This window comes from Anser anser (genome assembly GCF_964211835.1).
Source record: "Anser anser genome assembly, chromosome: 10".
Lineage (NCBI taxonomy): Eukaryota > Metazoa > Chordata > Aves > Anseriformes > Anatidae > Anser > Anser anser.
The window spans coordinates 9,811,420-9,955,598 of NC_139730.1; the positions used below are offsets into that span (position 1 = coordinate 9,811,420).

Here is a 144,179-nt window from a genome sequence, read left to right on the forward strand (position 1 = left end):
GGGGAAAAAAGAAAAACCTTGCCTGGTTTGCAGTGCTTAGTTTTCCACGTGTACTATTTTTGCCTTCTGGTTTAAAGAAGATGCATTGCTACAACCTGGGAGCAGAGAGAGCATCACCTGATTTAGATGACTGTTTACATGAGGAACAGAGTAAAAGTTTTGGTAAGCTTACATCTGTTTGCACATAGGTAACTATGGAAAGTACTTGTGAGCAACAAATACATTATAGAAATGAAAATCAATTTTAAAAATAGAGTCAAAAACATTAAGAAGCTAAATTTATTGCATAGTTTATTTGCAACAGACTAGCAAACCAACTCTAAATGGAATTTCATCTGATAAATCAGAAAGAAACAAATTAAATTGGGAGTTCCTAATCCCGTGACAGCAACAGGGCAGAAAGTTCTAAAAATTGAGACCAATTCCAAGGAATATACCTAGGCTTTATTTAAATAAATAAACTATTCTCTCTGTATAAAAGTTGGAAAGGCTTACGTTTTTCAAAACATAAGCCATGGACATTATCATGTGTAAGAAAACCGGTGTAAAAGAACAAGTCCAGATGGAATTTTGAATCTGCTGCATAGAAAATTATCCACACGCACTTAGCTGAGTCAGGAGGGAAAGGAAGCAGACACAGCTACTTATTCCTACTGAGAGTTCTTTGCTTTTCAGCATGCTCCACAATTTTTTCTTCTACATAAAGTCCCTTTCGCTTTCTAACTGCATTCATGTACTTGCGGGCCTGGTTCTCAGAGTCTGCCTTTTCCCCAAAGTGCAAATATTCTTCCTCGGTGGTTGGTACCCAGAACGGGTCACTTGAAATGATCTATAAAAAGAGAGAAGGAAAAAAAAAAAGTAATGTAAGACAAAGCAAAGGTTTACTAGTACATTTCAGGTAATTTTAATCTCTGAAGTATACAACATGAAAGTAGAGGAGGCAGTTTTCTGGAATGCCTATTAGCTACTTAAGCTGAAAACAAGAACTAGAAACACTATGTAGTATTTGCACAGGAAGCATATGATAGCTTTTTTAATTTGGTTGCATTTATCTGTGTACAAATTTTTTATAAACAAATTTAATTGCCAGTCAGCAAACAACACCAACTCGTGCTCAGAAAATTATCAGTTTCCAAGAAAGAATTTCTTATTTAGAATATTATGTCAGTTTGATCTTATCAGAATTTATAAGAACTGAAGGTTTCTGCTCATTTCTGTGTCCTATGTTCTTCACACCCGACGAAACGGACAGATGGCTTAATATCATTGTTTCTGTCTTTTACAGAGCTGTTCTTGCAGCTTAATATCTCAAGGGCCCTCCGCTAGAAGAGATTTCAGATCTAACGTGATAAGGGAATGATTGGACAAATCTTTATCCCAGTTCATCCTATATACCCTGCACTTCTCAGACTACCATAGAGTATGCCAAACATCTAGTTATCTTCAAAAGTAGTTATTTCACTTAAATGACCATAGATTTTCTCACTAGATGCAGTTACAGGTAATATAATTTTACTAGGAAAACAAAGACAACACTGCATCCATTTCTTAAACAAAGTCCTCATGGGAAAAGGAATGCAGGTAAGTATTAACTACTGTGAGAACAGTGATAGTTATGACAATAACTGAGGACAACACATCATGATCATTTCTGAAATATACTAGCACTAACATTAAAAAATAACAAGGATGCAACAAACTTCCCTAAACTATCAATTTTAACTTAGTGCTATAAACTTCTTCCAACGTTACAAACCTTTTCTTCTGACAAATACTTTTAATTGCCATATGCTATTTCAAGCCAAGCAAAATTTCTTAGTCTATTTAAGTAACACAAACCAAAAAAGAAAGAATTAAAAAATAAAAAAAAAATGGATTAAGATGGAGAATTTCCTTACAAACATCAAATTGTCAAGTCCTATTTTAATACCTCAAATGCTAAATAACACCTAGCACAATCAGAGAAATTACATTTTACAGGAAGTTAGGAAAATGTCTATGCTAGAAGATGGTTATTTTTTATTAGGGAATATTGTAGGTTCAATGTTTCAAAATAGTATGTTAAGCCCCTAAAAAAAGTTCTAATTTGTTAAGTATGTACATAACCCTGGTAACTTAAATGGGTTATCATTTACATGAAAAAAGAGATATGCAATCTCATTTATCTAGGTGGTAAACGAACATGCATAGGGTTGTCTGGCTGAAAACCAAAGCAAGCAGAGCTCAGAAATAAATGCTATGAAACTTTGGTTTCCAAACTTAGGTTTTTACATTTATTTTTAACATAAAAATAACGACTGACTAACCATAGAAGAATCTGACTGAGTCATACCCATTCTGATGCCCTATACAGGGACATTTAACCAATGCCTAGAAACTTAAAGGTGATTCCTTGACAGAATATATCATTTAAAAAAAAAAATGCTCTCCTTTTGAGAGCTTGAAAGTTTTACCATTACTTTATACACTTGAAATAAAGAAAAGAGACAGTCGTGTGTCGTACCCCTCCCCTGCCCCCAACTTCTGGGCACAGATTGCATGTTGATTTGATCAGGTTACTTAATCATCATCATGCTGGAAAAATACCAAAGACTTCCCCATACACAACCTGTCTAAAGAGCTGAACAAACAAAAATTTCCAAGTTCAAGACAAAGCACACAAATGGGAAAAAGTGATTCATACTCCATGGATGCGCTCCAGAACACACTGCTGAGGGAGATCACACAGCTACAAACTATAACAACTTAAAAGGCTGTTACTATCCCCTCTGATGAAGTTCTTTCGCATTAACGAGAAATCTAACATACACAAATTATGCTCAGAGAGAAACGGTGGTTCTTGAAGAATGAATGGAAAAGAGAAGTCCAAATAGGACTGAACTTACAAGTCTAAGCTACCTATAAATATTTAGATACTGTAGTGATAGATGCTTAAGAAAATCCCTAGGTTTAACAGACTGGCTCTTCCATTAATTTACAAAAGACTTGTTCTACTAATGTTAAGTTTTATACTGCATACTTCTTTCATTGAAAGCAATTATTCATTATCTCTAGCTCTCAGGAAAGCTGAGATAACTGGAGGCTCTGTACACACAATTTAGCATTTAGCAACTAACGGGCAAACCTGCAAATTTACTGCAGTGCTGGGGTACCGAATCCTGAGTGAACCTTGTACCACTGCATTGTGCAGAGCAGCACTGGAAAGAGACTTAAATTAGGTTTTGAAAGCCACATCAGTACCTCCAGCAGCTACTTTTGTGCCTCAGCATGTGTAAATAACTTATGCATTACTTACTGCTTCTGGAGCAAGTTACAGAAACTTTTGAGAATTTCTGTTTATGAGGATCGTGCCCAACTGAATGGTGTAGACATATTGCAGAAGATGTGGTCAATTAGGAACATACTATTTGTAGTTAACACTGTGGTAATTAAAGAGAAAGACAAAGCCAGATCTACTGACTCAGCTGGAACTTGGGGCATCAGCTGTGCATCTCCTTTAAGAAGTCAGCAAATAGCCACGTAAACAGAACTGTAATGTAACTACACAGACGTGTTATTGACACAGCGACACAAAAAAAAAGTAGGAAGTTTTCTTTTTTGGAAGTTCCAATTCTGTAAGTGAAGGTGAGGGCACAAGACTAGATTGTCCTTCTTTTATTCACATAACATTAATGGATCAAAGCAGATGCACATAGCAGGTGGCATCCATCATTCCCCACACTCCGCTAATACACTGAAATCAAAAGCAAAAAAAAAAATAAATAAATCCATATAATGCTCCAAGAGAATTGCCATCAATATGCTTACAGTAGTAGCTACCAGAATGGTGGGTCTGGGCTTCCTGGAATCAGATCTGTGAAGCTTTTTAACCCCTGAACTATTGTTTGTATTCATGGGAAACACATAAGGAGACTGTGGAATCCATGACAGTTCTTGTCTGGATAGAGTCCTAAACAATCAGTTAGATTCTACATGGACCAATACTTCTGGAAAATGATATAGCCATCTACCAGAGAGCATTTACTGTGGATCCTGGAAACTCCACATGACCAGAGCAGAAAAGAAGAAAAAAAAGTCAGTAAAATACATCCTGAAGAATGTGTTCCAGAGCTCACTGCAGAACTAAGAGCTAATTCTAGGTATAAATAAAACAGTGCTTACAATGAAATCAACTGGGATTAGGTATTTTAAAAGAAGATTAGATTACTTCAAATAATGTAAAAGTAAAGATATTCTTGAGAAAAAGAAATCATTCTGAAGTACAATGTTTCATTAAATATCACATCTATTCAAACTAACACACCCAAACAATGAAGTCTCATAAGACTTGTTTAGTAACTGCATGCAGAGCAACAGGCTAAACAGCTGTCATTTTCCTTTTTGCCTAAGAACCTACATGCTAAATATTCAAACAATGCACGTCTGTATCTTTTTCAGACATAATCTGAATACCTGTAATAATTAACTCATAAAAATGCTAATAGTATGAGTACTATTTTAATACTGAAAGACAATACGGTGTGTACTAAGTTCTGCAAATGATTATGTAAATTAATCAAACTTTTCAATAAGATTTGAGTTAGAACAAATTACTTTCAATTCAAGAGGACTTGGAATTTTAAGCCTTAATTTGAGGATGATTTATTGTTTGCATTTTAGTGGCACCCAGATGGTTCCAATAGTGATCTGGGTCCCATTGTCTAGTGTATTTCACAAAACGACAGTATGAAACAGCCTCTGCCTAAGGCAGCCTAATTACGCAAAACAAGGTTGAGAGAAGCATCAAAGACAAACAGACAGGATCTGCCTAGGTCATCCAAAAGGTCAGGCAGATATGGGAACACAGCCATGTTCCTAGTAGCACTTCCCCTACTGGTCCTTACTGCTTGATGAGGACAGAAAATTCCTTTTAGCAAAATAGCATAGACACCGAAAATGCTTTAGTTGGACCATGAATTCAAAGAGCAGTCTTGCACTGTCCAATGAAGATTTTAAGACTAGCAAGTAACATTATGGCTGGTGTGAACCACTTAGTAAGAAAGCACAAGAACTACAAAATTCAGTGTTCTTGGACACTATGATGGACAGACCTTCGCATGCCAGGAAAACATTATGCCAGAAGCTGTTTTTCAAAAACAACTTCAAAATAACTACTACGCACAGTTTCAGAGAGTATGTATCAGTGTATCAGGATCTTTCTGCTTTAGAAAAAAATCAATCCTAGAAAGATAGTTCATGGCTTCAAGAGCACTGACCGTTCAAATGGTGTCCAGCACTTAATAATGGTAAACACTGTACAACTAAAGGAGTACCCAGGCGTGTAGTTTAGATGTCTGGCACAGTCCTGTCAAACAGAAATTTCCTCTACCTTTCAGGTAAAATGGCAGAAATTTGCAGAGGTTTATATGAAATGTGACCTTGAAAAACTGTCACCTCCAAATTGAGCTTTTGGTAACAAGCTGGGTAGTGCTGTAGAAGTGCTTTTCCACTGTGCATAGCCACATGGTGCTAGACAAGTCTGGATACTGGCAGTGAGCTTCCAGAACAGGGAATACCAGGAAGGACACCCAGCAAGACTGAGCAGATTCAGCTCCTCCATGCCGCTGCACCCATTTCATCACAGTGGGAAGCAGGCATCACCTCCTTTCCTACCTAGGAGTACTGAGAAGCTGTGGGAGTGCTCAGCACCTGGAACACTTGCACAAAACATCATGCTGGAGAAGAGGACTAGAGTGGCCAAGGGTGGGAGGAGAAATATCTACAATATGCTGAAGAATTTTACAGAAGCACCTACACATAAATGTTCTGAAAATAAAAAGTCACAGTTATGTTGTTAAAACACAAATTCTCATATTATAGCAAATACTTTGTGTACCAGCTTGCCCATTTTATAAATAGCTAATCTCTATACAATATCCTGAAAGAAACAAAAGCAATTCACTTTCAGCCTCCCTTTTTACCAATTATTTGACTGTCTTGTATTCAAACCTTAGCTTCACAGAAGAATATTGCCACTTTGCATCACTATACATCAACTTATATATCAAACACATAAATACATTTTCTCAAGACTATTATGTATAACTTTATAAAGGCATTTAAAAAAATGTGAAAATAGATTGCTCACTGCACAACTTGACAAAGTCTCCCGATTTTATTTCTCTGTGTATTCCTTGTATTATTCTCAAAAGCTCTTGATTTTAAATTATATGGTTTTGAAAAATAAAATACAATTAGAGAGGAAAGTTGTATATCCAATACAAAAGTTAATTTACTTCAATTCTATAGCCATCTTGCAAAAGTTTTAAAAATCCAAAAAACATCAGATTTGCAACATTTAGTTTTCTTTTAGAGAAAGGACGTTTAAGGGAATATGGAGTAACTTACAGTCAGGCTTTAAACATTTAACCTACAGGATTGTATAAGGTGTGCAGATTCCCTACAAAATAACATGAGCATCGAGAACTATTTCAGAAGAACTCAGAAATTTCATTGACAATACTGAAAGGGCATGGCCTAGGCCTTAAAGTGCATGAAGTCAGATATGACATCATGTCTTTCAATAAATACTGTAATAATGAACATTTACACATTTAGTTTTAAAATAAACTTGTGCTAGTTTATTTTGGCTCAAGAGCATCGTCCTTGTTTGTGTCTCATTCAGCGACAGCTGAGCTTTAGCCTTGACTTCAGTCAGTAGCAGTGGAAGGAAAAAAGGAGATCTGTGGTTTTACTGATACATTTTTTTCCTATTACTTAAGACACGTGTATTGAAAAGGAAATTTAAAGCCACACCACTACCACTTTTATTTACTATTTAATTAGCTTCAGATGCTCTGGTTAATATAAAGACTTTTTCATATTTGAAAGGTTCCAGGTTACTCCTAGAATTCATTTACATGCGTAAGCCAATACTTGCACAATGATGTAAAGTCACAATTCATACATAGTAGAGGCTCACAGATTCTTAGAGTCTCTCATTACTTCAGCCTGCTTCCTTGTTTAATGCAGGCCTAACAGTTGCACCCGACAACTTCTGTATTAAGCCCCTATCTTCTATTTGAGCTGTACAATTAGGAATGAATGAATTAAAATTCACAATATAAGACTTCCAGTGATTCAGACTGCATCATGTTCTTATCATTTATTACCTACAGTCCTTCTTCTTTTACCTTTCTCCAGTGTCTTACGGTAAACCCTAGACCCTATTCTACACAGAAAGAATACTCAAAAAGAATTCAGATTAAATGTGTTTGCAGTTCACCCTCCTCCTCCAAGAACAAAAAACAATCAATGAAATTTAAAAGATGCATTAGGAGGAATACTACACATTTCACAGCTTTACAAGAAGTAGTTATCTTTGACAATTTCTGCAGTTGCTGATAACTCAATCATAATTTGAATAGAGCCACATGCATTATTTTTACTATAACACTGATTTCCCAAATGGGATTAGAGCTCCATTATTCTAAACACTGTGCGATCACAAATATCTTCTTGCTCAAATAACTTTATGAATAAGAAAAAAATGACATGACTGAGTGCAACAAGTAACTGCAAAGAATCAAGTGAGAACAAATACTAATAGAAAGTCTATTATTAATTCAAGAATACAAAAAGTAGAAGGCATTTGTAATTATCACAAAGCTATATATTTTAAACTGAGAATTCAAAAGAAAGCTTATACTGAAAGCTAAGAAGATATGGCCTAGTAAACCCAAAACACTTAACATTTGCCTAGGGATATCAGAAGGAAAATACTCAACTACCTTTTAAAATTAATTTATTTAATCTGGGACCAAACTGAAAGCTCCCACTAATGGTTATTTAGTGCCATCCTCTACAGGTAGAAATACATTTAAGCATGACAGAAAAAATGAATTAAAAAAAGCACTATCTGACAAGATAGATCTTATTGCTCCATCCCCTGGGGATGAAGTGATCTGAACCATACAAAATACATTCATTAACTTGAAAAAAAAATATGGTAATTTCATTTCCAGAGAGCCCCGAAGGTTCCATTTAAATATCTGCTCTACCATTGGCTGTCCTGTGTTTATAGTCTACAAGTCATATTAATGAAACAATAATAATAATAAAAAAAATAATTCAAACCTCATTTCTTTAAACATACTTTTACGTATGATTTCTATGAGATTGTGTGAAATTTTAAAAATACCAAAAAGTGGTATTTCACTGTCTGTAAAATGAGGATGAGTACACGGTAGAAGGAATCTCTGTAGAGAAGCCCATGTTCTAGCAACTCAGCTAATGAGCCAAGCACAGTGAAAAAACACCACTTAGAATTAATTCAGAATGTCATAGAAGGGATTGGATAGAGTGCAGTTAAGGCTGCAAATGTACACTCAGTAACAGAGCAAATGTAAAACAAAATCAAGCAGCTTCCACACTCCCCATTCATCTTTAGGGAAAAAAGAGCATGAGATTACACAGAGTTCACAGTGTATCTTATAGAATGATACACTAAGTAATCGGGATTCAAATAAAATGCTGGCATTTTTCATGAATATGCCAAGGCTACCATGTATATACACTGACAATTCATGAGTAACTTTACACTGTGAAGTCATACCTAATATTTGAGGAAAGCTGGTAGGTCTATTTTGTTTTGTTTATAGGAGAAGAAACAGAGAAAAGCTACACAAATGTCTTGTGATCTGAGACACAAACCATTTTTGCTGGCTTCTCTGTCATACCACCACTGGATTCTGCAAATGGTATTTATTTAGCAATTCTGCTGATGATGTGAGAGTAGAAAACACTCCCTCTGCCATCACTACACATAGTCATTGCTAGTAATTTAGTAGAAGGTTTATTTTGTCAGAAAAAATATAAGCATGAATTTCAAAGTGACAAAAATCCCTCCCCACCGACAGATTTGCCAGGTGGAAAGCTGACTGGCTTACACCATCATTTTTCCTACTACCACTACATTTTAACAATCTAGCTGTAATTATAATCTCTCCTGAGGATCATTTTTAGAAAACGTTACCAGTTGCTCAGATCTCCATCTCCTATGCATACCTGCAATTGTCTGAACATTTTTTAAAATGTGAAATTTGTAACATCTGACACTGTGAACATATACGCCATGGTTTGGGGGTAGAAGGGAAGGTCATGGAGACAAGGGGTTGATGTTGCTTAGTATTGGAGAACAGTAGCCACCAATCCTAAGGAAACTGGCACAGAACAACGGTTAGCTGGAATTAACATCCCTCTGACTGATATTCCTTTAGGGCACTGATATTAGAGAATTTAGACAAAAGACCAGTTAAGCCACAAAACCTCACCAGCTGCACTTCACATGAGAACATCCAAAACTGGAAGAACTACTGTATGCAATACTGCCAATACTCACTGATTTGAAGGAGCTAACCTGTTCCGGCTATACACAAAAAATTGTTGCTATTTTTTGTGCACACACCATCTGTAGGTGTTGCCTTTATTTTATTTATTTATTCTCCATTCAGTGTAGCTCTGTTACTTTATTTATTTTTAAATCTCTTACTCTACTGCTATTTCTCCCTTCCCCAAGTCTCTGTGAAATAAGTTTTGGTTACAAGAAGATGAAATAAATCACTATTAATATTGAGAAAAGACAGGTAAGTCCCTTTTTCACTGTGCTTTCTAACGCCAGTAAGGTAGTGTTGCCAAGAAAGATGAAGCTTACTGTTTCAAGGATTCCCAGCTCTTTTGGTAGCACATGACTTGGCTGGTTTACAGAGATGCTCCTTTTCCAATTAGCATTCACATAATATTCCTAAGCCAGTTACAGCAACTGCTAACAAGGAAATACTGCTATTGAAGTATTTAATAAATCCTCCTGTTAAGATGCTTTAGCTACAGGAAATGAGGAAGAATACACACTATGTGAGACACCAGCACATACTTTGGAGAGAAACAGAGGTAAACAGATCATAGCTGGAAACTGCATGGAGTATTACTGACCTCAAAAATCTGTAGTTGTTTGTACTCAGAGACTTGACATTTGAGGTCACAAAAATAAAGCAGAAGATAACAAAGTAAGATTTTCTAATCCATTTACAAAAGCTTTTATGATCCTAACATCAAATAAAGGAATACCTGACAAAAAAGAAATCTAGACTTCAATTGTTTTAAACAATTGATGTGAATAGTTTATACTTGGACTCTTGCCCCCGAACCCATTTTTAGCTCCTTCGATAGAGTCTTCCAAATAGTCCTACAATGCAGTTTTTTTTGGTCTTGAACAAGGAACTCTGATTTCAGGCTTTTTGTCTTACTCCACCATCATAGGAACAAAAAGCACACTATCAGCTGATAACATTTCTTATCAGTTTTCCCATCTGCATATTTCCTTTACACCTCAACATTTACCTGTTCATGTCTAAGTGACAAAGATGAACAAATGGAATGATTTTGAGGACACCTCCATTTACTGTGACCAGACCTGATTTTGAAAGAATTGAATCAATTCCATTTGCCTTTAAGTATGAAAATGTATGTTGAGTTGGACTATATAAGGACAAAAATACTGAGATATCTGTTACTAAAGGGATAACTTCCATATACATTAGATTTGTTGCTGCATTTTTTTTTTATTAGTGGTAGCTTCTTTTTTTCCCCACTCTCCAAACAAGTTTATCAAAGAACTAATTTTAAAAGGCACATTAAATTTAGGCAAACAAATTTACGAAGAATCAGTTTCATTTGTGAAGCACTTAGTTTATACTGAAAAAAAAAAAGCATCCCATCCAAAGAAAATATAAATACATTTTTGAACAGCATATCTATAAAAGCAAATAAGATCAATATAAAGGTACTTTTTCCTCTTCGTTTCAAAAAGGAATTAATCAAATGTCTTGACCAAAACTTAACCTTTTCCGCTTATTATTCCAGTCTGCCACATCTACAGGAAATAGATCACCAAAACAGATGGAGTGAATAGATATTTTTTACCTCCCAGTGGCTGAACACCAGCTGCGGACTGGCCAGGCCACTAGTTCTCTTCCTGATTTCATCAGCAAAACCAAAGCTTTCAGCTACTGGCAGGACTGCCTTAATAATAAACACATCCGTTCCCTCTTTCATCTCCTCTTGTAACACTCTGCCTTCTCGTTTGGACAAGACAGCATACACACGACCTGCAAAGACATCATTTCAGTGAGCTCACCAATACATTTATATTCATGAAGAGATATACATAAATATTTACTTAGGAAACTTCAGCATTAAGTAAAATACATCACTTCTTTGGCTCAAATTCTTCCCTGTAAAATTTTAAGTGAATCAATTAAATTTACACAAACAACATACTCTGCCAGTACAATGTGCAGAACCATATGAGTAATATTTAATAAATGATAACTCCTGCATGGCTCTAGACAATGCTTGTACTACATGCATTTTAAAAAAATTGCCATATGATTGTATAAAAGGCACTTTGCCAGATTATGCGCCTAACTTGCTTTACTTCTTACAAGCAAATATTTGAGAAGCATTACCAGCTAAGAAACACTGCTAAGTAATACTACTGTGCTTCAGACATTACATCTTATCTACCTTTAAAAGTTTAACTCACCATATCCCTATATGGTATTTGTGTCCCAAAGACTGTAGTGCTATTCTAAATCACAGAAAACTTGTTTATCTTATATATTACGTGTTGATTATATTTAACATATTCCATTATTTTTGTAATTAATTCATCCTTAAGTTTGTCATGGATAATACTTATTTTTCCTTCCCAAATATCCAGGACTACATTGTACATATGATGAAAGTAGTTCTGAAAACACACATGTTCAACTTTACAGAAGGCATTAGATAAATCTGTATTTAAAATGTTTTTGTAAATTTATAGGTTATGTGATCTTCAGACAAAAGCTAACAAATACATTTCTGCTGATCAAGACAAAAAAAAAACACAGGAAAAGCTATATAGTGAAAAAATATTTTAGGAATGCCTTCATTCACTAATACGAATAATTAGTTAAGTATTACATGTACAAATTATCTTTAAAAGTACCTTGGAGTGAAGAACAAGTTTATATTAATTCTTAAGAAGTTCCAATATTTTATATTAGATTTAACTTGAAAATACATTAAAGTGTAATGGTAGTTTTTAAACAGCTGGGCAAAATTGTCTCTTTCTGAAAATTAGAAATATGCATTATCATAATACTTTCCAGCTATTCTGACTTGACAGAAAGATACTATTAAATACTACAGTCACACACGCTGATTTGCATATAAATTTTAAACCTTCTATGGGACACCACAGGAAAAGTTGGCATGGGTTTATTTCTTTTTTTTTTTTTTTTTTCATATATAGAATCTGGTCCTTCGTCAGGAAATTTAGCACAAGCACACAGCTAGTACAGTTAAATCTTCCTGTCAGATATAGGTAATGAAGCAACAGTTCAGTAACAATCATTGCAGAGTTTGTACTTCTCTAATAAAACGTGGGTTGAAGTATTCTTTCTACCATCACTGATGATTTTTATCTGCTCATGCCCTTCCCAGGACATCCTCACTGTTCCTCTGACTGAACTTCACCTTTACTATGCACAATAGCCTTCTTATTGCTTGTGAGGAAATTGAGGAAATACTTAAGATTCTATATTCAAATGATGAAAAGATTAAAGCATGCTGAAGAGAAGTCACTGAGTTTGCTGTGCATCTATAGTCTTCGTTCGCATAACTCAACAATTTCAAGTCTGAGAAAATTTCAGGGAGAATGGAAAATTCTCAGCTATGAAAAGGTCATATATAAGCACAGCCCACAATTCAGTGCGTCTGTTGCTTAGCATAACTGCTTTAAAATTCAAGTTAAACATGCACTTTGAAAAGAACATCACATCATGGTCACTGTTTATATAGTGTGAACGAACCACACAGCATATATTAAAGCTATTTGTTAAAGCAAGTAAGTCCAAAACCACTTTGTAGGTTATTAATGTTATAATTCATAATATTTATTTTTCTAATTAAGTAGGACTTAGAAAACTTTGCACACGTATTCATGAGATAAGGCAACATTTATCACAAAGCACTTTAGATGAACATATTTTCTGTCCATAATTCATTGAAGACCACTCCTCCAAAACATAAAACCCAGAAGACACTGTATTTATCTTACTAAATGGTTTTCAGCTACATGTATTTCATCCAAGTAGTCTGGAGTATTGTCTCAGTTACCGTTATCACAAAGAAGTTATATGAGGTCTTCAGTTTTACCACTACAGGCAGGCTGCAGTGTACTGAAGAAATACTAGTTCTACCTCTACACTAATTAGCTGAAGTAATCTACAGTTTTAGCAGCACCAATTCCCAAGAAATGCTAAAAGAACTTTCCATTCAAAAATTAGTTACTTTGAAAACGATAGCTGTTCACAAAACAGCTTAAAGGTGCTGCAAGATACAGAATAAATCTGTATGTAACAGACTCGCTTTAAAGATATATTATGTTCAGCTACTTAAATATTTAAGTCCTGTTCACCACTTTATTATACTGCAGCATTTTTCAGTAGGTCAAGGGAAAATGCTGAACAATTTCTGGATTCCCTATATGCTTAAAAAGTTCCATACTGGATAGAAGTACTGCGGAAGTACAGTGGGATCACCATTTGCAAGAGCCTCCGGGTCACTATAAACTCAGCAAATAGGGAAGACGGAGCTGCTCTTCCATTCTGGAATTTGTGCGTTTTCACTTGTACAACTTAGAAAGAGATAACATGAAGCAATGTGTCTTGCCTCCTAGAGCGCTGTGATCTAGGGCTTAATTTTATTTTATTTTTTGAATAAGGACATGAGCATAGCTAACAAAATCCAAAAACAAAAGCCACAACAGAGCCTATTAAAAACCTTTCCCAACTAATTATCTCTCACATCAGCAAAATGAAAACAGTATCAATATCAATGTATGGAACACCAACTGAAAGAACTAAAGTTAAAAAAGCCAATGTTTTATCATGTCAACTGCTAAGTCCTACTGGATAGCGAGCACGCTCTTCCCTCGCCCTCACGAGGATGCAAGGTATTAGCTTAAACTTCCATAATAACAGATTTGTAATGAACCAGTGCATGCCCACAGTTACCACCACCTAATTCACATTCATTAAACTGAACTGATCTGCTTACACATCTAAGTTGCACTCATTAAAAACATATATATGTATTAGAAAGCCACATTTCCATTTTGTTTTATGGCACAACTGGTAAGACAATGCATGTCAATCACATCACTATAAACAATCACGCATAGTGGGCGTTTTTTGAGAACAGCAATTTAGGTTGTGTTTTTGTGATTTAAAATTCATATGCTGCTTTACGGTCTGAAGTAGGTGCTGCTCTAATAGTAATGTAACAGATCAAAAGTTAGACTTCGTTGGGCTTCCTTACACGTTAAAAAATAATTAAAGGCAGTTAAAAAATGTAGAAGTTATATGTGGCAGTTTAAGGTAATGTGCTGATAAGCTTACTGAAGGGCACCTTTTGCCAGGCCTACTAAAGAGCACCTCTGGAAAAGAACAGGATCATACATCTGTACAAAACAGTTGCTCATCGAAAGGCATTTCTTTTCACAACATACAATTGTAAATATTGCTGTGCAGACCAATTTGTTTTATGTAACTGCTATCATGCTTGTGTGCATGACAACAGATTTTTACAACAAATAACCAAATCTTTCACTTTTATCTGTGGGGTATACTATAATTTCTGTCACGAGTAATATGCTCAAAGTAAGTTTCCTGATAGCTTAAATGCAACGGCAACTAGTTTTAAATAAAATCTCAATATATTGGATCAGATTCAGTGTGCAAGAAACTCCCATGGAGAACTCCAAGAACAAATGTTGGAGTAAATTAAGTGGTGTTATAAGTAGGTCATAAAAACAAGTTTAAGTAGGTGCAAGTGGTAAGGTAATAAGTGACACAAAGCTGGTATGCATTGGGTTTGCAAAATGAGCAACTTGCATACCAGAAGGATGACAATACTAGCAAGAAAATATACCAACTGGACTGTAATAATTATTTAAGATTCTATATTTTTCCTAATTTACTTCTATATCAATTATTATATTATCTTAAAACATACTGACGGCATATACTAACTTAGATTCTGTACTTAGTTCACAAAAAGGACATGTTTCCTCATATTTCTTCATAGAAATGATGCCTGAAGTTTGGAACACCATGTAGTTGTTTGTGTTTACCTACTGAAGTTGATATTACAAAATTTCATAAGAAGGCAACATTTTGTATCTTGCATTTCCAAAAACATTTAGTGATCTTATTTATGCACGGTTCAGGTAAGGGTGAAGAATTCAAAAATTTCAGTCAAAATACAAATACCACAAACATCAAACAGTGATTGCAGAAATCTACTAGAGAACTACAAAAAACCTCTGACAAATCTTTTAATCTAGTTCTACTTTCTGATTGTCAGATTTTATATATGTAAAACCTCATGTATTAACTCAGAAAGCAAATTCTTGACAAAGGTTTGTTTTCTCTTACCTAAAACTTCTGCAGTAGCCATAATTTCACATGTGTACATTGCTGCCATAAGCCTCTGTGGTTTTGCTTGCAAAGCATAACGACAAGCTTCTTTCATGGTGGCAATCAGTTGTCCAGAAAAAGGACCATAACAATCTGCAAGTAAAACTTCTCCCTTGTTTTTACTAACTTTCTCAGGTGACTTTCTAACACTTTCACTGCTGTCTTGGTGTTCATTCTCACCACAAACTTCAACAGTACAACTGCTGGTTAAAGAAACAGTATCTTCATTTTGTTCTATGGCATCACATTCCCCTGAATCTTGACGTCTAGTTGACAGCATCTCTCCAACCTTACTAATTTCCCATTTTTCCACTATAAAACACACACCCATCAGGGGTTCTTCACACATGGGACCTGAAAGCGTAGCCAGCTGAAATCCGCTTACTATGCTGTTGTCAAAGTCTTTGTATTTACTGATTTCTTTCACAGCATTCCCAAGGCACTGCCACACAGACTTTGTGTAGCCCTCAAATTTATATAACAAGATATTAGGCCCACACTTCCGTGGTCCAAATGACCAGATATTATCAACAGCGTTTCTCCACTTTCTTCCCTGCAGATTTTGCTCTAATTTTTGCTTGAATTCCTTGATCCTATCGATAGTCTTCTGATTTATCTCATGAGTTTTTTTATCTTCATTCAGAGATGTGTTGAGTTGCTCCATAGTTCGAATCAAGTCACTGTTTTCTTCAAGAAGTCGAGTTACCTCCTCAGGAAGTGGCACTGCTCTTACGCTGAGAGTAGCATGCTTATTTGGAGTAGATATTGTAACAAGCCCATCTGAATCAACCTGAATTCCTTCAGGAATTTTATTTTGCTCCTCTTTTGTTTGGTGTATGACGGCAACTTTCTGCTGTTTTCCTATTTCTTCGTTTACCATATCAACTTTCGGAGGTCTTGTTATTGTCTCTCGGAATGGAATAATAGGTGCTGATACACTAATCTCTATCTTTGCAAACCTATAAAACAAAGTTTTAAGATTAACTTAAATTTTAAAATTGCTTTTAAAATGGGGGAGGGGGAGGTAAGGCAGTGGCCTTAACATGAAACAGATGTTCATGAACAAATATGACTACAAGACAGATTACCAGATAATGCACTTCAAACTCATAAAATCCTAAAAACATCATGTACTTCAAAAAAGAAAGGAACAGAATAAAACAAAAGTAAAAACACTCATGCCACTGGATTAATCACTGGTTCACTCATATCTTGAAAACTATGTACTGTTGCTCTCTCCCCTCAAAAGAAATATAAGAGAACTAGAAAAAAATGAGAATAAAGATGATCAAAGGTATGAAAGTACAAGTCGTCTTCAGATGTTTCAAGGATATGACAGAGGTCTACAAAATCATGAGGGGCATAAGGAAGGTTGACAGGGATCAACTGATAACCAAACCACAACAGGCCCTGAACTGTCCCTGAACTGAAAATGATTAAGGTCCAGGAAAGTATCAGTAGGGGATTTTTTCATATGGTTACTTTGATTTTACTCTTCCCCAGACATCTGCTTTAGGCCACTCTGCTGGAGACATGACTCTGAGCTAGATGGACATTTGATTTGAACTAGCACAGCTGTTCTTACAGTGCGATGTTCCAAAAAGATGCAGCACTGTGTAAGCTGAACAGGTTTTTTAGGTTACAGTAGAGCTAATGTAACTAGCATTTCAGAAAACAACTTTTCCCCTTCAAAGCTTAATAGTTTACTGAAGTAACTTTACCTCTGTCAGAATTCACCTATATTACTCACTGTAATTCACAAGAAATGGTACAAGACAGCAATCCTATCTTTCACTTTTCCTTCCACATACTGGTGAAAGAAGGAAGAAGTTCTTGACCCATGAGCTAATATGTGAAGTATGGCAACTAAGATGTGATAAGTCCTCAGGGATGACTGGAAGGAGAATGAGCTAGTAAATATACTTTGCCCATACTCCTCTTGGGAGCTCGTACCCAAGTGAGAAAAAAGGCATCATGAACCCTATGTCAAGTCTGAGTGGGTCAGTGGTGGAAGTCCTGCTAGTCTGTGTCCTCGGATGTTTGTTGTTTCTGCTTATGACACTACAAGTGCAGTGTTCATGTGCTTTGGTGGTTTGGAACACTGACAACATTTTCTTGAGGAACACAGGTAAGGGACAAAAAATGGTAACTCAACAGCTTATAATTCTCTTCACAACAACTGACACTCAGAAAAAGCTCAAAATTATGTTTATGAAAGAAAAGGTTAGAAATGTAAATATATGGACTGCTACTTGCTGCTCACTGAGATCTTATTTTCCCATCAATCATCAATAACAACTATTTTACTAAATATTTTTTCAAGAGTTTGACCATTATCAATATAAAGGCATTTACACATCTTGGGGTAAAATGCCATGCCAACTGCTGCTCAAGACACAACTGTCTTTATTCTATTGTCTATTTATATGATATTTATATCATATATGATTTATATGATAATTATTTTATCATATTATATCCCAGTGAGGTGTTTCAATAAAAAGCACGTCTGTTTTCAGAAGTGGTATAAACATGTTGCACTAAGTAATAATGAGGATAACAGTAAGAAAATGTATTCAATTTTGCAAGTGATCCACTCTAACTTCCATAGGAAGTTAGCATTGTCTGATATTAACTGGAAGTGGTATGGGCACAGTCAGAGAGACATTCAACCATCTATCACCAAGTTTGTTTTTTGGCTTAGAAAGAAAATTAGAGTAAATGCACATAAGACAAGTATCACAGATTTTTTTTTTTGTAAATAAGATTTAGGAAAGGACTGTTTCAGACAACTGTTCTTTCACCATTTGAAGAAACATTTTAAGAAACTACATGTATTAGTTTATGGTTGGAAAAACCATGGTCATGAGTAAGAGCACAGATTAACTTTCTAAAAAATCAATGTCAAGTGCAAAGGAACAGGATAAGAGTGTGCACATGTGCACATACCATTTTTATCTTGTTGCTTCCTAATTTTTGAGAGTTCAGTTGCCAGACCTAATTCCCCTCAAAGTTTTTATTTTGTACCAATTGTACATTATGTTCTTAATTGGAATCTTGAAACTACTGCAATTTATAACTTCTTTCAAGTTCTCAAAAGGTGCGTAAGTTTCATAAAAATGGGGAACTAGTCAATTCTGCCCAACTGCATGTAATTTTATAACTAAACAAGATACACTTATGAACCAAAGGTAAAAGCTGTTGGTGGATTAGGCTGCTCTTTTACCAAAACATAAATCAAAGACAGATGCATCAAACTGTCAAAGAAATACAATGCACAGTTACTTAATAAAAAATTCTCCTTCCTCCTAGCACCTCTAACCTTTCTTTCAGGTCATCCAAGCAACGCTGAAGATGAACTTCTCCTGCTGTCACTAGCACATGCTCTCCTGTCTCCTGGATTAAAACTTGGACACATGGATCAGCTTGGTTTAAAAGCTTCATTCCTCTCACCAGCTGAGGCATATCACCTGGCAAAATAAGGTATTATTAACACAGTAATACCAAAGAAGGAACACTTGAAGTAAGATATTCTTATACTGAGAAAACAGTAACAGCATCAACTGAAAATATAAGCTATACCTATAGTTTGTCACCAAGAATTTAGGTACCAATGACAAAATTCACATTACACAATCATAACTGTGGTATGCATTTGAATGGATTGCTAGATTTTGTTTTATGGAGTTTTACAATAGAATTAGTATACCATACCCCATGTGGACTACTTAAAAGGCATGAAAGAGTGAACGAAGTACAAGAAGGATTTAAACTGTCTAGAAGCCACTGAGAAATTTTAATGCTATTATAACCTGAAAAGGGGAAAAAGATCAGGAATGTGTGCAGTTCTCAGTGAACCAGAACACAGATGTCCCTAAAACAAAGATGTTTAAAAAGAGTTGCCTTACAGTTAGTGAAAAATGAACAGTCACAGCTGGTTGGTCTGTATCTATGCACAAAACCAGCATGTCAGCAGCCTTTCATAATTAATATATATATATTTAACTAATTATGTTTCCTTTTCCTTATTTTACATATGGGGTAAAGAATATCCACAAGCTTACTAGGAATGCATATTCATATTCAGAAGAAAGAGTGACATTATATTTGTCATTCACTTGGAGACTATTAAAAGAAATATTATATATTTAATGCTAAGCTTTTGAGTGCATAAATGAAAAGTAACCAGACAGAAAATAAAACCAGACATAAAAAATAAACAAGTGAAAAAAAACCAGTGTCATTTTACATGGCCATCATAGCTAAACAAAGAGCTTCACATTCGTACTCTGCATTTAAACCCCCCTGAGAAGGAAGAATAGCTTTTCTTTCTTTTAGAGTTTATGCTAACCATACAGGCACCCACGTGAGATGACATGCTAGAGCCACATGAAGACTATATGCAGCTCACTGAACAATTGATTACTTTCAAGCTGTGAATGCCATGGCCTAATTTTGCTCATCTTCCTGATAACTGCAACCAACAGCTAATTCTCAGGAAACTTTTACAGGTATAGCTACTTTGAGACTTCTGTCTCTGTAACAACTTCGGCTCAAATCATACATTTAGAAGTTACCAGGAAAGAGACATTAATGATGTAAAGACTTAATTTCCTTAAGGGAAAAAAAAAAAAAAAAGAGAAAACACCAAAATTGTGCAGTAGAGTTATATTCCAATACCATTTTCAACTTAATACCACACTCAGTACAACTAGAAACTCAATACTTTCGGAACTGCTTTAACAAACAAGGATGTGCAATATATGACTATCTATTACTCATATACCTACGACGAATAGCTGCTAGGCTGTCCTATCACAAATGAATAAATAAATAAATGTAATTTTAATGTTAGTGGATTTTGTACCTAAATAGGAAGCCAGTTATTTTGGACCTCCTGGGAATACCGGGTGCTGTAATTATGGACTGCCCAGGGAGGTGGTTGAGTCGCCATCCCTGGAGGTCTTTAAAAGACGTTTAAATGTAGCCCTTAGTGATATGGTTTAGTGTAGGACTTGTTAGGGTTAGGGCTGAGGTTGGACTAGATGATCTTGGAGGTCTCTTCCAACCTAGACGATTCTGTGATTCTGTGAAATGGAAATTGGACTGAAATTGAAATAGAGATATACTACGGATGGGGGCAGGGGTCAGAAATCAATTAGAAGCAGTACTGCAAATTTGTACCAGGAGTTTGATGATATAGCATAGAAGAACATCAACAAAAGTGAAAAACCCAAAGGTATACTTACCTTCACAGTAAATGAATACTGAAATGTTAGTGTCATGTAGTGTCTTACTTGTAATACAGCTAAAAAGACCACAAAAAGCATAGTAACTGTATCTGTATGTCCTCACTTACTGAGACATGAGCAAACCAGCTAGAAGAATTCACAAGGACAATAAAATGCCATCTAGATAACATATATTTGGTTTATACTGGACTGATCTCTGATTTAATGGATAGATCATAAACTAGCTCTATCAGTAGCATCACCAAGGGTGGGAAGCTGAACTGCTATCCCACTGAATTCTCCTTTAAAACTTACTTGGATGTTTTGGTTCAACAGCTACTCGCACAATTGGTGTAGCCTCAAAGTTGAGAGGTGTAAATGGTGGACAAGCTGGTGAAGTTGACAAAGTTGCAGACTTTAGCACAACATCTTGCAGGCCTCCTATTCCTAATAGAAATTGGAGGGAAAAAGAAGAACAAAAAATATAGTGTCATATGAAAAGAGACTAAAAGTGATCATAAAGGTCAAAAAAGAAAAAAAAAGAAATTATTCTAATTACAAAATCAGAATTAAAAACTCCTTCCTGTTCATATAAACTATTTGTTAAAATATATGTGCACAATCTGAATACTCAAGTCTCTGGTGTGATATCTGATACTCAGTCTCACAGTTCCCACTGCTTTCCCTCTACATTTTAAAAAGCATGCATTTAATAAGCAAACTGAAGAAAAGAAAGAACACGAGGACTTTTTCCACTTGTAAAATGCTCAAACCTTTGTACAGCTCAGACTTAGTTTTGGTGGTTTAAATTTAGAAAAATTTAGATTGCAAGAGGTCAAGGTCGTCTAGTCCAACCGCCAGCTCAAACGAGGGCTAACTTGACAGTTAGATCAGGTTGCTCAGGACTTTGTCCAGTAAAGTTTTAAAAACCTTCAATGACAGACACTCCACAGCCTCTCTCAGCAAGCTCCTCTAGTGCTTAATTACTCCTATTGTAAAGAATGCTCAACCCCCATCCATTTAGGATTCCCCTTTTCTGTAACTTTCATCTTGTAAAATTAGATTTACAGATAGCAGGCTATCAATTCTAATCCTAATATATTTTAAAAAGCAGGCAAGTTGGAGATAACAGCCTAAATTGTAGTGATAAGAAAAAATATAGAAAAAATACTAGCTATAAATCTGCAAAACAGCTACTGTAAATGCATGTTTAGCATTGGCTGGCTGGCACATTTCAGATAATTTGCAATTATTGCCTTCAAATTCCTAAATAACAGAACATCATTTATAATTTAGTCAGAGCTATTAAAAACACTACCACAAGTGGGTGAATAATAAAGACAACAAATAAAGCTGATATTGATATATGTAGTCATTTCTCTTGATTCTCCCTGAATCACAAGCAACGAGCATTACAATACTTCTATTGCAGTACAAATTAAATGCACACGTAACTTATTATGAGAAAACTGAAACCTCTAAGTCATAATCAGTACCTGATTAAAAATTAAATTTGCATTTAGAGATTGCAGGGAGGGATTTGTGCTCCCTCCTCCTCACTCTCCCTTACATGCCAGAGTAAGGAAAAGCAGAGAAGCTCTTAACCCCAGCCCTCCATTATCACCCTAATTCTGTTCCAGGCTCTTTTTTGGCTTGGTCTTCTCTATTTGAGGCCAGAAACAAAGGGAGTCAGCTTCCACCCTATGAGATCATGAGGGAGTTTGAATTCTGAAGAGCCTGTCTGCTGCAGAGTTATCATCTGCAGAATCAGGCTGTTTCTACAGCTAAAAAGGCCAAGTGTCTGCTCAGTAGGATATGCCAAAATCTAAAATGTCACTATTTAAGAAAACTTGCCTCAAAAATAACTGGAAGCAGAACAACATTCAATGGCTTTAAATGCAGAATAGCAGATGCTACAAAGAAAATAAATCTGTATAAACTCTGTGTTGCACCTGACCTATGACCAACATGTATTTCCTCTTTTTCACTTATTCAACATGTGGTTTGAATGAAAAACAAATGCTGGATCACCACCATCACCAGGGACCGAGTAAAGGGATGGTCAGTTTTATTCTGAGCTTCTCCAGCTGGTAAAAGGAAAATGATTTAAAGTAGGAGATGAACAGATTCTTTTCACAGTGTAATGTGAACCAGAGAAATCAAGTCACCAAATCTTACTTCAGACAGACTTGGTCTTTTCTTGACAGACGTTACAATATTCTTATTACCTTAAAGAAAACCTAAAACTCTCCAGTCTTTTGTTTTACGTTTGAAGGTAAAAGTATAAATTTTTTATTTGTCTGGCAAGACTAATACACTAAAATAATAAAGATCTCCCAGTTTCCAAGAAAATCTATTAAGTTCACAACCTTTAGTTGCTTAGCTGTGTGAGCTAGCATACAGCAGTGTCCAACCCCGATAATCTATTTAAAAATTATTGGTAATGAATGTTGGAAAAAAAACTATAAATATTAAAACTTCTTCGGCAAGTTTTTGCATTACATAATTAAAAGCAACTGCTAACATATTTTCTGAATAATATTACATGAAGATGTAGCATAACTAATTCCAATGTACACATAAAATTACAATAAAAGAATTCTGCTATTATGCTGATATACTAAACTTACTGTTTATTCCCACTGAAACTTATACATTCTACTGGACATCACAGATCTCAAATGCATATTAATGTTACCTAGTTGAATGGATTTAGAAAAGCCTCTCCGAAGTTAAAAATGGGAAGCAAACAAGAGTTTAAGATTTTATCTTGTTCAGCCCTTGAATAAATATCTTGTGTCATTGTAAAACAATCATTTTGCTTCACATTTCTTTTGTTGTAAATTAACTTTCAAAAAGAAAGGAACCAAAGAGAAGAACAGAATGCCTAAGCAAGGAAGATGAGAAAAGCTAGTGCTGTTATGTTTTAGCTTAGCTAAGAATTAAGTACTAAAAAGCACTGCAAGTACTTTTGAACAGTCATCTCTCAAAGAAGAACCTAGCCTACAAAGTACGCAGTCTGTCACACCACTAAATAAATATGACATTAGGCAATGTGTTGCACATTGGTTCTATTTATTTTTTTGAAGAACTAGAGTTAAAATATCTATAGGAATTTTTAAATTCTTTTGAGTCCTTTTGAGATTAAGGGAATTACAGCGTAGAGGACCACAAAACATGCTACCCATGCTGAAAAGTCAAGCCTACCAAGGGATACCATATGAGACTTTACAGTAAGTATCAGACTGGATTATTTTTTAATTTAGATCTAAATGCTCGTTCCTGCTGCAGAAAAATATTTTTGTTTTGAAAAAGCATTCCCACTTACTACATTTCACTAAAGTAATAGTGCACCTGAACTCTACTGGATTTCAATAACAACTGACACTGAAAAAGTATCACTCTCCAGGGCTCTGGCTCTAGGTGCTGAGGACTCCCCTGAAAGAAAGGTAATTTCACAACACTCAACACTAAGACGGAAACACCCTGACTGAATAGCACTAGTTCTAGGAACTTGACACCATCTTTTAAAGAGACAGGCAAGATTCAAAATGTTTTGTAAATATCAAAATTATTTACTTTTTTTTAAAAGATTACAAATTCTCTCGTCTTAAAGAAGCCAAACCTACACACAGCTGTTTACCAAACTGACTGTTGGTAGCATATATGATGAACATCATCCACATTTAAGGAAACGTAACTGGATGCTTTGTTTTTACAGAGATACAGATTTATTCAGATTACTCTGATAAATCATTCTTAGTGACCAGCAACAAACATAAATCAAAATATTAAAGTTATTATTTCAAAAGTAACTGTTAATCCACAGGTAGAAAATAAATACTGAAGTTAAGATTTGCTGTTAATAGACAAGGAACTCACTATGAGACTATAAAATAATAATAAGGAAAATCTTTTGAGTTCATTTTTGTCATTTAGAAGTAGACCAAATTATGGTATGCATCAGGGAGTATGCCTACACAGATGGAGAATGTTAGATTCATAAAGGTCCTTCTTTTGTTGAGCCCTTTATAACTATTACTCACTCTAGAAGATAAGAATAATAAATCAAGTAAGCATCAGCAGTGTTTTTACCACAAGATAAAAACATGGCAGAAATAGATAAGGACATCACGACTGAAATCATCAATGGAGTAGATTTAAGACAAATCTCCATATACTTTTTGTTTTTGTGTCCTCCTCGTAACCAGCACACCTTAGACACTAACTTTGCAGCCCTTAAAGATGAAGTACACTCTTCCAGCTGAATTCAGTTCTAAAGATCTGAACACATAATAGATCAATTTCAAGATAGATGTAATTAGTTTCTTTTGATGTAGAAAGATTCAGCATTTAATGTTCTTCCCAGATGCAAAAAAATGAAGCAGACACCCGCACCATGCATAACCTTTTCAATCAGATAAGGAAATCATTCAATTTGCAGTGTGAAAAATCAAACAAAGAAGAATGAAAGTTGTTTAAATTTTAACTTCTGCCACATTGCTACTAGCCCCAACACATCAGTTCAGTGGATCTTCTCTCACTGATGATATCACCACTTAAGAATCCTTGGCTGCTTTGGAATGGAGACACATCGAGCTTTGACACTGTAAGGAACTAAGTAAAGCGAAGAGCTAATGTTAATCTTCCCAGTAAGGTTCTGTCTCCACTGACATATATCATTTCTTATCAACGTTGTTTGCTTAGAGAGATTAAGACTTAACAATTTGCAAAGCCTCCTGGTTTAAATGCTCCAGGCACTGCACTATGTATCAGTGAAGAAAGGCCATGCAAGCTCATTCATAATTCAGCTAAGAGGTGTGATGCAAACTTCTGTAAAACCACATAATCTGAATTCTTAAAAGTTAGCAGCACGTGCCCTGTGTTATAAAGGGAGTTTAGAGAAAGCAAGACCTTTATAATCTTGTTTGGACTGTAAAACAAATATCTTTTTCTCCCTGGTGAGAGACATTTTAAAATAAATACTTTTTAAAGGTGCTTTTAAAAATGTGTATGAGGAAACAAATTCACAAGCCCACCTTAAAAATACTACTTACTCTTAGACATTTTCAGTTTCTCCTTAAGATAAATAGGCTAAAAGCCAACTAAAACAAAGAGAAGGGCAAAGTATATTTGCCAAATAATGTTAAATTAATCAAGAAATTAATGAAAGGCTCCATACCAATTATCATTTGCTTTCAAATCTATCTACAGAATTCTCCTTTGCCCATTACCTACAATTTGCCTGGAAAAATGTTATACCATTAGCACACAATTACCTATTAGAATGACTAATACCGGTTCATGGTTTCCATGTACACTTTAAGCAACAACCTCTATCCTTCCACTACTAACTTAAAAAAGAAAAAAAAAAGACTTGCAAGCTGGAACTGATATTTGGTAGGAGTAAATTCAGATACAATAGTACGCCTTTTATATTCAATATATTGTAAAATGTTTTACAAATTACTGGGATTAAATGATGGTAACTGTAGGGAGTTTGGACAAGTAAGTAGCTACTATGGCTTAAGAATGCCTTGTATTATACATTTATTGCATGAGATTTTTAAAGCATGTTTCTCTTGAGTCTCATGGGCACTGCAGAGAAACATCTAAGGGCAGAACTTGACCTTTCTATATTAGAAACTGTTTCTGGAAGAAAAGGGAATGTAAATCAAGACACAGACTACATTCTAGTTGAGATTTCATCAACTTTTTCCATAATACACTCCACATGTTAGCACAGATTGCCGGTGAGCCTCCTCATCTCATCTGTAATTGTGCACTTCCCCCTCAATTGTTCATATTTGCTTCTGAGCAGAGTGAAATTGGTTGTACAAAAACCAGAATATTGTAGAGTATTTGCATGATTTTAGCTGTTCTCAGTACTTTCTAATCATTTTACATAAAAAGATAATTCAACATCTTCTTTTGTATTCTATTTCCTCTTTCCTAATGTGTTTTCCTTCAGCTCAGTCTCTAAAGATCACTAGAATCCAATAGACTTTCGAAGCATCTGTCCTAGTTTCTTCATGAGTTTCAAAGAAATTACCTAAAAAGTCTCCCTAAATGTGCTAGGGATTAGCAAGCAGACACTTCAATTCAGTTCCTCAATACAAAGGAGTTAATTCATAGTTTTATTGTAGAGTTTTACTTCTAGGCTCACAACAGTCTGAGGGTAAATTGAGCATAACTTTCTGATCAGATGAAAGAAAACTCAGCTATATTATTAAAAATGTTATATCAAAATTCCCTTCCCAAGGGACACGATCATGCAATAGGACATTAAATGCAATAAGTGCCTTTTGACACAAGAAGCATCTCGATGCTTTACTGCTGAATCACCGAGCAGTAAAACAAGTACCAGGACAGTCCATTGCATTCTTTTAGGAAAAAGACTAACAGTTCAAAGAAGGAAACTTTATGTCTGGTTTTAGAAGAAAATGGAAGGAAAGCAATAAAGTGACCTAATGCACATTCCACTAAAATTTCCCATTGCAAGATTATAGTTTCAAAGAGGACTGCAAATATATATAATGAGTAAACACCCATCATTTATCTTGCGCTGAGATTCTTTGGAAAAAAATACCATATACTTGATTATACATTTAGACTGCATGATAATATACACATTTCCAAACTGCTGACTGAGCTGACAATTGTAATTATGGTATTTCCTACAATTTCTCAGGCTAGAATAAAACAATTAAGGAAATTATAAACAAACAAACAAATGAAAAACCCAACCTTTTACATTAAACAGTAATGTCTTTAAAGCGATAAAGTGAATGGATAGCAGACCCACCACACACAGTCCTTGTTTAAAGTCAGGCATTTATTTGTTAAAATACAAATTTGCTTTAAAGTAAACAGAATTAAACCAAAATCAGTTCACATTCCAAATCTGATTTCTGTGTTTACAAATAGGTATAGTCAAAATGAAGTATTGATTTCCTTAACTTGTTTAATGAAACAAATAAAGATGATGAAAGTATTTCAGATAATGATGTTTTTCTTTTGCTACAAAATTACTTCATTTGTCAAGCCATACTAATTTTTGGAGTTCAGAACTAAAGTAAATGATCCTGATTTTTAAATAGTTATGGTTGAACTTAATTTTAGTATGGAAACTTAGAAAGAAAGCTCATGCTTAGACCTGTAACCTTGCCCCATTCCTCTTTACTTGTTATGAAAATGATGCAATTATTTGCTGGCTTGTAGTTTCACCAAAAAAAAAAAGTATAAAAAAAATCTTTACTCCAATATAAGTTACTTTAACCTTTTAATCATAAAGCATTCTTGATAGAGATAGCAAACTGTATCTTTTGTGATTTTATAAAAACGTTAGATCTTCTACTCAGGAGCAAAGATATTTTGTCCGAGCTCACACACAATTCCTTTACACATAGTAGCTCAACACGACATCATTTAAAAGCAGCAATACCAAACAACAGTAAATATGTGGACAGATCTTTGCATCGTGTGACAAGATCGAAACTAACTTCACTTAGCCTGTACATCAAATTAACACTTCCATTACTGCATGTGGAAAGCATTTAGCACCATATAAAAAGTCTTCAAGGGTCTCTGAAATATAAACCAAATTTCAGATTTATAATTACTTCGAATAAATGATTTTAATTAGAACTGACAGCAACACATCTGAATTTACTTTTTTTTTTTTTTTTTTAATGACAACCAGAACTTTAGAGACAGTTCAGCACGGTTGTCCCAAACAAATGGAATTTAGGAATGGTTGTTTCAACATATTTACTTTGATAATCTAAAAACCCTCTGAAATGTTGACTTTTTTTTTTTAGTAGTAGTAGTAAATGTGCTTTAGTAAATAAATCCATTAAATTGCATAATGTACTGGAAAACAGATAAGCTCAATTCATATGGCACATCCTGTGCAAGAGAAAAAAATAGCTCAGCCATCTTCTAAGGAAGAAGAAAGCCTTCCAGAAAACAGAGCCCTAAGTGGGCTATTCAGAAGAGAATATACATTTTTTTTGGAGATGAGAAATGTGTCACAAGTGTAACTGGTTAATTCTAGAAAGTCTTCCTACTTTGTCATACAGATAAACAGACACTGGTTATCTCCTGATGATTCCCACTGGTTCAATGGGAAAAGTATTTCAAATTAAAAAAAAAAAAAAGATATTTTATTTGTAACTCATATACTGAAACTCTCCAAGACTTCAGCTATAATGCCAACATTTGCTTAGTAGAAGCCAAAAAGATGGAGCTAATGACCCTTCAGAAAAGTGGCTGGTACATAATGATATATTGATAATAATTTTTATCCATTGAAAAAACATGGCAGGAAGAAAAAAAAGCAAAAGATAAAGTTGAAGTGTTTAGCAGAATTTAGGCTTGAATTTAGGATTATTAGAAGTTAGGCTTGATATTAATACCCAATTAGGATTGCAAAAGGAATGTACACTAAAAGTTTCAAAGTACCAGAAGAACAGGACAAGTGTCTCTGCTCCAAAAGTCCTCCAGCACATTCATAGTTTATTATATTGCTTATATTTTAGAAATATAAGAGGATAAAATTCAAAATATTTTAAAATAAACCCCTCTGATTCACTGAATACATCACAGGGGTTCATTTAAAGAAAAAAGTAGAAAAATCTAATTCAACATTTTTGCAGTGCCACCGTTAACAACATTAACTATACCAACATGCTCAGTTCTGGAAATCTATTAAGATAGGATCTTATTTTCTTGGTTTTGTAACATGATTATAAATTAGATAATAAAATTATTAATCAAGACCATCACTTCTCATCTTACTCTATTAAAATACTTAAAATATTTTCCACCTACCTTGAAATACATATAGAACTTTAAAAGACAGGTAAAGGGGAGACTGCTGTCAGCAGCCAGAAACTGAGAGGGGAAGCAATTGTACTCTGAGACTGAGCAAGATAAGCGTTTAACATTAATTGAAAAGTGATGGATTATATTTCAAAATGTAGTCAGAATGTAGTCAAATTCAGTATTTATTTTCCCAGTAGACACTGGGAAGGTATTATGAAAAACATACACTATTTTTTTTTTTTGAATCAGAATATTTGAGGCAAGACACAAGTGAGTGAAGATCTAAAGTTCATTAAGGTTTTTAGCACAATAGCAAATTGAATTCTCCTAGTTTCTTGACCCAACACTTTCCATAACAGAGCAAGATAACTTATTTCAGCTAACAGATCCGCAACAGCAAATGATTTCTGATTCTAAAATAAGACTAGCTATAGCATTGGCTAACAACCAACTGACCCTTAAGAGAAAATACCGTTTTATTTTTTATTCAGTTTTAATAATGTGTCCTGAAAATGGGCAGACTTCACGTGTATACTGTTTTCTTAAATTGTAGATTATAAAATAAGTAACATCTGTTACTCCCCAGAATCAATTATAAGTGGTGTTAAAATTAATGAGGCCTTCAGGCACTGATCTCGCAAAGAATTAATTTTAATCTGTGTAAGTCTTGGAGGTTTTGTCATGTTTGCCTAGAAAAGGCTACGTGAACATATTGCTACAAGTTCTGCATTACATATCCAAGGTACAAAGGGAATTTAGAAACTACTACAAGAATTGCCAATTAAAAAAAGACAATGGTAGTTTAAAAACTCATTAAATATTTCTTCATTCTTGTGATGGATTTTAGAATTTAACTGTAGGATCCCAATATACTTGACTTACATTTCACCAGTTAAAAAAGAATTTGAGATTGTATTGTGTATTGTGTATACATTCAATGTATAAAGTGTATATAAAGTGTAATATAGATTGTATTGTGTATACATTCAATGTATAAAGTAAATGCAAAGATAGACCAATCAGTTATTGGGTATTTCAGACATCACAAGCAGAAGCAGCATACCAATTACCAAATGTGTATAATATCCTGTGGGAAATGCCCTACTGAGTCATTGACCATTTATCCTGTTAACTTGTAAGACATGCAAGTAACTAATTAAAATTCAATTTTCCAAGACCTGACCCAATGCCTAATGTTCTCTCCATGAAAGGCAATCCCCACGTACACCCCACTACATTTGACTATAAATGATTTCTGTTTCTTATTTTGTTGCTTTGGGAAATACGGCTTGAAATGTTCCAAAATACTATGAATAATGGATTATTTCAGTCTACATTATACAAAAGTTGATGTTTATTTTAATTACAATCATGAGAATTTCAAGAATAATAAAGGATAATATAAATAATATACCATTTGACTTACAGTTAAAAGAAGCCTTTAAATATCTAATTTGTAGTTACAAGCAAAAATATTTTGGGGAATAATTAATTAGAAGAAAGATTCTAACAGAAGAAAGCACCTTTCCAATGTCTTGAATTAGGCTTATTTGACATAATGGGTGTACAAATAAGTGAGACGAGATGAACAGGGAGTATCTTAATTACACTTGTTATATCAGCAACCTAGGAAGTTGCTAATAGTAAGTTATTTATTATGCATTTCAGTTTAATAGCAAAATAAATTCCAAAATGAACAGAAATGCATTCAGACACACAACAAAAAAAAAGTTCTTGCTACACAACAACTGATGACTAGGACATAAATATTGATCTCAGATTGAAAGGAGATTTGCTCTAAACATCTTGAATAAAATGTATCTGGAATAGTGACAAAATATCTCGTGAAAAGTAAAGGTGGAATTCCAGAAAGTTATCTCAAATCATTGATACACATGAATCAATGACAAAAGTACCTAAGAAATACAAAATAATACAATTCTGGATAAAATGTTCTGCTAACGTGTCATTATTGTAGCTAGAATTGTGATAAAATATAAATATTATATATAAAGAATATAGTGATAGTGATAAAAATTCTCTTTTTTTCCACAAAACCTAAACAATACTTAAATAATGAATTTTACTTCACATTAAATATTTCTGACAGTCTGCCTCTATGTAAATTAAATATATCAAAACCATACATTTAAAAATAAAAATACCTAACAAATAAGACTGTTACTCTTTATCCTCTCAGCTCTTTCTCAAAAGAATAAGGTTGCCAGTTTTCCCCTATATTCTCATTGCTTCAATTAATGTATTATTATTGTAATTCATAGTCCATATAACTTTGACTTCCTAAAATATTATCTTCCTAACATGTTAACTTTTATTAACTTTAAGTCGACAAGAAAATGGGAAAAAAATATACCGAAGAGATCATTTCTAAGATAAGAGAATTCTTAAGGATACCTCAGAAGACCACATAATTGAATTGGGCTTTAAAATGCTCCCCTAATTCAAAATGGAAGAAAGAAATTAAATAGAACTAATCTTGATTTTTAGTGCACCTTACAAAAGAGTTACTACTATGGTTTAATTTTACTTACATCCTATCAGTCTACATGAAGTGATAAAATCCACAATATTGCTCTCCTCAATTGTTAAAAACAGGCATGAACAGAGACTGACAGAAGATACCGGGAAGGGAGCTTGGAACTTTATCATCTGCACATCTGGAAAACCCTTCACGTTTAATTTCCTTTTCACAAGTAATAACATCAGCCACTGAGTGCTTCATTTGCATTAGAGGACAGAAGGGGAAGAGCCCCAGCTCCAGAAGGCAGAATCTAAGAATGGCACCTGAAATCCAGCTAGAGATGATCGAACAGCTAGCTGCCAGCAAAAAGAAGAGTCCTGACCCCCATTTCTGGCTTTCCTTGCACCAGCACTAGCATTTGTCAAGACTCTTGCTGAGCCAATTCAGGAAACTAAATAAACAGAATAAAATTAACCTAATAAAAAGGCAAATTCTCCACCTCGCCCAATTTTCACTCCCTCAAGTAACAAAGCATGAATATATTTGTAAAAGACAATGCTTCTGCCCTGCTGTACAAAAAGCAAGTCATCACGTTAGTAAGAGGGAGACTCCTATGGCATGATGAAGCCAACCAGGAGGAGAAGAGGTTTAACAATCTGTCACAAAACTGGGTTAAAGCCCCTTTTCCACCCATCCCTGTAGACTGTGGAGCTAACATGGTACTGAAACAAGTAAATTTGTCTCCATGCCTCACTGCCACCCCCTCAGAAACCAGATCAGGCTGGCAAACGTTTTGCTGACTACACAGAGCAGCCCGCAGATGCGGCATCGTGTATCACCCACAAGCTCCAGCACTCACTCGGCTGCTGCTTCAACACAAAGCAAAACACAGCACGTCAGCTGCTTTGCTGAACAAAAGAAACGTGGCCACTTGCCACTGCTAGGTATCAGCTTTAAACGCCTTGGAAGAGTTCTGGTATATGCCTTTTGTTTCTACTGAAAATGGTTTGTTTCTATTAAAAATGGTTGATTACTGAAATAACTTTCTTCAGTCGAGGAGCAGTGCTTCCAACCCAGTATATGTCATACTTCCTGATGGGATTATGTATACAAAAGAATTTGTTAAAAATGGTGCAAGTTTTTAGTCTCTTTTCCAAAGTAAATGCAACTCGTGTAATCACACAGTCTCCCCTCAACAACTTTTCTACATGTTGTCAACTTCCACTAAGTTTAACTGTGACTGAGATGAGAGGGTTCAGATATAATTCAGTTTCCACAAGTTATGTAAAAAAATCAATGGCTGACTACTGAAGGGAGACCAAAATTGGTAAGCTCACTAAGAAAAAAAAAAGTCAAAACATGCTCATTGCATATCCTGCTTGGAAGCAGCTGCCTGGCGACCAGCATGCACATCCTGGCTGGCCAACTGGGACATGCACAATTAGAGGGTGGGAGTAGCTGAGAGGGACGCTGAGGATTTTAAGGACACCAGTCCACAGGAATCCAGGCTTTGTTAAGGCCACTGCTCAGAGAACTTGCTTCTTAAACATACCACAAAACAGCTAGTCTTTGGTGGAAAAAGTTCTGAAAAACAAAACCACGAGGGTTTCATATATTTTAGATCCTGTTTTGCGTGCTTCTCAATACACAGCTCTTTGCATCAATGAATCCTGTAGGCTGCCATTAGAATTCACTCAGCAGCTCCATCAGGCTAAAGACTGGGGAACCAGCGTGAATGTCATCGCTGATATTTAAACACAATAACTGATATAGCAAGAAGTACCAGCAGGTTCACATGTCCATTCAGAGTAATGGGTTCACAGTCAAGCAACACACAACGGTTAACCAAAAACTTTAACACTGCATAAGGCATTATTTGGACAATTTTCAACATATGACACTGGCAAAACATCCAAGTATTTAACTGAATATTTGTTCCTCAGTAACATTTTTCAGAAGTAGAATTAGCCACTGAAACAGACTTCTATCAGAGTTGGCAATGAGGGTACTTTAGCCAATGAAGCTTAAACTGATAGCAACAAATAAATTGACTTATGCTCAATGCATTAACTTAATCAAATATATAATATACACATTCTGAGTGCGTAGCTGTTGGTTTTTTTTTTTTTTTTCCCCTCCTGAATTACGCTGTCTCAGTTTAGGCCTGCCTACATTCAAGTCCAGTATGTTCAAACCAGTATCAAGCACCTCTGAAAAACCTGCCTGCTTCACACTCACTCATCAGGATGACAAAAATGTCTCCTCTCTGGAAGGAGAAGCTCTCATCTCAGGTCCTTAAATTCATTACACAATTTTTATAATGAGATCTCATTGTCTTTACACAGATAGACCCAGAACGAAAGATGGTAATACAAAACACTATCAAATTAAGTGAATTACCTACCAAACATGCATTCACAAAGAAAAGCTGCAGAACACAAAGTTTCCCTAGAGTCCATGACACTTTTGACAGTAGCACAGCCTTAGAAAATGGAGCTGCTCATTTTTTAAATCACTGGCTTGAATTTTGCCCAAATACATAGTACACCTCATTGAAGAGAATACGATAGTAGGGAAAAATGTGTTAGAAAAATACTACATTTCTTTTATTCTTAATTAGATGCAAAAAGTATTTAAATCTGATTCCAGATATCAATGCCAAAATTTCAAAATACTGTTAAGAAACGTCAGCAACTGTTCTGCACCTTCAGACAAAAACTCAAAAGCAGTAGCCCCTTAAACATCACTCTTGCCTACCATCAACAACTGGAATAAAACAATTCTTTATAAATAAAAAATGCATACAAATGTAGATTCTGAAACTTGTAAGAAGGTGCACAAGAAGCTTTGTCTATGCTTACTATTCTCAATTCATACAGTTTTGACAATGAACTTAGAATAGCTATTACTAGCCAAGTACAAATGGAGTTTCCACTCACACTGCTCGGCTTGCAACCTCTACAGAAGAGTAAATACAAGCTTTTCCACTTAATTACCAAATGATAAACAGTGGTACACAACCTAAACTTTAAGGCTAAACTATTTAGTGCTGCCGCTTTAACACTGTTGTTTAGCAGTGCTCCTCAGTTTGACATCAGTTGAGACTCCTAAATATAGCTCTGCCTTAACTCCCCCCCACAGTTCACAAGCCAGACAAAGCCAACTTTATGACTCACACCCTGATACAGGCCAAACAACCCTCACAACACTTTTGCAATTTAATTTGAAGCATGAAACAACATCAAAATCTCAAGAAAATACTTAGAAAATAACTCACTGTAACAGCCGTTATTAAGAATCTCTTAACTTGTAACCTTCCCATTTTTTATACAGAGGACTTAAATTCTCTTCAACTGTGCTCATGTGTAGTGGGATTACGTGCAAAATTAATTACAATTTGGTCATCCTCACACTCCCGAGCCCTCACCGTAACCCTCTCCTGCTTTTCTAACTCCTTGAAGAAGTTCTGGTGACAACAGACAAAAGGAAGCAAAAGAGAAATACACAAAGTAATAAGAGACTTTTGTGGCTAGTTCAGATGCACAAGCAGAGGCATTTCAGAGCCACGGGTGGCATTTACTGCAAGAAAGCTGTATATTATGAGCACTAGCTCTATTACACAATACAATAAACACTTTTCACACGTGGGTGTGAAAACGTATATTGCTTCCTCCTTCATTACACAGGAGGACTGACTAAGATTAGGAAGTGTTCTAGCATGATTTTTAAAGACATTCGAATAAATTGTCCTTGTGTATTAGTGGTTTATATTGCATAAACAATGCCAGCTAGGAGAAGGGCTCTGGGATTTGCTTAGTTTATTGTTAACTAAAATATTCTCATATATTCCTCTTTTATTAGCAGGGGATAGAAAAGCAAGGTAGTCAAAAAGCGAAGCTGAGGTAGAAAGAGTGACAGATGGAAAGGCAGAGAGGAAGGTGGAATATGAACAGAAGACAGGAGGAATTTTTAATGCTAAAATTTGGTGAGGGGAGACTCAGGTCAAAAAGTGGATTTCAGAGTCATTCCAAAGACAGGCTGAGGGAGGTTAAGTCTAATTTCCACAGTCTGGCTGTTACTCTGCACAGAAGGCAAACAGTGTAGCTATGAAAATTAAAGGGGCATTCAGAGAGTAGTTTTCCCATGTATTTTTCCAATACAACTGTAGCTTTTCTCAGGACAAACAAAGCTATCAAACAAAAAGAGGAAGCCAAACAAGATCTTTTCATGTGACTGCAGCTACACTATACAGCCTCCTAGAGCAGTACATTATTTCCAAGTTGAGTTAATGAGGAAAAGTAGGCAACATACTGACTGTGGATTTTTGACTTTCAGAGTGCTCCATGACATTTATTTCATCTAGAGACACAGCATTTGCAGGTTTTCTATACAAAGAAACGCACATTAAAAACAAGAATCCAAAGTTGTCGCCATACTGACAGAGCTGTCAGCTGACACCTTTACCCAGAATTGAAATAACTACACATTTTTGTATTGCGTGAAAAAAGCACCCTCTAGACTCACATTAAATAGGATTTAGAAAACAATTTAAAGGATAAAACAAGTTAGCTGATTTCTATTCCCATTTCCAGAAAATTCCTATACATTTCTTTATAAGACTACTCTCTAACTACCCTCTTATGTCAAGGAATCATCATCATACTACTACTAACAATAATAATAATTCAGATGCCCAGAATTTTGATTGCATTTGATATTCAACTTAAAATATAATCCTTATCAGACAGTCACACATTTGTCATGAGAAACAGAAACTTCATTCTACCTTTTCAGCGAAAAACAAAGAAAAGTACCTGCTTTTTTCTTCAGAACTGTTTTGTTTGCTCAAAATATGAAGAGGGGAAATTCAGTTTAAAAGAGTTTCATTTTTGCATACCCTAGGAAAAGAGATTATACACAAATAGAGAACTATAAATTCAAGAGAATTACAAATTTTCTATTGCTAAAAAGTCTTATATACAGAGAAAAACTTCCCAATCTACTTTTCTGAAGCTGAAAATGGTAAGACTAAAGCAAAAACTAAATCAGAAGATGTGAACTATGGAAGAACAGCAACAAACTGGATTTAACCAACAAAAACTACACTTCCTAGAAAAAAAAGTTCTCTACCACTTATTCATTTCCTTCTATTTCAGGGCACAGAGAGGATAATGTGATGACTAAACTAATTTCTAGATCCAAGTTTCTACTTCCCCCAAAAAGTAACACACGGTATATTTCACTACAGATAGATATCAGAAGTAAAAATATTTTTTATAATTAATCTGATTATCTAGGGAGGTTGGTTGTGTTGAAGGATGTGTTGGGAAGAGTCTATTGTTCTCATTGAGACTGCAAAAGGATAAAGAAGCAGCACTGCAAATGAGGCCAGGCAAGACATAAACTATGTTCCATACACATTTAAAATAACTCTCTAAGATACAGAAAACAAAGATTATCCAAACTGGTAATTTCACAATTTAATGTGAAATTTTACACCTTCCAATGTCTTTGCAATTCCACTCTTTAAAAGCTTTGGCTAAAAGACACCTATGAGACAGTATTCCTGTTATATTTTTGTTTAGCTATTTGCTCCTAAGTATAGCATGCTTGATACTATGACAAATACCTATGTTTCATAACTACCTTTGCTACGAAGCTGAAAAATAAAAATTGAACATTATCAGACCAGAACAGGTGAAGGTACAGCCAGCTGATTAAAAGTACGCACTTCGCTTTGTGATTAGATGAGTAAGTAGCACTGACTACAACACATTCATTTAAAACTTTTTTTTTTTTTAATTCATGGAACGGAAAAAAGGAAAATATATCTATAAAATAGGTCTGTATGTGTATACACACACTTAAGTGTGCCATTTACACTACGGTAAAGTCAGTTAATTTTCAGGCACAGTGAACTAAAATCATGCATAAATCAGTGGCAGAAAAAAAAAAGAATTTTCCATAGAAAGGCATATTCTAGATTAATGCTTATTTTCTGGAAATAGTTTTCCATGTGTTAGTCTTCCGTGGAAGTTTGTAGTCAAAAATATTTACAGAGACAATAAGTATACAACATTCATTGAAATGTTATATTTGTATATGTGAGTAATAAATTTCAAACCTGACTCAAGAGTCGCACCCATCCATTGGGCAACAGAATTGTTAATTCTTTGGCAATCAAAATCACATAGCACAGCTTGAATTTCATACAAATGATTCTGAATACTACTCGCATGCAATCTCAAACCAACATTTAGTTACAGAACACACTGGAGCGGCTTTGGCTATGTTAAGTTATCCCCCACTTGAAGCCTGTACTTAAGGTGATTATTTTGCACCTATTCCTGAAATGTTCATAGTTTGAATTTTAGAAAATCTCAGCCACGTTAAACAAAAGAAACATTCTTCTAAAATAGCTTTCTGAAAGGTAAAGTTTACTACTTCTGCAAATGGAAGTCTCCAGCACATTTAATTAGAAGTAGGAAAACAATCCTAATACCACTTAGTACAAAGGGATGAAAAGTTTTATAGTCTAACACAGATCCTTGTTAAATCGGGTAATTTTCACCTCTGTTGAAAACTGAACCTTAAACGCTAATTCCTCAAATTTTGCATTCTTGCTGAGCATCTCAGCCATTTACTCTGGTGCCCTGGTGTCCAAATTCATCCCTGAACTAATGTTTCCCAATTCATTATGCAATATTTCATGGCTGCACTAACAGGTGGAATATCTTAGATACAGAGTTCTGACAACTTTGAGTACAAAACTGAAGTCACTTTGGTTCATCTATCATAGATCCTCATTTAGTAATGGATACATGTCTCTTCAGAGATTTTCTACCAATCAAGACAAATTAGACGTATCCTGTTAGAACCACATTTATAAGAAGGGAGAAAGCACACAGCTATAACAAACAGCCACCTAGTAAACAATACTTATATTCTGCTTTAAAAGAGCATACTACCAGTTAGAAAACAAGCAAAACAACACAAAAACGTACACCAAGTACATTTTATAAGTAGATTGACAGATGGTATAGTTTTCAGACATTTCAAATGAAGCCGTGAGGTATTTTCTCCAAATCAGCAGTGATGTATCTCAGTATGTTGGAAAAAATCCCACACAATGTTGCAGAGGTGAGCTTAGCCAATAGTCTCAGAACTTCACCTTAAGACTTCTATTACCATTCTACACTGGTGACACTAAATACTTTAAGGCTTTCATTCTTATATGGTATTAAAATATACAAGGTATATTAGCCAAGTAATAAGTATTTTGGTAGATAACTGTTCTCCCTTTATTATACATTCAGTTTCGTAGGGGGAGAGACTGAAAATAATGCCTCAATGCTGACTAAAGCAAGTAACTGTGAAATACTGGGGAAAATCCCTATCCTTTCATTTTAATCTAAAGAGACATGGAAAATCACACCCAACCAAGTACTCACACAGAAGATTTGGAAATTCTGGAGATAAGCCAGTTAGTATCTGGGACCTAAACCCACAAACAGTTAGCTATTGAAAGGCTGAGTAACATCTTCCCAGAGGCAATGACTATACAAGTCAATTCTCCACCCTTACACAAAGGAAAGGAATAACCTCCTTTAGCACTAGCCCTGAATTCTGATCCAGACTACATTTTTAGCAATATAAATTCATTTAATAACAGGCATCTAATAAATTTGAAGCCCCAAAGCCAAAAATCACTTATTTCTGAAGCTAACACAAGTGATAAACAGAGATGACTGCCTGCACCTCAAACCCTCTTTTCCAGTCTATTTCTAGGTCTTCTCTATTAAGTAGCTCCAGAACATGTGCCTGCTGCTGTGCTGTGAACTTCTTCAAGCAGCAATGGAATGAAATTGCCCTGATTCTTATAAGTCCCACTGCTGCCCACAGGCACATAAGTAGCAACAACAAACATCAACAAGTCTGGGCAGTTTTCCTTCTGATCTGGGAAACCTCAAGCATCAGCAGTATCTGTCTGCATACAAACCCTGAACAATCAGGAATGCTTGCCTCTTATTTGGAAGATTACCTATAAAAATAATTTTCATTTACAGGAAAGCTCAAATTTTGCAGATGATAGTAACTAAAAGTTGCTTCAAAACTGATACAGAATGCTTCACTGAATTAACTCCTTTCCTCAAAAACTTAATTATTTGAATTTTTGACATTATAATCCAGTGTGGTCAAGAGCAAACTTAAAGGCATTTTTGGCCAGAGGAACATAATATGACTTTAACATGAATTATCTTAATACAGCCCGATTTTAAAATATGACGAAAAACTTGCATTCCAGTGGAGAGACTAAACACATTTTTAAGATCTCATAATAAAACCCTGAAAATTAGAGCAGAGAACATTCCAGAAGCACTACAGAATTTAGAAGTGGTTTTCTTCAGAAAGAATTACTACACACGATTTCCTTTTATAGTCTTAAGAAGCTACACTCAGAAAAACAAAAAAAAAAGATCAAGCTACTGAAAACACCATTTAAAACCTTCAATATCAAAAAACCAACAACACAGCTTAAAAGGCTTTATAAGGAAACCATTAACCATTTGAAACATTTTTTTCCCCAAAAAAACTTTAGCTATGTTAACAGAGATGCAGATGTCAGTGTTGTATTTCTGACCTAAGACTAGTCTTACTTTTTCTTCTCCACTGATCTATGCCCTAGTGATATGTTGATATTGGTTTGAAAACAAGATAATGAATCATTTATTGCTTTTGCAATCAAGTTTGTCAAATCAAATCCCATGAAATGAAATCACATATAAAACAATTAGCAGAAATGGTAAGGCAAATAGGGTAAAGGAAACTTATCAGATAATCAGCAAAATACACTTCTACTTTCATTTGATACCAGTGCATTAGCTGTGCACCGTGCTATGCTACATTGCCCAATAAGCAGCACAAATTACTCAGCCTGCTTTTTGTAACACAAAGCAAAGAGCAGGAACTGCAAAAGGACTAAGTCCATTACAGCAAAAAGAGTTAAGAAAAAATGGTTTCAGTATCCAGCTCTGATAAAGGCCTAATCACAGATCAACTACAATGTCCTTAGCTCAAAGAAACAATTTAAACATATTCAATTTTTCAACAATTTAACTATTTATAAAACACTGATTGGTAGGAAGTTAGTGTAGATACAATAATGTCAGGTAAACTCATTGTTTCATAGAGATAAAACATCATGCAATAAAATCCATTCAATTATATCTCTTACTGAATAATGCTCTACTACTATAAAAGTAGTTAAAAATACAAGTTCTTTTTTTTTAATGGGGTTGTAAGATGGCAGTTAGTGATTAAAATCATAAGTGTTCCAAAACTGAAGACAAAGGTTTGGGTTTTCTTTGTTTCATTCACTATTTTCTGCTAATTTCAGTAATATTCTTGAGAAAGACTGCCCTCCTGTGTTCACTGATCTACGCTGAGATGAGACAGGCCACGCAGCTGGAATCACTTCAAGCTTTTTTTTTTTTTTTTTTTAATAATCACATTACTGATTCAGAGATTGAAATTAGCCCACCAAATGTTTGCACAGAAATAAAAGGCTGGTGCAACAGCAGTACTGTTCCTAGGGCTTTCACATAAGGTGGTAATGCTTGCTGGCTGGCATGAGTCCTAGAAAGCCATTCTGGGCCTTTAAAATGGCATCGCTGTTTGCAGCTGCTCTTTGCTTTTAACAGAGGCTGCTTATTAAAAGCTCCTAAATTGTTCGATGAAGTCCTAAAGGAATAAAATGCTTGTTAGACACCTTGTAATGAGGTTAGCTATACTACTACATGGCAACTCTTCACACCAACTGCAGCTGTACAGCACACATCTTTAGAAAGGTACAGAAAAATCCCTAAGTATGTACCCATAATCACCTAGTTCCCATGTCATATTGTTTAAGCTTCAAGATTCCTTTAAGTGCTTTATAAATAATTAAAACTTGAAAGAACACTGTGTGGGAAAACAAGCATTTTAGAAGAGGAAAAGTCTAAGGTACCCAGCAGTCAGTCCTCCAGGAAGTCTGCTCATAGTGAGCTGACACCAGGAGTGACTTCTACATCCCTGCTTTTAACATCATCATTTGATCAGTTAAAGAAACAAATGCTCTTAATTTTCTAGAACACTTGATACTCACAGAGCTAACTGCATTTGAAAATATTCAGGAAATTATCTAGCCTCTTATGAGCACTATGCTAAAGCACTATAGAAGTAAGCAGAAAACTTTGCTTTTAGCAGTACTCAAACACAGAAATCACTTACATAGTGGTACTGGCAGCTCTATGAAAAATCTGATTTGGATATGTGAGCAAATAAGACTATTGTTGTGATACTTGTGGATAAAAACAGTATACAACTCAATTTTAGGATGCATGTTACTCTGAACTTGTGCACACAAGCATGTGGCACACTTTGAGATACACTGGAATAAAATCTATCACTTGATGATCCTTCAATTATTTACTCCTAAAAACAGAAAAGAAATCATCACGTAACACTGACAAATTTTAACAAAATCACTTATATATATATATATATATATAGCCACACTTTAAAAGTACTGCCAGTGTTTTCAGAAACATGGTCTTTTTTTTTTTTTTACATCAGCATTTGCTTGAATTACTTAAAATTAAGAATCAGTAACTTCAGCATGAGGATCCTATCCTTTCATCTGTACATGACACCACAACAAACACTACATCTTTTTGCCTATTTAAAATACATTTTTGTGCTACCTTCAACAACTCTTTTGTTACTAAAACATTTCTAACCCTTTTGGATAGAACAAAAAAGGCATTTTGCCTTCTATTATAGGACAGCAAAAAGAAAAAATAAATTTCGTGCCAAACACATTTAACAAAAAGGAAGGGATTAAAAAAAGGAAGCTATTATGTGCATCTGGAGGGCATGTGCTTGCTCAATCTTAACTTGGGAGCCCAAATTATTTGCTGCTCATACATTCCCTTCTAATATTCCTTTGTCACTCTGGGGAATGCCCATTAAGTTCTTTTTATCCTCTTCAACCACAAAAATATCAGAACAAGTGTTACAAAATGATGCTTTTCCTGTATTTGTACTTCTCCTTTGTCGGTAAGGCAGAGGGGGAAGATTCTATATATTCTTCCCCAGGAACAAGTGAATCAACTGTCTCCACTTCCTTACATTCTCCAGAATACAGCCATATTAACACTTCAACACGTGTGATAGAGGTAGTCTTGCTTTTTGAGAAAATATTCTTAATATAGATACGCAACTGAAATCATTTTAAGCTTGTCTGTAATTGTCCTATTTGCTAAACTTTTAATGCCGTTTACCTAACTTTTTGTTTTCACTACTGGCATAGAAGCAACATTTTTTCACACATTAAATGACATAATAAATACTGCTTCCACGCATCCTTCATTAACAACAAAAACCAGCTACTTAGTATTAATTTTTCTATTTGTGTTCTAGCATCATCAATCTCTACAGTTAGCTAAATAATACCTAATACTACTTGGCAAACAGAAGAACTTGCATACAACATCCACATTAAATCATTTAATATTTCATGACTGGAGCATTTATAGTTTTCCTTTGTATAAGAGAAACTAAGCATTAGTAAGAAGAACTGAGAAGACTAGAGGTTAACAGCTTTCACTCAATAGCTGTCAAACACAACACATCTGGAGCAGATACTTGGATGGCAGCAGGAACCTCCAATACAGTAGATGTTTCCTGTATAATGGGAAGCTCCCCAACAAGAACCTAAGCTGCTGTAACAGTCAATAGACAAAAAGAAGTTAAACACATTTGGGTAGCCAGATGACTGTCTATATTAAGCTCCTTTCTCTGATACATTTTTGTCACAGCAAAAGAGGACACATATTTAAAGAGAGTGGGGCAACTACAGTAGCTTGCTATTTGCATAGCATTAGATTATGTAAAACACAGGTCAGAGTTAATTATACTGCCACTAAGAACATGCAAGGATATATCAGTCAGCTTGTCTCTGGAATTTAATATTGAAGTGCTGCTTCTCTCCTTACAGACATAAAAGGACAAAATTTTCAGAATAGCACATGGACTTCTGTGATCACTAAGGTCTGTGATACCTTTTCTTTCCAACAGGTGCTCAGGCAGTTTTCAAAAGGTGAGCATAAAACATGCCCAAGACATGGTTAGACACGGAGTTAAAAAATATCGCAACTAATTTTGAGAGGTATATTTAGGCGATACATAATTATCACATTAATGATAGAAAGCGCAGAGTACTTCTATGTTTGGAATTTAAGCATGGCTTTGATATACATAGTTAGAATTTACAAAACAGATTACAGTGTTTCTATTAAGATAATAATAAGCCAGGTATTTTGTCAGAAAGGAATTTTGTTCTTCATAGAAAATTCTGACAAATCAGTTTTAAAAGATTTATTACAAAGCCTTTATTATCCTTGGTTCTCAAGAACATCTTCATTTGTTTGTTTTAAGTTGAAGTCATATTTCACCCCCTACCCAAGGACTGTAAAAAATGTATAGTAGTCACATAGATTGCAAAGAAGAAAAATTGTGAATTATTAACTGCTATGTGGAAGGAGGCAGTATTTCGTGTTTGCCATACCACTTGAAAATGACATACTGCTTAAAGCTTTTTGAGAAATACTTTTGACAAAACATTTGCACTGTAAACTTGCAATACAAATTAACAATTGCAAAACAGGCTCTCTCTCAACTTCCAGAAACTCAGAACAACAACTTTCCACAGCTTCCCAAAATGGCTATGCACAGTAGACAGGAAAATGATATTATTTTTCAGCTGACTCTTTGTGAATTCTGTGTGTTCACGGTATGTTTCATTACCTTTTCCTCTTGTAGTATTTTGCTACAAGTTTTTCAGATTTTTAACATTTATAAGGATTTATAAGTATTTTAAGGAAAAATCTAATCCACCACAAGGACCAAGGGATGAAATCTTCATCTCCACTGACACAGCCTATGTCTTAAGCCATTTCTTTGATCATTAAACCTTTGCATAAGCCAGTATGAAGAGTAAAAAGGCTACTTGCTCATTGTCACCAAGCAGGTTCTTCCTTGGAAGAAACAAACAAAAACACTGGGAAAAAAAATCCCTGTACCATGAGTTTTAAAGTGGAAATAGGCGGTCATGACTAACTGTGTATTCCTTATGGCAATAATTAAATTATACAGAATAAAACTACAGAGCTTTCAGAAAAGCTTCCTTATTTTACTAGATAATCTACAAGTAATTTCCTTATATGGCTGGAGAGAAATCATCACTGTATGCTTTGAAGCTGGAAGATAAATGGCCTTTGAAACAGAAATCATTTTTATTAAGAGGAATAATGAAAGTCCTGCTTCACCATTGTTACAGATTCCATTTATATAAAAGTATTGCATTTTCTCCTGAATGTGGTACATCATGAAACAGGTAAAATGTTTATTGAATTTATGTAAATTAACAATACAACATTATGGGGAAATGGGAGAAAAACTAGCTCGAAATTATTTAGGGCTTTTACGTTTTAAAATTTCTTTATCAGATTTAAAAAACTAATTCTCGAGTTTGTATGCTGTAGGTAAAAATGAAAACCTGTTTTGTCAATATGTAAACAGAACAGCCAATGATCTCAAAGAGATGACATACCAGACACAGTTTGGCTAAAAGCTCTGAGTATTAGTTCTGATCTTAAGATTCTAATGAATTTTTCTAAAGATGACAAACCTTGTGTTACCATTTAGAACTTTCTTATTTCCTGACTAGTATGCTTTTTTTTATGGAAAATCTACAGACTACTGAAGAGTAGTTGTTCTCAGAAGTTGAGACTACTCACAATTTTTTTTGTAGGATTAGCTGCTTACAGCTCACCCACAAATTGAAAAAAAAACTACTTCTGAATTTTACACTCTCTAAATTCTAAATAGTATTTTTGATTATACATAAAAAAAAGACGTGTGAAGGACAAAACCAAAAACGTATGCTATTTAATGCTCTAGAGCAAAACAACTCAAAATCTGGCACAGAAGAACATAACTCAGTGATTACGATGACTTATCATTCAGAAACATGCGCATGGAAACAGTTCAAAATTTGCCATAGCAGTAACAAGTAAGTTTTAGCACCGTATTTTGCACAGACTCATTAATAAAACTACAATTATCCGCATCACTGAAAACGTCATACTACAGTGTTTCCACTGTTGAGAAAATGTTATTTATAATCCTTGCAATTTAGAAAATATTAGACCTTACTGTTGCCTTTGGCAATTCCTGGTAGTGATGCTTACCTGGCAATACCCCAACCTGAAGATAACAGTAAATAGGGCTCCTGTAATCCCTAGTTTTCTCTTACTTATGATTTTTTTTTCCCACTTCACCATTAAAAGTTCACAGAAGTTACAATGAGTGCCTTCACTTTTAGCACATGTAATATACCTAAAAATATTCAGAGATTTATCTAAGTTTTCTTATCATTAATCATATCAAAATAATTTCAATGTATTTTGGATGATATAAACATTCAAGCTCTAGGAAATGAAATATTAGTTAAGTCTTACCCAGAACATTTCCTGCAGGTACTTCTTCAAGATCTTCAAGTTCTCTTCCCATAAGCAAGTAGAGATTCTCCAATGTACAGCAAGTCATATGAGGTACTAATGGCAGATCATCGGTAGCAGAACACTGGGATGACAGCTACATGGAGTAAAACAACCAGTGTTGGATATTTATTGCCTGGTACTGTTACAAACTTCTTCCTGAAAACCTCCTTGCATTTCAAAACTAAGAAATATATTTTAAAGCTTTTTCATTTCAAAAGCCAGATATTCAAAACTAACACATACTTACTTATCTCCCTTCCAAAAACACAGTGTTGCAGCAAACAATGAAATATTACCAAGAAAAATGAAAAAACAGTGTTTCCTTTATTGTTTAAGTGCATACTAATTCTCACTCACTGTTCATCATCACTGATAAAACACACATTAAGGTAATTTCATAGGCAATGAACTTCTACAATCACATTCTCAAAACATTTAACACCACTCTTTTCAATACTATTACACACTCTCCTGTTCCCATAAATAACTCATTTTCCAATCACAAATTTTCTTTACGTATGCACATACTGGATTTGCTGTTAATTAATAAATGCTTCATGTATTTTGGTAATCCCAAGGCTTACAATGAGTTTACTAGGATAATCAGCCGAATGTGCAAAAACAAAACATCTCCACAGTAACGGACCTCAAACTTTCTTTCAAACAAGATAAAACTTTCTATTCATTAGCAGGTAAAATTCTGAGAAGAATGTCTGTATTGGGCTATAATATGCTTAAGTAAGATGCTTTCATTGGGCTGGAGAAGTTTTATGTTTTGCTTTAAAATCTGCAACCCAATTGTATTTAAACAGCATAAGGAAGTCATATTAAACAATTAAATAAGGGGAGTTTCATCCAGATGTCTCTAGCAAACTCCATCTTTGAAGAAATGCCTCTGCATTGGGGGTACGAAGATTCGCCTGCTACTAAGACATTTCAAAATAACTAAGCAATATCAAATCTAACTTCAGCTAGAGTCAGTCATACCTAAAAGGCTAATGATCTCTTCACCTTCACAGAATTTGAAATAGCTGCACTCTTAAAATGTTATTAAAAGCAATCTCCAAGTAGGTGTTTGAGGCACCATCTTCACATTTTGTGATGAAGTTAAGATCATAAATGTGTATCTAGTATTTATGAACATACTCCATCACCTTAAAGAATTAGGCTGAATGTATTCTTTTTAAACACTAAATAATCTACAGCACAGTCTAATCAAATGGACCTAAGCAGGCAAAGTAAGGATGCAGAAAACCAAAGACTCATCAAGATTGAGACTACTGTTTATCCATAAGACAATGGCTGACTGCTTCCAGCCTCCCAATAATTTCACATAATTTACCAGGTTTTAGAAACTCATTTTCAGTAAACATTCTAATGCCTAATGAAAATAATACAGCTGACAAAGTTAAAAAAAATAATCTTACTACTTATTATTTAAACCTCCTCAAATCCCCGACAAATGGTGACTGTATCAGAGTAGACATTTATTTATGCTATGTTCAAGTCTTTGCACAATTCCTCTGCAAAATTTTGCAGAATTCCATGGATGTACAGCCAGTATGCTATTATGAATTGCTCTCACTGCAAATCACTGGATTTCGCATATAGCTGAAAGTCAGAATAAGCTTTGAATCATTACGTGTGCTTAGAAATACATTCAGGCCCTTCATGTCCGTCTTCTGTTTCCATAAAACTCAACGCAAGGTTTTTAAATCAAATTATTTTGAATCTGATTAAAAACAGGTTGCATGTGTAGACGTTTAACCAACATCTTTTCACAGAACAGCGCAAAACAGAATACCCTTTATTAGACACAGACAGGATGTAATCCTTGTATTTCAAGGATCATCTATTCATCTACTTCTCCTAAAGAATATATGCAAAGTCTTGAGATCTTCAGTTGAAATGAAATAATAAAGAAGGTTCACGCCTCCTTTATCACAGCAACTTTATTACTAAAATAAACCATATTAATTGCCTAAATTACTTTCCTACGTTTTGGAATTTTTGATTTGAACCTTGTTTTGAGCATGCAATGTGCAGAAAGTTAAGTCAACAATATTTCGAAAATAATGTCAAGTTACGGAAACATTTCACTGTCACCTCTTACCTTATGCAAAGACTCGGCAGGATCATATTTTGGTCCTAAAACAAAGATCTTTTGCCCTCTTTTCACTACACCACTGAACACTCTAGCAAAAGCAATGAAAGACTCCTTGTTGTCTGCTTCCTGTTTTGCTGCCTTTGAGGTCGCAATCTCTGTTTGACCAGTGAGCTGTTGCTCTTCACCTAATCAGTTAGAAAAAATAGATCAACTCTAAAAACAGTTACTACCTCATCAGCTGAAGAAAAAAAAATCAATTACATACCACAGTATCACATCTGATGACATATTCAAAGACAAGAACCCGCCACTGTAACCCATACTCCAGTCCCGTTCTCAATCACTGCTTTTATATAAATTTTTTTTTGTTAAATAAAATACTTATTCTTGTAAATACTTAAGAGGAATTAAAGTTATGTTGGCCTAAAGTACACTAGCAACAAGTCCGTAAGGCAACTCCAGCAATAAGCTAAACCTGAATTTTTCTACCCCATACACATGTCCAAAAATAAATCATTCTGTATTCCTATTCAGAGTGGAAATTATTTAATTTTTCAGCAGAGCATCCCCTTAAGGCATCATCTATCTTCAAGTGACTCAAAGTACTGAGCCCAAGAACATTCTCAGGCCATATAAACAGGTATCCATGGCATTATTACAGCATCTATAAATTATCAGCTGCCTTCAACTCCCTCCTTGCTCTTCATTCAGTCCTATCTATTAAACTGTTTGGACTGGAGTGTGGATGATTCTTTGCAAGGTACACAGCTCCATAATCAGCCCCTTAACAACACCTAGATACTAATATTAAATATACTATGAGAAAAATGGATAGCAGATCATTAAATACCTTTTGTATCACCAGTGTTTCCAGTCACTTCAGATGAATTTTCACTTGGGGGCTTTTCTGACAGTTCCTTCCCTTGATTTGCTGCAATTTTTTCTGCATGTCTCCGTTTTGCAAGTTCACGTCGTTGAGCTATTTCTTCTTGAGTTAAAGGCCTAAATTGTATTTTAAAATATTAGCATTTGGAAACGCCCCTTACTTTAAAATAAATTAAATTGTAAGAATTAGAATACTACATTCAGCGTAAGAAAAAATTACACTGAATGCCTTTTGTCCCCATGATACCACGTATTTTTAGTCAGCTAAAATAAACAAACTCTTCCTCTACCATGTTTAGAAAGAGGTTACCATGTTAAACTTCTGTTTATTTCATTAAAATAAATCTAGTTTCTCCCACTGATGTGTGAATTCTCACTTTCTTGGAAAAGTTCCAAGCCAATTTTAAAAATTGCTTTTCACACCATGTCCAGTATGTTATTCTGAACTAGAATGACAGCTAAGACTAAACAGTGTATTAATCCAGACTTATCTATACCAAGCTAGTTAGAAAAAATACCAGACTTTTATTCCAAATACACAGTGATCAAATATTGTCATTTCAATGAGCTTGTGATATTTTTACTATTCTAAGGTAGTCTTTACAGTAAGTGTTCAAATGCAAGAGAAAAACTTTGCCTTCTATAGTGACTTTTCTACTAAGTGAATAGCTTCATAATGGACAAAAGACTTCACTGAGGAAACAAAAAAGAGAATTGTAATATTCTGATGCAATTTCCATCTACTCACTGGCAAACCCTAACTTAAAATAAAGTGCTTTAATGTAAGATTTAAAGCAAATAATAATAATAAATAATATTAATAATTAAAGACAGGCATTATAGTCCTTCCCTAAGGCCGTTTAAACAGATGATCCACATTTTTTTTGTGTAACATGCTGTCAGGTGCCTACATTAAAAACCACTTTTATTCCTGTGGCTTAAAAGATGAAAAAAAATAAAGATATGTAGACTTGTTTCACTGGAACTACAATGCTTTCAATTTTATAATTTTTTCCCCATTGTGAGCAATGGAAATATATACCATTTTCCAGCATTAATAAATAATTTGTTTCCAACACAACAACCAATGTATTTTTTACATTATATAATTATTCTTAATAGAATTCTAACCTGAGAGAAGAAATGGAAGAATTCTCTCCATCATAAGCATGCATTTATAAAGCACAACTGAACAAACTAATCACCAATGTTATATGCTGACTTCATCTCAGGAAGTGAACCTAATCGCATAACAAAACCCCACCTGCATGGAGCGTCCTTACACCGGCATTTGCTCATGTGCTGGGGGCAAGGCCAACACTTCTTAATATTAAGATGGTTTAGGATTCTTTCACTATAAAGCACCCAATATGATGAACAGAACACTAGAATCAAAAGTGTCCTGTTAGTTTTAGCTTGTTTACTAGCCTTAGACAAGTCACCTTGTCTCTCTAATTTCCACACTTGGGAACTACACTCCTTCTCTGCAACAAAACACTTCAAGATTTGCTGAGCAGTAGTAACACTAATGAATAATAAAGAGAAAGAAAACAGCAAGAAGCTCTACAACAGAATGTTTCTTTAAAGAACAAGCACATAAATATCTCTTAAAACAAAACAAAACAAAACATTGAATCACATCCACAGATCACATGAACTATTCCACACTGCCAAACAGGGAAACAACCCACTTCTCAGAGGTCAAAGTTTTTGTCTGTAGACAGTAGAGACACTTACTGGAGACTAAGTCTGACCCTAACTGGATTAGTTAGTTCAGAAAGCCATGAATAAATTATGCGGCTGAGACCACCTCAGTGTCAATACATTTATTATATCATAATACATATTCTGTTTATTGCATATCCTTCAGATTATTTTAAAATGCTTAATAGAACCCTTCATTTCACCAGAAATCTTTTTAGGACTTGAAGAAATCAAGTGTTATATTGTTATGTATTTTATATAGTTGTTATTTATTAATTATTGTGCTTAACTTGATCCAAATATTCAACTCAAATGGGCAAAAAACCTATATACGAGTTAAAAATATCTTTTAAAATTACCTATCAGAAAACCTTTAATCCCCCTGGGATAGAATGCCAGAATTTGATGCATACTTTCAGAACTTAGAACCTGGAACAGATTCACTACATACTACAGGAAAGGCAAAAATGAGAAAAAATGCCCCTGTAAACTTCTCAGAAAGTTTTTCTTGTTTATTTATTTTAAATAATCTCTTACGCAGTCATTGTGACAGAATTAAGAATCTGCATCTCTGAAATTTGGGACAATGTGTTATTTCTGTTTGATTTGTTTATTTTATTGCAAAAGAGAGTGAGTCTTAACAATAGAAAATGCAAAGCAGATGGTGGAGAAGAAAACTTTTTTTTATGATCATTTTTTTCCTGAAGGCAGTTGTTCAAAGCTATTTAAGGGTTTGGAATGTCTGAAAAATTCCCAGGGGAAAGAGATTGATAGGGAAAGTACAGATGAGACAGCCAAGGGATAAATGCAGTCTATATATGATGGCATAGTATGCACATGAGGACATATGTATGCATTCCAACACATTTTATTGTCCAAAAATACTTTTCATTTGTGTAAATAATCCTGAGAGTAAAAGAAAAAGTTTGTTTGTCCCCCTCCTCCCTACTACTTCTGTGTTATCTTTAAAAGTACCACTATATTTAGGTATCAGATAGCCCTTATCACAAGTGTTAAAGGTACCTTAAAATTCTGAATGCACTGGTTGCAACATAAGTTGCAATACACATAAGCCTAGTTAATTATATTCTCAATTTGATAAGAAGCAGATTGAGTGTGGGTAGGTCTTTAGCTAGTAGGTAAAAGCTAGACTTCCACCCTGGTTTGTGTCAGCATCAATTTCCACAGAATTAGTCACTCCCAGTAGGATCATTAGAAACCACAAAAAAGAGATGTTGTTGTCGTATAAATCCTTATACATAATGATAACACACTGAAGCAGAACACAGCACAAGATTGTTGCAGATCCAGTGTCTTATGTGCATTAATCTCCAGTTTAAATTATATCCTGATTTATTCAATTTCTCCAGTTGGTGAAACCAATGAGAAGTGAAATCAATTTTGAACAAATTGAACTTTGAAACTCTGAACTTTTGGGTAGACCTGTGCGGTGTCAAGAGTTGGACTTGATGATCCTTAAGGGTCCCTTCCAACTCAGGATATTCTATTCTATTCTATTCTAAATGCTGACCAAACCAGATGAGATGTGCTCTTCTCTTCCTCTCCTCTACCATATTTCTTCCCTCCCCCTTTTTCAGTGCATAAGAAAAGCTACAACACCTTATGATACTGGCAGAAAAAAAAAAAAAGATCATACAGTCACAGAAAAAACAGTAAAAGTAACGAAGGAGAAAGGGAAAGAGATTCTCTGCCTTCAAACAGATGCTGAAACATTCACACTGCACACATGAACGAAGCACAAGCAACAGAGCTGACTTAGATGGGCAACCACATTATTACTAACTCATCTTCAGCTCAACCACATCGTAAGCAAAAGCTGTGGAAATAACATGGCAAACAGCGTAACATACACAACATTGTCATCCAGTAGATTGTTGATTAAATGCATTGGACTAGGTGAAATTAACATGCTAATGCCGACTTTTTCTTTATTCTCATAGTCACTAAGGATAACTCAGTTTAGTTCAAACAATGACAACTAAACTTCTTCATCCTGTGAATAACAGCTTTTCTATCCTTCCATGTTATCAAAGAGAGACTTTGTTCCAAAAGATTTGAAAAAATCATAGTGAATAAACAAAAATTGGCATCTGATTTTTTTAGAGACACTCTTACATTTTTTTTTTTTAAAAAACTTTTAACTTTTAGACCATTTTACAAAGGAAACAAAGTCAGAACAACTGACTTCTAAAAGACTGATACTACCCACAACAGGCTGAGAATACTTTCTCTCTATATAATTTTTATCAGTTTAAATTCCTTGACCTTGCAGACATACGCTTGATTCTATCACACTAAGGAGGTAATTTCTGTTACCATCTTAAAATCCAGGTAATTTACAGAGAATCTTCTGCATTGCTCTTCATGACTCCACTCTTCAGAATTAAGTTCTACTTCAATCATTGGCTGCTGTTCTGCTTACCATCTGGTACTCAAAGACTTCAGACAACCACATCCCTAGGGACAGCTCTCTCAAGTGCAGCTTGTTTGTAACAATCCAGCACGGAGTATGTCCAGTGGTCTTCCTAATCCTTCTGAAGTACCTGAATTCCTGGATTAAATTGTTTAATGCTTTTGCCTTGAAATCTGCTATATATTATTTCCCAGCCCAGAACTAAGAGCCTAAATTTTGAACGGCAACATCCATAAAGATCACTTTTAAGAACTATTTCCATTCATAAACCAACATACAGTAACTAAAATTATTTCATGTACTTTCTAATGCAACTACAATCACTATGCAATTCACAGAAGGAACTGTCTGTACACAAAACGGACAACTGAAAATTATCCAAAACAGTATTTACATAAAATGTTACACAGTGATCTTACAGAACTTCTGCAAAGAGGTATACTGGATACATTTTCCATGTTATATTGTACAGGGAAGATCATTCGCTCTGAGACACATAACAAAACTAAGATATTAATATCAAGCTGTCATACCTTATCTTGAAAAACGCCCTTGGCTGATTTACTGACCTTTGATTTATCTCGCATACTAAATATGCAATAAAGAGAGATGAAACTTGAAAGAAAAAAACTCTTCCAGAATGTTATATGCTTTTCTCTCTAAACTTGCAATTACGCAAACTAAACATGTCCAGAGATTCAGACTCCATCTCTTAAATCAGTTCCAAAGATTTTAGCTGGAGTCAAATGTATGCTGTCACAATGAAGTTTAATCATAATGTTTGTTTTTTCATTTTTGAACAGCATATAGTACTCTATTAATTATATAACTGGGTACCATCTTCAAACGTTAACTTGTAAATCTGACAATCTGTTCAGATGACTCATGTCAAATTCATTTCTAATGCACCAACTACAAGTTAGTACAAACTAAACTTCTGTTTAATGCAAACAGAAGATGATGGGTTCGGCTCAAAGTGAAGTCACTGAAAATCATATTGCTTTTAAATGTAAAAATTCATTTACTCACAAGAAGATAGTAATTTTTTTTTTACAGAGCTGCGATCTTTACAAATGTTCTCGTACTTTGATCACAACAACGTAAAGTGTTTTCAGCTGAAGGCTGGGCAACAATCACAGGATTTACATTTTTTAATTTTTTTTTACAATACAGTCTTTAGGAAACAATAGAAAGAAAATTAAGTACGCTACAATCTCTTGGCTTAAGACATGTAAACAAGCTACACCACAGAAAAAAAGATATTACCATAGCATCACTAAATAACCTTGGTGTTATTACGTGAAGCAAGCAGTTCCATAAGAAGCCAGTCTGGCCCTATTTTCTGTTGGTTTTAGATATTATAATATCTAAAGTGAAGTATAATCACACTATACTCTTTTAGCAGGGTCCTAACTTGTCTACTCTGCCCAACCACTAATTTCCACAAAATTTACTGGAACTTGGTATCTGTAAAACTCTCCATCTCTGTCTGATTTGGTTGGAATTAGCAAATGATTTCACAAGTTCAGGCAGAAGAAACTGGAAGACAAAGTATATTTGCACAATTCTCACTTCATTATAAAATCTGCTAAAGAAAATACCTCAGTGTCATAGTGGTACAAGATAGAAGTCATTTTTCAAGCCTTCCCAGAGCAAGATAAATATAAGCTGCCAACCAGTTGTAACCTGACCACAAATTAATTTTCCACATCTTCTACTGTTACAACAACTGACAAATTTTGTTATTTAACCAGTAAAAGCAAAAACCTAGCCATTTTAGTATCAAATCTACTGATTCTTAAAGTCACCTTTTAGAGGGTATTAGTTGCCAACAGCAGTCTCAGAGGAGGTTGTTTTAATTAAAACTCCTCTCTTTATCATTTACTGTATACCCTGAACTTAAATCATTTTGCTTTCCCCAACCTATGCTTAAAAAAATATTACAAGCAGATGGCAGAAATAAGGCGAAACATAAAAACCGCAAAGTCAATTTGCAGCTACTAAGAAAATTACAAAAAGATAGCATTATGCAGTATTATCTTGCAAAACGAGAGAAAAAAGACAACAGAAGCATGGATCTACTTTATTCTCTCTAGAAGTAGAAGAGTGTAAGCCTTGAGGAGAAAAAAAAAAAAAAAACAAGCAAGCACTCTACGGAAAAAATCTGATTTTTACATGTTTTAACGTGCTTAAAAATATCCAACACTGAAAAGGATGCATATAACCTAGCCGACAGTTTGTTTGGCAGTCAAACATCAGAACACACAAGTACAGAGTTATGTCCCTTGAAAATTTACAGGTAATTGAAACAGACAATAAGTATTAATGTTTTTAAATTGGTCCACATGAAACCACTATGATAATGCACTATTAACCTACATATTTTAGGCATTCTTTATTCCTCCCTATGTTCAGGAATTCTTAAGGAACATTCTTATGGATCCTTATTTGATCCTTCTGGTTCAAATACTCAGCTCAACACTCAATTATGTTAAGCACAATCTTCTCTGTGCAACTGTAAATAGCATACAGTGGCCATTATAATTCAAAACATATTTAGGAACCACATTTAGACAGTATGTTTTTAAAGCATCTATGTTTTGTTTCACCATCTTTCCTTCCTTTTTAAAAAACAAACTCCTTTTCTGTTTCTTCAAGTACTGCTTACCTGTAGAATCTTAACAACTAAAAAACTAAAAAACACATTCAGCTATATTACTATTTTTCAAAAAATAGAATCTGTCACTTCAAAACAAAATCGCTAATGCTACCTAATCAGCAAGATTACATGGTGCTGATAATGACTGGTTATCACACAGAAAAGTCATATGGTTTATTTTAATACTAGACAATTAGTAACTAATTGAATAATATTAAAGATTGCAAGAAACACTTTTCAAACTATCAAGCAAAACACCACAATTTTCTATTTACTGAAGAAATCTGGGGAAAGGACATATTGCCAACAGCCATAGCTAATACCCCACAAGTCTACTAGAAAGAATTCCAGGCCAGTTATCACTCTTCTGCATTATCATCTCTAAAAACCTAATTTTCAGTGACTTATCTAGACACGTTTTGTATTTTGTTTGTATTTTGGACTAGCTCTGCATTACTTGAACTCAGTTAAATATAATCCTTCACTCAGCTCAATGAATAACTTGAGCTCTTTCAAACCAGATCAATGATGGTCAGAACTACAGATTTGTTACACAGTATGCATCACAGCACAAAAATGGAATCTCACTTGTATTCTTAAAACCAATAAAATTAAGCAGTGCATTTTTTCATATACAGAGAGAATACAACCAGGAACTTACAATGCATAAGCTTCTGTACTGAATGCATAATTTGAATAAAAAATTGGAGGCACTCATACACACTTTATGCACCAAAATACACGTACCATGTTACATAGCAAATTTCTTTTACATACTCTTTCTTCAGTTTGGGGAATTTTTTCCTCTCATTTTCTTTTTTAAAAGAAAAAAATTTAACACATGGCATATAACCATACACATAAAACAGCTCCCTACCTGAATGGGAATGACTGAAGAGAATAAAAAAGGCAAGTGAGAAAGATAGAAGGCAAGTATCGGAGAAGACCTGGATAGAGTTTATCCGTAAGGCAGAGTGCTCATGCAGAAGTACGCAAATCACACAGAATGAAAATCGGTATCATTAGTACTGGGAAAGCCAGAATCTCTCATATACAGTCTTTTGTGTGAAACCCCAAAACAAGACTTGCAGTAGACTTGCATTTTTTTTTTTTTTTTGACTAAAATCTTGAAAATATGTCCAAAGCTCTCTGTGTCTGGTGAATGTAAAAGCTACCTTTCTCTCCATGTTCCATCCTCATCATGTCAAAGAACCTTGTTCATACCAACCAATAAAAAGAATGGGTAACGATCAGTGGTAGAATAGCCAGAAAGTGTTAACCTCAGTGTGTTTGTAATGAAAAATAATTTCTCTAATAATGAGAGTACCTATCAGGGAAAGCAGGCAAAGCAGGAATAGCAGTGCTACACTGATACCTGAGCAGGAACTTGCCTATCAGATCCAGTTAAGGACAGAACTCGAAGAAAAACAGCACCATCTAGTGTTTGGTCAATCCATAAGTGCAATGCAACTTTTCCCCTAAAGTCAAACACCACAGGAAATAATTTTTTGTGTGGATGATTTTAGGTTAAGTATGATAGCAAAAAAAGTCTAGAGAGTGCCTAAAACAAAAGCAGAAAAATCTTCAAATGTTAATACAGCAACATGATCTTTTGCACAAATATTTATCAGTAATAGTTTAATTTTATAGAAAAATTAACTTCTGTATTACTTCGCTGTACAGTGACAATTTTGGAGTTTTTATGATCATGAAAAAATGAAACGAAAAGTTTAAACAGAAGTTGAATACAGATAGTGTTTCAGAGGCTTAGAGGGATGAAACATTAAGTTGAATCCCATTCTTATAAACTCACCAGAAAAGTATGTTTCTTCTGCATAAAGAGAGAGAGCTTCAGCTAAAGTATTGCACTTAAGTATGTCAGGGAAATGAAATCAAGAAGGATCCACCTCTCAGAAAAAATAAGGAGGCCATTAAATAGAAAGCTGTAACAAAAAATCTTCCAAAACTGCAAGAAGAAAATCTTGTAAAGTACTTAATGACTTTCAGTTCTGTGCAAAAAAGTTAAGATACAAGGTTTGGATCATCTCCATTAACCCATTTTATTTTACACTTCCAATGGACTGGATGAATGCTTAGCTTTTATGCCAGATTTGAAGGGAAATGCTTCTAGGTACAAATGTAAGCTGTCATGATCATGCAAACACAAGCTTACTGAAAAGGTATGAAAGAACATTATAATTCAACAGTATTTTCAACCAAACATCCTGAAACTGCATCCAATGTATGCACTAGGACAGTTTATTTGGACAAAAGCACTACTCTCCAATAAATGCTTTTTTTTTTTTTATCCCCAAAAGATTTGCTAAATCCTCTAAAACATATGATTAAACAAATCTGATCTTGAACTCCATCAGAAAACCTCTTTCTTAAGACTGTATTGTATCTCAGATACTTGTGAATTATTTTCACAGATCTAAAACAACTTAGAATAGTTCAGATGGAATGAACCTTCAAAGACCGTCTAGTCTAATTGCCTGACTCTTCGGGGCTAACCAAAAGTTAAAACATATGCTTAAGGGCATTATCCAAATGCCTTGTGAATACTAACAGGCACGAAGCACCAACCACCTTGCTCAGAAGCCTGTTCCAGCATTTGACCACCCTCACAGTAAAGAGGTTTTCCCTGATGTGCAGTCTGAACCTCCCCTGGCACAGCTGTGTTCTGCTCCTGCACATGCTGCCATCAGTTATGAGGAAGAAGAGACCAGCACCTCCCCTGTCCACTTCCCTCCTCGTAAAGTCATAGAGAGCAATGAGTTGCCTGTTCTCTTCCTCTTCTCCAAACTAGATGACCCAAACATCCTCAGCCTCTCCTCACAGGACATGGATTCAGCCATTTTACCAGTTTTGTTGCCCTCCTCTGGATGCTTTCGAGGACCTGAACATCCTTTTTGTATTGTGATGACCAGAACTGCATGCAATATTCAAGGTGAGTCAACACCAACGCTAAATATAGCAGGAGAATCTTGCCAAAGCTTGCAACATAACTTTATTTCCTGAAGGTATCTAATGTAGATCAGAAGTTAAATGTCACATTTCCTTACCTTGGTTTATTGTGTGGTAATGCCTTTGCATCAACAGCAAACATTTTGGAAACAAAGACAATAACTGGGGCCGTTCCTTCACTACTGCATTTCATAAAAGCTGAACAAACATAAAAGGAAATTATTTGCATTTTTTTCCCAGCAGTATGGACAAAATTAGTTTTCCATGAATTTTATAGGAATTCGTGTTTCTCTCCTATTTCAATAAGTAATATACTAAAGACAAATTAACAGAAGTGGAAAATTACTCTAACCATATCATTTGATAACTCTACCTCTATCTTCAAGTATGTTTCACAATAAATTTAAATGAGCAAAAGTATAAAACCAGAACTTCTCATAATAAATGAGAAACTATACATATTCAACTAAACATGCTGTTTTGATATTTAAAATTGAGTTCATAGGCTGGTTTAGATTACAATGACAAAAACACAGAACAGTGTTTTGTGTTTAACATTTAGACTGAACTATTCATCCAGTGCCTCAAAGTATTCGTCCTCATTTTAAATTAAAGGCCGAAGTCCTACAAATGTCTAGATGCTCATGTCTTTGTGCAATTACAGCAACTTTGCTACAGGAATGGATCTTTCTCAAAGGCCGTAAGATCCACACAAAACACATTCAAAATTTAGGAAATTCCCATAAACAATTCTTTTCATCAAACCTGGAGCTCATCATCAAATCCCAAACAGACAAAACCATTTAAAGTTTTTATCAGCATAGAAAATGCCGTCTTCTCTTCTGCCTTTTATATTATGTGTGAAAAGAATATATAAAGTGCTTATGCAAAGACTACAACTTAGAATTAACAAGATACTCAGTAAAATGTGATGTACTCCTTATTTTCATAACCAAGTGCACTAAAATCCAAGTTTATATAGGCAAATTTCTTCTAATTGACTTAAGTGTATTCTATACTGTTTGAAGGATAGAACCTTTGTTTTACTTTGGTGAAGGACAAAAGCATCAGTTTCTTCACCCCAAGAAGCAATTCCTATCAGTCTGTCTATTTGACAATCACATCTCAAGTTGGCATTTGACATCTCATCACTTCAGATTTCTTAAAGCTCTCTTTTAAATACTGTTCTATAAACACCTTTTATTACACATCCAAACTTCAGAAATCCTTTCTTTCAACTGTTACTAGCTTAGGCATGTTATCTTCTTCTAATTTTTATTAAACTAATTCTTTAAGTATCCAAGAACATTCATTACCTTAAAACAAAATACATTGTTATAAAGCACATTCAGTTAGAAATACAGTTTTCAGAAAAACAAATTAATACATGTGAGGCCTATTTTTCCCTGTACATACCTATTTGAAAAGACCATATGGAAACATTCTTTTCTAGACTACTGAATCTGGGGGAAAAATATCATTTTATACAGAAGTTCCAACCCTATAGAGGAGATTACCACATGTATATGGAGAATTACAAGCTTTGTTCACCACTGGACTAATAACATATCAGCACCATTAGTTTCAACTTTGATTTTCAATTTTGTTGAATACTTAGTTCAGCTTCAACAGCTCTCATCTGTCTTTGAGGAATACAAAGTCAGTAGTTCTCCTTTTCAAGGCATCAGAATTTTTATGACCAACATGTACGAACACAGTTTTTATTTACAAATAATACACAACTAGAAAAAAGAATACTAACATGTTATGAAATTTTCTGCATTCAGTACAATAAGTTTATTTTCACTACTGCCTATATATAGTTCTATTACTGCTTGTAGAAAAGTTATTTTCTATAGGTCTTCCCAGTCTCTCAAAATTTTGTAGCACAGGACTTGGTGACTAACAAACTTACTATGTATGTTTGCTTACTTTTGCTTACAGACATCCCAATGTTCAACATAGCACCTGAATATACTGCTAAACCCTTCTTGAGGAGGAACTCGGCATGAAATCCTGATCTCAATGAAGTCAATGGCAAAACTTAAAATCCTTAAAACAGGATTTTGTACCTTCATTTTACATTCCAGATAATGAAATACATTTGTTGCTTTGGAAGTCTTTTGGCTCTTACTTTTATTTACTAATCTTTTCTCATTCTTGAATGTTATAAAATTACTAACAAATCAATTTATATCTTGAGCTATGAAAACGTAGATGAAATACTTAATGACAATGTTTGAGGTGATAGCTAGGCTACATCTTACTACTTCTAATAGCAATTTTCAGTACATAAGCTAACTTGCAATAAATCCAACAGAAAATTGTTTTCATTTTAGATTATCTGGACCTAGCTGGACCTAGTTTAGATTACCTGGACCTAGTTAACCAATGTACTTGTAAATATGAAACCTAAGTTCAAGCCCCTAACAGCTAATAATAAATGTTTTTAATACAGAAGACAGTAAAGCATTCTATTATTGCTCAATTAGAATCTTAGAATCATAGAATATCCTGAGTTGGAAGAGACCCACAAGGATCATTGAGTCCAACTTCTGGCTCCATGGAGGACCACCCAAAAATAAAACCGCATGTCTGAGAGCACTGTCCAAACGCTTCTTGAACTCCAGCAGACTTTTTGCCATAACCTCTTCCCTGAGGAGTCCATTCCACTGCCTGACCACCCTCTTGGTGAAGAACCTTTTTCTAACATCGAGTCTGAACTGCCCCTGTTACAACTTCATGCTGTTCCCTTGGGTCCTGTTGCTGTCACCAGAGAGCAGAGCTCAGCACCTACACCTCTGCTCCCCTCGTGAGGAAGCTGCAGGCTGCCATGAGGCCTGCCCTCAATATCCTCTTCTCTAGGCTGAAATGAGTTCCATGATGAACTCTGCTGCTTAGAACTAAATACAAGCATTAACCTCATAACCTCCCCAAATCCCCAGTTGGAGTCTTAGACTTTACATCATTTGCAGCTTCAGTTGTCTAAAAACCATGAACATACGGCATTAAAGAAAAATACAAGGAATAAAAATAAAACATACTACTATGATATGTCACTGATAAACATCAATGTTACCACAGGTAAAATAATCATGAATCTAAGTAGAGGTTACTATGCATCTTATGATCCAAAGACAAACAAAACAACCAAGACTGAAACAACTTCAATGTTAATGGCAGAACACTTACCACTTTTCAGTTCCTGAGTTTCTGGTGGTAAAGAATCAAATGTTCTAGCTCCAACACACATCAATTTTTCCACTCTTTCTGCAGTGATGTCAAGAGGACTGGGAAGCTTATTACACACCATGGCTAAAGCGCATTGCTAAGGACATAAAGAACCTGTTTATATTTCCTTACTGAATAGAAATAAAAGGAAGCATGCCTTCAATGTCTATTTCCCTAAATCAACAATATCATGCATTAACTGCCATCAACAACAGACAGCTAAAATCCAGCTCTGTCGCTAACATTTGTACATAAAACTATGTAATAAAAGTAGTATTGCTAAAATACCTCCAGTTTCATAGAGTACTTTCCCAATAAAAAGGTGGATGTTGAAGCATGAAGTTGGTTGAAATATAATACTAACCGTAGATATGTAACTTAATACTATGACTGAGAAAATCAGTCCAGCTAGCGTAGGCATAAACATGAATAGAAGAAAATCATATTTCAGTTTGTGATGTGTTATGTGAGCACTCTTCCAAGTCTACAAACTGCCAATAGAACAAAAAGTTGTGTCTTTCTTAAGGATACAGAGGACTGCATCGGATATTGGTAGCCACTGGCTACAAATGGCATTAAGATGAACTTTGGGGTCTGCATGCCGTGACTCCCGTGCACCAATTTTCAATCCCAAAGAGGTGATTATCTTTTCAATTTTTTCTTTGTCTCTGTACAGGAAAATACAAGCCATATTAGCAATGCATAACAAGCATCTATAACATTCCTTGTTTGAGTATTTCAAAAATCAACATGGCACATGGAAAGTGATTCCATGAAGATTTCATAGGATCTTCTCACCTCTTCGTAACAGCTTCATATAGACTCCATATGTTGTCCAGCACCAACTGCACAAACAAAGGTTTCTTTCCTTTTGACTGGTAAAACAAACAAACTAGTTAATTTTCAGCAATTCCTTGCTTTTACAACAGGCTTAAGACTGCACTTCTAACTAATCATTTTCATAAGAAGCAGATAAAACCTTCATTCAAAAATCAAGCCGGTTGCCTGTTTCTACACATGATCCCTACTTCAAAAGTTTAATAAAAATGATGTTATAAGCCACAAAATAAACCTGGAATTTTGAAGCGCAGAACAAGGGTTGCAATTTCAGAAAAAGCGTCTGACAAATATGGAACGTGTCTATCTTGAGCCCAGTTATCACCACTTAACCCCCACCTCTTAAAAAAAAAACAAATAATAAATCATTACATGAAAACAGAGGAAGTCCTGCCTTCTAACTTTGAGTGGTAGAAACACTTAATGCAAGACAAAAGCAGTTTTCAGGCCAGTATCTCAGTACAGCATTCAATTACAATTTGGGGCCTCACTAAGGCAAAAGATTTTCTAAATCCTAAATCCTCAGCTGAACCCCAAAATCCTAAATCCTTAGCCGCTGAAGCACTCTTCAAGTCAGATGACAGAGGCCAACTCGCTACTCAGGTTCCTACACTGCTAGTCTTCCATTCATCTCGTATGTTTTACTCTATCCTGAATCCTTGAAGCTGGAATGCCTCTTATTTTGTGAGCAGAGAGATTTAAGAGCAACAGTGAGCACTATAAATTGGATGAGAGTTCTTTCCTGTAGCCTTTGAATGGTTAAGTTTTTGAATGGTCTCATTTCTAAGGCTACCATAGTAACGTTATGCTTCCACAAATGTTGACTAGACAGGTGCTGTGATCAATTCTCAAACCGCAAAATGAGCAGTTGGCCAAAAAAAAAAAAAAAAAAAAGAAAACAAACTAAATAAACCACAAGTAATATTTCTGACAACTGCCCTACCTGATCACCTTTCATTATCTTCTTTGCTTTTGTATTTAGATAATAATCTCCCCATAAAGTCTTCAGAAGCACTGCAGGCTTGATTCCAATCTTCTGGCTGTACAGTTTTGCAAAATGCTCAATGCTGCAAGAAAACAAAAGGCAACTTGATAAAAGCGTAATGTTGTTTACAGGTGTTTATCAGCCTAAGCAAGTGATAGCTTACATGAAAATCATACATATCTCAAGTCTTTGTTTTGCTCCCACTTTTCCAATTGCCTTCTCTTTAGCTCCCATTTTTTAACATTTGTACCTGCAAAAACATTCAGTGGCAACAGCTTAAAAATGTCAGCAATATTTATACATTTTTGTTTTAAGTCAGCTTGAAGACTGAATTTGTTTAAATGAAATAAATACCCATATACTACTCTCCCCCAGTAAAAAACAGAAAACAAGAAAAAACCACACAACATCAAAAATATAACTTAAAAAGTTTTAAATATTTTAAGTCATGACTCTTGAACTTATTCTAAGAAAGAGGTTACCTTATGCATTCTAATTACAACCTGTGACTAGAATGGTAAAAATTAAAAATCAAGTATTCTTTCTAGCCAAACTTCAGCCCTCAGATGATAGCAATTACTTTTTAAGTTAACTACTTTAGGCATTGTGGTTTAGAGCATTGCTTTAATATCAAGTCTAGCCCATAAAATAATACAGAAACTGTAATATTAAAAGGAAAAGCCAATTGTTTTCCATTGGAGCCCATGAATTAATAAAAGTAGGCTGCTTAGGACCTAAAGAGGGACTTCTGAAGCTTCTGCGGTCTCCCCACTGAATATATTCAGTAAACAGTAACAGAAAAAAATTCTACATATCTTCATCCCATGCATGCAGAAACAAAAACATACACAACTGTTCACAATTGGAACAATTCTATTTGCATAGTAATTATATTTGATAACCTCTTATTTGAAATCCAGAAGTGTCAGATTTCTACACACCTAAAAAATACCTATGAGATCTATTTAGCCACACACTTCTTTAGCCAATCCGGTAACTTCTTTCCTTAAAAGGGGGACACATTCCTACACCTTCTGAATATACTAAAAATTCCATTGCTCCCTGCCATATGTTCAGTGTGCTCTCTCTCCAGCTAGAGACACCAGAGTGTGAGACAGCTCTTAAACTGAATGAGAAATGACAGTGATTTTGGCAAAAGGGAGTGGGTTGCACTGCACAGCTGAGCAGGGTGTGCAGGGAAGGAAGAAGACATTGTGGCATACAGTCATCCCAGGTGTAGGAAAGCAGAAAGCAGCTACAAGGTGGTATTTTCAGCATCAGAGCCATACTGCACAACAGTTCAGGATACGCAGTGTTGCTGTGTACCTTGAGAAGCAAAAGGAGATCCAATCAGGGAGAATTTTGGGTATCCCCAGCATAGTGTGACATAAAGCAGGAAAGCAGCATGTAGTACTGCCTAGTCATGGCTGTGGGCACCATACGCAAAGCTCTCTGCTCCCATAAGGTGTGTGTTTATGTGTGGACCACCAAAGGTATCTGATAAGAATCTTCTAGCCTTCAGAGACGAAAATGTCTGCCTTCACTCATCTTCTACAACTAAATCTATTTCAGACTGAAGAATATTCCAAGAATCTGAAGATTTGCTTTCAATTTTCTTTACACAACTTATATGCTGGTTTGTTGGTTGTTTTTTTTATACGTTATTATTCATAGCAGATAATTAAACTAAAGTAACCCATTTTATTTTTCCTTTTTCCTGCAGTGATAAGAAATGTTTGAGTTAATTACAAACTATTCAATGAACTTTAAATACAAGTTTTAATCCTTTTTTTTTTTTATTAAGGTTTTGCAACATTAAAGACATACTGTATTACTGAGTGTATCTTTTTAATTATATAGTCATGATGAAGACAAGGACTCCACCTTGCGGCCAGCAATCAGAACACGTGTAATCTTTACTACAGCATACTACCTTTCAAAACTAATTACCAAGAACAGGACTGAAAACCAGAACTGATCACAAACTCAGATACAGTAATACTGATAATTTTCTGAAATTGTTCTGCTCCAAGTTTCTTAATTTTACTTAAATATCTCTGCAATGGTAACTGCTGAAACAAGCATAAAGATATTAGGTAAAAGGAGATAAAAAATGCACCTGAATGAGGAAAAGAATGGAAAAAAAAGGCTAGATTAAGACTGATAAGCATAAACACTTAAAAACAAACACAATTTCAAAGACAAGACAAGATCTGATGCAGAAAAAAAAAAGACCACAGTAATGCTGTGACCCAAAACTATATTGGGCAGAATTGAACAGCTGAAACTGCTGCCCCGATGCCAGCTGTCTGTTCTATGCTTGTTACAAACTTCACCAGCCCTGTAGCTGGAAGGTCCAGCCTACTTGCGAAACAGCTCTTGTGCTGCTGCAGTTTTAAGCCAAGTCTGGTAAAGCCTATTGAACGTAAGTAATTAACAACACACTAAGTTTACCAGGCTAGGCTGAACGCTACAGTGGGCTAAGCAGCTGCTGTGTAAGAATAACATAGGTCTCCAAATCACAGGCCAGAGCTGGCAGTCTTTTCAGCTGTTCAATGTTAAAATATATTAGAACAGATAAAAAGTTGCATATCACAGAAAAAATGTCAAAAATCTTTAGAAACATGAAGGAGCTCAAAATACTTTAAATTTGAGATTACTTGCAGAGATCAATTAAAAAAAATCAAAAAGGGCATTAACTAAGTACCATACTTACCCAAAACCCCATCCATCAATTGCACTGGCAAACACCACATTTCCATGGTCTGGCGAAAAATAGAGATGGGAATCATCAGTATCTTCCAGTCCAGCACTCCAGTCATAAATTTGATCTCCAAGCGCTGTGTCTGAAATATTTTCACCTTCTGTTTCTTTCTCAGCTCTTTCTTCTAAAACTTTAGAGGTAAAGAGTGTTCCAGTGACTGCATTGATCTATGGAAGGGTATATAAAAACATACAAAGATTTGTTCACTCTTTCACAGCAATTGCAATTAAAATACAATACCCCCACCCTCCAAAATATAAACATTTTTTGTTGTTTTAATAACTAGTGCACTTGTGATTCATTTGAAAATTTAAAACATGGGCTTTGTGTATTTGGCATAGACTAGCATGGTGTGCTATCCAGATCAGTCAGCCATGTCAAGATTGAATCAGATATAGAGTATTATATGGAGCACACTTTGTTTCTCAGAACAGGGAATGATGAAATATAAATATTACTGCCAACGAGTAAACAACAAAGAGGGCAAAGGAAAACCATGTAGGTAGCTGTTTAAAAGCTCTCAAAAAAGTTTGAAGGCAATTTAACTGCCTCCAAATTAACTTAATCCCTGCATAAATCCATTATTATCAAGAATAGTCTAAAGACATTCCTCATCTATCCCCAGTTTAAGCAATGCAACAGAGCAAAACATACAACACATTATCTCTTAAAAAAGACAGACTCTCTGTCAAGCGGCATTTGATTCTCTTTTCTCTATCAAGTGCATTCTGAATGAACCTCAGAGCCAACTAGAAAGAAAATAAATTAGACTAGATATTGTAGTGCCTGTAAGAAAAACTGGTTCTGCTGTGCCAAGTTTATTCCAGCAATAAGCCACTGAAAATGACAGTCTCTTTAATTCAAGAATGGAGACAAGGCAGGGGGAACCCACGGCAAAATCTGTTTTGTGAACATGATGCTATGGTATAAATACCTGCTCTAAGATATTCTTAAGGTGCAAGTATGCTTCTTGAGGGGTGAACTTGAGCTCTACAATCAAGCGATCAATTTTATTTATCACCAATACTGGACGAATATTTTCTAGCCAAGCCTGCCGTAGAACTGCTTGAGTCTATTAAGAAAATAAGAGTTTAAAAAATCCATTACAGAAAGCTTGATATCTCAGGACATAGAATGTTAAAGTGAATGACAATTAAATCTAAAATTTAATTAAACACATAATAAGGTTCTGGTCTGAATGTCAACTTAGCATTTGACTTCGATGGTACATAGTGTTAGTTATTATAGAATTCTGCAGAAAGTATTTTAATAGCAAAAAAGCCCACGCTCCTTACAAAAGCAAGTCATGAATAAAACAAACTCAATGTTATTTTGCATTATTTTTCCCATTTTCATTACCCTATAAGCACACAAAGTTACTAAATAATTTACCTTAACACACTTATTTCGTCTTTACACAAATAATCTATTACTAGAAAAAATATATACTCACTGTTTCAACCCTAACACCCACTCACCAGCTGTACTATGAAATTAACTAGCAAAACCAGGAAACTAACTATCCTCTTTCAGACCTCAAGTACACTATCATTTATTAGAAGTTGTTCATAGCTTCTTAAAGCAGCATATCTTTTATTTCTATGTTATATACTTAAGACATATACGCAATTCTGGTTTGGTTACTTGCTCTTCACTACCCTTTTTCTCAATTTAATATACTTTATTTCACCTGTGGACAGACTCCTTCAACAGCATCCACCACTATGATACAACCATCACAGAGTCGGACAGCAGTAGATACTTCTGAAGAAAAATCCACGTGCCCTGGGGAATCTATTAAATTAATCAGATACTCCTGATCACCTAGGATCAAACAATAAATATTTCAGAACAGTTATTTATTTGGGCCACGTTGTTAATACTGTGCTCAACTAGTATTAATTTCTAGGGGCAAAAACTGCAGTAACTATTATGTTAAAGAAAAAACACAAATATGCCAGGAAGACTGCAGCAGCATGATATCTAGTGGCTTATGCCTAAGCAATTTCAAGTTCACCTATCTTTAATGCGAGCCTTCACCTTTCAATGTCCAACTACCTTAAAAACAAACAAAACTAGCTTGTAGCAGCATTACAAATAGATCAATAGCTAAAGCATAGATCAACTTCCCCACAGTCTGCATTTTAAGGATAAACCAGAATAGACTGTCATTAAAGTAAACCCTATACTCTTAATAAAACGCTTTATTTCAGTATTTGAGATTTTCTTAATAAAACACATGACTCCATAGTATGAAAACATCTAAGGTATTAAAAACAGTTTTTTTCCAATGTTTTCCAAACTACTGTCCCTCTAAACTTCTGCTTATTGAAGAGACCCCAGTCAGTATTTTATGAATTTATTGCATTTACCATCAACCACAACCAAAGTAAGAAGAAATTAACTTTCTTGTTTAAGAATTTATATTAGAATCTAAATTTCAATAAAACAGAAAAACAACAGACATAAAAGGTTCTAACTAGTAAAGTAAGGTCATTTCAGAGACAATAATAAAACAGACCTAGCCTGCAACGCTTAGCTGGAAGATCGCTGATCTCAACTGTGCTTTATAATCGTATGTAGCTGAAATGGCGATAGTAAGATGACTTATGGTGGCTTTTAAGGGTCATGCAATTTTTTTTTTCTTGCACAAGCCTGTTAGCAATGTATTTCATCATGTTTATGATTCACCTAGCTGAAGGTAAAACTGGTGAGGAACATGGAGTCAGTATAGCTATGCTATATAAAACTCTGAACAATTCACAGCAGAGTATAACTTGCATCTTAATAATATGAGTGCAGTGAATATCTTGTACACAATAGACTGTGCACAATCATTAAAAAATTGTTGGTTTTTGAAGGAAGTTCTTGCTTTAACTGACAGTATTTGAAGCCTTAAGATCAAACATAAAGATTCATATCTTAAGTAGAAAAAAAAAAGATGGAGACAACTATTCTAATTGTCTTCACTTAGAATTTAACAAGTCAAGTTCTCATATTTCTACACTGCAAAGTTAGCTAGTTACTGTGGTTTAAGCACAAAAACAGGCAAAACTGAAATTACGTCCTCTATGAAAATATTAACAGCAGATTTTAAATTTTGAAGCTCATGAAACTGTGAAATGTAATAATTGGAAGCTGCAGAATACTATACTGAGTACACCTAAGTATCCAGCTGGCAGCTCCTCTCTTGCTTATTGCAAACGCTTAAAACCATTTTCCTAACACTGCGATAGAGCTTTTTTATCTTGGCTAACAGTCGAATACATGCCTAAGTCTTTGCAGAACAATGGCCTAACGCTGAGAGATTCAAAAGTTGCAGAGGAAAAGATCTCAGCAGCAATAATGAAGAGGCAGGGAAAAAAAATAAATATATATTAAAGTTTATACTTGCCAGCATCAACAACTTACCTTTCTTAAAGTGCAATGAAATTGCACTAGATTTCATTGTTATTCCTCGGATCTGTTCATCTTCTCTACTGTCTAGGTATCTCAGCTGAGTACAAAAACAAGAGAACAGGAGATAAATCCGTGGAATTATTTCACAAGTTACTCATCAACTGTCAAAGACTGTAATTGTGCGAAAATAAGGTTTAGCAAGACTAGCAGTAGATTATTTACAATCCCAGCGCATACACACCAGAATTCTGTTAAAAATGAGAGTGTAACTCTACCTTTCCTGCTAAGCGGCTAGAGATTATTCCATTGCTAGAGATCAGACAATCAGCTAGAGTAGTTTTACCTAAAAAGGAAAACAGATTACTTAGTTTAAATAAATACAGACAATTGAAAAAGATGTGACAATACCGTGAATAGTGACAATATCTAGTGTTCCGAGACAGAAACATTCATCAACATCTTGTGTTCTACCAACATTAATAACAGCCAGGAAAGTACAAACTAACCTAAAAAAAAAAAAATTCAAGTGACTCAACTTTATGTGTTAGGTGCCAACAAATTTATTTTTCAGAGCAGGTGTGCCTTTACCTGCTGTAACCAGAAAAGTAAAAGAAATAGCAAACCATACTTCAGAACTGTAATATATCATGTAATTAGACAAAAGATTGGTGTCATAAAACAAAAATTTATTACTTTCACCTACATAACACACTTCCACTAAGTAAATGTAGAAATAAAATAGACCACCTAACGCATACACGTATTTATGTCATCATTTGTCATTATAAAAATGGAAAACGTTCAGCTATTTCAAGTTGTTAAATACTCAAGTGCTTAAAGGACAACCTGCACGAGGGTGAAATTAACGCGCAACAGACAAAATTTACTTCTCAGAGTCAGAATTACACCAGCTTAAAGCCGAACAAAAGAAGACATACTGCTTTAAACCAGAGCGCCCAAAACACCTCGCCACCTCCCAAAGCACCGCCGAGCTCCCCGGGTTTCCACCACCACCACCACCACCACCACCACCCCGTCCTACCGTGATCCACGTGCGCCAAGATGCAGATATTCCTGATCCCTGCCGTCCTCCTCTGGAGGCCCGCCATCCTCCCCGCGCCGGCCAGGACCATGGCTGGTGCCCCTGCGAAGGCAGAGGAGCAGTTAAGTGACACACGACACGCGAGGCGACGTTTTTCTAATTACCCAACCTGTGACCGGGCCCACTCACGGGGCACAGGCGCCCGCCTCACGCCGCCTCCCCCCCCCCCGGCCTCCCTTTCCCCCTTCCCCCTGAGGTAACGCGCTTCCCCCCCCCCACCTCAGCTCCCTGCCGGCCCCGCACCGCCCGCACCCGGAAGCCCGCTCCGGTTCCGCTCCGGTTCCGCTCCGGTTCCGCTCCCGCTCCGCTCCCGCCCCCCGCTGCGTGACGTCGGACGGAGGCCGGCCGGGGCCCTCCCGGCGCGACGCCGTTGCCATGGAGCGTCCCCACGGTTACCGCGGCGGCCGCGGGGAAGATGGCGCCGCCGCGCTGCCTGTGCGCCATCTGCACCTGCGGGTGAGCGCCGCGGCCCCCGGGGAGGGCTGAGGGGAGGAACCGGGGCTGGTACCGGGACCCAGGGCCGGCAGCAAGGGCAGCTGGGGTGCCGCGGGGAGCCGGCGGGTTTCGGGGGCGTGCTGCGGGGCGGGACCTCACGGGTCGGGGTCCCCAGGGCACGGCTGGTGGGCACCCTGCAGAACTCAGCTGTGGGGTCTGTGGGCTTGGGGTCAGCACTCTTCGTGCTTTCACGTTCGTCCCTGTGTCCGCTTCAAAAACCAGAAGCGTAATCGTCCTGGAATTGTCATCCGATCACCACATTCAAGGATTCAGTCTTTTATATTAACAACAAATGAACGGAAAACCCTACATGCCAGAGAATTCATCCTAGTATCACGTGTGTCACTCCTGAGGGCACGCATGAGACCCGAGTAGTTCCTGAAGACCTGAGGCATTTTTTCTGCTTCAACAATCCTCTCATCGTGCAATATTCGTGGCAGGAAAGTGGGCAAGTAACAGATCCAAAAGCCGTTATCTCAGGACCAAGCAGGTACCTCCCTCACTGTACGTTTTTCAACTCAGCTGAAAATTCTCAAATCAAAGACCCCCTAGAATGACATGAATTCGACTAATTGAATAAAACACTCACAAAACACATGGTTTAAAATAAACATCGCTGACGTCTTTGTAGTCAGTGAAACAAACCTCAGCCGTTCCTGGTTCAGGCAGTGCATTGTGTTTGCCGGGGCATAGCTATGGAGTTTCTGTGTTCAGGGGAACACTGGTCGCTTGGCACCGTTACCTGGATATTGCAGTGCACATAAGAAGAGATTTCAAAGGGAACAAAAACATTAGTGTTTTGTACAAGTTATCATTTAGTTATTTGCAAATTATTGTTATTTTGTTATTGTTATTTTTGTTATTGTATATTGTTATTAGTTATTTGGAAATTTAATGGAGATATAAATACTGTTTCGTTCTAAATATTAAAACAGGTCACACTTGCAGTTATTTATGCACAGAAGAAAAAAAAACACTGAGAAATTTACACATGAGAGGGAGGAAAGTCAGTAAGAGAGAACTTTATTCGGCTTTTTACAAGGTAGTGGAAAGGGTCTCCGCAATTCCAGAATTACATTCTTTTTGCATTGTGACATACATAATTCACTCATTAAAAGTTCACATCTGAGTGCCATTTTTGCATACTTTGGATTTGCAGTCTTAAATTCTTAGTAATAAAATCATTCTTAAATATTTTTAAGAATCTATTCAGATTCCTTTTCCTTAGACTGATTCAATTTCTGTGCTCAGTTAGTGATCATTTTCAAAATCAACAAATAATTGCAATGCCAAAAGACACTGGAAGTGTACCCAAAGCTGAGCGTGCTAAAAGATCAGTTTGCAAAAGATACAATACTTCTCACGTCCCGTGCTGGGGACTTCTGTAGTTTTACTAACTGTCATAATTTCTGTCATCATCAGCTTAAGACTTCTGCTGTAGCGTACGATGTTACCAATGTTGTACGACAAACATTTTCAGGCTGCTATGGTAAAGATATAAGTCTGGTTATTTGTTTTTTTTTTTTGTTTTTTTTTTTTTAATAAACCACAAAAATGCTCTCATAACTGTATTATGCAGAGTAACGCTTGGGTTCTATGTTGTTTCCTAAGATATTCCAGATCTATTTCTTTAGAAGTGGTATATTTTTAATGTGGAGAAAGCACGAGCTAGTTTTACTTGGGTTTGATCCATAAAGAGAAGGAAATATTTTTATTTTCATATTTCCCATAGGTTCCAAATGCATTAACTTCATACAAGAGAAAATTTCCCCCTGCTAGCAAGTACAGTCAGGCTTCAGATCACTGGCCCAATAGAAACGCCTGGCAGCAAATAAAGGATGTTCAAATCTGGCCTCCCAAGGAAGAATAAAGCCCCTTGGTAGATGGAGTCTGTACTCAGAAATAGTATTTGTCTACCATAACATATAATTGTGACGTGCAAGAGCACAGAAATGTAGTTTTGAAATATAAAAATAAATTACTGCTTTATCTTCTTTATCTGCCAGCTCTTCCTCATTTATTGCATTTTTGTTGTAATTTTCTTAAGAATCTAGATTCCTAAATAAATTTAAGTTAAAAGGAAGAATTTTCTAAAATAGGGGATATATTAAACCTTCAGTCTGATAACACAAATACATGAAAACCCACTAAAATCTATCAGGTCTCCTGTCAACACTAGGAAAGCAGACAACCCTCAAAAAATACAACATCCACGTGGAACTTCTGTCTTTTCAGCCCATGCTATGTACCAGAGCATGTACATCAGCAGTTAAAAAAAAATGAGATTTTTCTTCTTGTAATAAGTTGTTTATGATGATAAGCATTAAAACGTCTCTCATTATTAGCCTAATTCTCTTGGAGGAAAATGCTCTGTGGGAAAATTTCAAGGCTCTTGCTGGCACTGTATAAAAAAACAATAGCGTGTGCCAGATCCTACGTAAGTGAAATTCAGCATCATTCTGTTAAAATAATCAGAGCAATAGCATTTGGCACCAGAGACCCAGTAGGCTGTCAATTTTATCTTGCTGAGATTCTGTTCAGACATTATGAAAGTCGTAAGTAATTAGTCTCCCTCAAAGAAGGGAAAGAATAATAATCCGTCAAAGCAGGCATCTGTCAGTCACGGGGGGAGGCATGTTAGCACCACAGCCATTTGAATATCAGTAACTCTGGGGCTGAAATTAAGATAACTGCAAGTAAGGCATTTAAAATAACCAGTTACTTGAGGAGTTTTGGGCATATTGCAAGCAACATATTTCATTTGTCAGAGCTGTAATTTGTCTTCTCTGATTGATGATTCTTAGCATAGAGTCTCTAGGGAGCTGCGATGCCCCTGTGCGATCAGTTTTAGGTAGCTGCTATCTAAATGAAAACTTGGTTTAAGCCAGACAATCCAAAAGCAGATTTATTGGTTCACTAAAAGAAGCAAACAACAACAACAAAAACAACACAACCAAATCTCTTCTTCAAATCTAACTTGCATTTATATTAAGGCAATTTTACAGCGTCTTTAAGCCTAAAATCTACTCTGGGATGTTGTCCTACTGACAGTTCTTTCACAACACAGGAAGGAGGATGTAGGACCCTCCAGAACAGTCCCATAGAACCTAAGTAATTTTGTGCATAGTTAGGGGCTGTTCTGAATTATTTCATATGCTAGAAATTACTTGGATCGAGGACACTCGATTCATTAATGAATTCTAAAGCAGTTACAAAGACTTCTTTCCCTGGAGAGGAACATCAGATTGCTTTACCAGACTTCAGCTTTATGCTGAGCTACAGGCTCACTCTGCAAAGAATTGTTTTTCTGCTGTCCCTGTCGTAGCATGCTCATTCAGCAACAGGGGGGATGCTCTGAAAATATTGCTTAGACAACAGTCACAGCTCAGTCTGTAAAGTCCTGTGATACCAAAGCAGAGGAGGTGTTTTGTTTGGTGATTGGTCTTCTGGATCGGCTTATGGCAAAATAAAGATTGTCAAAAATGAAGTTTTTGTAGATGAGCATTGTTTATTTCAAACTTGTTTAAACTGTATGCTTGAATATGCAAAGAACATAATGATTTGATACCATGTATTTCAACTGGCTTTCAAAATATATTCAATAGTTTCTTTGCCTAGCCCTTATTTTTAAATGTTGTATGACACAGCATGCCGTGTTTGTACTTAGAAAATTATTACTATGGTAACAGCTGAATTTCATGGACAATGTAGTGGCAAGCAAGCAGCATGCTGAGAAATAGCGCTCTCATCTCCTTGTTTTCCTGCCTTTCCTGTACTTTTCCTGATGTGTTCTGAACAGGTCTCTCAATTGTTACTTGACTGTCCCTTGACTTTGATTGGAAAGGAGTAAGCACCCCAGGCTTTGAAAGGATGCGCCTTCTTAGGTAGGGCTACTTTGGTCCTCATTTATTGCCCTCCTCAGCTGACAAAGTCAGGCAGCCCAAAGTAACAACAGCTCTAGGGATCTCCAGTTCCAGATGACTTCAGTGTCTTGTCTTGTCCTTCATACCTGTTTCTGTATTTTATTTTACCCTGCTTTAATTCATTTTTTCTTTCTACTTCATATTTAGTGCTAGCTAAATTTCTCTGCAGACTTTTGAACTATTCCTTGCGTATCTGGCTTACTGAAACTTGAATTTGCACCCAGCAAGAGCTGTAAACTTTTACCCTTCTAATTCTGTTGTTATTTTTCTGTTTAATTTACAGACTTTCCCAAGATTCATTTTAAAAGTTGTGCTTTAGTTCCTGTTATTCCCCTGTGCTTGTATCTGAACCAGTATTGCAAATTATCAGCCACAAGTAGGAGAAAAAACTTTCATTACTTATCTCCTTAAAGGAGAGATTAAATAATAATCCCATGTGAGCCAAAATAAAAAATTAAAACTATGCTTGAAATTTAAACTACCACGGAGATGCAAGTGCCTATTATAAAAATTAAAATGGGTCTAATGTTTTCTTTATTGCCTGGAAAATCTTAACACATGCATTTTAATTTCATGCATATTTTACACAAAACAACAAGGCATAAAAAACTAATTAATGCAAGTCATTATATACTTCTTATCATCTTTTAACACAATGATGTCATTAAAATAGCTATTACACCTATCAATCAGGTGCAATTGAAATAACACCTATTAAGAAAAAGTGATGTCAACACTTTAAAAAAAATAGTTTGGGGGATAGTGGATTTAATCAGCACTTGGAAAAAAAGGGGTTCGAAAGTCAGAAATAGCCAGCAGAGTGCTGGAAATGCAAGTGAGATTTCCCACCGCTAAAATGTTAGTCAAAATCAAGAGCTATGGTGAAAAGAAGTGTAGGTGCATAGATATAAAAGGATAAGAGATGAGGGAAAACAGTAGGAGGGGGAACAGTTGCAAAGGAAAAGGGAAGGGAATGCCCACAAACGACCCGAACTCGCCGCTTTTCTCCTTAAAACTTTTAATACATTAAAAAACAGTAAAAAAAGAGACAGGGAAAACAGTAAAAAAGAGACAATTATCAAAGGAGCAAGCAGAAGAGTTATTTATTTCTACAAGTAAAAGTAGTAATATCATTGGAGATTAAAAAAAAGAGAGGAAAGCATCTTGATGGTAGCATTGTCTAGATGGCTGACATCAACTCCATCCATCCTCTGTATTCTGTACAAAGGGGTGCACTGATACTGCTAATTACTGTTAGTATACCATGCTCTGGGACCTGTACCATTAGCACAATATTTTGTGTTTTTGTCACTCAGAAAAGATTTTAAACTCAAGCTACTGACATTGTTCAATCTTCCTTGTTTGTTATTCATTCCTAGTAGATAGGACATGGTTTTTCCCCTTGAATGAAATTATTCAAAATGATCTCATCTGATGTGTTTTACCCAGGCGCCATCGCTGCCCTCATAAACCCACAAGGATTTATGATAATGGACAACAGCCGTGCCTCACAACAGAGTATGTGGAAAAATATCCCAAGTATAGCAACATCTCTCCTGCCCGGAGCCTTAAGCCAAAACAAGAGTACCAAGTGCATCGTGGGAAAATGGAAGGAATTACAACATTTAAGTAAACATTTTAAACCAATGTTTTACAATTACTTTATAAAGTTTCTCTTACTTTCTCTTTTTAATGGGGGCGAGGGGGACTGAATATTGTATTGAAATTGTTTTCAAAACACAGTCATCGAATCCCTTATTCTTTTAGTGTATTTAAAAGCAACATTTTGAGTGTAGAAATACATTGACCACAAAAGATCATCAAAAATAGTGAAGCAGACACACAGAAAGATTTGCATTCTGTACTGCATCTTTTACCTGTATAGGTGATCCCAAATTTTTGTTGTTGTTCTGCCTGTTTTAGGAATCTAGGTCTAATCTAGCCTAAAAAAGCATGACAAAGTGGGGAAATTTCTGTGGGATAGCTGTGGGATATCTGAGGTAGCAGGGAAAATGAAACATTTTAGAAAAAGAAACAGAGATTTGGTTTTGTTCAGACTGTTCTAAATGGTTAGGAGTTTGAAGAAAACCAACTGTAAAGGGGTTCAGTTGGTCTGTCCCATCAGTGCACAAATTCTGACATCAAGCTTACAGAATTAAAAAGCATCTTTCAAAAAGTTAGTAACAGAGCACTCATTCAGTACTTAACAATAATAATGTGACAGGAGCATAACCTTTTTTTCCTCCTTTGTTTTAATTTATGCACTATGGGCAACAGGTGAAACTTCATTTCTGTTTATAAAAAAGCAAAAGGGACATGCAGAGAAAGGTCAAAAGCCCTTCTGCAAAGCTGTTTGTGTACTACATATATTGTTTATACACCTATATATATATAATATAAACCCATTTTATGTAACATGCCTGTATAAAAAAGATCCATGAGATCCACAGTGAAATAAATGTTCTTTCTGTTTATATTCTGCTCTCCTCATGCAATTAGTAAACGTTGCCAAATGTTGTCAAACACCTGTGGCAGTTTGATCTTTGCTCTGTTTCTGCTTTCTGGATCATTTCTTTGTAAAATTATAGCAACTTTTTCTATTCTCCTTTCAAATAGTTTAAAGAATATTTTTAATCTGGGAACAAGACTTGGAGTGTTGAAGAAGTTTTATCACCTTAACCTTTGAATAAAGGCTGCATCAGAGACCCTAGATTTATGTAGTATGGTTTCCTTTCCTCCTTGTTACCCTCTAACATATTATATTGATTGATTTTTCAGAGTAAACATTGCAAGTTGTTGTTTTTCCGTACAATGGAAAAGCGACAAGAATGACTGCATCACTTGTTAAAAAGACATTTTTAACAAGTGTTTCCCTCTTCCCCAATTCAGGTCTGATTATTTGCCATATGATACCGTGAGACGACCTTTTTGTGTACAAGAAGAGTATAAACCAAAGACTGGAGAGAGAGAACTGGGAACCACATACCAGAAAGATTATAATGCTCATAAAATACAACCAGTGACATTAGTAAGACCTTTAGAGAGAAAACACACCCTGGGAGGAAAATTGGATACCATACCAACATATCAAGGTAATAGTATATGCTGCCTTTAGACAGAGAAATAAGCAAAGATGAAAGTACTATTCTGAGTTATCTACATTGGCAATGTGAAACTGGATTTCTTAGTTTGGGCTAGAGAGTAAAACATAATAGAAAGTGGGCAATAATGCTTTAATATGTTCAGCACTCCAGTTGTTTAGAGCTGACATTTATGGGTTCTAAAGAAAAAACCTTCTCTGGGTTTCTTGGGGTAGAAGGAGAGAAACGAACATACACCTGTTAGGCTATCTCAGCCATAAGTTGATTGTAATTAAAGTTACAATATTTTTCAGATAGTTTTAGCTCAGATAGCACAGTGTTTTTCCACAGGGTAGGTCAAAAGTTGATTTTAGATTTATTTCTCCTGGATTGTGTAGCTTGCATATCATCCTATTAATGATCTGTCTTGACAGAAGTTTTCCTATTACAAGTGTCAGTACAAAGGCACTAAATCTCCTTTAAAGTCATGCTGGCAAGTGACTTTGATATTCTGTATAAAAGCATAAAAGTTTATATATAAAATATGTAACTCAATTTGTTACATGTACTGCATTGGACCCACAGTTAAAAGCATGTAAAAATAAATGATGTGATCTACTAGAGCTGCAAGGATGAAAATCAAGATGAGGAAAGATACAGATAGCAAGAGATAATAAGAACCAGATACAGCTATTAAAACTGGAAGTTAGAATGCTTGGTGCAAACGAACAGAGGAGAGAAATTAATAGGTACATGTAACATTTTCTCTTTTCTCGAGGAAGTTGTCAAAATAAGGCATTGTACATTTTTTTGGTCTGCTTTTATCACACCAATAATAGAAGACATTTATCATATCATAAACACACAGATAATATTACCATTCTCACTTACATCCATTTCCTTTGGTTTGCAAGGTTTAGTACAAGAAGTTGGTTTAATTTTAAAGGCATGCTCCTAAGTAATAAGACTTATATGCTATTTCTGTTGAAGTTTTTGAAGTTTTGTTTTTGCCTTAAAGATGACTATAGGTCATGGGAAGTTCAAAGAAGGGAACCTAGTAAGGTGGACCATATATACCATCCACCTACAGAGAAGTTTGGAAATCCTACTACATTTCAAGATGACTTTGCTCCTAGGGAACTGAATCCCAGACAAAGTTATAAACCTCCATGCATGGCCAAACTTTCAGATGTGCCTTTTGATAGTACTACGAGCCATCGCACTTCTTATATTGCTCATCAACTGGCACCAAAATTTGTGAAATTGAAAGAAGAGTACAGGCCAAACAACCAACCCTTTGAAGATCTCACAACCCATCGGAGTGATTTTAAAGGGCTAGCTGGGCCACTCGCTAAAAGCTGCAAGCCTGAAAAAGCAAAAGTCATATCCAATGCTCATTTTAATGGAGTCACTGAATTCCAGGATCGTTTTCAGCCATGGTTGGTCTCCTTGCCTGAGGTCCGCAAAACAAAAGAGTACATTCCTCCCCCAGGTAGCATGGATTTTAACTCCACAAGCCATCTTGATTATGTAAAACATGAGATTTCGCCTGCTGTCCCCATACGACCAATTTCTAATCCAAGAATAACCAATGCTCCCTTCCAAGGGAATACTACTATGAAGGAAGACTTTAAAGCTTGGGACATCTGTCAACAAGAAATTATTAAGAAACAACAGGAAATTCCGAAACCCACAGGGAAATTCTATGATTTAACTACATTCAAATCTCATTACATACCACATCAGATCATTCCAGCACAAAGTTTCAAACCTGTACAAGTTATTCTTCCTAATCCAGCCCATTTTCAAGATGAAACCATGTATCGCACAGAATATACTCCAAAGAAACAGGAGATGTGCCCAGCAAATTATCCATCTCCTCCAGGTTATGTGTATGTAAATACAGATTGTCATGGTCATAAATTTTTCCGCCAGCTTACGCCTGAATTTTGTGAGTTAAATAGTAATCAAATTCCAAAGGAAGTAGCTGTTGTGTCATAATACTTAAATGTAATATTCTGAACATCCTGGTGAAACAACTGAGATCTTTAATTCTTTTTCTTTAAATCACATTAAAAGGGAATTAAATAATGCAAATTTTGATTTTAAAAGCATTTAAGCTGATAGTTTAATAAAAATCAAAAGAAAAACAAAAGTTTACTAGAAGACTTAAAGATTTGCCTGGTTTTGTAGGAATATTCTTACATGGAATCTACCCTTTTTTGACTGTGCATTCTAATTTTCTTGACTTCCCAGATTTAATCATGTTCCATCTCAACATGCTTATATGTTTTTTTTTGATCTCCTGCAAATCAAATGATTGTTTTTGCAAAATGGCAAAGCTTTTGATAAAAGGTTGTTGTGTTTTTTTTCATAGTGAGCAAATAAAGCCATAATGCTAACTAATTCATCCCAGTTTTTCATCTCATTAAGACTTTGAGTAATCTGATACAAGTTCGTTTTTTTCTTTACCTTTTTTTTGGTCCAAATTATCTTATGAGATAGCATTTTATGCCACCTAGGCATTTCTAAAAACCTGGGTTTTGTTTTGTCATTGTTACTTTTCTTCCACCTGGTTCAGAGTATAAAGGTCACATTGTAATTTCTGATAGCAATTAACAAAAAGTAACCTTGCTCTTTCTGTACATATACATGAAATCACTTTGACATACATCAGGTCTATAAACTCCAACCCCTAATTTGCCAGATACAAAGCTTTGGACATGCTAAATGTGTCTCTTCCCCTAGTAATTTTTAAACCTGGTGTGCAAATTAAATCAAATTTCTCAAAGAGATTTCACAGATGGCTGTTTTTCAAGTTATAATGCAGATGGTCAGAAAGAAAGGAGAATAAGGCTCAAAAACTTAACACCCATCCACAACAATTTTTGATCCTGCTACCTCATTTGTAAAGCTAAACAGCCTTTTATCACTGCCAAAGTTCATTGCAGAGGCAGTCTAAAGAAAAAATGGCAAAAAAACTAAAAAGTTGTATGTAGAAAAACAAAAAATAATGTAAAAGTTAAAACAAACAAAGTCAACTGAGATGCACCACCAAGAGCCTGGCTTCAGACTGTCTGCTCTTCAAAAATTACTTGTGACAAATATGAAGGAAACAAAATTTTAATAGAAATTGTATACATAATGATTATGTTTCTGTATAAACTATTTAGAGTTTTCTCCCTATGTCTTTTCCTGGTTTTGGTAAATCTAGATGAACTGATTTCAGTCCTGTTATATTCATGAGTTAAGCAAGTCCCAATAAATACTTTTGTGATTAACAGTATTTATCATTTGCTATCACAGTACTGCAGTATGGCTTTTTTCAGTATTGCACATCTTGTACGCATTGGTATAAGAAAATCATTTGGGTTCTGAATAATTATGTACTAGTATTTCATAAACCAAATCACCCATGAGTGGACTAAGATCAGTGATGGAAAGATGTTGAAAGCAGGAACTGGATTGTACACAAGGAAAAAACCTGAACTGAACATATTAGCTGCGTGTAAAGCATTGCATGACAAAGCTCTAGACGGTATTAGAGCATTGGTTATTTTTAGGTAATTTCTCTCTTTGTACTATGTTTTTGTAATATGGTCTACTCTGTTAATGAAGCAACAATTCAATTAAACTTTTCTCATTGAAGATTATTCATTTCACCAGCTTATAGACATGTTTCGGATTGGGCACAAGTAAAAACAATGTAAAGCTGTGATGTCCTAAAAGCAGGACAGGACAAAGTCCAGTTCATTATCATCCTTCTGTACCTCAGAAGGTACAGATACCTTTTCTTCACGAAAATTGAGTGATTCTCTGTCTAGCCACAAGTGAAGAAACAAAGTCAAAACATCCCACAGTTATACCTGCCCAACTCTATATCCTACATGCAATATAGGTACCTTGTGAGAAGTTTACAGAAACTCTTAATGTTCTCCCAGCTCTCCTTTCTAGGGAGGAAGAAAGACTCATTGAGAAATGCAACCTGAATCCGTGAAGTTATGCATGCCTGTGTGTTCTGCTGAAAATGGCTTGTCCTCAGGGTCTACGAGTTAGCCCCAGATGCTTTTTGTAATATTCACAGCTGTTTTCGTAGTTAAGTCACTTGCCCCCCCACCAAAAAAATTAAATAAATTAAAACAAAAACAAAAACACATGGGTAGGCATTTGCTGCCACCTACCAGCACAGCACAAAACATTCTGAGAGGAAGTGAAGGGCATATTGAGATACATTTAACAGTTCCTCTGCAAATGTGTTTGAAGATTTTTTTTTGGGAGGAGGGAGCATATTCCCTTTCATTTTGCACTTAATGTTTTCCCCTAAATTTAGTAGTAAAAGAGAACAGCCTTTATTACATTACAGTTGAAAGAGCCACACCCTAGAGATTACGCTTCCAGGAAAAGCATCAAATGATATTATAAACCTTTAGACAGTATTCAATATTTAAGGTCAACTTTTTCATAAGCAACATATTGAAATGCACAGAAAACGAACAGCAGGCTGGAAAACTAATATTTCTCAAAATAACAGCTGTTAAAAGAGTATTTTATGATGTCATGCTAAGCCAAAATGTAAAAGTGGAAGTTACTCGTGGATCCAATAGCTATTCCAAAAGTGCTCTTCATGCACTATGCTATATGTCATTTTTTTTTTTTTTTAAGACTATAGAGAAAGAATGAGTTGGTGACAAAAAGAAAATGAAATAGACCTGTGCCCCTTTGCAAGTGTTACCATCTACAGAATCACAGAATCGTCTAGGTTGGAAGAGACCTCCAAGATCACCTAGTCCAACCTCTGACCTAACACTAACAAGTCCTTCACTAAACCATATCACTAAGCTCAACATCTAAATGTCTTTTAAAGACCTCCAGGGATGGTGACTCAACCACCTCCCTGGGCAGCCCATTCCAATGCCTAACAACCTTTTCGGTAAAGAAGTTTTTCCTAACATCCAACCTAAACCTCCCCTGGTGCAACTTTAGCCCATTCCCCCTCGTCCTGTCACCAGGCACGTGGGAGAATAGACCAACCCCCACCTCGCTACAGCCTCCTTTAATGTACCTATAGAGAGTGATAAGGTCGCCCCTGAGCCTCCTCTTCTCCAGGCTGAACAACCCCAGCTCCCTCAGCCGCTCCTCATAAGACTTGTTCTCCAGACCCCTCACCAGCTTCGTTGCCCTTCTCTGGACTCTCTCGAGCACCTCCATGTCCTTCTTGTAGCGAGGGGCCCAAAACTGAACACAGTACTCGAGGTGCGGCCTCACCAGAGCCGAGTACAGGGGGACAATCACTTCCCTAGACCTGCTGGCCACACTGCTTCTTACACAAGCCAGGATGTTGTTGGCCTTCTTGGCCACCTGAGCACGCTGCTGGCTCATATTCAGCTGCCTATCAACAAGTACTCCCAGGTCCTTCTCTGCCAGGCAGCTTTCCAACCACTCATCTCCCAGCCTGTAGCTCTGCTTGGAGTTGTTGCGCCCTAGAATAACTCTAAAACACTATTTCCTTGCTAGGCATTTTCAACTTACAATACTTACGGAAATCTTCTTTCTAAAGACTATTATACATGTTGGATATTCTGAACAAAATTTATTACTATAGCTATTGCCATCATCCAAGTATAAAACGTAGAGCTGTTCTGTTGACTAAACAAGCTCTGCTCAGTGTAGTACATGAAGGCCTGGCGAAGAAACATAGCGTTATTCCACCTTTTTACAGAATCGCGATTCTTGATTTCAGTGAGTCAGAGTTGACTTATTTGGATCTCGGCAAAATCTCCTTCCCACTTTTTCAGTCAGGTAACATCTATGCTGCCTCTTAACAGCAGTGCAAAGCTGAGAATCTGTCTGGTAACTGTCAAAAATAAGAACTAATCTTAGCTTTGAAACTCCCAGAATTATGGACATGGTAGAATAGAATAATCCTTGGAATAAAAGCATAGCTACTGTGAAAATCGCAGTTATAAAAAAATCTCTGGGTAATCAAGATGTTGAATAATCAAAGTAGAGTTTATTTCAGAAATACCAAAACTACGTTCAAGAAAGCTAAGTATTAGACATCTTCAGTTACTGGAGAAGCAATGAAATAATCTACAGAGGAATGTCATGCCAAGTGCAATAACAAACATTTACAGCACTGCTTCTGTATATCATGCATACTCAACCAAAGACAAAATTAAAGCAACAAAAGAATGCTATGTGTTAACATTTGAAAACTTTAAATATAAAGGAAAAACATGAATAAGAAATTTTGGTAATAAGAAAAAATATATGTCCAAAAATCTTTATTAAACACTGTACAAAACAAAATATTGCACTTTTAAATCAGACAATAAATATCTACAAAAGTATCTTACAAATGTTTTTCTTTTAATTTAAAAAAAAAAATGCTTAAACAATCAAGACCCATTGCTGATTAAAAAGGTAATGATCAGGAATATCCTCTCCTTGCAGTCAGCCTTGGACACAATAGTCCACATTAAACATTTTCTATACAGTAGTGCTAATCTAATTTTCAGTGATGCAAACCCATTGTGCAGGAATGCTGTTTCTAAAACTGTCTGACAGCATGCCTGCTAATTAGAATGTAGTGTGGTTCAGTAATGTAACACCAGATCCAAGTCAAGACTCACATTCAGCCTCCAACATGTGCAGTAGTGTGGAGAAGAAAAACATACAAAAGAAAAAGCTATCTGCTGCCTCCTATGGGGTTCTCTGCTTACAGCCCGAACGAAACATCATCTGTGATGCAGAAAAATAATATACCCAGGAATATTGTAATCAGAATTTATCAACTTGCAAAGACTTGCTTGGTTCATGCTCATGATGAAAAGTCATCTTGATGGAAAATTGCTCAAAATAGACTTTCTGCACTTGTCTGTCTTCATAATTAATATTTCTTCCTTGGACATTTTTCCCCATTAATAAAGTATTTATTCAAGACAGAAAATCTGACAGGCGTGTTTGGCTAATTACTGGCTCCCCATTTGACTACATGCAAGAGAACAGTGCTCACAAATGTTTCTTTCACAGCTCTGACAAGGAAGCCTTGTTTCTAATTCAAAATCAGTAGAGAAGTCTAATCATGCCAGAACGTCGATTGTACTTCAGTGACTGGAGCAGAAGAATAGAAACAATGGAAAATGACACTTCATTTATTCAAAACAGATCTATTGCTGTTTTGAAAATTATACCAGCATCTACAATGTCTTTTACTGCATGCACATAAATACAAGCACAGAAAATGAAATGCACTTCTGTGCATCCATCTGACAGCTAATCTCAGTAAAACATCCTGTGAGACTGACCCTTAGGCTCTTGCTGGTTATGAAAATGAAGTAACTGCCAAAAAGTTTACAGCTACAAGCCACAGCTTCTATGAATTCAAAAATCATGTTAAATTTGATAAAACAATAAAAACAAAAAGTAGGGGGCACTCATTGCTGCATTCCAAAATTATTCAAAGGATTTTGTGACTGTCTTTCTCAGAAGTTAAGAACAGTAAGCACTACCTGGTGTTTTTAAAGATAATGCTATTCCCCTGATAAAATCAAAAAACATGTTGGCCTGTAAAATTTTACAGATGATTTGCCATGTTACTATCTTCCTTATCCAGACACAAAAATATTTAAAACGTTGTTTAAAATGTTTAAAAGTTCCATTACAAAAAGTGGATAATAAAAGATCCCAGAAAAAATACCCTGTCCAGCATATCAATCTGCAATACTGTTTTTTCATTAGCCCCATGTTTCCATTTAACTGTTATGACTAATGTCTGATTTATTTACAAGTATATAATTTGAGCAGGCTAGTGTAATGAACCTCTCTTCTCATCTCTTCACTGCAGCATCATGAACTTTCCATAGAAGAGTTACATTTCTTGACATGACCGACAACATCTTTGTTTGTAGATGTCTATCAAGCATAACTTTAGCTGCTTTACAAACGTACAGTAGTGTGTTGTATCCTTGCATTCGCCTTCTGAAAAATATATTTAGATATTAAAAGACTTAATAATGGACAAAAGATAAATAGTAGAATTAATCATCATAATTGTAAACAACCGATGGATTCCTGGTAGCTTTGTAATTATTTTCCTTTGCACTTCTGAGAACAGCTAAAGTAGGTCACGAATAAGAGGGGTGATCTCACTGCATTTATTTCAGAGAACTACCCCACCTTTCAGGAATTAGCAGCTTGCTTAGAGACTCATGAATGAGTCACAACTGGCAGACATGTAGGGAAGTTTGCATAAAACAACTTCCTATAAATCCTGTTTCTAAAAGTGCTTTTGAGGCTTTAATATCAAACTGGCCTAGTCGTGAAGAAAAATAACCCCAGCATTACGAAGTGTTCCTTGGAGAGGTAAGTTTTACCTTTGAGATGTAAAACCAAATGCTTGTAAAATCATTAGTGTACAATTATGAGTCACTAATATAAATGCTACAAACTATTGCTATGCTCAGATATAAATAAATATTTACATACTGCCACAGGATGTGACATTGCAGTGCTGCCAGGTCACCGGTCTCTTCTTCCATCCGCAATACTGATCAGCCACAGGTTGGTTGTTCTTTCTGTGCACACAATACACTCGTCTTGACTGAAATCCACTCCCACAGTCCATACTGCAAGGCCTCCAAGGCCCTGTCCGCCAATAGACGTCACATGCCTCTGAAGAACAGTTTCTTCTGACAGCAGGTCTGCAGAGGAAAACAAATGGCAGCTAAATGTTTGCTGTTGTGCTAAACGCTTATTCACAGAATCACAGAACCACAGAATGGACCAAGGGACAGAAGGGACTCTGCTCATCACACAGTAAACTAGGCTGCATTGCTCAAGGTCATCTTCAGTCACATCCTTAATATGTCCAAGGACAGAGACTCCAAAACCTTTCTGGGCAGCCTCTTCCTGTATCTGAGAACCCTCAGAGTAAAAAGTTTTTCAGAAGTTGAATTTCTGTGAATTTCAAATTATGCCCATTCATCATGCCTCACTCATGACAAAAGACAAGCCCCTGTTTATTTAAACCAGTTCCTAAAACCTGGAAGAGAAAAAATGTTTTACCTTTAGGAAAATTTTATTGACCCTGAATTGTTGCATTGTGGATACTTCAGGTGCTTTTTATCCATAACCTCTCTCATAAACACAAGTAATACTTCCATGCTGACACAGAACCTTCTTACATGTCTGAAGCTGCCAAAGTGAAATCCTGTCTCTTACTAGTAAATGGAAGTTTCACCATTTACTTCAATGCAGCCAAAATTTCATTTTATATGCAACAAAAACATTTTAAATGCTCACAATGCAGAAGCACTTCTATAGTGAAAAATATAAAGAGCTGCTTTCTATAATCAAGAAGAATGGTAACAATTCACATGTATGTACTCTTAGAGAGAATGAGTGGGTAATATTCATTGCCCTACCTATGCATTTGCTCAGGAACAAGGTTTTGTTCCCTCAAACTCATGTTCAGTTTTAATTTGTCTCTAATTCAGATTTTTTGAGGTTACAGTGTTTCATAGACACTGCCATCTATCCATGCCCTATAGCATAGCCCCAAGAGATTAAAATTCTTAGGAGCAATAAAGCCTTTACTTTTCCTTTTAAAATGAGTTACTTAGAGACTGTAAAACAAACTGAGTTCTCACAAAAATATATAAAAATGCAAAAAAATGCATAACTTTTGGTAGTAAAAAAAATCACACACTCATTCATTCAGTTTTTGGCCCAAACACATCCCTCAAGAGCACATATGTAGAGGTAGAATTAAATCTATTTATGTGGATAAGTACACTTTATTTTTGTAATTATAAAGTAATAAATTTACATGGTCTACAAAATAAGGCCCAGGAAAACCCTTATATTGTGAAATCTAGTCCCAAACAGACCAGAATAAAATTGTATCAGAAGAGAATTAGCAGTAATAAGAAAGTTACGACAGATCACTCCAATTTCTGCTTTCTTTGGGCATCAAGATTCTCTCACTCTTTTTCTAGCTTTGTCATTAGAACAGAGGAGGACACTGATCAAATTCACTACCCGCCTTGGGTTCCTGAATTTGTCGAGTGTACACAAAGGGATGACTTGTCTCCTTTCTTGTGTTTGATTCGTAAGAAGAATTTGAATATTTATACTGCATTGATGATATTGTATCTTTAATTTGATATATAGAGACTCTTAACTTGCACTGCTTTGAACTGCATACCTCTTTCTTTCATCACAAGAAGAATTTGGCACCAAAGATCCATTATGAAGTTGACATACAAAGCGGCGATGCTGTAAACCTACAGGGCGGCCTATACAGCGACCAGAACACTAAAAAGAGACAAAAGGGTGAGGGGAAAGAAAAAGAAACAATCAAGTTAATAATGACAGAATCACCCTTCTAGGCAGTTATCCAATTGCACAACACATTCATAATTCTTGATCTGTATCTCTGTCTTCAACCCTCAGTTCATATTCTCAGTTCACACTTCTTCGAGATACTGACTTTCCTACTGAACCGTAAAGCTAAATCCATCATCTATTCTCTCATCCTTTCTGTAACGTTCTTTCTCCAACTCTGACAAATACAACCTTGCCTTGCTAATATCCGTATCCAGAATGTGAGAACAGCATTTCTCCATCATTACTTTGTTCATTGAATACTAAATATTACATTAATAATTGTCAAAGCTATATCAAAATGAACACAAGTTTACTGCACAAATGAAGATGCAATAGGAAAGCAAAGTTCTCTGTATTGTATAATGGCAACTGTTTCTGAAGCACACATCTTTCTTTGAGGACTTCACAAGTTCTGCTATGTGAACTGTGTATTTATAAGACTGCAATAAAAGCAATATACTAGCTTAAAAACGGAGTATGTAATAATGGATTAGCTTATAAAACTGAAACTAATATTTGGTTTTCAGGTCACATTCTGCTTATATTTCCTTCTCTTTGATGAATAAAATTAGCACAAACTGAAACAAGGATTTGTAATTCACTGTACTGAAAGGCAATTACAACTAGTGCCACATAGCTCTTCTTATGTGCAATAGAATACAGATGTTCAGACAATGGTATGATGACACTGATGTGCTTTTATAATATAAGGAGTTTCCAGACAAACTGTGTAACTTACTTGTCCTTTTGTCTGTGTTGTCCCTGCTGAACATGAATAACCCATACAGGGTTTCCTTCCCACAGGACGATCCCGGTGCATACAAGCATCTGGTAGGAGTGTCACCACACTCTCGTTGGCTTTTACTTGTTGACAAGTTATTTGGCGATGGCGAAATCCATTGCCACAAGTTGCAGAGCACTCAGACCACGGACCAGTTACCCACCTACAGGATGCAGAGACATTTACAGCAGATATGAAAGCACATAAACCTTGCTGGTAGTTTGCAGTGATAGTAGTGGTAGTTTGCAAGTAAAAATCAAGACAACCTGTCTTTGTAAGTTTTAGGTGGATAAATAGAACTTTGATGTGAGAAAAGGTAGAATACACTTTTTCAGTTGTCATGCAAGGTCTTATAAACTTCGTTACCTGATGACCTCTAAGATGTATTGTAGCTCAATATATGCTGACTGAAGTTACACTGTTTGTTACCCAGAAGGTTATATTAGGTAAACCCTATAGGCCCTGCTGGATTTATCATTTTTGCAGGAAGAACAGCACGCTATTCCATAACTTGCAAAATGAATGGTACTGATTTAGTTACTACTAATGTAACAGATGTCATAACTTATCCAAATTTATTACATCAAGATCCTGCTAGATAATGGCTGAAGGAGAACATTTTATTTATTGATTAGAAGTTGCAGAGATTTATTTTGCCTTTGCAGCTAAGAACAATACCAGGGAAGCAGCAAGTGGTAATATAATTTATTCTACTTCATCTTTTCATAAATCTAGGCTAGAAAAATGGAATGGGACTTTTCTTGTAGCACTACTGCAATAACAGGAAAAATATTCTGTTTTCTTTAGCAATTATGTCATTTTCTTACAGTCAAAGAGCTCATATCAATTCAAGGAAGTTTAATCTTTTACAGTCTGGACTCTTCTTTTTTTCTCCTTTTTAAAGCTCAAGTACTTTTGCAAATATTTGGTGCAACTACTCAACGATGCACAAATTTGGCAAACACTTAAAACACAACTTAAATACATGCCCAAACCCTTATATTTGCTTAACTGTACTTGTATGCTATGCTGGAGAGAAGTGGATTAAACACATGCAAGATATTTTGAATAATAAAGGCCCATGACACTGACTGTACATCTGAAGCCTACATAATTCTAGATACTCTCTAAACAGCTGCTGTAGGATGAAAGATGGTGCAAAGATCAGGGAACAGGGAAATGGAAGGGGAAATCTGACCAATTTTCACTTCTTTCCCTGGTCAGTAATCACAGCAAAGGGGGAGAGCTTGGAGGCACCCGACACAGGGCTCTTTTCCAGGCACCTGGGATGCTCCTCCTGTATAGGAAGCATGGGCTACTTCATAACACAAAAACAATTTATATGGTAACACACGTGTAATTCTAAGTATCGTTAACCTATGCTAGCATACACACAATTTCTTTCTACTGATTAACACACAAAGCCAAATTAAAAGCCAAATAAATCAAAGCAATTTATTAGGGGAGAATTTAGTATGTTTAGCTGTCTGAAATAAGTACTTAATTTTTATGGCAATTATTCTGGCTTCAGTGTTACTCAGATCATTAAGTCATGCACTGCAGTCCACTAAATGCATGGCCTGTGCTTAGGGGAGCACTGGGCCCCCAAGTATCCTCATAATTCTGTCTCAGTGCTCTGAATGGACAGATTTTAGAGGGAAACCTGCAGCTGAGCCTATGTTTCAAACTATTAGTTCTATTTTAGTATTTTTCCACTGGCAAAAAGTTCACTTGTTATGGGCTGGCTGGAATACAGACTCGCAATTTAGGATGATCTGTTTTTTTGGCTGCTAATAAAGAAATATAAACAAATTTCTCCTGATATTTATCTGTTGCTATGTTTTCTGTATTTAGAAAAAGAGTTTGGAACATACTGGCAAGATGCACTCCCACAATGTCAGTTAAGGTCTTAACACTTCTCTCCAAAAATTTTCCAGTGAGGGACAACTCCAAAATGTGTGCATGACTTTTCATCCCTCATGGATTTTATGTTGCTGACAGTGATGGCCAATCCTTTTAAGCAACGGAAAGCACTTTTTTTGGAGGATGCCTGTGGGATTTCCTGCTAAAAACCTAGAGCAACGCCTTGCTGAGCTGGAATGCTCAGTGCAACCCACCAAATCCGTATGTAACATTTTGGAATCAGATGTTGTGGTGGTATACTAGCCTGTGATATAAATATTTTCTGCTCCAAGATCACACAGTACACTAGTTTATCCAGACAGAAAATTGGCAGAGAAGTACATGTAAGGAGTGTGACACCGTGGTGAGGAGGCATTGGAGACAAAATAGACATTCCACAGTAAACACACTGCTCTGAGCTTCTCTGCCAGCATGGAAGGAGAGGAGGTGAACACAAGATTTCACTCATGAGCATCTCGGCTGCTTTAAACATGAGTTTTCTGTCAGGGCGTTGACACAAATTCCACAAAACTAGTACATCACAGTATCTCAGAGAAGTTCCAGCTTTGCTTTCAAATGTGGTAGCAGCAAGACTTGCTGCGGCAGCATGTTGTACGTACGGCTAATTTATTCAGCTGAATCAAGAGTTCTCCTGCTTGCTTGTGACCCATTTCACACCTCTCTTGATTTAGGGTTCATGGTGAAATAATACCCACAGTTTAGACTTGCAGTACACAGAAACAACTTCAGGAGATTGTAAGTATGTTTTTACACAGATAGGGCACATGGAAATACGGTAGAAGGGAGCTTACCTGGCAGGACAGTCGTCTATGTTGCATGACTGGTAAATAATTGCTGGCTTTTGCAGATGTCTGCATAATGATTCATTTACTTTCTGCTTCTCTGAATTCATGCACTGTGGTCTTCTGGAGCAGGTGCCTGAATTGCCACAGCTAGCAGAGCAAGTGCTCCACTCGGCATATTCCCATTTATAATCTAATTATCAGAAAAGAAAGGCAATTGTAAGCAGTGTGAGAGAGAGGCACTATACATTGTAACTGCATCGCATTTTAATTTATATGGCAGCATATTGTGTCAGCTAGACAGACACCATGTTCTCTGTAGAAAAGCAAATATTTCAGCATTGTGAAAGGGGACCATAAACCAGAGTAGAATTTAGTCCTACCCAGCTTCCTCTAAAGTTCAGCCTTTACATATAAGCATGAAGCTCTCTAGAAGGCAAATGGGATCAGCACATGTGCACTTGCAGGGCAGAACCTGGCTCACAGTAGGAACTGATGAACTTCTTTTAAAACTTTCATAACATTTTTATACAATGAGCATTAAAAAGAGGAAATTGTAAATCAGGCTCTCAAGGTTTCCTGCTGTTCTACAGCAAGTTTATTCTGAAGAAAACTCATCTTACTCCAGACACTTCACATAATTTCAAGATTTAAGAGAAACCTGTACTAAACTGTAGAAAATTACTTAATGCATAAATAATTTGCTACTGAGGCATCTGGCAAGATGAAAACGAAATTTGTTTTAAAGACCATTTTATATTAAAAATCAATCACCTCTAACAATTACTACCTTTATATTTAGTCACAATTCCACACTTACCCCTTCTCCCCAATTTTTTTTTGACACTTGGTAAAAGATGAAGTACTATGCAATGTTGACAGATTTTTATGTGATCACAGAAGGAGTCAGATTTTTCTGTAATAACCAAGAATAATTGATAGCTACCAGCTGTGTCCACAGGCTCACTCTTCCAGCACATAATGAATTCTTTAACTTATTGTTTTTCAATGTTTCCTTATTACTTCTGGGTTTCTTAAAATAATACAAAAGGGCCCTTTTCAAAGTAGAAACAGTTAAATTTACTGACTGCAACTATGATGGAGAGACTGTATTGTTTGTTTAACTAGGATGATACTGCTCAGAAGTGCCCTCAATATGCCTACTGTGCAAAAACCACCGAAGGAGATTTTGCAGTCTCAAAAAGGGATGGGTATTGCAGTGATGAAACGTTCGCATAAGCAGCGATCAGAGTTAAAGCTCCTGCCTGGAAAATGGAATCCCCCAAAATACTGAGCAGCCTCACTGGAAAGGGCATTAGGCAACCAAAAGGCAGTTTCAGCTGGAGACCAGTGATTGATAGTTTAATACCTGGCTAGACCCACTCAGAAATTCCAACTTTAATGAGATCTATATTAGGACTAAGGCCTGGATACATTTTTTGATAAATTCTATAAGGATATTTTATGATTAATTTCATTAACATTCTGATTTACTTTTCATTTCATACTTGTCACCAAAATAGTTACCCTTTATCTGTGACTTTAACTCTGCTGCCCCATGCGTACAGACCCAGTCCCGCTCATACAGATAATCCCCTGACAGTCACTGGGAATACACTCGTACACAGCAGAGGGGATTTGCAAGTTCTGATCTTAAAGCTTCTTTCACTCTTTTGCACATAAAGAGTAAGCTGAGTCATATTGATAGGATAATAGATAAATCACATGAGAACTTTCAGTTTCAAAAGATACTTTTCAAACATATTTTGCATTTCTTTTTTTTGCATTTTTTTTTTTTTTTAACTGTCGAATGGAGTTTGGTGTTTTTTCTTCCAGAATCTTAGGATCCATGTTCCTAACTCTATTTTTAAAAGCCCATCAATTATAACATAATTACTTTCCAAATCTCTTTAAATATTTACAAACTCCATAAAATGTTTGAAGACACAGTTGATTGTCCTGCTGGTGCACATGTAAGATCCTTTTCAAATTCGTCTATGATTCACAGTTCCACATTTTAAAACCTACTATTGGAAATGAAGTTTTGTGCAAGGACATTGTGTTGGAGGACATTCAAAATGTTCTTGAAAATTTAAAACTGAAATTGATAATGAGTATGGAGCATGGTCTACTTACTACATTGATATCTTTAGGGGTGACTACAATAAGATGGCAACCACATTATTGCAACCATATCACTTTGCATGACATCAAAAAATAACAATTAAAATTATTTTGATTATAATTAATATATTTGTAAAGATAGCCTCAAAGACAATTTTCTTTCTTTTTGGTTGGCTATTATGGTAGCAGTTTGCGTGATTTGCTGAAGAGGAAGTTCAGAAAACTTGCCTGATTTAAAATTGTTTAAAGCAGCAAAACACCAAATTGGGCTATATCCTCTCAGATTCTCGGCTACACAGTTAAGAAATGGAAGAGACCACGTGGTATTAAGTCCTGCTCCTGCACACATTACTGCCCATATTCAGCTCTGGGTATGAACATTGCCTATTAGCTTAAATGGGATTATGCATACACGTGAGGTTATGCATGTTTGTGAGTTACTTTTCATATATAAAAACAAGTTAATGTGCAGGGAAGTCTTTACAGAGTGAACGAAAATAGTATTCAAAAATGTAAGAATTTGTCATATAATTTTCAACAAACCTTCCTTCTTGACATTTACCCAAACTGACATTGGTTTTGCACTAGCTGAAGTCCAACATCGGAACCGTCCAGCAAATTGCCCAGAGTTGGTGTTCACCTCCAGGATGCGACCCCCAGCCAGGGTTCGGTATTCCAAGGTCTTAGCTTCCTCAATTGGAGTACCTCTGAAAAGCCAACGAACTGTGTTTCTGTAGCTTGGCAGCACTGGGCAACCTGAAAATCAATAGTATTTTAGCGTTTTCTAATAAACGCAGCAGCTACATTGAAATGTTTTTGCGTAGGTATGTATGATTGTGAGACTCTGTATACAAGACCTCATCAGTCAAAATAAAAACAAAAGCATGCATTAATTACCTGAAGCCCAAACTATGGCCCCAAATCCTGACCACCCCCTGAGGGTTATCAGCTATGTAAGATGATGTATACTTACCACAATTCTTTGTATTTTTGCTTTCAATAAGATCTCACAAATTTCACTTCTATATGAATGTAGGGGTGTGTGGGAGAGCAATTATTTAAATGGAGCGAAGATTTCACACCATACCAGCAAACCCAGACTCTTATGAATCACACTCACTTTCTCCATGGGGCCTTCTCTGTTTTAATGAGCAAAACATATCATTCAAATGACAAAGCATAAAAAAACAGCATACCTATCCTTAATGGATCTCCAGGTACCACACTAACATTTGTACCAATTCCAGATGCCATTAGAACGCGCTTCTTTCTGCTTCCCTTTGATAGTAGAGTGTTATTTTCTGTAAATCTTTGTTCTGTAAAACAACATACAAGATCTCTCCTTAGCAAGAATTAAATCAAGATGCTAAAAAAACCTTTCTATCAAAATATCCAGCACATTATTTATGAAGCACAAGGATAACAGTGCTTTGGAATTATTTAGGATCAACTTAATTCATGCAATTTAATTGTTCATCTAACATATATACTTAAGATATAAAAGCAGGGAAATGCACAAATTATTTATAATGTTCATGCCAATTTCTAAAGTAATAAAATTTGTTGAATTGTATGTATTTATTAGCAAAAAAAAATGTTTGTATTTATTAGCAAAAATGAGCATGTTTATGATCAAAATGAGCATGTTTACAAACAAAACTTACAGGATGTACGATCTATTTACTGTTATGAATAATGCTATTTATGATTTCATTACCAGTCATTCACACAGAACTCAATAATTCTCTCAGTGGAATTAGGCCAATTCCTTTGTTTCATTTGAAGGAATTGTGACAAAATGCTATAATAAAAAATAATCTCTTAAAATCTCATTAGACATAGTATATAATATGGGCAGAATCATGTACCTATCACTATGGCAACTCCTTTTTATCATATGCCAGAACAACTGCCAGAAATATGGGCAATCTGTCAGTAACATGCAGTTCTTGCCATTCAGTCAACATTTCTGTTTTAATGAGCGTGCATAATACTCATGATTCTCCTTCCAGAATGGTTTAAGTCTTTTGTTATATTCTGGCTTCCATGGGTCATTTTACATTGGTTGGATGGATTACTCAAGATTTTTCCTCAATGTAAAATGTCTGCACCAATCCTCCTGCTTGTCTATGTAAATGCTGGGACAAAGAAGTCTCATATCTTTGGTACGTCTTCCTTGGCCAACAGACCCAAACATCTATAACCTGCCATACACATGTGTGCTTAAGAAAGCAAGCTTTGTAGCAGGATTAGCCATGCATAATTGTGCTGTACTTTGTACACCAGAATATTGAGAGTTAATTTCTAGAGCCGAATGATCCATTTACTGGAGCTATTTGCAAGGCATGATTGTATTATACAGTATTACATGATTAATCTACTTACAATAGAGTCATTTAAATGGTGTTTTTCTTTACTTTTTCTATTCTGAGAATTAGCAGTTCATATTCTGATTTTTTTCCACATCCCTGTGTGTTATCAGCCTTTATGATTAGAAACAAAACAACAACAACAACAAAAAACATCCTTTGCTTTCATTTCACTGTACTTCCCTGAAGATTTTCTGAACTCAGGCCTACCCTGTTCCCCTACATAAAAGCACTGGACACAATGTAATATGATATTTGATTTAATTTTCTAATGTTTCTCATGACTTAAGGGCTTAAATTTGTTCTATAGAAGCAAGAAGATGGAACAACTTTTGAAGAAGTCACAAGTCAGTCCATCTGTACCTAGATGCACTGTTACAGGAAATGAGAGATCAGACCAGATCCCAGGGAGTCAGATCAAATAAAAAATTCCAAGTTCGTAATTAAGTGTTAAATATCACCCCACTTACCCCACCCAAATAGTTTAATCAGTAAAAATTGATGATAAGAGTGGGTGACTGTTAGCAGTAAGGAATTCTCATTCAGCACTTACCAGTTAAGTGGAGCACAGACGCAGCTTCAGCTTTTCCGAGCACATTAGTTGCTCTGCAAATATATGTTCCTGCATCTTCGTAGGAAACATTCCTCAGAGATAAAGAGCCATTCAAAGGCAAGAAAGAACTGATTTGTTGGAAGTTTTTCTTCTTATACCACGTTACGTTTGGTTGGGGAACACCTTTTAAATACATACAATTAAAAACAATAGGGTAAGATAAATGGTATATTTTATATTGCTAACTGCTACCATAGAATCCAAGAATCTTAAGTTCCTTTGTCTTTTGTCTTAAGTGTCCTTTGTCTACACAGACAGTGTAACAATATCACAGCAAAACAAGTAATTTTTCCACTCACAACAAAACTGCTTACTTGGAGCCCTACAAATAATTCAGCATCCCAGAGAGATTAAAGGTTAAGAACTGCAAGGTAAGCTCACAGAACAGTTTCAAAAACTGCTACCAGTCCTACAAAAGCAATGTGCTCATGTATCTCTCTATCAAAATATGTGAGACTGCTAACCCGAGTCAGGGCCAATTAACACAACTATCTGCATCCCAGAATGGGTGAAGAAATGAATGAATATCCAATTTCTAATTAAAAAGTATAGCAGAAAAATAAATTGGGACAAAATGTTTCTCTTGAAGGAAAAAAACTTATATATTTATAAGAGACAATAGAGAATATGTGGCCAATTTCTACCCCAAAAAACACCTGAAAACATACTGTAGCGGATGTCATAAGTACAGCTTGTAACAATGGAGCGTGAAGGAAAAGGAACAGAAAGAGCTATTAACAACAGTGCAAGGGGCTCAGCTGTTAAGCACTCTCATTTACCACTCTACAGAAAGCCAAAGGCCTATCCCTTTCCTACTGTCAAGCTTGTACTCGTCATTCTAAATTTTGATCCACAAATGACTTCGGATGTTTATTTTTAATTAGATGATTTTTCCAATTGCACAGTATTACCTCTGTGGAAGGACCTCTACAGATATTTTATTTTCCTCAAACATTTGCCTTCCAAAGGATATCTTGCAAGCTGGCAGATCAGCCACCTTATTTGTGCTCCAGTTGAGCTGCCGCAGATGAGGCACTATTTGAAGGCTCCAAAATCCTGGATAAATGGTGGGGTAAGTCTGACATAACGCGGCACAGTGATGAGCCACAGAGGCACGTGAATACACAAGGCACAAGTCAGAGCAGTTGAAGTGCCTTTTGCCTGAGCTCTGTTTTCTTGTCTAAATATATTGACCAGTGCTCCCTGAAGACTACCAAAATGGGTTCTGCTAGGGAAGCTGACCCAAATGGGGGACGTTTGGAAGTTTCAGCCATATTGAATGCTAATTCAGGCTCCTTGCTTCACAGATCATTGTGCAGTATTACTTTTCAGATGATGTCTTCATGATGTGGAATAGCCTTTAGGAACAACTTTAACATTTCAATCACTGGCTTAGCACTTTCAATGCACACCTCAAGTTTTTCCTTTACTGTAATAGGAACCAGACATATTTTTTGGATCCTGCCATTGCACTGAAGGAAAAAGCTCCCCGCACCATTTTTGTCTAGAAAGACAGCAGAAAAAAAGGCTCTCCTGCATAATCACAAATTTAAATTCTAGGCAATTTAGCAAATGTTCAGTGCTTTTAAACTCATGAGATTGTGTTTTACTCAGTAAAAATGTATAAAAACAAGATACATATCTTCAGAGTGCACAAGAGTCCAAAAAACCAGGCTGTTTTTCAAGTTTCCAGGAGAAGCCTTATGCCACATCGAAAAATCCCTTTGGAATTAGGAAGAGGTCCTGTTCTAAGGGTCTTTTTTTCATTATACCCCAGCTTTCTGGCTAAAATGTATCATACTCAGACACATTTTTCCTTTACAGTGTATTTTCCATGGCCATTCCAGCATATATACTGGCTATACAGATGGACTGAGGAGGTGCTGTGAGGATGCGGAGTTGTTTTAGTCCAAGGCCTACAGGTTTGCAGCCAGACTACCCTCATTGGCACCAAAGTCCTGCAGGCTGATCAGAGCCAAAAATATGTCAGAAAGAGCATGGTTAAGATGGGACCAGAGTTAAAAGCTTTAAAGTTAAATTCCACAATACACAAAAACAATAAAATATTTGGAAAGGTTCAAATTTAACTTTTAACCCGGGCCTCTATCAAAATTCAGCCCAAAATATCATCCCATGATAGTCTTCCCTCTGCCTGCAGCACAGTATTCAAAAATGTACCACATTCCTGGGATTTAAGTTAAGTAAAATGTGTCTTTCTTCCAAATTTGGGTTGTATCCTAGTATTTATACCGGAAGAATTGCCATGTCTCTATTCCTCTACCTCTCCCTCATTCACGGGGATGTTGAGCCTTTTAAAACCTTGACTGGAGTTCAGTTTGCAGAAGAAATCTGCAGAATAGCTTTGGCTCTCCACTGAGGTTCAAAATCGAGTAGCTGTCACACACCCTCAAGTCAATGTAAGTTACTAGCAAGTGATTTCTCTTCTTTCAATTTTTTTTTCTTCTCTCCAAGAAGCTGTATATATTTCTCTTTAGTAGAAATGAGCAAGCAATACCACACACACATAAGTAAATCAGATCACTGCCAAAATGAATAATGTAAACACACAAATATAAATTGTAGGTCTAAGGAACGTAGGTGAGGAGAGAGCTCCACATGGCAGTCCAACAGTCAGTCCGATTGAAATGCACAGTTAATCCATCTAAGTAATCTTCGGGGTGCTGCCACTTACAGAAAAAGAGGCAAAAATGTGCACTTACAATGATCAATTATAAATATCATGGAGAAAACAACATTATTAAGCAGTGTCTGGTTAACACACACTGTTATTACAAAGCACAGCGAATGTTATCTAGGTACCTTCAGAGGACATCCATAAATCTGAGCTGATCGCATTGAAAATAGCAGTGAAAATGGCAATCAGAACACCTCTGTATTGTACTTTATCTAAAATTTTTGAGAAGTTAGATCTTATCTAAGTTTTTATGCGAATTGGGCGTTGACTCCTTCTGAGTTGGCCTCTTCATGGTCACTTCTGAGGACCCTTCAAGTTTTTGCATTTCATTTTCCCTTTCTCTCCCTAGCCTTTGTATTACATGGAAAACAATGCACTATCTGAAAGCAAAGCTGGGAGATATTGGATCATCTGCTGAAGAACAACTGGTAATTGCAGTCAAAGTCCTTCTGCATCCCTTTACAGGTGGTTTTGGGTAGGCTGCCATTAAGAGTAAGCAAACCCTCAGTTTCCTGAACTAAGGAAGAATGGAAGAACACCTTTCAGAGAAGAGTTCAGGGACCTGCTACAGGTTGTGTTATCCTGCTGGAGTACAGCATGCAGGGAGGAGAGAGGGCATGGCTCTGCACGCTGCAGGCAGGATGTGGCTGTTTGCTAGATAGCAGGGGCCTCTACCCCTGCCTTTCAGGGAAACTCAAAACTGGAGAGCTCAAATGTTATATAAAGCTTTCAGAGCTGCGCATCCAGAGAGATGCAGAACAGAATCTGGCCAGAAAAAAAAAAAAAAAAAAGTTGTGTGGTGCTATCGTATCTGCTGATAGACACCCTATAAATGGATTAAAGAAATAAAACAGACAGGAGAAAAAATTAAAGCCATCCATTCTATTCCAGCTCCTTTGCATTCCTGAGTAAAGCAGCATGTACATTTCAAGTTCTTCTGGACAGCTTCAGTTTATCTGTATGTTTATACTGCCAGCAAAAAATCCTTTTCTGCCATAACTGTCATGAAAGACACTGAGTTCTTTTGCATACTATCACTTCTGGAATTCCTATCAGGAGAAACTCTTACTGTTGGAGGATACTCAAAAAACTATTTTTAGCCATTCATTTACCTTTCTAGTAGTCTCTGTGCTTAACAGTGCTTTGCATAAAACCCTTCTCACACCACAAAGCACATAGCACAACCCCAACAGGCAGTCACCTGTATACGTTTCTGTTGAAAAGGCTTCCATCGTGCAGATTTTCAACACTTCTTTAGAAATTAGACTACATGCTTATTGCCCTGTAATAAAATTTCCTACTGGTATCCAGCACTGCACATTGAGTTAAGTCTCATCCATCACTTCCTGTGAGAAAGCAGGCAAAGTATGCAATTCCCACATTCTTCTAGTGGCAAGACTGTGCAGTACTGTGACAAGCACCAATTTTCCTACACAGTAACTGCAGGTACAGTTCAAGCATACCATCAAAATGAATAACAAAAGAAAAACAACAACAACAAAAACCACAACTTTCTCCCTTTTCCAAGGAGAAATTAAATAAGCAAAAAGAAGCCATTAGGTATTCTTTTTTGTTCGTTTTTTTTTTTTTTTTTTTTTTCTTCAAGGTGACAAAGTGAATTGAGGTGAAATTATACTTGAATTTAGGGATTTATGGAGGACTTCATCCTGTGCACAAGGTTTCATCTTAATGCAGATGCTTCACTCTCCTTTACACAAACACTGATTCACACAAGGACTTTATACAGACAAAAATAACGTTCACTTTGTCTTCAAGAGCTCAGGACTGTATAGAGAAGACGTATTAAGTAGGAAATGTATGTTCAGAATTCTTAACAGAGATGTTTAAAAGCTGATTACAATGACTTTTTACTCCTCACTGCTCTATTTTTCTACCCTCTGTTAGTTAGAATTAAAGATGTTTCTGCTGTTGTCATTTGTCCTTAACAGGACAGTTTTAAAGCATGTCTTTCCTTTCATCTTACTGTCCAAATTTATCACATCTACATAAGCTTCCTCTACAGAATGATTAGATTACCTTTCTAGGTGGGTCAGAAGACACCAAATTGTTCTGGGAATCATTTTCTAGACTTTCTCCGTGGGAAAAAAATTAAAAAAAAAAAAAAAGAAAAAAAAGAATCTTCCAGTTTGTAACCCTGGAGGGAAGTCATTCCCTATCTACATCCAAAAAAATACTGCTTTCAAGCTGAAGAATTCCTGATTTGATACCCTGCCAGTACAAGAATGAGGAGAAGTATGAGATGGCTTGTAGCCACCTTTGTTTCCTTCATACCCCACCTCCACTCAGATGTAGCTGAGGATGAACCCAAAGGTATCGACTCACCCAAACAGCCAAAGGTTCAGAATCACTGAGTGCAGTTTAGATCCCAGTGATTCAGAGGCGAGATGCATCACTGACTTCAGCTAGTAGCAAAATCAAACAATCATATCCTATGGCTCCAAGTCAGGAAAGCATTTAAGCATAGGATTAAATCCATCCCTATTAGAGAATGCAATTAAACACATGCTTAAAATTAAGCATGGCTACAATTGTCCTTCATGAACAAAGATCCATTCCTGAGCTGGGGCCTTCTTAGAGCTAGAATACCTTAAAAATCAGAATCTTAATCTTGCAATGGATCTAAATCCTCTGATGTTAAAAATTTCTTCTATAGACCTAAGTGGCTATAAAACTTTAAAATTAGTTTAATCTATTTTTCTGACCTCAAGCACAGGTTATTTTCCACTAGCACTGGAACAGCTCTAAAATACTCAATGTTCCATGAAAAAAAAGTCATTTTCCACCATGAGTGGCCCTGGGACAGCAAATGTTATGGAAAAAAAACTCTAGCTCCGGATGGGACTGTGAAACACGTGTTTAAAAAAGGAAAAAAATGGAATCTGCACTATAGGGTGCCCTTAAAATATTCAGTGTTCAAAAACAAATTTCCTCCAACCTTGAAAGCCCTATGAAATATTACACACCATAAAAATCTTGGCCTACTAACTGGTCGCTCTAAAACATTGGATATGTCTTCAGAAATTTTTCCCCCAGCTATGTAGAATCTCATAAAGTATTCTGTATTTCCCATTCAAGAGCAAGACAGAACTGCGCTGGCACAAATCACATTTTGCTGCACTTCTTTAAAAGTTTACCTAACTTTAGAGGATAACTGCACATGTCATCTTGCAGAAGAAATGATTCTGGGTCAGTAATATACACACCAAATGTCATCTTTATTCATTCTGCACTTACTAACACCTACAGTGGATTTAGCATAACTCACCATACAACTTCTTTAATTTATACATCTTCATATTTTCTTCAGCAGAAATTGCAAACTGCCTTTATTATCATCTCAATTATGTTTGAGCAATCAACTTCTGGTGAACACTAAAAGGGCTAAGCCATGCTGCTACTAAAATTACCTGCATGAATCTTGCCCACTTCACTGGGAATAATAGACTTGGACTGAGAGCTGGAGTGAGACATTTTGGCACCTGGTACAATCCTCCCTCCTGTCTTCTGATACCGCCCTGCTCTTTCGCAATCTTTCAAAGCCATAACCTGTGTCTCTTTCTAGCAGCCATGCAACAGCGGCTCTTCCTAGGTGGCAGCAGCATCTGGCAGGATTTGGATATACTTACTGACATCTGGTGACCTCCTTAGAGAGGTTCATGAAGCAAGACCCCTTCTCATCCCACCATTGCTACAGCTCTGTCAGATCCTGTTTAGTTCTCTGGCTGTCAGCTCAAAGAGAGCTTGATCTTTTTTCCATCCGCAGACGTTTAACACTAAAATTTTTCAAAACTAGGCATTAAAGTAAGGCAACAATATTAGACATCTAAATAAGAAGGTCTGAGTCAAGTGTGAACTCAGAAATCACCGCTGGACTAAATACTCTAGTCGATCCCCAACAAAGTTTGCTTGGTGCACATCAGGGCAATTCTACAGTTCAGCACTATTATCAGAGGCAGTTTTGCCCAGCTGGTTAGTGATTGCATTTTCACTTTACTGGATAGCCATGGCTCTGTCACCAAGGACCCAGTCATTTATGGTCATAAAGCAGACACATTCTCAGGGACTTGGAAAATAAAAATTTATCAGAAATTAAAGAATTACACAGGAATTGCTATTCTTAATCAGACCTGAAGTCCGTCTAAGCCAGTATTTTGTGTCCAATGATGGGCAGCTGGGGATGTGTAGACAAAGAGGACTAAAAACATGTCATTAACTGAATGACACTTCCTCAATGTAAAGGGCATCAGGGATGTGCTTATAAAAAGAGATACTTGGTACTCAGGTCCTGAAACACATTTGATGTCTGTTTGGGTGAGGGTTTGCTTTGGACTGCTTGGTGAGTCCCACCTGACCCCCAGGACTTTCTGCCCATTATTATTTCAGAGCCCAAGGTACAGTCTGCAGGCACACCTTTCAGTTTAGTTTGGTCAAAAAGGATTCAGTTTTTAGGCTCCCAGACTGTTCAAAGACACAAAGCAAAGCATAATTAAGTGGGAAGGACTGAAAGACTTACTATAAAGCTTATGCCATATCCAAACTAAAACTAAGGTATGTGTACTTATACTAAAAAGAAGCATACGATCATCCAGATTCCCCCTTCGTTTAACTAATTTTAAGGGGCATTCCTTCCTCATAAAATAAATCTATACTTATCCCTTTAAAATCTGTTGTTGTTTTTAGAAAAATATACAAAGGAAAGAAAAGGAAAGAAAAGGAGATCCAGAATCCGATGTAATAAACTGCTATTCTTCACTGAGATGTCTTCTGAGGGGTTAAGCATAGAAGACAAAAAACAACATCAAAGTTACATTTTGAATACTGCAGGTAAATGAAGGAACAGATGGAGAATAAAATTCTTGATTTATCTGGATTTGTTTCAAATTCCAATACCGGCAGTAAGTAGCTGGTCCATCTTTGTGAATTGTGTGTGCAAAAAGATGACCTTGATTCAACAGGTTCTTTGTATTCTTTGCCTCTTTTTTAATCAATATGTTATTCTTAGAGTCAAAGTATATTCAGAGTTATGTAGCATTTGGATCAAGATGAAGTTTCTATTCTTAAAAGCCTTTATGCCAAGATATTTTAGAGATGCAATATAATGTTTACAGTCTAAACAATCTTAACTCAGTATTTCCTTTCCGTTTTTTCTCCAGCAGGTGGCAGACAATGCACATTTTACATATATATTTTTTTCCCCTATTCAACTTAGAACCTTCAAGGTTTCACAATAAATGGAATCTGACAGTTTTAGTTTATTTTAGTAATAATCACAAGAAGATCTTTTCTGCAAATACAATAAATGTTATCCAAGAGCAATTTGGAGCAATCAGTATTGATATTTATAACATATGTGTTGATTGAAAAGCTCTTGGCCGTAAGAATGGAATATGAATCTGTCCAGAATGTTATGAATATCTTCTAGCATATGCTCGGGTGGGAGCTATAAAATGAGCTTATAACAATTAGTGGAAAAAAGTTTTAATATAAATTAAAAAGAGAAAAGAAAATTATACTATTAGCTTCAGCAATTTACCTAAATTTTCTTTGCCTGTTCCTTATGTTCTTCTATTTGTTACGATACACTTCTCTTTAACATTTCTAAATGTTTTTTTCTGAAAGCAGTTTTTAGAGTGCACAAGAAAGAATCTCAAAAGGACTAAAAGAACCAAATCAGTAACAACAAAAAAAGAAAAAAAAAATGCAGTCAGATGGCTGTATATAATATTAAACTTCACATCCTTTCCATTAAAACCATCAAGCAAGAGCTTTTCTGCATAACATGGCCTTAATGAACCCAGAGTCCCTGAGGCAGAACACACTTGGTTCTCCTCCTGGCCCTGAATAATTAAAGGATTTGCTATTAGCCAGCCTGTAGAGGAAGCTGGAAAGTTGGAAAGTGGACCTTTCCCTATAACATCACTTCCACTCTACCTTTCACAACTGTCTTTGTCAGATTGTTGGGTAGGTTGATCCTACTTGCAGCTGGCATGGTAGTCTCTCCTAAACGAACAATTAACTTACCTTTTTGGCATATATACATGATTTTCATATGTTTCACAATGGAAAATATGACTAGATCTTGTATGGCTAGACAAAATGTAGAACTTAATACATATATTTATGCACAGAGAAAGCAATGGTTTGAACAACTGTAAACAAGGATTATAGGTTATTTAGCCTACAGGGAAAAAAATAAAAATAAAAAAATCAGAGCTCAGAAGTCATTGAAGCCAAGAAATTTGAAAGTAATTTAAGAATTCTGTCAGTGGCATGGCACACAGATACCTTCTTCATAAGCTACTACTTCTTTTGCCCAGCTATGCTGTGGGCTAGCAAGAGTCCAATAGCTCTGCAGGATCTGCTTGACACCGAGAAATCTGTGTGAGTCATCTGTGGTGATGGATACCAAGTAAGTGTGTAGCAGAACATGAAGGCACACGGACTTATTTAGTAATATTTTGCTTAGATAGACCGAGAAGTTACCACAAAAAAATACATCCTTCTTTCTGAGCGTTCAGAGGAATGGGCAATGAGGAAAAGACACTCCAGATCTAGTCAAGGTTTCCATGAAATTCAAAGAAGGGCTCTCTCTTGTAATCACTTTATTGTCACAGCCCATTCTAAGAGATCTTCAGCTGACAGCTAGTCACAATCAACTACTGTTATTTTTACATTAGATATTCATTATAAGGATTTACAGTGGGCTGTTACTCCAAGAAGAAAGCACATTATTATTATAAATCAACACGTCTGATGAGAAAAGGGCTCTTGCAGACTTGCATTATCTATTTGTAGGAACAGAACTTTCAGAGTGTATAGAAATATTCACATTTTTTTTCTGATTCAAATGTTTGCTCATCTCATAATTCACAGGATATTTCATCAACATTTACAATAAAGTCCTCATCTCACTACACTGTAAATGGACATATTTTTGGGTCCCACCCTATTAGACAAACATTAGCATAGAGTGTTATTAAGTTCAGTCTACTAAAGTCTGTGGTGTATTACTTTTCATCAAAAAAAAGGAGATCAGAAAAAAACTCTGCTTACATTATTTCATAAGTTTTCCTGCTTCTAGGCTAAGAGAAATTTTAAGACATGTAAACTCTATTTTATTCACAAGCAGTAATACTCACTTCCTTGGCAATGATGGGAAATAAAGCAATTAGATAAATCAATTTTAAGTCAACACTGGTGTCTTACCATAACTAAGATTTGGCTCAGTAATATACACAATTCTAAAGCATTTGGAAATCCACAGTCCCATGTGGAAATATTAATTTATATTTAAATTGCTAACTGCTTACCCATCCTAACAATATTAATATTAACAGTGTGACATTAACTCTCTGCTGAATTTGAGATGTAGGTCAGTTCTGCACAGAGTTGCCAAACTATAGTTGGAAAATATTACTTCATCAAAGAATTAGCCTTGGTACAACAGCGAATAGCAGAGCCACATGTCCTAACATATGTCAGCCTGGCGCCACTATTGTAGGCAGAACTATTTGCATATATATTTCTCTCGGTATATCAGTATTCTGGTTCAGTGTCAACACTCAGATACGTGCTCCCCCAGCAATATAAATGTGAATGGTACACTGATTTCTCTGAAGTCTCTTTGCATTCAATTGTAACGTCTATTGTTATCAGCAAACACTTTCATGTACGTTCTTCAATAAGGCACAAAGGATTGACCTTCGCTTATTAAATATTTGACAGAATATCACCACTGTGAGTTAAATCTTGCAAATGAAACTTAAAAGATAATATTGATGAGATTAAAAAAGAAAATATCTACCTTTCCTTTAGAAGGACAAGAAAATAAAATGAAACAGGGATCTGCTTAACGCATATAGCTTTTAATTAACCTTAATGCTGCTTGACAGATGTTTTGCTAGACAATATCTATATGCTTTCATGGCTCAGCACTTCTCTTTGTCTTCTGTACTGCAGCTGCAGACTGATGGCTCTAAAAGGTAAGTTTACTTCACTGTCAGGTTTAAAGTTCTATTAAACTATGGCTGGAGATTTCATTTTCAGTTTTAACAACGGTCTAGACATATGGGCATCTCAAATAAGGATAAGGAGAGCTCCCTGATGAGCAAGTCAGCTGGCTATGCTTGCTATTGCAGTAAGATAGTGACTCACTTCACTGGGCTTTAAGTTCTTTAGTGGAGCTTCAGACCACTTGATGGAAAGAAAAGTACATCTAAAGGAAAACCTGCTGAACACATAGCACATATGCGTAAGCTAAAGTGACCAACAGAAAAGACATAGGACTTGTTGAGTGACACGCATACTGAAAAAATGACTAATGATCAATGATCCGCTGCCTTTGCTGGTAGCTTCTTTCAAGATATAAAGATATAAACTTCTTATTCTAACATTACAAGGAAATTCAGTGGAGTTCTTGCTTACCTTTCACTGGACATTCAATCATAATATTTGCTCCAATTCTTGCCATGATTGTACCTCCAACAACAGCAGAGAGATTGCTGGCTTCCAGATTTGTAACATTTAACACAGAGGACAAGATGACAGGAACCTCTTTGAAATGAAAGGAAAAGAATAATCAATATTAAAAGCTATATCTGACTTGTAAATATAGAGCTTGTGTTTAAATTTGTCATGTTTGGAACAGAATTCAGTTTGCAAAGAACCACCCCGAAAATACAGGTGGGATAGACAAAAGCAGACTCAGCTCAAACCTGCTCTGGTTTTAGAGCAAGACCATCTCATTACTACCTATTAAATTGGGCAGAATTTCATAGACTGCTAGCAAAAGAAACTATATCAAATGGGGCTGGGGATAGGTGTTTATATATGAAGAGAATACATCCCCAGTTCTGTGGATGCTACAAGTCCTACCTGCACGCAATAGCAAAGATGTTTCCATATCAAAACCAAAGTCATTAACAACCAGGCATCCATATGTACCCAGTTCCTTTTGAGTAGGACTCTGAATCTGCACTTTTCCAATGGTGTCCAGGATCATGCTGCAGAATATTAAAGAAAAGACAAGGGTTACAACCCTGGGACAAACACAGCTGAGTCTTCTATCTGCAAGAGTTGAGGATACAGCAACAAAACTTTTTAGAAACTTACTGTACTAAACCAGTGCATGCAGTAACAGTTCTGCCTCCTCTTCGGTGACAAAGGGGGAGAGCTAAAGGATACATGTGTGGAAGGATCTTCAGATATCCTTCTTCTGCAAAGCTGTGTCCTAATTGCTGCCCTTTGAAAGACAGCAAATTTACTACGGCTAACCAGAATCCCTCAGGAATGACAGCATGAAGAAATCAGACTACCACAATTAAAAGTATTAGGCTTGGCAAGAAATTAATTTCTCCAGTGCAAGCTTGGTTTTTTAGCAGGATTGTGGAATCTGCAAATATATGGACTAATATGACTCCAAATTACAGTAGTTAGTTTGTTAGTTTTAATATCATCATTAAAGCTGAAGTCTTCCACCAAAAACTCACAGGTGTCATGAACACCTTGCCTGCTATCTCAGGGCAAGATATGCGAGATGGCATTGCAGCACAACCTACTTACCTGCCCACGTTCTTTTTCAGATGCAATATCATTACTGTCACTGGTTTTTGAGTGCACAAATGTATATACATATATGTGTATAAACGCATACATGCATCTGTGTATAAGAAACCTTAATGTGGAAAAAAACACCAAAGGCTTGGGAAAGAAAGCTAAGTAGCCAATGTATCCTAAGGGCAAGAATATCAGTCTGTGCTAAAATGAAGGCAATTTATGAAAGTAGACATTAGGAATCAAATAGATGCTCACAAATAAACAAAACACCATGATGTCCAGAAAAACGAAAGTATCACTTGCAACAAATTAGTGGGAAATTATGCACAGTTAACAAAATAAACAACTGGTGGGAGCTACGTGGTTCCAAAAACATTTGCACTTTAAAAAATGGTTTGGTTTTGTGTCTTTGCTTTAATTGATAGCCCTGCAGAAGTATATTTTTCTTGGCAGTGTGATTAATCAGTTAAGTATGTTGAGAAATATCCAAAGATGTCTTTATAATTTCAGAATCATTTTTTTCATTACTCAAGAGCTAGCTATAATTCTAAGAGGCTCTCACACAAAGTTAATGTTAGTATTATCAGGTGAGTTTTTAATTTATCAACAATGAGGTATTTGCTCTGTCTTGAGTAAGCAACTGAGTATAATACACTTGCTGTACTTGTTCTTCAGGTATAGTTTTGAAATGAGATATTACAGGTTTTTCATTATTTTGCACTGCACTGTCTTTAACAGAAATATTTGCAAGTTCTAAAGTATTAAAAATTTTAAAAAGCTAAGAAAAAAAGTTATTTTTTATTATTATTATTTTTTAAATTTAAGTTATGTAAACATCTAAAATACCTAAAAATTTACTCTGTCTTGAAGGATGATGAAGACACAACTGATACTTTCCCTCCTTAAGATGAGGCATAAGAAAGACTGCCTTTCATCTATACCACCGCAGAAGTTTTTAATGTGATCCCACTGTATCTGGTATATGAACAAATCCATCCAATAGTCATCTTAATTTAATTGAGTATAAATCTGTTCATTTTCTGATGCAGCTGAAATGTTTAAGGCAGATCACTAAAATAGCTACATCCAAAATTAACCTAGTTAAAAAAAAAAAGTAAATTCTTGCATGTAATATTATGGAAATGGACACACACTTGGAAGTTAGTAAAACAAAACAACATGACAGCCATTTGAAAGAAAACAAATTAAATAAAAAGATGGAAGGCACAGGGTTCATGCTTATCTCATTTTTACAGCAGTATATGTTTTAACACTGCACAGCAGGGTGGATTTTAACAGTTTATAGTGACATAATAATTCATTGAAAGAAGATATTTACTTACTTCTCAGAGGATTTTAATGTCTCCCCATCTTTTGTCCAAGTATATTTCACTTCACTAATACCAGCTGTTTCACACAGTAGATTGACAGCATGAGTATTCTTGGTCAGAAAAACTGTATTTCCAATTCGTACAGTTACTGTTTTGTTAAAGGAAACTCCCGGAATTTCCTTTTGCCTCATAATAACTGGGACCTTCTGGTCAAATGTTAATTTATCAACAGCTTTTGTGCTGAAATGTTCAGCTCTGTTTGGTGATTTGCCTGTGAATTTTGAGGCAAATTTCTCATCCTGGGCCCCCTTCCATTTTTCAGTGGTTGGTTGTGGAAGCCTAGATAATTCAGCAATTAATTGATAAATGACCTGGGATGCCAAGTCATCATTGACTTCTCCAGTTTCAATGAGCTGACTCATGTTCTTTATTAGTTCTTCGAACTGCACGGTGTCCATGCTGTAGGCACCTTGGAGAACTGCTGCCTCCAGTCGTTTATTCTTGAATTCTCGAGAGCTAAATTCTTCTGCTGAATTACTCCCAAAGGTTTCAAGATTTCTCAGAAATGGTTGATCATTTACTTGCCTGTCTCCCAGATAGAGCTCATTCTTCTTACTCCACATTTGCCACATTTTGCTCATTTTATGCCATTTGGCCCCAAAGCTGTTGGCCTCGTTATGATCTGCATTAGCAGTCTCACTGGCATGTTTTCTCAGATTTGGTGGTTCTATCAGTCTGTTATCAGTACCAATGAGTTTGAGTACAAATGTTTCATGCACAGAGCCTGCAATACACCGGTACACACCGATATCAGTTGCTTCAAGACTATGTATTTTCAGTGACCCTGACTTGGTGATGCCAAGTCTTTTAGAGTTTTGTAAGCGTTGTCCATCTTTCTCCCACCGGATAAGTGATTTCTGGAATCTTCGTACAGGGCACTTAATTACAACAGATGTTTTTGGAAGTAAGTATGCTCGGCTTCCTATGGTAAAATTGATGCGCTTCTCTTGTCTCGTCTGAATATAGACTCGGTGAATACTGACAATCTGAGGTCCATGAGCAGAATACTTTTCTGGAAGCTTTGGTTTAATCTCTGAAAGAAAACTAAGTGTTGAAAAGTATCTAATCATTGGCACTCACGCTTACAAAATCTGCTTTTCACAGAATGTTTGACGGAATTTTTCCTGACTTTATTCAAGTCAGATTGCAAAATATTGAGCTTTTATCTAAGTCAGAAAAATGCAAAAATATGAACAACATGAAACCATAACATACCCCTGCTCCAGCCAAGAATTCTATTACTTCTTCCCCAAAACTCCCAACAATGAGAAGATACAGGCAACGTATACTTATATGAAGGACATAGATGGTACACACATACCTAAATGTATACAGAGATATATTATATATTATTTTATATTATACACATAATCCTATTATGGTTATGTTTCCTATTGCTGCCTCAGAAACACTAGGCATGAAGGGAATGGAAAAAGTGAATCAAAAATTTGAACACATTATTACTTTCCCTACATTAGAGCACTGTCAAGTGCGGAACGACCTAAATAAAACAAAATCCATCTGAAAAGCAAGGCTCCCCTTGACTGTTATTTAAATTGTTGGCTGGCCTTGCTTGTTGTGTGACTGACTGAAGCCAAACAGCGACATAAGAGGTGAAAGAAGCAGTCAATGAAGACACAGTACATGTAACAAGCAGAGCCACCCTGTAATCACTGACTGAGGGTAATTTCTTCAGTTTGAAAGATGAGGTGTTCACAGCGCTATGCCAAGAATGAAGAGAGGGAAGTGAGGAAAGAAAGAAAAGTCAAAACTTGGAGAGGCCAAATACAGTCATCAGATGAATTGACAAAAGCAGCCAATACTGCATAAAGCTTCATGCAGACAGGGTACAGAGACACTGGGTGTTACAAAGCTCCTCCTGCATCCTACTGCAGACAGTTGGATGTGGAAAGGTTTCCAGGGAGCTGCTTAAATGCTACCACCACAGGCAGGCTTTCCCAGAAGTGGCTGGGTAGGCACACAGGAGGCAACAGCAGAATGACCGCAATGTTTCAGATACCACCGTGTTGACTCACTGCTGGCAACTACTGTGCCCCACTTTGATCAGAAGAACTAATCTGACTGAAAAAGCACTAGGTAGGTGAGAAAGAAAGCAATCTAGGAGGGGAGCAAGGGCACACACCCCCTGAGCTCATTCCATGCACAATGAAATTGGCCAGCTGGGAAGAGTCGGGAAACACTCTACACGGGCGCTAGAAAACAATTCAATTGTATTTGGTGACCCAGCCTTTTGGTACGTGACAGAAAAACTCTGAGCGTGCAGAATGAGTTGATGAGCCAGAAAATGGACACAAATACAAACGCTCTTCAATTGCCTGAATTTGAAACCATTACTACTATTCCACTTGGTAGGTACATAAATAAAATGACAACCACATTGATGGCACACAAACGATATTTGAAAAACTGCATGCTTCTTCATATACATGTGCTTCAAATATGCTGTGAAGAAATAGGTGAAAAGCTAAATGTTTCAAGCATTCAATAAGTGTGTACACTATATGAACTACACCCTAGAGTGCATTCTTATGCTTATAAAACAAAATGGTTATTTTCAATGTTTTGGGTAATGAGTTCAGACCAGTGGGGATATCATGGTTTCATAATTACACAGCTTTTATATCAGTATTCGTTATCCAGATACATGGTTCCCTCAACCATTTCACATGGTACAACAAATAAATTGCTTTAGGCACTCAGTTTACTAAAATTATTAAACTAGTGTCCTGTTTTTAATAAGTTATTGGGCCCCAAATATTATTTTTTAGGGAAATGTTCCAATATTAAATCTTCGATTTCCAAAATCCAACTTACAGACACAGTAAGTGTAACTTTAAACACACAAATTAAAATACTTCAGGCTGTGCTCTGTTTACACTAGTTATTCCAACATGGAATTAAATCCAGTGCATACTTATAAATATGTTAACAAGTCTCATCCATTTCTTCTTTTTAAGACAAAAAAAAAAAAAAAAGAAAGACCACTAACTCTCATTAGCAGTTCAACACTAAAGGGTGTGTATATTTTTACTGGTGACTGGCGAGCAAGATTAGGAGTGAAACAAAGTTCAGAGCTGTGGATGGCAGGCCATATAAATATATAAGGTCATATAAATATATAAGGCCACATAAGTGTTTCTAGATCCTTAGTATCATCCAGTCTTGCAGCTGCTGAGGTAATGGACTGTTTGGGAGAGTTTTTTCTACGAGGTAAATCTCACTTAATGATTAGATTGTACTGGAGCCATTGGACCTCATTATCACCTGGTACAAATCCATCTGAGTGTATGACCTCTAATGGTCCTGTGCAGCTTTAGCTGGGCGTCAGGTCCTGGTGACCTCAGGGATAGACGGGTGTTATTTCCTTTTTCTCAGAGTCAGGAATGTTCTGACTTAATAGGACCAATATTAAGTAGAAAACTGCTTCAGTCACTAGTCCCAGGGTAAAAGATGAAGTATAAAAAGCCCCAGCACTGTCATGAGACAATAAAAATGAAGGAGCTCATCTGAGCCACGGATGAGAACCAAGAACCCCTAAGAGCATACATGCCGTGCACCACACTAAAGAGTCTGCTTCACCCTTCATTGCTAGCCATCTGCCACCTGAAGGCCATGTTATATTCCTGCCTTCTATCCACTCCCCCTTCAGGGGGGCCTGAATCCACAGCTGCAGGAGGAGGAGATGCCTCCTGCATGTTACTGTGAATCCAAAGGCTGCTGCTGCTGCCCTGGCTCCTTCTGCAAAACCCAGATTGAAACTAGGTGTATGGACATGTCTCGCCTTCCCCTGCCCTCCTGTTCTGTAGCCAGGTACTTGCCATGTAGACCTGAGCTGCAGGGCCTCCCTTGCAGCAAACAGTTCTGGAGATGAAGGGAGAGAACAGTGGGATAACTTTGGTCACTTTGATCCATATTCATTCAGTTCAATCACAATCCCTGCGCAGCCCAGTGTCCTGCTTTTTTGGCACTGTGGGGGAAGCTGACAATGTAATTTTAATATCAGTCTGTGCTATGCAATTTGCAAACCAGCTAAACTGCCATTCAACTATCCACAATTAATTAAATTCAGATAGATATGCAGCTCAAAATATTTTATTAAACTTTATGCCAAGGACATTCCTGAAAGTCCACAGGGCTTTATTTAAGTGGAGTTTTGAACCTCAGGATTTTGGCATGTTAATCTGAAATGCAGGCCAGGAAAAGAAGTTTCATATTATGTATGAATCAGTAATTATTCTATTTCTTATTTTGTTTTGTGAATAATTTTTAAAGCAAAGCCTCAAAATTTATAAAGTAGCTGTTTCTTGATAGCACTATGAATTGGGTCAAAACATGTCTATCTTTGTGATCTGTGATCAAAAGCAGGCCACTAATGAAAGCTTTTGGTTTTCCTCAGCCCCACACCTAAAAAGTGATAGTCTCATTTTTTTCCTTTCTGTTCAGCTCCCTGCTCCCCAAACCTACGAAATGATATTCTCATTTACAAAGGAAGGAGAGGCCAAGTTTTGTCTTAATGAAACAGCATTTAGAACTGCTCATTGTAAATTACTATATGTAATTGAACATACATTATCACAGAATCATAAAATGGTTTGGCTTGGAAGAAACCTTAAAGATCATCTAATTCCAACTCCCCCTGCCATGGGCAGGGAAAACTCCCACTAGACCATTGTATTGGCAAGGTATTTCCATGGCAGTTACACATATGCAATTTGTACAACTACCATCAGTATCATAACCGGATTGTGCCCAAATTATACAATTCCTATAGACAGCTTTTTCTTAATAGATTTTTATACATAGTAATAAAAATACTGTGATTTTTAATTAATTAATTAATTTTGTTTACTGTCATCAATTCCTACAAAACTCATGAGACTGGAATTCTCATTTCTATAAGGAAAGACAGAAATTACACCTACAGTTATCACTGGCACAGAATGTCAGGTTTTGATTTGTACCATAATAGACTAAATGTCCAGTGTAATACAAACACGCAATGAAAACACAAGCCAGAACTGGATTCTTAATTTTTCTAACATCCTTTGAAATTTATACTCAATTGACGAATGTTTTCACAGTTGGGATACTGTAAAGGATAAAAGAAAAAATCAAATCAAATGTAGGTGAGTATGAGTGTGAGAGGTACATAACATTAAAGTGTATTCAGAAACTACTTCTTTAGAACCTGGCCTTTATTTGTGACTGGAACAAAATAAATTAAGAGCAATCCTGTTATCACTGGTCTAGTAATTGTGACATTCCATTTATTCCAGATTAGTAATGTTATGAAAGTATAGGGAGATGAGTGAATTAACCTGTGTACAGATATTTCTTCATAAATATGTCGTTCCAAATCAACAGGAAACTACATAAAGTAACATACTTACTGTTGCAGTCATTCATCTGACAAGACCTTACAAGCAGTGAAGGAGACAGACCACTACACATTGATCCATTTAGTGCAACATATTGGCCCTTTGCTGTTCGGTTTTGGCAGGCAACTTTCCTTCTCTGGATTCCAACACCGCAGCTTACTGAGCACTGTGAAAGGAAGGATGCAAACTAAACTTGCTGTCCCATGCCACACATACTAATTTTAAACAGTTTGAGAGAGACAGAGAGCTCTCTTCTCCATATGAATCCTTGTGTTATCCAGACATTAAACCCTCTGCACTTTTCCAAGCAATAAGATTATAAGATAGCTAACTTGTTCCAGCAAGCAACTCGGGAACGATTAAAATAACATGACAGTATTTCTTTATGTCCAACCATGGGGAGAACACAGCAATGCGATCTATTATCTCAGAGAAACAAATCAGCACGTTCTAAAGAGTCTGTGTCAAGTCTCTCAGCCCATTCTCCTAGTTCATATTGCACAAACATGAATTGCAGCTTCTAAATGCCCTCCTATAAATCTTTTTGAACAGGGAGTGGTAGCATGCTTACATTAAATGGGAAAGGAGAAAATGTGACGGAATAAAGCAAAGATTTGCTTTTCAGAAGCTGTACTATAAAATAATTGATAGCTAAAATATCAAATATTAAATACCAAACTATGTCTGGCAGAATGCATGCAATACATTGTAGCTTTTCTTTCAGCAACCCAAACACAGCTCTGGAAGAGGGACATAAACAGCCTGATTGTAGGCAGGGATGCACAACAACTGTATGCACAGTTTAGTCTAGGTACATGTCTTGCAAAACCTTCAGCTACCCTGTGAGTTTACTGCTCCAATCATCCACTATTCACTCAAGTAGAATTCTACAGAGATCATGTTGTAAATGAAGGTTTTGGAGCCTCCCCCCCCCCCGCGCTGGGGGCCGCTCACCTTGGACCATTCTCCTACAATGAGCTGAGGAGGACAGTCAACTTTTGCACATGGTTTAGTAGTTGGCAATTTAGGTTCCTGGCAGGTGTCGTCAGAGAGTTTCAGGAAGCTTCCGTCTGTCAACAGTTGCTTACAGTACACTTTGCGGGTCTGGATCCCTCCTCCACAAGTACATGAACACTGAGAAGAAAAGAACATAGCAGGTAGACCTGCATGTACGTCTGTGCTTATGTATCACACCATTATGGCACATAAACACTGCAAGGCTCCCCATAGTTATGCACACTTGAAAAATGACATCAAGTTTCAACTAAAAAGCAAGCAGCTTGTAGAAAATTCTTCGGTTAAAACGTTTAGTTAATATATTAGAAATGAGGAGAAGTTAACCCACCTGAATGCAATTAAATAGCAGAAATCTTAAAAAAAACATGCATTTTACATGTAGATCTGACCATGCCCTGCACCAGTTAATATACCTACTGTGAGTTAGGAAACATTGTTCTTGAGATAAATAAACAAACAAACATCTTCAAAAGTATATTATTGCATTTGCAGAGTATAGAAAGAGAGGTGATGTCTGGAGTAACTGATATCCAGCATTTTGAAATCCTTTCAAAAAAAACACAACAACTTACCACCTCATCCTGTCAGTACTCATTGGTGTAGTAGTGAAAAGAGGTATTTTTGACTCTGGATTGATTTATTCTAATGAAATTAGTTGAAACTCTTAAAATCAATATCTAGAAGCTATGTTCTATGTTATTCAGGCCAGAAATTTTGAAGTACCTAACCAGAGGAACACTGCTTACATTTAAACTGTTTCTATAACCCAGTCATACCTGTTGCCATTCCTCAACATGCCAAACAGGGGGACAATCAATCTGGTTGCAGGCTTGCAAAGAATGAGGCTTTTTGTCTTTGCAGTCCTCAGTAGCAACCGTAGGCCCTCCTGGCTGCTGGCAGTATACATCTCTCGTCTGTATCCCGACTCCACAGGTAGCTGAGCACCGTCTCCAGGGGCCGGTTTGCCACCTATTCCAAGAACACAGCCAAAAGATCATGTTTTAGCAACTCACTTTGGATAAGGAGAAATCAAACCCAAACAGAACCTAGCAAAAAATAACTGAAGGCATATTTATTGATAGATGGATGAAACATCCCTTTGGTTTGGCTGGTAGGCCAAGCTAGATTTATAAACTTACCAGGAAGGAAGAAATGCACAAGTATTCACAATAAAGTAATAGACTTATGTCAAAGGAAATTTATTTGACTCCAGAATTTACTTGAAAAATGCTTCTAATAAAAAGACATACACACACACAAAAAGAAACAAAACCAAGAAATCAATAAAAAAATAGCCTGTTGGCAACCTACTGACATTTACTTTTATAAATGTAAATATGTAAATAGACCTTTCTTACATTTACAAAACTTTCTTTAATTGTGTATACATTTTCTATAAAACATCCTCTTCCTGTTAACTTTTATTCCCTACATTTTGCAGGAGGTGGTTTCTGCAAACACATTTTAGAAACAATATGCAAAGGATCACGGATGTCAGATCAAAAGTGGGTAAATAAGGCAACACATGTCAAAATTTCACATATGGCCCTTACAAGTGACCAAACTAGCTAAGTTTACTTGGATTTAGACTTTTTTTTGTTGTTGTTCTTTTCCCAGGATCTCCATGCATACGTAAGAAATCTGTAAGAACTAGATGGGGCTACCAGAAAGGCATTAAATTAGAATAACTTTAAATCATAATTTCAGTCTATTTTTTCATTCAGTAAGAATTGAAAGTACTTTGTTTTTTAGTGAAAAATTTCAAACAGTTAAGGCTGTTTTTCCAGCTCTGGAGAACATCACAGAAGAGATTTCCCTGTTTAATTAGTGAGATGTAAAGAGTGGAAAAGGAGTGAAGAAAAAAAAATCACAATCCATCATCAAACACAATCCAAAAATTTTGTTAAAGACAGAAGTAGTGAAATTTCATCCCAAAACAAGACCACAGTCTTGCAATCTGGACGTTTTCTGAGAAATCAATGTTTATTTAAATTATATTGTGGCAAAAAAATGGTTAATTTCATTATTACAGTGTACCTTGGAGGACAAAGCTTGATATTGCAAGCCCGAGTCATTGGTGGAGGTCTCTTGGAATTGTCACACAGGGTTTCATTGACGGCTTGTTTTGTTTCTACATGCAGACACATTGCAATGGCTTCTTGTGTTCCTGGATTAAAAAGGAAAACACTCATGAAACACTGAAGACAGACGAGATTTCTGTAAAGCTTACTCTTGAATACCACTCAGTAAAAAAGCTCCAAACACTGAATGTGATGGCAGGCTTAAAAGTAACCTCTCAAGTCAAAACCAATACTGAGATAGTTTATCCATCTAATCTTCAAAATGTATTTGTGAGTTATATGTAGAAACTGCTCCTGTGATATTTAAAATGCTTGCTTTGACTTTCTACCTCTTTGAAAACCAGCAGAAAATATACTGTCTCTCCCTCTCTCCACCAGCAGATTCTACATCTGCCTGGCTGTATAATGGTCCCAGGCCAACTAACGGTGTCATTGCCAAAACCAGGGTACAAGTGATACCTTCTCACTAACCTTGAATTTAAGGAGCCAGAGATCTGTGAAAGACGTAATAAAAAATGCAGAAAACTTGCAAAACAAAAGTCAGGAGAATGGCTGTCTAAACATAGCCTCTATGACAAAGGTCCAAAGAGGTGCGATAGTTTTGCTGAAGGCAGCAAATCGGACCCAGTCCTGAGCTTTCCTTACTCGTGACCATTCTTGGCACCTTCTGATCTGCAGCGCTTACAACCTGGATCTTATTACTGACACATGAAAGATTACTAATGCTCAAATTTCTGTGAGTTGAAAAAGAAATGTAATAGAATTTTGCTTTAGAACAAGTCAGCTTAGCAAATGCACATTTAGTGAACTTTTAAAAATTATTATTTTAAAACTTTTTAACTATCCAATCTTATATATCATTGTTTAGTATGAAAGCCTTGCTCCATTTCAAAGCTCACCCATATATACACAAAAGACAAGACAGCTTGTGAAGTACTTTGAGGATCCTGCGTATCTGGGATGTTCTATGTGAGCAATGTTAATGATCATAATCCCATAGAACAGAAAAGCACTGAAATGCTGAAATCTATATTTTGCTGCTTCCAGGTAAAAATGGGTTCTGATGAGTCACAGTTGAAAGAACTTAAATCCATTTCCTTATCCTTCCTTTATCTCCAGTGATTTTGTAAGGATACAAAGCTGCTTTCAGCAGAAGCTTTTATTTTTCTTACGACCAACTTATAAGGTTTCAAAAGGGGTTGCATTTCTAACTAGAAACCTTCACTAACCACTTCATGGTATCACCTATGACAATACCTCACAACATGACCACTATTGCTACACAGAGGCTACTACAAGTACTCCTGTTTCTGTGTCAACTGTACATCAGGAAAGGTTTCTTGGCTGATCATTAGCTGCTCTGGTCTCAGTGGGCTCGTTGATGGATCCGACACAAAATTCTGTGTCCATGCCAAGGGTCCATATTTCTCCATCTTTTACAACACATTCATGAACACTGTCATTCTTTTCATGAGCCAACAGTTCCTTCCATTTATAAATAATTCCGATGTACTCCAGCAAACAAGCCAGCCCAGGTCATGATCCTTCTCTGAGACACATAAACTGGTCCAACTACTTCAGACACTTCAGCAGGTATAGACCAGCAGTGATTTTTCCCAATAACATACATTCCAATTTCTTTTAGGCTCTCTGGTAGACCTCTAGATCCCCTGTGGGACTCATTTGCAGTTGAAAGACCTTGTTATATAAATGTTTTGACTACATCTACAAAGTAATGAATTTTTATAGAACAGAAGACCTGACCTTAAATATGATTGACAACCTATTCATTGCTATTACATCAAAGTATTGATAATTACATTAACATAGAACACACACATTGAGTATAACATACTTCACTGTCAGAGCTGAGAGTAAGCCTTTAACAAATACCATGAGGCAATAAACACAGACGTGAAAATGCTCAAGCAAAAGAAAGCTGTAAATACATGTTTTCTGGAACTCTACTATTTTTTCTTGACTAACAACCATGATAATCAGAAGTTTTCCGTCCAATTCTCCCCATGTGTTTGTTTAACAAGAGCAGCTTCCCTGTCCCCTTACATACATCGGAAATGCCCACCTGACAGTCTGCAGGTGAGAAACAAAGTTTTAGAAATTGTCTTCTGGCAGGAGCTTATGAATGACATTACCAGGCAAGCAGTGAAGCACACATAAAGCATCCATATAATTTCTATTTTCAGTCAAAAACTACTCTGTGCTATGCACCTTCAACTTTGCTGATCTCACTGCATTCCTGTGGGAAAACTATACTCAGAGGTGATGTTGCTCTAGACCAGGTTGTGATAAGTAATGTCTTCTTAATATCTCACACAAAGGAGGGGAATGAAATGAAATTCCATTCAGACCATCTAAGTCAGCAGTAATCGCATGGGAACTTTATATCACAGTGTTATAAAAATTAAATTGGTCAGCCAAATGAACAAAAGGCATGTCGTACCAGGTGACTGAAGCTTGCCACCTGGAGTTCATTAAACCACTTCTGCCTTTCAGCACAACCTACCTAACTTTCATTGTGTTACCAGAATAAAACATTGATAATGTTGTGTATCCTTCATTTGACTTAACTACAGGGCACAAACTGAAGTAGTAATTCCTCCCCACGGGGGCTTTATTTCAAGAAAAACTGCACCCTCATTTCATGCTGTAAGGACAAAACATATATTGCAGAGCTGTTAAAACATCCTCCTTCCCCCTCCTTCCTGTTCCTTGGTTTTCAGTTTAAGGACTCTATTCAATAAATAACTACACCTAATTGATGCAGCATTTGCTTGAGCGTAGTTGTCAAAACGTCTCAACAATTAGTCAGATTTCTCACCCCCAACTATAATTTTACATTAGTTGGGAACTTCAGTCGTGGATAAATTTCTTATTCTATGTAAATTGGAAAATGGAAAAATCCATTATTCAAACAAGCAAAGTTTTATATGTATGCCTTTCTTGGCTTATAATATAAACATAGTAGATAATTTAACTAAAACATTATGTATGCAGCAGGGAGCATTAAGTATTTTTACAGTAATCTGATGCACTATTGTAGTAATTATCCTACTATTCAGTGAAATAGAATATTTTCTATTTTAACCCAGCATTCAAACCACATACATTTACATTCTTTTACAAGCTTTTCTGTGCAGTGAAATATACAGTGTATGAAGCTGTGTTAAAAGATCAGAATGCCTGGAAATAAAAGAAAAATCACAGACTTTTTGTTTCTGCCTTTTACTTATTTATTTAAGAGTAAAAAGAAAATGGGGGTTGAAAGTTGCTGTGTGTGTAAGAGGTTGGATGTCTTCAGCTGTGTGCCTGGAAGAGGAAGGACAGACATTTATTTCTATCAGACATTCTCTGTTTGATGACTGCTTAAAAACATGCACTCTCAGTTGAAAACAACTCAGAAGAAGTTCCAAGTCTGACATGTGCTTAAGCCTTTCTGTAAATCTATTCACACTGGCAATGCTATTATATGCTCCTTCTGCAAAAAAGTAAACAGTTAGCCTCTGTAGTTAATGAAACCAGTTAAAGGAGTAACCAGTTACCAAATTGCCTATAACAATATAGCAAATGCTCTCGACTTTACTTGCAAGATTCACAACAGCCATTGTTTTCCTTAAAAAAAACTTAGATTTGGCTAGAATCCATTGGGTTTTTAAGAATCTCAGGTTTCTTATAAATAAAATAGTAAATTTCTAGCCATTATGGTCCAGACAAGAGCCTGAAAACAAAACTTGACTGCACCCTAAAGGTTCCAAAGCCACAACCTGCGGGGGAGGGGGAATAAATAAATAAAAAAAAAAAGAAAAAGGAAGTGCTTATGTATTTATTTTTAATCTTATTATTTTTAAGCCTATATAATGATTTTGGAGGGCCTGAATCATAATTTTTGAAGTACTTGGAATATAAATAACATTTTAGAACAGAGACCCAGAAAGAGCTTGGTTATTTTTTATGTGGAGAACTTATCCATTTAAAATATTGTAGGCTAGTTAAATGATTGACAACACTAAAAAAATACTACAGTTTACAAGAAAAACATTTATTCTCATCAGGCATAGTCATTATTCTGATAATAACTATTGCTTCTCACTCATAATATTATGAAAATTAAACTTGTGCTTATGTTGAAGGCTCTGGCATCAGGACCAAAGATTTTCATATCGAAAAAAAAACATTCTGGGAAAACAAGGGCAAACCCTGAGACCTCCAAGCAATTTCTACTACAAAGAATACTCCTAGTCATCATTGCCACCAGAGCACACTGTTGGCTTATTTTCAGCTTGGGATTTCTTCAAGTACTGAAGATCTTTAGTTTTCAGGATTGTTACAGAGTTTCCTACAGATCTTAAAGGTGATGTCTGCCTGGTGAAAATCTGGACATCTGTTATTTGTACTCATGGAAAGATGGGTGAAAGAAGTATTAATTATGATAGGAGGCATAATACAACGTAGCAGTCCTCAAAGGCAGTAAGATTTATAGCACCCAACACGCTGCTTGACAAGCCACACAGATTTGGTGCAGAAAGTACACAAAATGACCCAATACTTATGTTACCAACGCTCTAGAATCTGGTAAACAGGGTGAACTGGAAAGTAAAGGTGATGTTAGATAATGTGCTGCAGATCGTTATCTTTCTGTAATTCTAATACCTCAAAAGCAATATTACCATCTGCATTTTTACATTTGGTTTGGAGATAGGCCAGAAGAGAGTTTAAATTAAAAGTCTAGTCTATATGAAGATTTAAAAAATGAAAAAGAAAGAAAAGTGCAAGTGACAAGCACTGAACCAGTGGTTCAGTCCTTGCTCATACCATGGCTATAAACCCTGTAGCCTACTTAGACCCTGCAGACTTTTCCCTCATTCAGAGAGGGACAACTGCTAAGAAAGGAGGGGGGAAGTTCCAAGGACACAGAAACCCACAGGAATTTATTTTAATAGCCACTACTAGATACATGTATTCTAGAGAAAAAGTGCCTAATATAATTTACATCACACTGGAATATTCCAAACTCAGACAACATTTATTTCTTGTAACTGAAGAGTTCATCTAATTGAAATGAGATTTGAACATAAAACTTAGCAGAAAGGGATCAGATCCTTTGAACTACACAATGGAAAAATAGTAGACACAGTGAGATCATTAGTTAGTACACTGCAATAAGTTGGAAACAGAAGAGATGTCTGGTTTCCTTAAAACTATTTATCGGCAGGTAATTTTTGGTCTGTTTGAAAGTGTTTGCCAAGGCAGCAAGAAGACCAGAACTGATAGAAGGAAAAAATCACTACCACCTAACTAGCATAACAGTAAAGGACTTCTGAAGCAGTTCATTGATAAAATATCCTGACAACTTCCCACATTTCCCGGGAGCAGCACATAAGAAAAATGTCTAGACATAGTACCAGTGATACCACAGAATTCTCAAGAACAGAAAAAGACATTTACTTTCAAACTTCTTTAAATGGCTCATTCCTACTGCACATCAAATGGTTAGGTTATTATGAGCACCTACAGGAAAATTCTGGGTCAGGCAACCTCACAAATTCACCACAGGGCAGAATTCATACTCAACTCCGTCAGGAACAAAATTAAGCCAGATGTGATTCTGTTCATCAGTCATTTCGAATTTCCTTTATACCAGCAAATGAAACTGCTGTCTTCAGTACAGCCTCCTTAAATTACCTTTAGTTTGCACTCTAAGTGTAATTTGTGAATGTTTTTGCATGGACAAACTCACATGTGAAAACACTGGCAATGCAAATATGCACGTGTAAGAGCAGGCAAAGATTAGAGATGATTTCAGCCTAGACTTCCACTGATCTTCTCAAAATTTAGAAACTTTGGAGTCTTAAAACAACTCTGAGAAAGATATTGGCTAAAAAGTAATAAAGTACATTTAAGATGGCAATTAAATGATTTTACATTACAAAAATCACTTGGGATCTGAAATAAACTACAAATTCAGTAGTAATGAAAGCCTCATTTCTGCTTATTTCTAAAAACAATTCCCTCAAAATGAAGAAAAAGAGACACTCTGTAGCAATAGCTGTTGCTACCATCATACTGGTATACATACGTAGTTGCAGTATAGCCTTGCTGTTGGTCATGTCCACTGAAGGTAGTGGAGGAATAAGATGCATCACCTTTTGTGCATGTGTTGTTATTCCTATGGATCAATATTATCAGCAAATAGCAGCAGTAAATGATAAAAGGATGCACTTATCAGTCACTTACCATAGCGTTCAGGGGCATCCATCCCAAATTCTGTCTTCAAGTTTTGAACTGGTGAATAATACAAAAGAAGGCTGCTTTCTATGAGCTCTAGACTAGGCTCTTCACTTCCAATTGTAGCTGCTCTCCCCTTTCCTACATTTTTTATTTCTTCTATGGGTACAACTGTCTTCACTTCCCACTGATGTCATTATTCCTGTCATATATAGGTGTGTTCACAATTCCACTGCCTCCACTTAACACTTCATAACTCACTTCTGTGTTCAGTCCCAAAGTACTGTATGTAGTAGCAACACCAGCAACCTTGTCTAGTTACATGTACTTAGGACAACAGGGAGATTCGATTACATCCGAAAAGGAATGTGCCTAACTACCTGCAGACAGATGTATGGCACGGAGTTCCTATAGAGTGATATACTGTACCAAGACCTAAACAAACTCCTGTTTGCTCTTCAAGCTAGTCAGACTGAAAACAATCTATATTACACATAATTTTCTATGTGTAATAATATATAGAAAACATAATTTTGTATTCCTACTCCACTGCATAAAATTGTAGCATTTTGGAAGATAATGATTAATTAAAAAGGGAATTTATCAGGCCCATCACTGATGCATTAAATGTACTGTTACCACCAATTGCCTGGCAGCCAAGATTCCTGCAGCAATAAGACTGAAGAAAGTTTCTCTGGCAAAGAGTTCTTGCACTTTACTTAGTCAAATAAACCCTGCTGCTTGAATGTATGAAATAAAGAAAACATAGTTTAAATTACTCCACTGATAACCTAAAAAAAAATATTAAAGTTGAAGTTCCATGTTTTTCTACATATCAGCATAGCTAGTTCGGGTTGACACTAATAGAAGAAACAGTAATTTCAAACAATTCCAAATTCTCACAGGTCAGGATTAAAAAAAAAAAAAAAAGAGAAAAAAAAAGAGAGAGAAAAGAAAGGTTAAATAAAAGTACCTCCAAGACATGTGGCTGAACAAGGAGTAAAACCAATGTATTCCCAGTCATAAATCACACTCCCATCTTCAGCATGTGAAAATTCTGGTGTGTAGGGGACAGGATCACTGTCACAGGATGGCTGGTGACATACTCGTTCCGTGGGGGGCTTCTCATCTTCACATTCCTCCTCAGGCAGTTCTACCTCGGTCTGAGTAAATGCAAGAAGAATTCGGCACTTCACATCTCGCACCTGTATGCCATTGCCACATGTGGCACTGCATGGAGACCAAGGCTCTGGAATAAACCTGCAAATGATCACAGTGCAATAGAAACATTTGAATTTAACTCCATATACTTGTGTCCAGGTGTGCACAGAGACAGCATAGCTAAAACATAAATGTATGCCTATACACAAAGCAGGCAATGCATGCTACTATTCGATGTTTAAATTGAATGCATAATCAAGTGTGTTATTTTAAACCAGACTATTTCTCAAAATTCAATACAGAAGAAAAGATGTAGGAAAAAGGAAAAGAAGGCAAGAGCAAAAATAAATAAATAAATAAATAAAATCATGAGGAACAGGGAAAACTGTATCTTTTTAGGAGGGAAAAAAAAGACTTCATCTAGATCTCCTCACAAACTCCCACAGCAGAAAAAGAGGAAAAATTCCATGAAGACATAACTGTACAATACATTTAGCTCCCCAGGTACACAAAGTTAGGCATATACCAGAAGTGTATTTGCCATCTACTTAAATCTATGAGAAAGGCAGTCACCATTTGTCATACTAATAATCAGAGACCAGACAGAAGAAAAGCACTTTCAAATGTAGCCCTCTCCAGTGCGCAACACCTCAGGCTGTTCTTCAAGATTTAATCTTGTAAGAAGCCTCTCATCTTCAGTAAAGAGGTCTAACTAGCTCAGTCTATAATCCATCATTTTTATTAGGAGGCGTTTATGCTCCTGATGAACTGCAGTAAAATTTTATTTTACAGATCATGACTTTACTAAATAAAAGTAGTTTTCAGTCTATGATATTCTCTGACTTTGAGGGTCACATTAATATCTGATGATAATTTTCAATATGACACTAAAGCCACGGGGCTGAATTTCATTAATAAAGTCATCTAGAGTAGCTTTGGGGTACAATTTATAAGAAATCAAATAGAGTTTCACAGAACATTTTTTACAAAGGTTGCAGTTGCACATTATTATATGCTCAAATACAGAAGATGATCAAAATACAGCTGGCAGACATAAAAGAACATATTTGACCAATGCTAAAATGTATATGAAAGGAAAAAATCAAATTAGGATTCAAAGATTTTCTCCTTGTCTTTGATTAAGAATATTCTTCCTCTGTACTGTAGGAAAGCTGCCTTATGAATATAGGAACAGTTGTATAAGACTGACAAAAAATTGTATTTACAATCTACATACACAGTAAGCATAGAAAAATGTCAACACAGCGTGGTTGATTCTGTGGAGAGTTTATCATCTTGAGCCAACTAGTTCTTGCCAGTATACACAGAGGAAGAATCAAATACGAAAAAGGAGAACAGATGAGTGGATAGCTTGTGCGGATACTCTAACTCAGTTCATGGCATAGTCACCCAAGCTATCCTTGTGACAGACCCCAGAACAGATTGTTTCCTGTGGAAGAAAAGAATATCTGTTCTTCCTAATTCTAAGAAAAGTTAAAAGGTAAATAACTACTGCTTATGGAGAAGTCCCTGACAGACTTCAGTAAAGGACTCAGTATTCCCTGCTTCTACTGAAACCAAGGAAAACTAAAAGTGCTCACCACCTCACAGGTCTGACAACCTTTGAAGTACACAACCAGTTTGATTTTTATTGGAAGAGTGTTGTCAAAATGATGGATGGTTGTGTCCTACAGTGGTAAAAAAAATAAAAACGAGTAAACGTCATATCAGTGCAACTTAATGGGTCGTTGAGTTCAATGGCAAAGCTAACAGTGGTCAACGGCCAGATGCTTTTGATAATGAATTCTAAATGAACATCTGTGGGAAAAGATGCGAAGGAAGGATTTCTCTTACTCCAGCAGATAAACTCAGTGTAACCCTTAAATATCAGATTTCACAGTCTTCCCAAAGACAGTCATGCAAACTACCTAGGGCAGCCATGGCAAAATCACCCTCATTAAATGGAACACTTCAGCATGTGCCTGACCAAATGTATTAGCAGTCTTGAATTCTGTAGGACTGTAACATGCTCAGAGTTAAACTTGTGCTTAAGGGTTTTATTGGATCAAAGTCATTGTGCGTAGGCTTACAAAACTCTGACTTCTCTCTCCAAAAATGACTGGTTTCTGTATTAAAAAATAAAATAAAAATATAAAATATAATAAAATATAAATATAATATATATAATAATATATATCAATATATATAATATATAATATAAAATATAATAAAATAAAATAAAAATGTATAAGTATGTATATTGAATGTATATTTGAAATAAAAAATTGATGGACATTTACTGTTGAAAAGAGTTGGTCAGTGTTCTAACCACACCTAAGAGTTTACAGTCTGAAAGCAAGGAACTCTTTCTGGTAAAAGTATGACAGCAACGTACCAGAAATGTGTTAGTTTTGTATACTGTTAGCTGAATGCCTTAAAAAATTCCAAAAATAACGTATGATGCATCCTTCTGAAATCCTGTGTAACTGAAAGGCAATTTTGAACCACAGCAATCCATTCATTTAGCAAACAATTGAAGAAGCTCAGAAATATAAAGAAACTCAGAAAATTCTATCAGTTTTTTTCTGTGACTTGTAGCAAGCCTATATTATAATTGAGGTTTTCCTGCTGAATATTAGTGTCTTGGATTTTACAGTGAAGATTAAAAAAACAACAACAACACCCTAAAGTATGTTTTATTCTACCTTGGCATTTGCTAAGATAGTCATGTGACTAGCTATTAAAGTCCTTAATTATAGGTACCTTAAAAAGAAGCCAATGGAGATGGTTAAAACAACAACAACAACAATAATAATAATAAATCAAACAAGGAACTGATTGAATAGTGTGAGAGCTCCAGAGGTTGGCATTATATCTGAATTTTGAGTTCAGATTTATTTATTTATTTTTAAGATTTAATTTTCAACATATTCTCAGCCAAAGTCTGTGACACAGATCATTAAATCAAATTCCATCAACCCTGGAAGTGATATATTTTTTTATTCAGTGGCATTCACAGCACACATATGGCAAGGCTTTGGATTTGAGACTTCCCTGAAGCAAATGGAAATTCACCCTTCTTTTGTTGGGCATACACTCAGAGGGGTTTCAGGTCAGGATTAAGAAGCATCAAAGCACTTGTATTATGATGTCCTGTAAATCATCATGAATTTAAAATGGATTTGATCAGATGGCTGTAATTCTGAAACTTTTCTAAGACCTTTACATTTGTAGATGAGACTACTCTTAGATAAAAAAAAAAAAAATGGAAAGAAAAAATGCAGATTGGAGTAGGCACAACTTTTCACAATTAGAATTTTTCTACAGATATTCTTATCAGGGCAGTGTTAAAATCTTATACTTCCATTGTCATCTGTGCAGGTATTAATGATGCGCACACTACAGAAGCAGTGGAGAGTATGTCCACCCTGCATTGTTACCAGTTTAACACTAAGGGAAGCATGCATTCACCTGCACACTTGGAAAAAGCCTGTGTGGGATGACCTGGAAAATAAAGCAGTAACTTAAACTACTGATGGTAAAAAGGGGACTGACCAGCCCAACCCAACCCAATCAAATCTGAACTGAAAACTTAACTCAGCACAGCCTTCTCCAGCTTTCTGAAGACTTGGAAAACATGGTGTCTCTCTCTCTCCCCTTTTTTTTTTTTTTCTTAATGCCTGCAGTTCTTGCTTTCAGTTAAGACAGGAAATGCCTAAATCCTGAAAAAAAGGCTGCTCTTGTGATATTTCCAGTCCAACCCTACTGCGCCAATGGGCCTGGATAAAATTTTGCAGAAGCATCTAAAATGTTGGCCGCTTACTGGGGCAGAACTTCCACAGTGCTGGCACCCTACCCCTCCCTGAAGCACCACCCTTGCCTGATCTAAGTGGAGTTGCACTGTCAGTTTTTATCAACCTTGAGTGTAATGATATACAAAATCACCAGAAAATTTTCAGAGAAGTGAAAAATGTGTTATTGTCTATCACCATGGGCACAATGGGGGCATTTCTGTGAAAATGACTGGGAAACACAATGAGCAGTAACCTTCATGAAACACACCATATTTCACCTTTACTGAGTGCAACTCCACAAACCAAGTGATTATTTTTTAGCTCGGGTTGCTGAAAAAATATATCAGCTTTCGAAGACATTTCAATTTTGTCCTAAACCATGACACGGAAAGGCAGTTGAGGTGTCTATTTCTTTAACTTATGATACAAAAAAGATGCAAAAATCTTGCTGAATCTTCTCTGCGAATCCCTCTGTAACTAAGAAGGCTCGAGGGAAGAACATTTAAAATAATGATCGGTATCAACTGTCATCACATTCCACAACTGAAAACTAAAAAGGTCAGACCTACATTTTTCTTGGCCTCACTTTAAGGGCAGTCATTTTTTATATTGCTAATAATAAAAAAAAAGGAGCTTTTGAACGTTCCCTCTCTATGTAAATTCAGGACACCAACTGTGGTAGACCACAGCAGCAGCAGTATTTATCTTCCACAAGCTCCTTTTGGCATATCCACCACTTGTGAGTTCTAAAACGCAGCTGCATTTATTCTCTTATTCATTATCAACTAAAATATCACACGAAAACATAGAGAGACAGTAGTAATAAGAGGATGGACTAGAAGTTGAGACTTCGTATTGTGGTTTAAGTTTGTATGACAAGAGAATTACTAAAACTAGAAGTGATGGCATTTTACCAAGGAAATGATAAGCCTCCTGCTAGGGAGAGGTGGGCTATGAGTTATCACACTGGATCGTGTAAATTACAAAAAAAACAAAGTGAAACATATCTAAACCAGAAGGAAATCTTGTTATAATTTACTCTGGGAGAAGTAACAACCTACTGGTACAGTTTCTTTTAAAATCCTAAACCCTGACCCAAAAATCTTACTCCAACTAGAAAAGACCGGAGCAGTTAGGGCATAAGATTTAAAGCATCTACTGAGAAACTGCTTTGTTTGCAAAGCACCGTCTACATGACCAACAGGCAATCTGCAAAAACAAATGAGGTCAGGCATCAGTTATTTCTCATTTCTCCTTACTCGACAGCTTCCTTAGAAGAGTAAAGTAAGAGCAGGTGGCAGCAGGTAGAAATAAACAAATCTGGCTGGAGCATTAGAGCCGGGTCCCAGGAGAGTCCAGAGTACCCTGACTAGGAAAGCAAGAGAACCTCAGCAGCACAGTAGAGAGGACAGCTGACTAGGGTCATCAGCAAGAAGTGGCTGGAGAAACCTTTTAGATGTGGGTGAAGATGTTTCTGGAAAATGTGAAGGAAAGATCCTTGGGACACAGTAAGAATCAGGAATGAAAGTGAGGAAGAGCTAGAATTCCAGAGTAAGTGAAGAGAAAAAAATCTAGGAAATTGCAACGCTGCAGAGCTATGACAGAACGTACACTAAGAACACATGGCTGCATTCACACTGCGAGGCCACAGTGGAATAGATCAGTCATGTCTAGGAAGGCATGAATAACTGCTTTCTTTGTGAGGAAAAGGTAAGAGGGAACCCTTTACAAAGTTTCCAGCTCAGCTCTATTATATTCTAAATATATTCTAAACTAGCATGCTGTGTCCCTGCCAGTCCTCCTTGCTTATTCTGTCAGACTGCTGCTGAAGAATCCTAAAAACCTAGAGACTACATTAGTGCACAGTTGCCACAGGATTATTTTGTAATGCTAGAGATGATTTTCTTTATTGCTTCATGCTGAGTCCTCTTGAGATGTGGCCTCCTATATGTTCATTCTGATATGCTGACATTCAACAGGCACATTTGATTGCATCACTCCCTTTGACAATCACCCTTTATTTTTATAACTTTGCTACTACACTACCTGAATTCAGGGACCACCAATTTGGAGAGTGAAATAACCACTCACAGTAGGTTGACCCTTGACTTGAGAGGCTAGTGCAGGAAAAAGTTTAAAGTACAGTCACCATAACAATGCTAACACCTGTTTGGCAAGAGGTTTCCTCTGTGAGTCACTGCAGGTGTAAAGATTTTATTACTCATGATCACACCTGTTGATGCATGTGTGCCAAAAAGCAGGAATAGCTAGATGAAGGAATTAAAATAAGAGGTTATGGGGCATACTCTGCTTTCAGATACAGCAGTATAAATCCAAAGTTAGATGAGCTTCAGTAAGCTTATTTAAATTATTTTAAACTGTACCTGCTACAAACAAGTACAGAATTTGGCTAAACACAACAGAGTACTGTTCAAAAACTCTCACAAAACCCTTATAGAAATATTCTACTTTCTAGAAAGTTATATACTAAATATTGAATATATTAGTTGAATATATGCATGAAATGTACACAGCGATACAAGCAACTTTGTAGATGTCCTAACATACAAGGGACAGGAACAAGCATAGATGGATTTAGGTTATGCTTTCATTCCCAGGACACAAGTGTTGTCAGGCTTACGCTCATCAGCTTTTAAGGGACTCAAAAAATCCAGATGTTATTTCACACACGCGTGTGTAAAATGTCACAGCTTATCCCCACAGATTCAGCTAAGCTTATAGATCAGCAGGTTTTTCTCACTTCCTTTATGCATTGTTCCCCTCCCGCTCCAAGGAAATCCTGGCAACCCTAAAAAGTACATTTTTAATAGAACCACTACATTCTTGAGGTAACAGCAATGTCTGGGATAAAACTGAACTTATTTACTGCACATCAGCTGAAATGCTTCCACATGCATTAATTTTAGTCTTAATTAGGTTAAATTAAGATCTTTTTACATTGCTTGAATGATAATAGGGACACTATTAATAGAGTAGCTCTGTGTCATCCAGAACAGGAGCTCCAGAAGCAAAGCTGTTGAGACATAAAATTAGGAACAGCTCACAACACAACTCATCTCCAAGGAGGGCCAAATGTCAAAGCAAACTGCAGAGCAACAGTCATTCCAGATGATCTGCAAAATATGCTGGAAATGTTTCTGCACTCTAAAAGACAATGTACTTACGTTGGCTCTTCTGAGACTGTTCTGGTCTCTTCCATTTCATGTGCCTGTTTAAACCATGGCAATTTTGCTTCCACAGGACTTTTTTCTGGTAGAGAAAGAGAAAATAAACACCTCAGCAATTCCTCCAAAAATAAAGCAAGTAGTAGATGCTAGCATTATTCATCTTAACATTTCACACTTTACATTGCCTATTGATCTAATGCTTTTGAATAAAGATGTACTGGATAATAAAACAAAATTGATTAGGAAATTTCTTCATGATGTTTGAGCTCCATCCTGACACTGTTTTACTAATAGGGTACCAGTAATCCAATTTTATTTCTATTTAATCTTTGACTTCTTCCCTACATCTTCCCCAAGTGCAGGCAGTTTCTGTTAAGATTGTAGCTTATATTTCAGTGTAATGGGTTATCATTATGACCTAAGTTCATAGCTGAAAAAGAAGTCAGAACAAAGCAAAAACACATTATTCTGCAGATGGAGTGGCTTCATTAGATTTTCATGTGAAATGTTATTTTTGCTAACCAAGTTAGCCAGCTTTACCAAAATTACAATTCACCATAAAAAAAAAATAAATCAAAAATTCTAGCTTCTTTTATCTGTCTGAACATCCTAAACTTCTGTGATTTTTTTCTTGGGGTACTGTTAGATAGTTGAGGATGTCTACCTCCAAACCTAAGTGAAATCACAAAAGGTTCTTAGAATTTCAGTGCTGGTTTCTACCTCATGGTTTAACTCTGAAGTCTTTGTGCTTGAAGAATTGTCTGGAGTCTGAAAACATCGTGTAGAGAAACATAAGGTCATCTACAGATAACCTGCACCTTTTCTGTGTAAATTTTTATGGTGAATGTCTGAAATGTAGGGGAAAAAAAAGAATGAAAGTAGCACCAACAAAAATTTTCCGGGCCCAGAGGGACAGAAATGAGCAAGGGACAAGACATACTACTTCCCCACCACCAGCCCAACGCATACACCTTTGTTTTTCCTTTCACCTTCATATCTACTCTTTTATGCCTTAGCAACTCTTTTAGAGAATTTGCCATTTCATTCACCAGGCATTTTATATATACAAAAATGGAGGAGAAAGAAACTAGTTTGTCTATAACTCAATTAACTGATGAAGCCCACTGAGAATGTTGACACATTTCATGAGTTGCAAACAAACAACATCCCAGATGACACATACAGACTATCATTTCCATTTCAAGTGTTACTGATCAACTCTTCCTCACCATCTTGAACTCGTTAATTCTGGTTTTCCCAGTTTGACCAAGCTGTATAGAGCTGGTTAGCATGTTCACTTCATGACAGTCTGACCACATTATCAGCAAAGAATATCAGCAGGACACTTTTCCTAGCACCAATAATTAAAATGCCTATTTCTGCCAAGACTGAAATAAGTCCTAGTAAATTCCAGCTTCTGGCATTTCTGAAAGGTTACCAGGGGCTTTTAATTCTCTTAACAAAAATGTAAAACAATAACAGACCCAGACAAAATTCCAGTTACCTCTTGGCTTGTAACACGGTATTGGCACGATGCACTCTTCTTTTATGTGAAGTTTAAGTTGTGGATTACAGCCACCGACATGCTGCCCACGGTGGTCAATACACAGCACTACTCGGTAACGTAAGCCTCGGCCACATGTGACTGTGCACTGCAGGAGACAATGTAATCATCTCATTCTCTTTCTTTTTTATTCTATTTACAAATACTGACAAAAAGCAAGTTTGAAGTACTGGTATGTTCTCTAAAGTCTTTCCAGAATTAATCAGATATCAGAGACACATGAATATGACCTTGCATTGCTAAGTGAATAAAAAGAAGGTTGATGCTGGAAAAAATGCCTAAGTTTTGGGAATACAAATGATTTCTCGGGGTTCTATAAAGCTTATCTGATTGGCAACAGTCTAAAACAGAAGGGGCTATGTACTGAGAATATGCTCTCTCAGAGTGGTCATTTTCAGTTTAAGCTGGGTCAGACGTGCTGCAAGAAATGTTTCTTCACTACATATCAGTGATGTCATTTGGATGAACTAAGGAATTATAGAAGCATTGAGCTATCTGACTGTATCAGATAACTACAGCCAAGATAAGTTGGCTTTATGTTCTTGTTCTTATAATGAAAGGTAAGAATGCTGGAAAATTACCCTTGCAGACATGTCAGCCCCTAGACAGCCATGCCTTTAGCTATTATATGGAGTGAAAGATTACATTTATCAAGAACTGAGAGACAAACAACCTGATTGCAAAGGGGTCTGACCTCTGACTCTAATTTCTCCTCCGTGTAAAGCAAGAATTCAACAGGCATAAATAATTTTATGTGCTTTTCTCTACACAGACATGTTAACACTTTTTTATTATCAGGCCAAGTTACTTAGCACAAACTTCTCCTAGTAAGTGCTATGAATTATGCTTGCATTTTTTTTTTTTCAGTAGCCCTGAGCTCACAAATACACGGTAACATAAGAATATAGGACTTCTTTAAGAAAAACAACAAAAAATAATGGTCCAAATTGCTTTTCAACTTACTTGAGACCATTCCATCGCCACCCATTTAGGACAATCAAACAGATTACAGGTCTGAATGACTTTGGGTTTAGGGGCATACATGCATTTCCATTCTTCCACTTGCAGAATCTCTCCATGTATGGTCTCCTCTACACACACAAAACTTCTCCTCTGAATACCACCTCCACAGGAAACAGAACATGCAGTCCAAGGGTTATGTTCCCACCTGGAAAAAGAATTCATACATATTAAAAACAATGGTATTTTTTATTCTTCTAAACTCTTTTAAAGTGCAAAATACTGATTCCAACTTGAGTGTAATTAAAGCTCACTGATACTTTGTTGCTTGATTCTTACCACACACTGAATATAAATACATTGAATTAGACTTAACTTGCATTATTCCAGACTTAAATTCATGTGCAAAATGAGAAGACAAATAACTATAAATTTAAGTGAGTTTCCCAAAATAACTGAATGTCTAATTCTCACATATATGTTAAAGACCTTAAATATACCGAGTTTGATTACTGGAATGATTTTCTTGCGAATAGTCTACATCACCTAAAAAGAATATTTTTCACAGTTAATTTACATGGTCACATGTACTTTTCTTACCATTGTCAGAGACCACACTTGAGATTATATGAAGTCCAAAGACAAAGACAGAACTGGCTGTGCTGACTGAGGTTGTTATTACCCACAGTTGCTCATTGCTGCCCACATTATGCAGACTACCCTTAAAAAATCTGTTCATGAAAGAATTTTTATGGCAATTCTAATACTTTGGACAAAATCAGCTATTTCAGCTCAAACTGTCTTCATCCATAGGATCCTGAACAAATTAAATTGCGACGGGTACCATTTGGCTGGTCACCACTGCAGTTCTGCAAGAGTTTTCCACCCACATTAAAATGCCATTGAATGAGTTTGTATTCATACTTTCCAACTTGTTTCAAGTAAAAGGCAGCTATTCATCCATTTCAGCCACTTCAGCTAACCTAGTTGATTTCTCCTGAAGCAGGGAGATACAGAGATTAAGGAAAACTCGTACAGCCCTGCCAACAAGTAGGGCTGTGGGGTAGTAGCCTCCAACAGAAGGATGAAAAACAACTTGGTTGTGAGGGAATGTCTTCAGAATGGACAATTATGCACAGTCTTAGACCTAGCTACAGTAAAGATGGAAATTACTGCATGTTCTGGATTAAGAACATGGATGTTTTTAGGTTACAAGCTTTGTTTCAGTTATTTCTTGGTCTTAGCATAAATGTACATTTAAGCAACCACTTTGCAACAAAAATTAACCTCAGTGTTCCAGCTCTTGCCACTTTTACACATTACAAGCATCTATATCCTTTGTCTATAGCTTCCACTCAGCCCCATAGGATTTTTTTTCACCCTTCACCTCCTATCTCTTGCTTTCTTTCCATCAGCTACCCAAACTAAAACCAAAACTATGGGAAATGGTTGAGTTCTGCAGCACATTTTACAGTACATCAATGCCTTGTTTAGAAATATTTCATACTGACAATCACAGGGGCTCAGAAAGGATCATAAGAAAAAAACATATCCATTATGAAAAATGAACACAACTACTACAATACCCCTCCAAAATCAATTCATCAAGACTAACTATCATAGAGGAAGTCAGAATTTTGGAGTAGATGAGACAGAGGCCTATAAATCAAAGGCAAATTTAAGTAATTATTACCCATTTTCTATGATGGTAGGTAAATCAAGGACACTTCCTGTTTTAAGCAACTCTTTAGACTGCCTATAAAAACATATTAATCATGCTTAAGGTCAACAGAAGAATGAGTATGAAACATACAGCAAGCCATGGAACATTAACCATAGAATATATACTCAAAACCATTCAGAATAAGGCTAAATGCCTAAATATCAATATCATATCACTAGTGCAAAATACATTTGAAGAGGAACAACTACACTTTTCTTTCTTTGATTTAAATGAATGACCAGTGTTAAGTCATTTTCTTCCCCAAAAAGAAAAAAGAAAAAGGAAAAGTCAGGAACTAAAGAGCAATTAACTGTTCAATGAATTAGCAGCTCATGGATTTATATATATAAGGCTCACTGTGCTATATGTAATATTAGCCTCACAAGTGTTTATAGCATAAAGTTTTATAGTTGTTTTTCTTTATCTCATCAGTTTCGAACACACTCCAGATCCCATACTCCCATAAGCATTTTCAAGATGGAGTGAGGTCCATGGCTACTGGGGAAAAGGGGGGTCTTGGGCAAGCAGTCAAGGAGATACTTTCCAGAACCCACAGCTGTCAAGGGATCCTCAACAGTCCAACAAGTCTGAAATAAATGGAGGCATTCCAAAAGCTTTAAAAGAAAATTTTCATCCTGGGAAATTTTTCTATTTATTTCAAAAGAATTCTCCATCTGTAAAAATATTTCAGTGGGGCATTTACAACTCTAGCCACAGGAGAACTCTTTCAAGATCTTGCGGTGCGCACCATGACTTTCCCACAACTTCCTCATGTGAATGGGAAAGTAGTGGTAAATGCCACAGGACTGCAAGGCAGCCCTGCACATGGCCCTTGTGTTATGTAGGAGGTGTGATGTATGACTGCTGGTCAAGGTGAGGGAGCCTGTACAGCTTTGCTCAAGTATATCTACAACACTGATTTTCTGCCTGCTTCGCAAGAACAGTTTTGAGTTAGCATGTGAACAGGTAAGAAAAGAGAAAGCAGAAGGAAAATGTGGAAAGAGCCCAGCAGAACTGATGCAGACTAATGCATTGCAATTACTTTACAGGCAACAGCACAGAGAAGGCACACCGTGCTACGCTGAAGCAAGACTTGTGTCCACACTGAACCAGATTCACATCATGATGCAAGTATACAAACTGTTTCAGCTGCTGTTTTCTTTCAGTAATTCCAAAAAGATAAGGTGTTTTTACATCTCTGGTGTGTTTCTTTAGGTGCCCTCCCAATGGAAGGAACACAGTGAATCAGCCTGCCCCATTTCCTCTCTTTCTATCCTGATGGCATCAACATTGCACCCTGCTTGGCTGTCTGCTGCTATTTTACAGTTCTTACTCCTGAGCACTGCCCTATCAGGAAGACCATGATACCTTCTGACAGTACACACTGAGGTGCTGAAATGAGGTGGGCCTTCGTCTGCAGTTCTCAATGTTTGAAATCAGAGAACCTGCCACAGTTTTATCACAGGCATTATCTATCTCACCACAGCATCATGCAAACGTGCTGAGCACAGTAAAGCATAGAAAGGGGATTAAATTTCTCTTCTAACTGGTCTTCAAGCTCTGAGTGGTTCAGAAGATAAAATACTTGTGTAAATAAGTTGTGCTGACTTCCAGAGGATATGCGAAGCACAAAGGAACTGAAATTGGCAGAAGCAATGGAAGGAGAGAGAGACAGAACAATTATGGAATTTTACAGGATAAAGCTGTAAAGGAAAAAATCTCAATTTATGTATGAAAGCCAAAATACATCACAGGACAGCAGATCCACAGCAAGCGTAAATTGTTACAGAAATAAACTATGGCCATTTATATCAGCTGTAATCAGTAGCTCCAGTGAGCCATGCAAATCTATGATTTCATTCGTATTACTTCATATCTTCACTCCTTTAGAAAAATATACATTATTCATTTCCTGGTATACTAGATCAGAGCTTCAACTGGGATAAATACACATCTAACTCCATTGACTACAATTCTTTGCATTAATAGTAAGTCTAGCTCAATGCTTTTTTAGTCCTAACGTCCTTCACAAAACATTTAAACCTTCCAGAGAAGCTTTACAATCCCATGATTAATGCAGGTGAAAAAAATAAAATGCAACAAACTGTGCTCTGATGACAATTTTAGGCAATAGACATTCAGACAACTCAGTATCTTTAAAATGCTGTGTCAGCCTTGAAGTCACTAAATAGAAGGTAGGTCTAAATAATAAAAAATAAGATCTTTCAAGTGAAGAGGAAGTGAAGAGTCCTTTAACATAGGGAGACCAGATGTATAAGTGAATATATTCACTGCTTACATTTTCAAACTAAAACTCTTTCAGTAAAAGAATCCATGCATGCATTTTAAAAGAGATGCTCTTCTTGACAGTACAACAGGAGGAGGTGGTTAGGGGAACAACTCTTTATTCTAAAGTCTTTTAAGTCGATGTTTCCAAGAAGAGCATATTAAGCTTTTACTGTTAAGCTAATCGTCCAGAGCATATTGAAATAACTCATAAGCTTCAAAACTGAAGTACAAGACTGTTATACGCTTGCTCTCCTGTACAACAACAACAACAAAAATAGAAGATGATTTTCCACAATCTTAGTACTCAAAAAGTATATTTGCAGTCAAAACTGTGCTAACACTGACACACATGCTATTCTGATTATACATACCGAGGAAGTGGCTGGAAGTGATCATAGGGCATGATTTCTTTAAATCCATCACTGTCAACAAAATAAATATTGCATGATTATTTTTCATACCCAAGACTATAAACTAAGTTCATACTCAACATGATCATGCTTAAAGTAAGCAATTTCCAACGTGAAATGATGGAATCTTACATTTATTATATTACCCCTGTAGCCAGCAATGACTGGTATAATCTTAACTGTTTTGCAGGTATAGAGAACTATTCACCACACAGTTTCTTCATTTCATTCCACCAAAAAAAAAGGAACCCTTCAGCAGGATCACTGAAAAATAAAATCCTCTATCTGTGCTACTTTATTAACAAGTAAATTCTCACACTTCTGTGATGAAGGCCTGTGAAGAACATGAGTAGCATTGAAATAAATGCACTGCAGGATTAATTCTAGATAGGTCTGAATGGTGCTTTAGCATCCTTCTAGAGCTGTTTACTGTGAATTGCACAGCATAAAGCCTTACTTCCAATGCTACAAAATATGTTATTATATCTAGTAGTACTTCCCTTTTTCTGTCTATATAAATTAAATGTGAAAGGAAAAAGTTAATTACACTTCCTTCTCTAATTTTCCCATTCCAAGTTTGTAACATTTGGCAACCACAGCCATTAAGCATTACTGAAGTCTTACCACTCCATAGAGTGATCAGCTCTCCAGGAAAAAATGTTGAAAGCCTGCACATCTATAACTATTAGAGGTCACTATCAATGATTATGTTCAACAGGAATGAAAGGAAATGGACAGTTTAGCTATAGGAAATGAAATCCATTGAGAGTGTTTCCTTTTCTTCTTGCATATAACTCTAGTTCGGCCAGCTGGCATATTAATGTGAGGTTCTGGGACTTGATACTGCTATGTTATTTTAAGATTCTTTAGCACAGCCAGGAAACCTCACCAGACAATCCAAAAGTTAGTTTGAAATACTGTAGTGCAATTTAATACAATTTATATATACTGTAGCCTTTATAATTTGGCAATAATATCCTGTGGCATTTGTACCAAAAATATATTTATTTTGAATGTTTTTTTTTCTATTCTTAATGTAATAGTAATAACACCAAAAACAACACAAAAAACACACACACACAAACAACAAACCACCACCAACAAATCAACAGAAGCCCCAAACTATTGTCAATACCATGGTACAAATGAAGAATGAGATTTTTTGTTAGGTGTATGAATAAACCAAGATAAACCACAAAGCTTGTATGATGACTGAGAACTAGAGCTACTGCCTGTCTTTAATGAAAAATTCTGAATAGCAGCATCGATAAAACTGAAAAACAGATAAACAATCACTCCTTCTCACAAAACCTTACAAAATCTTCATGCTAGTGCCTTAACTGTCAGCATAATAAAGAAGGTATAATTAGCCCTTCAACAAAGACAAACTGATATTTGCAATATCTATGCAAAGCAAGGTCTCCTGCTGTACAGCACTTAAGTGGCACAAACCCATTGATAGTGGTGACAGACGTCAGCCTTTAATGTATGCAATAATCAACCAAGACTGAGTAGTCTTAAAGGTGAAAAGAACCAAAATCAAATATATACGCCTGCTAGTTCCTTAGTAACTGTTTATAGCACACACTTACATTTATTTCTCATACAAACCTAGAAGGACAGGGATCCATGTTGCATTCTTTTAGCTTGGGCTTCGGTTTCTTATTTTCTGGATAATAATGACAATAATGATCGGGAACAACACGCTTCAGACGAATATCCATACATTCAGCGGAATTAAGCTGATAACCTAATGCAGAAGCAAAGATAAAATATGGTAAAGGAGATAAATTAAAGCAGATTTTGTTGTTGTTTCTTGTTGTTTGTTTTCCCTTCTCAAACAATTTGCTGTCCATTTAGTTAATTTCCAGTGTTACTTTTCCTTGGTTTGCTTTCAGACAAGGAAACACTGCACAGGAACTTGCAGGACTATATCTTCATTTAAGGTTATTCAATATAACAGTGATGTTAACCTAGCCTAACACTAGATGAGACTGACACGTTACTGTAGTAATACTGTAAGGATACAAGTAAATGCATACATATTTTTGTGACACAGGTATACAAGTAAATGTAGCTCACCTATCACAAGGTTGAGCCTACAAAGTCATACAGTTTTACTATGCATTCCACAATTCCCCCAAGGAGGAGTTACCAGATATGTTAATAAGAGCCTTATTACATGACCATACATGCTAAAAAACAAACAAACAAAAAAACCACCAACTTAAAACAGAAAGACAGAGGAATTGAAGAGGAGATCCAAATCTTTGTTAAGTTAAACCACAGAAAACCAAGAAATAGTTTCAAGAACATTCCTAGTTGAAGAGCCAACAAAAGAAAACTTGAAGTAACTACTTGGTGAAAAAAAAAATCTATGTGGAAAGACTGGTTAACAGAAGGGATCTGAGTTTTATAAACCACTAGGTT

General features: G+C 36.1%; 3 protein-coding genes across 21 annotated transcripts in view; 1 reads left to right on the forward strand and 2 right to left on the reverse strand.

Moving 5' to 3' along the window:
• Positions 1 to 274: 274 nt before the first annotated feature.
• On the reverse strand, positions 275 to 72,152 carry EFL1 (elongation factor like GTPase 1). Of its 3 annotated transcripts, none has more exons than XM_083849619.1 (20): positions 72,032 to 72,152; positions 71,720 to 71,821; positions 70,953 to 71,020; positions 70,690 to 70,774; positions 68,969 to 69,102; positions 68,213 to 68,350; positions 67,231 to 67,445; positions 64,473 to 64,596; positions 63,491 to 63,567; positions 63,224 to 63,360; positions 62,654 to 62,776; positions 59,560 to 59,659; positions 49,663 to 49,814; positions 48,819 to 48,997; positions 46,664 to 46,799; positions 21,110 to 21,241; positions 18,886 to 19,033; positions 15,522 to 16,522; positions 10,960 to 11,144; positions 275 to 829 (listed from the first exon to the last, which is right to left on the reverse strand). In XM_083849619.1, the coding sequence occupies exons 2-20, from the start codon at positions 71,808 to 71,810 to the stop codon at positions 641 to 643; spliced, it is 3,414 nt and encodes a 1,137-aa protein (XP_083705745.1). In that variant the 5' UTR covers positions 71,811 to 71,821; positions 72,032 to 72,152; the 3' UTR covers positions 275 to 640. The 3 variants fall into 3 exon arrangements, with proteins under 3 accessions (XP_083705745.1, XP_083705744.1, XP_083705746.1); XM_083849618.1 differs by having other exon boundaries at positions 71,999 to 72,069; XM_083849620.1 differs by lacking the exons at positions 67,231 to 67,445; positions 68,213 to 68,350; positions 68,969 to 69,102; ... (2 more) ...; positions 71,720 to 71,821; positions 72,032 to 72,152 and adding an exon at positions 64,678 to 67,159 and having other exon boundaries at positions 64,473 to 64,617.
• Positions 72,098 to 82,930, forward strand: SAXO2 (stabilizer of axonemal microtubules 2). 5 transcript variants are annotated; one of them, XM_083849624.1, is made up of 6 exons: positions 72,157 to 72,235; positions 72,497 to 72,764; positions 74,007 to 76,158; positions 77,647 to 77,826; positions 79,087 to 79,289; positions 80,296 to 82,930. In XM_083849624.1, the coding sequence occupies exons 3-6, from the start codon at positions 76,145 to 76,147 to the stop codon at positions 81,276 to 81,278; spliced, it is 1,380 nt and encodes a 459-aa protein (XP_083705750.1). In that variant the 5' UTR covers positions 72,157 to 72,235; positions 72,497 to 72,764; positions 74,007 to 76,144; the 3' UTR covers positions 81,279 to 82,930. The 5 variants fall into 5 exon arrangements, with proteins under 5 accessions (XP_083705749.1, XP_083705751.1, XP_083705750.1 ...); XM_083849625.1 differs by lacking the exon at positions 72,497 to 72,764 and having other exon boundaries at positions 72,149 to 72,235; XM_083849626.1 differs by lacking the exon at positions 74,007 to 76,158.
• A 2,337-nt stretch (positions 82,931 to 85,267) lies between these two features.
• ADAMTSL3 (ADAMTS like 3) overlaps positions 85,268 to 144,179 on the reverse strand; it is a 200,663-nt gene continuing 141,751 nt past the window's right edge. For 12 of the 13 annotated variants that reach the window (XM_083849612.1, XM_083849611.1, XM_083849613.1 and 9 more), the window contains 21 exons: positions 143,361 to 143,499; positions 141,711 to 141,761; positions 137,331 to 137,535; positions 136,308 to 136,455; positions 134,801 to 134,885; positions 127,634 to 127,920; positions 120,374 to 120,503; positions 119,113 to 119,305; positions 118,274 to 118,453; positions 117,332 to 117,485; positions 111,873 to 112,953; positions 109,849 to 109,976; positions 109,399 to 109,527; positions 98,199 to 98,381; positions 96,473 to 96,592; positions 95,820 to 96,032; positions 93,162 to 93,345; positions 90,406 to 90,610; positions 89,485 to 89,594; positions 87,765 to 87,979; positions 85,268 to 87,257 (listed from right to left, as the gene is read on the reverse strand). In XM_083849612.1, the coding sequence (XP_083705738.1) occupies positions 87,148 to 87,257; positions 87,765 to 87,979; positions 89,485 to 89,594; positions 90,406 to 90,610; positions 93,162 to 93,345; positions 95,820 to 96,032; positions 96,473 to 96,592; positions 98,199 to 98,381; positions 109,399 to 109,527; positions 109,849 to 109,976; positions 111,873 to 112,953; positions 117,332 to 117,485; positions 118,274 to 118,453; positions 119,113 to 119,305; positions 120,374 to 120,503; positions 127,634 to 127,920; positions 134,801 to 134,885; positions 136,308 to 136,455; positions 137,331 to 137,535; positions 141,711 to 141,761; positions 143,361 to 143,499 (4,250 nt within the window). In that variant the 3' untranslated portion in view covers positions 85,268 to 87,147. Of the gene's footprint in view, positions 87,258 to 87,764; positions 87,980 to 89,484; positions 89,595 to 90,405; positions 90,611 to 93,161; positions 93,346 to 95,819; positions 96,033 to 96,472; positions 96,593 to 98,198; positions 98,382 to 109,398; positions 109,528 to 109,848; positions 109,977 to 111,872; positions 112,954 to 117,331; positions 117,486 to 118,273; positions 118,454 to 119,112; positions 119,306 to 120,373; positions 120,504 to 127,633; positions 127,921 to 134,800; positions 134,886 to 136,307; positions 136,456 to 137,330; positions 137,536 to 141,710; positions 141,762 to 143,360; positions 143,500 to 144,179 lie in introns of those variants that run through there. The other variant, XR_014588478.1, reaches the window with a different exon arrangement.

What these genes read in the sequence shown, in the direction of transcription:
- SAXO2 (XM_083849623.1), top strand. Translation starts at nt 72,195, where the DNA reads ATGGCGCCGCCGCGCTGCCTGTGCGCCATCTGCACCTGCGG. An exon ending in GAAGGAATTACAACATTTAA is followed by an intron (nt 77,827 to 79,086) that starts GTAAACATTTTA and finishes TCCCCAATTCAG; the next exon opens with GTCTGATTATTTGCCATATG. An exon ending in TACCATACCAACATATCAAG is followed by an intron (nt 79,290 to 80,295) that starts GTAATAGTATAT and finishes TTTGCCTTAAAG; the next exon opens with ATGACTATAGGTCATGGGAA.
- EFL1 (XM_083849619.1), bottom strand. Translation starts at nt 71,810, where the DNA reads ATGGTCCTGGCCGGCGCGGGGAGGATGGCGGGCCTCCAGAGGAGGACG. An exon ending in CTTGGCGCACGTGGATCACG is followed by an intron (nt 71,021 to 71,719) that starts GTAGGACGGGGT and finishes TTTCCTTTTTAG; the next exon opens with GTAAAACTACTCTAGCTGAT. An exon ending in AATATCCGATGCAGTCCTCT is followed by an intron (nt 62,777 to 63,223) that starts GTATCCTTAAGA and finishes AATGCGCTTTAG; the next exon opens with CCATGGTGTGTAATAAGCTT.